We start from the raw sequence: 115176 nt of genomic DNA on the forward strand, positions 1-115176 counted from the left end.
GCTCTAGCGAGGTACGGCATGCGCTGTCTTGCCATCGCGGACACCCCGTACACGTGGGTGTAGTACCGGCCCTAGAGGGGGCTCGGTGAGCGTTGAGTCAGGGCGCTGAGTGGCACCACGCGTGGCGTGCAGTGCCGACCCCTACAGGAAGGGTGTGAGAGTGTCAGCCATGGAATGGGGTTACTCCAGGGATGGCACTCTGGTTGACCCTGGAAGGCACGTGACTGGTAAGGTCTACACAGGGGCCCCAAGTGGGGGCTGGGAGTGGTCACGTGCCAGGGCGAGATCCTGCTCGAGCAGGGGGTTCCCCAACCCCCGGGCCGCGGAGCGGTATCGGTCCGTGGCCTGTTAGGAACCGGGCCGCACAGCAGGAGGGCAGCGGTGAGTCCGCACGTGGCCCCCCGCCCCCATTGTTTCATTATTCACCACTTCTGTCTGCGCGTCTTTCCCGCACTGCGCACTTGTCTCAGTCACAGTGTTGGTGAGCCCACAAGCTCTAACCCCTAACCACAATGAGTAAAAAACAAACGTCGCTGGAGAGCTTCTTTGAAAAGGAGGAAAGACCCAATGATGACCCCCCCCCCCCCCAAGTCCGTGAAAAAATTGACTTCCACGAAACCGGTCCCTGGTGCCAAAAAGGTTGGGGGCCGCTGTCAGCTAGAGGATTGGAGAAGGTGGTCATGGCCAAGGACGGGGCCAGCCACGACCTGCGAGGATATAAACCGGGTCCCCCCCCCTGCCGTCCTGCCTCCTCGAGCCGCTCGCGGTATCCGTGTGATGCCAGCGAGTGCCGTTACGAGGCAGTGATAGGTGAGGCTATTTCGTCATCCTCCCTCCGACTCTCACAGCGTCCGTGCGACGCCGTGAGTACGGCTGCGAGGTACGTGGTAGGGCGTGTGAGTGTTTGGGGATAGCAGTAGGCTAGGCTCTTCTCCAGAATATTCCCTTCGGGCAGTGCAGGGTTTGCACCGTGAATAAGCGTTAGCACAGAGCATCGGTGCGGTGTCTGTAATTTGTGTGCGGAGCGGCTGCGTGGGCGGACGCGTGGCGAGCTTGAGGGCAGAGCCGCAGCTCGAGCGCTCGTTGAGATAATCGCCTGCAGGGGCGCGCGTGTTAGGATGTAATCGCCTGCAGGGGCGCGCGTGTTAGAATGTAATCGCCTGCAGGGGCGCGTATGTTAGGATGTAATCGCCTGCAGGGGCGTGTGTTAGGATGTAATCGCCTGCAGGGGCGCGTGTGTTAGGATGTAATCGCCTGCAGGGGCGCGTGTGTTAGGATGTAATCACTTGCAGGGGCGTGTGTGTTAGGATGTAATCGCCTGCAGGGGCGCGTGTGTTAGGATGTAATCGCCTGCAGGGGCGCGTGTGTTAGGATGTAATCGCCTGCAGGGGCGCGTGTGTTAGGATGTAATCGCCTGCAGGGGCGTGTGTTAGGATGTAATCGCCTGCAGGGGCGTGTGTTAGGATGTAATCGCCTGCAGGGGCGCGTGTGTTAGGATGTAATCACTTGCAGGGGCGTGTGTGTTAGGATGTAATCGCCTGCAGGGGCGTGTGTTAGGATGTAATCGCCTGCAGGGGCGTGTGTTAGGATGTAATCACTTGCAGGGGCGCGTGTGTTAGAATGTAATCACTTGCAGGGGCGTGTGTTAGAATGTAATCACTTGCAGGGGCGCATGTGTTAGAATGTAATCACTTGCAGGGGCGCGTGTGTTAGGATGTAATCGCCTGCAGGGGCGTGTGTTAGGATGTAATCACTTGCAGGGGCGCGCGTGTTAGAATGTAATCGCCTGCAGGGGCGTGTGTTAGAATGTAATCACTTGCAGGGGCGCATGTGTTAGAATGTAATCACTTGCAGGGGCGCGTGTGTTAGGATGTAATCGCCTGCAGGGGCGTGTGTTAGAATGTAATCACTTGCAGGGGCGCGTGTGTTAGAATGTAATCACTTGCAGGGGCGCGTGTGTTAGGATGTAATCGCCTGTAGGGGCGTGTGTTAGGATGTAATCACTTGCAGGGGCGCGTGTGTTAGAATGTAATCACTTGCAGGGGCGCGTGTGTTAGGATGTAATCGCCTGCAGGGGCGTGTGTTAGAATGTAATCACTTGCAGGGGCGCGTGTGTTAGGATGTAATCGCCTGCAGGGGCGCGTGTGTTAGAATGTAATCGCCTGCAGGGGCGTGTGTTAGGATGTAATCGCCTGCAGGGGCGCGTGTGTTAGGATGTAATCACTTGCAGGGGCACGTGTGTTAGAATGTAATCACTTGCAGGGGCACGTGTGTTAGGATGTAATCGCCTGCAGGGGCGTGTGTTAGAATGTAATCACTTGCAGGGGCGCGTGTGTTAGGATGTAATCGCCTGCAGGGGCGCGTGTGTTAGAATGTAATCGCCTGCAGGGGCGTGTGTTAGGATGTAATCGCCTGCAGGGGCGTGTGTTAGAATGTAATCACTTGCAGGGGCACGTGTGTTAGGATGTAATCGCCTGCAGGGGCGCGTGTTAGGATGTAATCGCCTGCAGGGGCGCGTGTGTTAGGATGTAATCACTTGCAGGGGCGCGTGTGTTAGGATGTAATCGCCTGCAGGGGCGCGTGTGTTAGAATGTAATCGCCTGCAGGGGCGTGTGTTAGGATGTAATCACTTGCAGGGGCACGTGTGTTAGAATGTAATCGCCTGCAGGGGCACGTGTGTTAGAATGTAATCACTTGCAGGGGCGCGTGTGTTAGAATGTAATCGCCTGCAGGGGCGCGTGCGTTAGGATGTAATCACTTGCAGGGGCACGTGTGTTAGAATGTAATCGCCTGCAGGGGCGTGTGTTAGGATGTAATCGCCTGCAGGGGCGCGTGTGTTAGAATGTAATCGCCTGCAGGGGCGTGTGTTAGGATGTAATCGCCTGCAGGGGCACGTGTGTTAGGATGTAATCACTTGCAGGGGCACGTGTGTTAGGATGTAATCACTTGTAGGGGCGCGTGTGTTAGGATGTAATCGCCTGCAGGGGCGCGTGTGTTAGGATGTAATCGCCTGCAGGGGCGCGTGTGTTAGGATGTAATCACTTGCAGGGGCGCGCGTGTTAGAATGTAATTACTTGCAGGGGCGCGCGTGTTAGGATGTAATCGCCTGCAGGGGCGCGTGTGTTAGGATGTAATCGCCTGCAGGGGCGCGCGTGTTAGGATGTAATCGCCTGCAGGGGCGCGTGTGTTAGGATGTAATCGCCTGCAGGGGCGCGCGTGTTAGGATGTAATCGCCTGCAGGGGCGCGTGTGTTAGGATGTAATCGCCTGCAGGGGCGCGCGTGTTAGGATGTAATCGCCTGCAGGGGCGCGTGTGTTAGGATGTAATCGCCTGCAGGGGCGCGTGTGTTAGGATGTAATCGCCTGCAGGGGCGCGTGTGTTAGGATGTAATCGCCTGCAGGGGCGCGTGTGTTAGGATGTAATCGCCTGCAGGGGCGCGTGTGTTAGGATGTAATCGCCTGCAGGGGCGCGTGTGTTAGGATGTAATCGCCTGCAGGGGCGCGTGTGTTAGGATGTAATCGCCTGCAGGGGCGCGTGTGTTAGGATGTAATCGCCTGCAGGGGCGCGTGTGTTAGGATGTAATCGCCTGCAGGGGCGCGTGTGTTAGGATGTAATCGCCTGCAGGGGCGCGTGTGTTAGGATGTAATCGCCTGCAGGGGCGCGTGTGTTAGGATGTAATCGCCTGCAGGGGCGCGTGTGTTAGGATGTAATCGCCTGCAGGGGCGCGTGTTTTAGGATGTAATCGCCTGCAGGGGCGCGCGTTCGCACCGCCGCGTGAACATGAGCGGTGGTGCACGCGGGGTGTGTGGAGTAACCCCGTGCGGCGGTGAGCCAGCAATTTAGCGATGTCCCTCAGAGAGGGCGCTAGCGCAGGGGGGCCGATCACCCGGTCGGCGGGGGCCTGGTGGGAGCCGATCGACGCGGTGAAGGAGAAGGGAGTGGAGGAGGAGGGATTGGAGGAGGAGGAGGGAGTGGAGGGGGTGGACGTCGCCCCCCACCTGCCCGGCGAGGGCGGTGGGGTGGACGCCGGCCCCCACACGGCACCGTCACCTGATACGACGGAGCCACACGCACCGGTGGTCTTCAGTTTGTGGTTGCAGGTGCCACTGTTCAGGGAGTGTTTGCTGCTGCAGGCCGGGTACGAGTGGGCCCTGAGATTAAAGCTGACGGCGGTACATCTGCCCACAAATACAAAGATGCCCCGTATAGTCTTCACAGACTGTTGGGGCAAGTGCAGCTAGCGAGCACCTATGAGAAAGCCAGCACAGCACACGAGGAGGTGGGTGGCAAGCACGCGCCCGGCCGTATTTGTCTCCCTCGTGGCGATGTTTACGTATCGCACCAGGTACTTATTTGCGGTTGAGTCGACCTAGGGGAGGTCCAGGACCTGCTCGGATAATCGTCACAGGTGTTGGTGGCCGTGAACGGGAATCGAACTCCGATCGCCAGGCTCGTAGCGCAGTGGCCTAACCACTACGCCACCGCGCCCACATCTGCCCACACTCCATCCACCACAGCCCCGCTGGGCCCTGGAGAGACGGAATCATCCCTTGTGTCACCACACATCCGGGTGCACGGATCCCTCGCCGGGAGCAATCCCAGCAGTGGCTCCTCCTCCGAGCTGTCTCGGGTCCATACTCGATTCCCGCTCAGGGCCACCAACAGCAGTGACGATTATTCAAATCTGTCCTGGGCATCCCCTAGGTCGACTCAGCCTTAAATGAGTACCTGGTGTGATGTGTAAACATCGCCACGAGGGAGCCTAAAGCGACCGGGCGTGGTGCTGGCCACCCCACCCCCTTGTGTTGTTCTGGCCTTCATAGGTGCTCGCTAACAGCACTTGCCCCAACAGTCGTTAAGGCTATAATATGAAGGTGTCTTTGGGAGTGTTTATTTTTGTGAACTGTTTGCCCAACCGTCAAGCCCCCCCCCTGCACCCCAGTGAGATCCGGGTTATTGACCCAGACAGGCGTCGCTGTTGATGCTGTCGAGTACTCTGGGTTTAAAGAGCGAGGTGGGCCAGCCACGACGAGAGGGCTTCAGGAGAGAGAGTTGGGGTCGTTTTGTGTTTCCTCAGTTGCAGGAGCGCAGACTACAGTGGCTTACCATCTGGTCCATCATTCGGGTTGTATGGCCACAAGTTGGCTAAGCAGGGTGCTACTGGAAAGACATCCCGCCTGTGTGAGTTGTATTGGTCTGAATAGGTGCTCACTAACAAAAGCTTGCCTTGACAAGCTACAAGGCTCAACAGGGAATTAATATTCTTCCTAGTCTGACACTGGTTGCTAAACCTAGAGCTCTAATTTTAATACGTAGGATTAGCGCGACCAATATCATTCATGATAGAGTAATTTGAATTAGATCGCGAAGATGTAAATGTGTTGTAAACTCACCTCCACCGACAGACCCAATAAGTAAGATTTGTCACGGAAACAAAGCGTACTTGCTTGGCAAGCCAGGACTGTCGATAACAAGGGATTCAATTGTGAGACTTCTCTGAAACAAGTTCATCCGGTGATGTTTTTGGCTTTGCAATTGATTACATTATTGGAAAACATTCTCAACACGACTCCTGTCCGATGCCTCGCGATGCTCTCCTGCAAAGGAATGCAAATTTTGGTGATAAACTTTTCTCTCGCGAGCTTTGAGGCAAAGAGAGAGAGAGCGACCTCTGGATGTCCGCTTGGTCTGCAATGTTGGTTGAGTTGCTCGCGGTGCGCCTGTGACGCTCTGCGTAGCCCAGTCACGAGGATTTCCCGGGTCTTGAGTGTCAGCTCAACTGTACGCTCTGTGCACATTCGGGGCTGAAGTTCAAGCTTCGAGTTGATTTCGTGGCACGAGCTGAGAACCAGGATGGAGTCTCAAGTGCAATGGTGATCTGCAGTCACCAAACGGACAAAATCAAAACAAGCTAAACAAAGTACACGCATGAAGCAAATACCAATAGGAATACAATCACAGGAGAAATAAAAAATAATGCACAAACATAAATGAATGTTACACGAAATCTGAATTCTAAATTCCCTGCAGCGCAAATCGGCTCGAGCAGATTACCTCCAGATGGATCACTGCACAAATGACAAAACTAAGCCACAGACGGTGCCTCTACCACTAATATGTACAGCGACATCTCTCCAAAGCAATTTCTCGAGAAGTTATTGTAAACAATCGACAATTCGGCACTAGGCCAGGCACTGCAGGACGAGGGATCATTGACTCCCACGATTTGGGATGTCACATTGTACCACCCCCCCCCTCGCTGTCTCTCCACCGTCATATGGGTATGGCGGCCGCCAAGAAAGTGACCATGGGGACGCCATGGCAGGGAAACTTTCAGTGACACCAAGGATTCGGCTGCTCTACATTTCCACGTGATAAGCCACTTAGTTGAGCTATCATTTGTGGCCAGGTCGATTCTGAAAAAGAGCGGTGGGCCTTACCTGGTAAAATAATAAAGTCGTTTAGTTTGTGACTGTTTGTTGGGGAAGTTTACTGCAGCGATGAGTCTCGATATGAGTTAAACCCATGCATAGTCACACAATTGTACTCGTGCACTATTACTCTTTGGTTCTTTCGGTAGTCACACAAGCGGTCGAAACGTCGTGATATAGTTTTGTATTATTTTTCTACCCACGTGACTTTACCGAAGAACCAAAGAGTATGGATTCCTGCTGTCACGGAAGTTTCAAATCAAGACCGTGCACTATTGTTGAGATAATTGGTAATTTATACAAATTCGAATTATTGCTATAATGTATATCCAGTATATATAAAACAATTCTTATCTATATATTGGATGCATCGCCACACGAGTAATAGCGGGCCCACGATCGTGAATGGGCATTGAACCGACATTTCTTCGGTTTTCAGGGAATCGGAGATATCCTCCACCGCTGATGATCTCTAAACGTGAAAGCAGCGCGCGGTCGCACATCGTCAGAGGGCGGCAGCGCTTCTGTCGAGGCCGCCGGGCTCGAGGCCGCCGGCTCGCGCGGTGGCTGCCCCCTGCCGGTCCTCCGTGGCATCGCGGCGACTCTCAGCGGGGGCTCCCAGTGGTGGCTCCCAGCGGGGGCTCTTAGCGAAACAAAGACGGGGCCCTCTTTTTTAAAAATCCTTTATATTAAGTTCACTTGCTTGCTTGCTTAGGACCGTGCAAATCTTTCGGTCGTTTTTTAACCCACTTCCCGTGATCCAATCGAGCTGACATTTTCCACACAGACTCCTTGTGCGTGACAATTAATGTTCGTGAAAAATTTTTTCCAAAATTTTACACTTTTTAGGACAAAAATATTATATTTAATTACCAATTGCTTAATGCTGCCATGCAATCATCTGACCCATAGGTGGCAGCCATCTCAAGCCAGAGGACGAGAGGACTCTAGCCACCACGCATATAAAGGATTTATAGTGAAAAACTTTGTTTTTACGGGTTATACATGTTATTCACTAAGCGAGAGAATTCAAATTAACCGTTCGCCTCGGTGTGACCTTGAGATAAGCGTGGCTTAAAACAACACTGGCAGAAACAAAAATGGAAACAATGGAAATAATTTCAGAGAACGTTCTCATCAAGAAGATGCATTTTAATTCCACTCAACAATGCATATAACAATTCAAATATTTTAAAAGAGCACCATAGCAACTGGAACATTCCAAAAATCTGCCTCATTGGCCGAGCAGTCTGACGAAACATCCAAAATGTAACTGGAGCGTGGGGATGTTTTATGTTATTGCTGTATGTTTCACCACCTGCAAGATGTTATTTGTTAAAACAGCTCGTGCGGACCCCAGTTCCGACTAACCCCCGCCTACCGTGTTAACCAGTCAGCAGCAGCAGTTGCCTGCCATCTAATTTGGCCACTTTGTTCGTGGCAATCTGTGGAAATGCGGTTCTGCCAAAGCAAAGCATCAATCCCATCGTCTTCATAAATTGGATTGGATTTTAATAATATTGTCCTTGACCATCTAACCACTCTAAAGTATATAATTCTAAACACATGGTTAAAAAAACTCAAGAGCATTATTTTAAATGACCAGTTCTCAATTTCAGCCAGTAGAGGAAACTCCACAATCACGTGCCTGAGCCCAGTTTATCCATAGGACAACTGCCCTAAAATAACGGGCTCGTACCCATCCCCGAGGGAGGATTAAGTTGATGATGCCTGGGAGGAGAACTTATGGTCTTGCTAATGGGAGCCTTGTTGCATCCTGACCGTAAAGCTGGAAAACTTGGTTAAGTAAAAAAATTTGCTTGACAAGTGACATGTAACACCCAAATTATATAAAATAAAGTTATAACTATAAGTACACTATAGTTTGCAACTAATACGTTATCTTAAACATATTATATCCGTATAAGATATGTTTTAAAGTGTTTTAAATATTGGTATTCCCCACTCCGGTTCCCAAAGTCCGGAGTTGAGAATCTCCAGCAGCCTTGTGGATTTGTCGATCCCACAGTCTGAACACAATCTACACAACAGTGGAGGAGTCTGAGCAGAGCGGACATATGATGTAATTGAGGCTTCAAACGACGAGTGTCACGGCGCTCGCTAAGTCTCACACACAACGGGCCGACACAGCAAATCCTCCATGCGGCTCACTTAAGGCAGCCGTAGCAAACGTAACCAAGGGTCATTTTCAAATCACACACAGATCATGAACCGGACTACCTCTCTTTCCTCTGACTCCTGTGACTCACAAGTTGATGCTAAAGTCGCTTCAGAACAAGCAGAGTGAGCGAGGCGGAACTGCACCTGGGTCTCCCCGTGACCTCCTGCCAGCAAACCTTCAACACTTCACATGGCCTCACGGTGCACCAAGTCTGGCACAAGCACCATGGTGACATCTCTGCCATTTAGTGGTGAATGGCAGCTGTCGTTACATATCCATGACAGAAATTAAATTTTGCTCTCTAGTTTTATAACTTGTATTTTTGCAAGTTCACCGATTACATCTCTATAATAATGGCACTATCAGTTGGATCTTACAGACAGCAGGCCCACAACCGCACCGTTAAATGACCAAAAATGTACCACTGCCAACTTGCAGCTTCCTTCAAAGGGCCCGTCACACATGCAGATTGCGATGAATTCAGCTGTGCACATGGGTGACTGAGTTGCCCCGTGACACAAGACTGGGAGTGATCTCCGAATCTTAAACATAAAAAACACACGGTACAGCACATAGCACAGCACGTACACACAACAGTACAACATATACATTTTAGTTTATTATTATTACTATGCTTGTTTACACAAGAAATCCTGAGTCTCATGACTGAGGATAGGAGGGTCCCGCCAAGTATTCATAGTAGCGGGAAATGATTACGATGTATATTCCAGCTTAGTAGATTTGCAAGTAAATGTGTTTTTAGTAAACTTGGACCTTCACGCCGGCACTCAATGGCCTACTCTTGGACTAACGTCACAGGATCTCGAACGTTCACTGTGAAGCAGACGGTGCGCAGGAGTGTCATGGTTAATACACTACACAGAATAACGAGGGCGGAGACTGGATTCAAATCGTGACCCTCTGCAACCGGCGGTGAAGGCGCTACCTCTGGGCCGCGTCACCACTCAAGAATAATTTAACATTTTACTAAAAACCTGCAGAGCTAATTCTAACTACTACTGGAGTGGAGGCACGGGGTGGGAAGGTGAGAGGGGTCCGTTGGTAACTCCGCTCACCTCGTAATTCCAATCGCCACGTTTCGCCACAAACCCCTGCACCCTTTGATCCCTCGTCCCTTCTCAAAGGGTCTTCTTGAATTGAACACGAAGAATGGAATAAGTTATTGCCGCACAGAACAACAACTTGCTCCACCTCGACTATGATAACATAAACACGCATACACACAATTATTGCTTTTACATGAAGTGAGGATCTTTAAGCGTGCTCACGATGTAATCCTATGCAAACATATAAACAAAAGTGAACACGAGAAAATATCTTATAAACCCAAAGTGTCACTGCTGGGACTACCTGACAATATGTTAATAAGCACCGATTTAAAAATATTCATGGAAAATATGTACAGTCAACTATGGTGATGTGCTCACGACTCGTGTAGCATTTGCTTGATTCAGCCTTGGATAAACTATTGCAAAATACGACAGTCAGCAATTAGAGGCACTGCAGACAAGTTCCAGCAGTTGATGGACTAGATTCACTGATCAGCAGTTATTAATTTGTGTAAGAATAAAAAAACAATCCACCAGTGTCTCCCATTAACAAAAACACAGGGCAGGTCCAGGTGTTAGTACTGGTAGGAACCTCCTGGTTACACCAGCCCACAGGGGATTATTGTGTCCGTCCATCCGTCGTGCAGGGAGGGGCTGGGTGGGGAGGGGAGGGTGGGGCTGGGTGGGGAGGGGCTGGGTGGGGAGGGTGGGGCTGGGTGGGGGGGTGGGAGGGGAGGGGCTGGTCACCCCGTGGTGCCCTTATAAAACTCAACGTTTAACCTACTCACGCCGGCTTGTGCCCGCCCTCACAGTCGGCCATATTTGCGGAATACACCACGCCGCCGGTGACCCTGGCCATTGACCGAGCAACCCAACGTTCCTACCAGCTCCCTCCGCAGGAATGTGTTTGTGTTTGCCGTTTTACCACGATGTGAATGTGGCCCATGGCTTTACCTGTAATGAGAAAGGAGCCCCACATTAGTCCCTGGTCGGCATGCAGTTCAATCATCCCATTGCTCACGCCAATACCCAGGTGAAACCATGGGAGTGCGCCAGCTGCTATGCAGTGGATGTTCAAAGGCCCGAGGATAGTTTTTGACGAGAGCAGATGATTGAATTGCAAATGTGACTTGAAAACACGCACACAACTAAGAAGCCCCATCAGTTAGGCTGGAGGATTATCTCGGTCCCCTCCAGAGGAAGACAAATGGCTACGGGCTTAGTCACCCTGAAAGCACTTAGATCCGGACAGGTCTCGGTACGCGTAGTTGAGCAGGGTTGTGCCTGGTTAGTGCTGGGCTGGGATGAGTGACTATCAGTGCATACCAGGTGTTACAGGTGTGGGGCTGTGAGGTGAGCAGGAGTAACAAGACACCAATGGTTTCGGTCCACAGGTAATTACATTAATTAAATCGGTGAATTGAATCAATCTCTGTGAATCTTTGGAGTATTTTCCCGTAACCTGAGTAGTGGGTTTTCTTGAGTGTTCCACGTGTCAAACACTCGCTCCTGAAATTGACCAAACATCCCGAGGCAGCACCATCCTCGGTGAGGCTTTCCTGGCTATTAACGCGCGGATGATTTACAAATAAAAGGAGGCGTGACCAAAAATAGTGCAGACTAATGGGAAAGATTCATTCTTATTCAATGCTACATGCATAACCCATTTACAATGTTTCACACCTTATATAAAAGAGCCTACTTGTTAGTTAATAGAATACATTACACTTTGGTATTAGTAATTAGGTATACGAGTAAAGAATGCACAGTTTTATATTTTTTGCATATGTACTGTTGGCAGTCCATAACAGGCTATGCGTGCCTACTAGTCCTGGGTAACAGCGGGGACCCCAAAAACAGATCGCGATGTCAGCAACTTAGCAATGCGATAACTTTGGGTATCCTAGGTATCGCCCCAATTCCAGCTATCTCACACATCGCCTGCCTCATGGTCCCAGCCACGTCGTGCCGTGTGGAGGACGTCATGCGACGTTGATCGGCGGAGCCCAGTGCATGAAGGGTAATGTACACGAGGACGTTCACTGCCCCCATGATTCTAGATTGATATTGTTTGTATAATGTAAGTAACTAACATCACTTGTCTTTTGGGTTGAGTCTTCCTTGATTACTCTCTGTAAAACTGTAAACCCAGTAAAATTTTCTGAGAATCTGGAATTTGTTTCATTGCTTGGACACAGAAACCCCGAGAGCTGCCCCCCACTACTTCCGGCAAACTCACATGTGCATGTAGGTGACCTCGTGGCACGAGGTCACCCTAGACCACCGCGATATCCTGCTGACGTCGCTTAACGTTCCCACCGTGAACGGGGGTCGAGCGGCTCAAGGCAGCCATCCTGCCCGCGAGCGATGGGGCCGATGAGGATGAAGATGATGACAACGGCGACATCGCTACCACCGGCGATGATGATGAAGATGACGGAGCCGGCGCGGCGAGCGCAGCGGAGGCCGGGGACGCGCCCGTCGAGACGGTCAAGGCGGCCGACAAGGGAGCCGGGGGGAGGGCGGCACGCAGGGCGAGTGGCTCACGGCTCTCCTGGCGGTCGCGGCGCTCCAGGTCACGACGCAGCGATGCCACCTCCTGCGAGGCGCGGCACAGCTCACCCTGCACGCAAACACGCAGACTCCGTATACAGAGAGATGCATCTCAATAGACAATGCGTCAAATTCGTGCTGGAGGTGAAATGGGCTGCACTCTGGTGGCAGCCCACGTGGCAAGGTGGGTATCACCCACAATGCCATCCGTGCAGGCCTTCTCCACTAGAGAGAGAAAGGAGAGCGGGTGACGAGAGTGGCGCACGATGTGTAGGCACCTTGAGCTCGGTGATGTGGCCCATGAGGAGACCCTCCTTCTGCACCATGTGCCTGCGCTGGGAGTCGAGGCGTGCTTCCATTTCATGGCGCAGTTCCCCCACCCAGCACTCCATCTCCGATCTGCACAGTGCAGGGACAACACCTCCACGTTGGCTGTCTATTCTACATACTGGTGCTTGTTTAGAGCACTTCCTTCACTTGTGTTCCCCTAGAGATTGATGCATATTAGTCTTCATGTGTTGTTTTACATAAGCTTTTCAACTCACGCGTCCTGATGCCTTGAAAATCTGAGCTGGTGTCAGAGATTTAGCACATCAGAGATTCTCGCTCTGAATCATGTGCTGCCATATTTTATGTTTTGTCCAAATTTTAGTTTTGTCTAGTTTTTTTGGCAGAATTGTGCTGATATCTCCATGACCATCGATGACACATTTTAAATTTGATGCATTTATTCAGTTTTAATTACAAGGCAGCCATGCCCCATTTAATGAAAATCCCATGCCTGTGAATGGAACAATGATTAATTGTTTATTCCGGTTACAAATTCCTTCAAAAAAACCAATATAAGTTTGGCAGATTGTCAGATGCCACTCCGTTTCCAGGGATCAACCTCTGTTCGATTCACTCAGAGACTCGGGGCCTTTGGCAGAATTTTCAGCACAATCCACGTTCTCTCCATCGATACTCAAAGTCACCTTGTAATTTCTTCACTAAATGCAGCTCCACCATCTCTGTTTTGTCAATAATCAGCGCGAGTCCATGCTGCTCGCTGTGGATCTTTACCCCACACATCTGGGTTCCAACACCTTGTGCTGTTACAGATGACAATGCTGTGTCATTGGCATCTGAAGAACCAAGTGCTTCGGAGCACTTACAGACCGGTAGGTGCATGCAGGTATACAATGGGTATCTGTGTAGATATACTGAAGAAAAGTCTCAAGCCAGGCTGCTTAGCTGTCTTGTTGGGGTGCAGCTGAACGTACCGCAACAGGTGCAGCTCAGCGCGGAGCTCGGGAACAAGGTGCAGGGTGGAGAGCGTCTGGTGGGGATTGGTGACCGGAGACCCGGCCTCCAGGCCCACGTAGTCACTGAGATCTGGGCTCAACTCTCCGAGCTGGCACGACATTGCATGAGCCACCACGTTCTGTCTGTCCAGGACTGCGCCGCAGCCTGCCAGAGACACACGCGCCAGCCAGCGCTACACTATCACAACAGCACCACATCCTACCATTATTCTTTGGTTCTTTCGGTTAAGTCACGTCTAAAGATAAAATAATGAATTAAAATAATAGCGACGTTTCGATTGCAACACAAGCAATCATCATCAGGCATAAGAGAAATAGCAACAAAAATCTAACTAGAAAACTATAGACAGACATACAAGCAGACAGACATCACAAGGACACACAGAGAGAGGACACATATCGGCACAGAGAGAGGGGTCGTTTCTGTGACGGTCCCTTAAATATAGGGAGAGGGGGCGGGGACGGAGAGAGGGAGGGGGCAGAGAAAATTAGCATATCAATGAGTGGACGGCAACGTGTTGCTGCTGCGCAAGGAAGATGACGACGTGGCACGGCACGCAAGCTTGAAAATTAGAAAGACACACTAAAATTAAATAACCTCGCAAAATATCGAAATGTGATGTAATGCAACACAGAGAGTCGGTCAACACACAATTAATGCATAGCCTGGTTGATTACGTATTTAATTTTAGTGTGTCTTCTAATTTTCAAGCTTGCGTGCCGTGCCACGTCGTCATCTTACTTGCGCAGCAGCAACACGTTGCCGTCCACTCATTGATATGCTAATTTTCTCTGCCCCCTCCCTCTCTCCGTCCCCGCCCCCCCTCCCTATATTTAAGGGACCGTCACAGAAACGACCCCTCTCTCTGTGCCGATATGTGTCCTCTCTCTGTGTGTCCTTGTGATGTCTGTCTGCTTGTATGTCTGTCTATAGTTTTCTAGTTAGATTTTTGTTGCTATTTCTCTTATGCCTGATGATGATTGCTTGTGTTGCAATCGAAACGTCGCTATTATTTTAATTCATTATTTTATCTTTAGACGTGACTTAACCGAAAGAACCAAAGAATAATTCCTGCAGTCACGAAAGCTCCAAAAATTAAGATTTCACATCCTGCCAGTCACACACGCCAGCCAGCGCAAACCCTTCACGACAACACCACATCCTGCCAGTCACACACGCGCCAGCCAGCGCTACACTATCACGACAACACCACAGCCTGCCAGTCACACGCGCCAGCCAGCGCAACACCATCACGACAACACCACATCCTGCCAGTCACACACGCGCCAGCCAGCGCTACACTATCACGACAACACCACATCCTGCCAGTCACACACACGCCAGCCAGCGCAACACCATCACGACAACACCACATCCTGCCAGTCACACACGCCAGCCAGCGCTACACTATCACGACAACACCACAGCCTGCCAGTCACACACGCCAGCCAGCGCAACACCATCACGACAACACCACATCCTGCCAGTCACACACGCCAGCCAGCGCAACACCATCACGACAACACCACATCCTGCCAGTCACACACGCGCCAGCCAGCGCTACACTATCACGACAACACCACATCCTGCCAGTCACACACGCCAGCCAGCACTACACTATCACGACAACACCACAGCCTGCCAGTCACACACGCCAGCCAGCGCAACACCATCACGACAACACCACATCCTGCCAGTCACACACGCGCCAGCCAGCGCTACACTATCACGACAACACCACAGCCTGCCAGTCACACACGCCAGCCAGCGCTACACTATCACGACAACACCACAGCCTGCCAGTCACACACGCCAGCCAGCACGACACCATCACGACAGCACTCTGTCAGCGCTCACCGGTGTGTGGGCAGGGTGTTGGGGTGTAGGGACACTGCTGCTCGTGGATAGCGATCGCCTCCAGTGCGCACACCCCCTCGCACCCTCGCGCACGGTGAGTGCAGTGCAGACGCAGTGCGTTGAGGTCGTTCCGCATGTACCTGTGTGCCAGGGTGTCTCCGTTAAAACCTCACACAAATCAATACATCTATTGGTTAGTTTTATACAGCGTCGTTCGTGCAGATTGCATTTCACAATCGCCTAGGAACCACAGACACAAGCTGGAAGGCTACCAGGTGGTGAGGAGGTCGCAACAACTGCTCTGCAGTTCTCTGTATATTGAGACATTTTCAGCCAAATAGTGAGCTTTATACAGCTGGAAATAAATCGGAACACCCGCAGAAAACCCACATATGTGAGGGGGCAAAACTCTGATATTAGTCCTCACTTTGCTGTCCTGCCTTCTGCTGGCAAGCCATGGTATGGCACCTCCCCGATGTCCATGGGAAGGGAATTTTGCAACATTTGTCATCGGTGCTGGAGTACAAGCGTGCACAGCCACCACCGCCCCAACCTCTAAACGTGGGCAAGTGGTGGCTTAACTGCGACAACGAAGGAGGTGTGGGGGGGAATGATCTTCCCTCGATTTGCTGCGACGGAATACCACGCGGCAACTACGACGGCGGCGACGACGGGGAGCGTGCGGCAAGCGCCGGCAAGGACGGGGGTCCGACCTGAACAGGGGCCGCAGCTCCGAGGCGTCCAGCGGCCGCCTGTCCTCGGGGCACGTGTGGTTGTGCACGAGCCAGCCGTGGATGCAGGCGCTGCAGAAGGCGTGCTCGCAGGGCGCCTGCAGCGGCTCCTCCAGCACGTCGCGGCACACGCAGCACAGCAGCCCGTCCTTGACGCGCCCCACAAAGCGCTCGGCGTCGTAGCCCATGGCGGCACACGCACCGACGCCTGGCTCGCACGCACGCAAACACAAAGATGCCCCCACACGCCCGTGTAGCCAAGTGCTGTTCGCGAGCACCTGTGCAGGCCGGGACGACGCACGAGGGGGTGGTGTGGCCAGCGACCCACGTTTCGGCCCACAATGTGGAGGCTTTAGAACTCTAAGCTATACTTTCCTCTATCTGGAAGAGTGTTTTCCCAAAGATGAGAACAATTTCACATATATAAAGCCCCCCATTCACAAATCACGACCTCACAAAGATATAAATAATCCAGATGTGATGTATGGTTAATAAAAAACAGAAAGATCAAGCGATTACAATCAGCTCAATAATACTAATTTCTGTCAAATTAAAAGTGATCGGTGATTAAAAAGGCTTCTCAAACAAACATGTTTTCAGAGAGGACCTCCGAAGCCTTGGCACAGAACGAGAAAGGGTTCCTCCATCAGCGTTGGGCGGCATAAGGATACGGCACCAGTTGCATCAGCCAAGGCAGAGCGACATTAATCTACAGCCTTGTGCAAAGTGATCACGAGCGTCATTCTATAAAATACAAGGAACAAACTCAATAGGCAAGCAATCCGTCTCTTTAATATATGTATCCCTCCACGATTTTTTTTTATAAATACAGTAAAACAAGCGAGCATAATTCGTTCCGGACCTTGGAATGCGAGCATAATTCGTTCCGGAAACGTGTTTGTAATCCAAAGCACTCGTATATCACGTGACGCTCGGCAGACAAAGCGTATACTATACCACTCGTATTGCAAGACCTCGCTCGTTTATCAAATTAATATTTATTTTACAAAAAATGTGCTCGTCTTTTACAACACTCGCAGACCAAGTTACTTGCAATCCAAGGTTTTACTGTAAAACTATTTTTGCCCATCCTATCAGCCACGTGGTCTTCTGTGAGCGTATTGAAAAAATGTTGCTGAAATTATGACATGTAGAGAACCGCAGAGCTTGGGGAGGGGGAGTTAGATGCTGGCTCCACCTCACCGCCGCGTGGCTGCTGCTCGCTCGTCTGTGGTTCCTCCTCTTCGTGCCTCCGAGTCGTCCCCTCTCGCTACGACAGCGAGAGAATCCTGTGGTAACAGCGCATTTCAAGTTGACATTATTTTCAATTAATAAAAAAAATACTTATTTTTTACACAGTAGAGACAGCTCTACGAAAGAGATCTAGTATCTGCTTACATATTTTGTTACAGTCAGATGTTACCTTTAATCATCAGAAAAAAAGTTTGGCTGGCTGGCAAGCGGGCAAACAGGCACGTAGTCATGACGCCACCCACATCATTGAGTCGGGTTCCTGCACTGTTCTGATGTCAGCCCCACCTCACCCACCCTCCACCACGGCCATGGATTCCACACAAACGCGTGGGCAGCACTCGTACATTATACAATATTAAAGTACAATCAATTATAATTGCAATGAAATAATTTAAGTAAAAAATTATTCAAATCCTAAAAGTTCCTGTAATACATTATATTTGATTACATTTCATACAATGTCCGCACATCCCACTTGAGTAGAAACGCGACCTGAACCCTCCCGCCCGCCTTACCTCTGCGGGGCGATGGCGTGCATCTCTGACAGCGTGACCGTGAGAGAGGCGCTGGTGTTTGTTGCGGGGTGCGTCGTCGGGCTCGATTGGGTTGCCACGTGTGGTTTCAAGTGGGTCTGAGTGCTTGTTAAAGGCCACTGAGGTAAGAGGACTCCTATTGTCGGCCCACTATAGTACCGCAAGTGCTGACACGGTCACGCGCCAACAAGCATCGAGCAAAGCCGACGCATCGAGCCCGGCAAGTCTCAGCCTCGCAAGCCTCTCGGCCGGGAGTCGAACCCTTCCGGGAGGATCTCGCACTACCGTGCAACCAAAGCACTCGGCATGAACGCTGTGCACTTGCGCTTAAATACAAGCTTCGCAAGGAAGAAAACCGACAACCCGACATTCAGTAATTGCCTGTTAACGGACAGAGGTAACGCCGGCTGCCGCAATTAATATTCAAACCTCTGATTTTCACATTAAGGAGCGCTGACACACATCGGCACACGTGTGAATTTAAATATGAATCGTGCAACCGGCCTCATTTGCGTACGAATAGAGGAGGTTGCCCGCTGGAGCTCCAGCGCGGCTGGGAGCGAGGGCGCGAGGCTCTCTGTGCGCCAACGGTCGATTCACAATTCTTCTCATTGAACTCGGCTTTCTCTTTGCCGCTTACACGACACGAGTGCCGCAATCATTGTTATGGCACGAGTTGAGACATTTCGACGTGGAATATCTTGTAGCTTGCAGTACATACATCATGTATATATGTATGTACGTTCAACTTATTTCGCTACAGAGCCAACCGTGTTAATCGGAGGTGCGAGGACGCCTCGAGAAAATGATGTCACAACTACTTCCGAAGTCACCTCATTCGACCTCGTTATCCCCACTCGGGCACAGCCATTGAATGCCCTGCACAGAGCGTTCATCACCTGTCAATCAAGCCAATGCGTTTAATTCTTAGAGATGGATAAAGCCAATTAAGTACAAAACCAAAGACAATTCATAATTCAATTTGGTTTTGCACTTAATGACATAGAAGCTCATAGACTAAACTAGAGACCCAATGATTATGAATTAAATATTACAGTATTTAAATAAAGTTCGGTCACCAATGACTGCATAAACCCATCATTATAGGCGAAAAAACAATGCAGGCCAGAAAACCATGAGTTCCAAACAACGCTGAGAAACGTGCACAAATATAGTGCTTTTACACGCACGTTTTCGTTGTTGCTTTTGGTCATAAATACTTTTTCCAGCGGGATTTTTTAAAGTTAGAGTTCACGAAACTTCTCGTAAATGGGCTTGAGTACTGAGTCAGCACCGCTAAGAAACCTAGGTTGAAATCCAGGTTTTGATCTACCCTTGATTAAACTGGGTTCTTACGTGTATCGGTGCTGACTCAGTTCTCTGAGCAATGGGACTCTGGCTTGGTATTAGCCTCTGAGTCACCTGGCGACGTTTCGGGCAATGGCCCTTCTTGATGTGCTGTGAAAGGCCATTTCTCGAAACGTCACCTATTATTTGTGTTTCCTTTGAAGGGCCCAGTGTTATTGACGAACGTTTTAAGATCTTTACAGCAGACGGCCTACGTTTTCGTTACGAGGCAGTGTTCACGACAAATGTGGGGAGGTAGAGTTATTGTTCAGGCGTGCACAGAGAGGCCAGAGAGGTAGAACGAAAAATTGCAGGTGAATGAAGTAAAATGTTTAGATTGTATTGAGCTTTTCAAAACTTTTAATGTGGCACTTGTGTGGTTAAAGGAAGCCAAGGAACAAGAACAAGCGGCCAGCTGCTCACAGTGCCCCCCCCCCACTCGTGGCTCAGACTGCTAAGTGCCTTTGGTCATGACTATGAATAGTCTTCCAGCCACGCTCTGCATCCATAGATAAGCCAGACCACAGCCGCTTTGTTTCTTCTTAAATGCTAGCGTGCACTCCCCAGATAACACGGTGTAAGTGACGTTTTATACTTTCCTGAAGAAAAGCCACTATTTATGGTCGTTGAGCGACCGACGTTTGCACGGTGAGGGTTCACTCTGGCCACCCCAATGGCTTAGGTGTCCTTGGGGACGCGGAGGGCCACGTTCTCATTTGAATGTCGCCTATTGTGAGATTTAGGAGAAAATGTGTCAATGTCTCCATCACCAACAATGTGGCAAATGAGCGGTGGTGGTGCGCGTCAGTCATCCGGCTCTGTGGAGATGAGGGTTGGTGGATCGTACAAATGTTGTGAAACCCCCTTACCGTGGGCGTCAAGGTGCCATTCCAGGGCTCGCCAGGAGAAGGCGGTTCAGCAAAGCGCTCACTAATATCATCTGTCTCATCCATATGGTGGAGCGTGTTGCCCTTCGCATGTGTGGGTTTTCTTCGGGTGCTACAGTCTCCTCTCACTTGTATAAACACTCATTAATTGGCTGATCTGATAGCTAAATATATACAGAACTGCAGAGCTTTGGCAGACTTTGGTACCGGCTCACTGCCTGGCTGATTTTCAGCTCGTCTATGGTTCCTCAGCAACTGTGCAAAGCAATGTACATGTAAATGACATTACTATAGGGAAATTACAATACTTTGATCAGTCATAACAACCACCAGCAAGTCACAGTTAACAGAGTATATCCTGCTTAATGCTCAGAGAACTGGCAGAAAGGATTCCCGTTAGTAATAGACACTTTCCCATCATCCACGGGCAGACAGCAGTCTGTTTTGTAGTGCATTTACCATTCGGAAATATCAAAGTATTGACCACAAGGCCTTTCATCCACAAGTTGAGTACATTTTGTGTTCTTATATTCTCTTTTCTGTTTGCATCGTTGCATCTGCATTCAGAAAAGAGCCAATTTCATCTTGTGAGCAATTTTTCATCATCGGCCATGCCCATCGCAGGATTGTGAGATGCCAACGGTTTTGGGAGCCCTCATACACGTAGTACAGTAATGTGGCAATTTTGAAAACTTTTACTGATAATTAAGAAACATATGAAATAACTGCTCATGTTTGTAAATATGATCATTTATTCCATAAACTCCTTCAATTATTTTAGGCTCTGCCTCAAACAACCATACCGATATTAAACGTGCACCCATATTGATCATACATTTACAATTGAAATGTTGTTAAGAAAACCACTGGACCACCAACAGTCTCAGGCAATACGCAAGGCTCGGTGAGCGAAAGGGACATGGCAGAAGCTGCGGGCGAGTGTTGTCGAGGGCGGCCAGTGGCATGTGTGCGTCACCATGACAGCCCCCCAGGTAAGATGAGCCCCACCGCGTCGTCTGTAGCACACCTGTGCATCGTTACCTGGGTAACCAATTAATATTTCAGGGGCAGCGTTATTCAGCACCGCTCTGTGTAACAGTGTCATGCGATCACTTTGCTCATTACGTGAAACAGTGCTTTTGTTCTGATATGTTTACTTCACTGCTGGACCTTTTGTTTATTTTAGCTTTTGTCATTTTTTTGATCAGCGTTACTCTTGCAAATGAGACTCATCCTGGTCTCTTCGAGTTATCATCTGGTTAAACAAAATAAATTTAAAACGTTAAATACAAGTTCATAATTAAAATAAATATAATTAATTAATTCAGACTCAATGCAGCCTTTGCATGTTTAAGCTTCATGGGCCACGACGCATAGGTGATGCAACTAAGCTGAGATCATTTGGAATGAGAAAGTAGCAATTATGTTTGATGAGAATGGAGATGTTGGGTATGGCTCACGCCGATAAAATCCAATTTTCAGACAACAAAAACAGTAATGCACGGTGTATTTTACAAACCAATTGTAACACTTAAAGAGTATGCAACTCATACTAAATTCAGCATTACAGTCGTGTATTTCACATTTAATTTTCGGTCGGGTTCCTCAAATATTTGTACTACGCTGAGCTCAACGTACATTTTAAATTCCGCACGAAAACAAGTGTTAGATTAATAGTATGCATATGTAGAATATACGGCTGCTCATTGTAGCGTTAGTTAATGTAGGGCAGTAAACTCAAGCTGGGCACACATAGCGATCACGATATAATGTTAATAGACAAATGTCAGTTTAACACGTAGGAGGCTTTCGCGACCAATATCATCCATAATAGACGATTTTGGGTTAGATTGTGTAAATATATAAATGTGTCGTTAAAACCGCCACCATACGACACAGCCAACTAGTAAAGGTTGTCACGTAAACAGAACGCACCAATTCGTCACTAGTTCAGCACACCGGTGTGTTGGAGAATAAACCCACAATATTTACAATTCTAGTTCGACGTTTCGCTGGCAATACCACCCAGCTTCCTCCTGTTTCAATCTTAAACAGAGGGGGTAAATGTGATGTCACCGTCAGCCTATCAGCTGCGAAGACAGAGGGGGGGGGGTCAATGTCGGCATATACATTACAACGGAGACCTCTTAGTAGTTGGGTTATTCAGTTAATCAACATACATAAAGTGTGTACATTGTAATGTATGTACAGATATGAACCCACAGTGAGGGTGATCAGTAATATTGATAAGTGACTTGTCAGTGAGGGTGATCAAGGCGAGAGATCAGTACGGGTGGATCAGCGAGGGTGATAAGCGAGGGTGATCAGTGTGAGTGATCAGTGAGTGATCAGTGAGGTGATCAGTGAGAGTGATCAGTGAGGTGATCAGTGAGAGTGATCAATGAGAGTGATCAGTGAGTGGTCAGTGAGGTGATCAGTGCGGGTGATTAGTGAGGTGATCAATGAGGTGATCAGTGAGGTGATCAGCGAGGTGATTAGCGAGGGTGATCAGTGAGTGGTCAGTGAGTGGTCAGTGAGTGATCAGTGAGGTGATCAGTGAGGTGATCAGGGCCACAAGGGGGTTCCGTGCTCTCGACCGGCGCGCCGCCGTCAAACCCAACAACAGCCACAGCGCTGCGGGCAGCGCGAATACAGCCTCGGCGGGAGACAGCGGCACGAACTAGAGCGACACGAACTTAGAGCGACACGAAGGACAGCGACACGAAGGAGGCAGCGAGCGAGCGAGGCGACCGCAACTCACCGCTCCTCCCTCAGCTGCTGCCGCCGCCGCCTCCTCCTCGCGCCCGCCGGTGTTGTGAGGCCCCGCGGACAGAGGACATTGCGGGCGCGCCACGCTGCGCACACAGGCTGGGGTTTCTAACCCAGCGAGTCGCCTCTGCAGGGCCAGCAGGCGGCCTCAGACAGAGGCCGCACGCCGGGGCCAATGCCCCCCCACCCTGCCACAGGGCCGGCGATTATGATTATTAACTCGTTATTACGTACTCCTAAGGACCTGGGGGAAACATGGATTAGGACCCTCTCATACAAATACCAGCTCCTAAAGCAACAATTCTCAAACATTGCATTTAATTTTTGTATTTCCAACAGTTGATTATGCAAACGTATTCATCCACCTTGACTACGAAGGCTAGGAGCGGTAGCGGTGGTCAAAGCCCTGCACCATGAACCTGGCGACCCGAGTTTCATGGTTGGCCATGAACATCAGTGGCGAATGATATCCAGGTTACCCCCGCCATCACTAGCCAGCGCTGACCAGCTAGAAGAAGTATGGTCAACCCCCATGACTGGCGAGACGTGCAAGCCTTCAGCACTGGATTGAGCTGCAAGTGTGTTGTACCATGGGTGATTGGGGCATGAGGATGTCCACACCAATTGTATGTGCTGTTGTTGATTCTACGCTTCTGAACTAGCTGGAATGAATGTGCATTTAAGGAAGCCACGTCTACTTACATTTGCAATAATCAGGCCTTACCCTGGAGCAGGCATACCCAACTGGAATTAAGCTGCAGTGAGCCATACCAGGATGATATGACGTGCCTGGATGGTTCAAGTGCGTGATAGGCACATACTGTGCTGTATGGGGTGTGTATCCTGTAGAGGGCTTCAACAACTCTCAATGCAGACCACAGAGCAGATGGAAGTAAAGTGTGAATACAAATATTATTTGCAAACAATATTCATCACCCTGACATTTTAACTCATTTACAGCCAGAAACAATTGTATATTAACGAAATGTATTGAATCTTTTTTTTTTTAAATAACTTTAACTCGTTTCGATTTAAAGCTTTCGTGACTGCATGGATTCATATTCTTGGTTCTTTCGGTAGTCACGTAGAAGGGAAATAATAAAGTAATAATAAATGTGTTATTTTTATTATTTCCCTTCTACGTGACTTTACCGAAAGAACCAAGAATAAGTTTAACTAATTTGACACACTTGAAATTAATAGTAGGTAATACATTAGACCTGTTTATGGATCATTTGATACAGATAGGGAAAAACTATTGGCTCCATGAGTAATGAAAATGTAAACTTGATTTGAAGCTTTCGTGACTGCAGGAATTACTCTTTGGTTTTTTCGGTAAAGTCACGTATATAAAAAATAAATTAAATAATAGAATACGACGTTTCGATTGCAACACAAGCAATCGTCATCAGGTATAACTACATTTGAGAGAGACAAAACACAGACACGGAGACACACAAGCAGAGACACACAACACAGACACACAGAAATATTACTTAACTCTTAAACTAACTGCAAATGTAACGAGACACATTTTTAAAAATTCTACAAGTTTTATTTTCACATCAATACAAAACCTTTTTTACAATTGACAGCATTCTGTCCACGATGCACAAGGTGAATGTGAGCCAGGTACATCTTTACATTCTGTGTGAACTACGGTCACTCGCTGTTTTGTATTGTTTTTCGTCGTGGCTGATACCCGCCACATCAGGATGCCATCAACATTAAGCAGCCATAAAAAACAGCAGCCTGTGCCTTTTCCATTCACAGGGTCAATCATCCATGTCCGAGTTTCAAGTGTATTTCATTTGAGCCGATGGTTGTGCTTTGAATATTCATCTTCCAAATAGATACTGGGTAGCTATGTGAATTGAAACATCAACCCTGTGAAACAAGTTCTGTACGCAGCGATCTACATTACCAGCATTTACAACAAATATATTTAAACATTGTGTGTAATCAAGCTGACAGCAGCTCACCTCAACCCTGTCAGCTGAAGTAATGTTTGAGTGTGACACTCCAATATGGTTCTCCATCGAGTCAATATGCATATTAAGTAATTAGAAGCTGGAAAAATAAGATAATTGGTTAAAAATAGAAACCTCAGCCATGGAGGAGGGGGGGGGGCACAAGGACCATAGTTTGGAGAGGCACAGTGTAAGTGGTAGAGTTGACGGTAGAGGTTGACAGCTTAAATAAAACATTCCTGCATATTTTTATCTTTTTAATTAAACCCAACTACAAATCATATCATTTATTCTCAGATACAGCAAGTGACTAGGATTCAGAGCCATCTTTTTCCTGAGATCCTGGACTAGAAAGGGACAAAATCCATTCCCCCTTCAATGGTTTGAAGTGAATATTCAGCAAGGCCTAACATTAGCACGTGGCATCCTCCTCACTGCTGCTTGCGGCCACCAAGACACTGATTGACAACGCCGAGTAGGTGGGAGTTCTCCAGCGCGGCTGCCACCCTCTCCTTGTCCGCGAGCTGCTTGTTAACTGTGTGTACACACGTGCTCAGCATAAACACTCAATACGGAGTCAATTGAAGGCATATTATATTCTGTATAGCAGTGCCATGATTGCAGTTTTACAAAACCAATCTGCATTGCAGGAACATTAATCATTCGGGGTGTAATGATGCATCGATTCACCAAAATATATTGGTTCGCTCACAATGGGTGTAAATTGTGGCACCAATAAATCAGATAACGACAATAATGGTGTTCACTTTTTTCAGCCAAATACCGGGTCAATGAATACTGCCTCTCCTCAAACACAGAAGGTTTAATTAGGAAATGCTTACTGAGTCATTAAGATCTACATTAAGGAATATTGGGATGTTTCGTTTTTTTATTAAATTGTGGGAGAAAAGTGGACAACCAAGAGACGTGCCACACAAAAGGAGAATCCGACTGCACATACGCACACATCGCCTGTCAGAAAGCCGCTAGCTACACTACCACCTGGAGACAACCGGACTTCCCAACTTGTAGCCATCTCCCACACGTCAACACTGCTCTGGCTAGAACTAGAGATGCAAAATTCACACATCTGTGCTTTACCCACTTGACGACCAAGTACCATGCTTGAAGGTAGATCGGTGTGTAAGGATGTCTCATTATTCATCTAACTGACATTTGACACAGCAATTTTAAACTAGACTGCACCACAAAGACAACAATACAGTGAAATACATTATTCTATCAATATTCTGGATGTGTATACAACAAAACAGAATAATTTTTGTGGTTCTCCGTGTTTTGAGAAAATTACAAAGACTAAGCCCAACTCGTGCATATTTAGGATTTATAGGATTTATTTGATAAAAACCAAGACTCAAAGAACCCAAATAAGGCAATGTTTGCATCATGTAGTTTCAATGCAAACATAAAGAGACTCTCCGTTCCAAACTAATGTGACCCTTTCAACTTCCGACTCATGCCAATTGAGTGGGAGACGTGCCCCATGATACGCGGCTGCCTTGTTACACTTGTGATGTGGTGCGCTTCATTACCTGCGTGCTCCGACGCATGCATGCCTGGAGCAATGTGCACGTCCACCTGGCGACACAAAACAAAACACCCAACTCCACTGTTAGACTACATTTTATCACAACACAAAAATATTCCAATACATCTGGTGGAGCCAACACAGAAGGCATTTCTGTAAGTTTTAATGGGCAAGGATACCACGAAACAACCTGCCTTAAACAACACTAGATGGCACTCCTGTCATGCTGTATATGTCGGGTGGTTTTCTGCACATCGGTCGTTGGATATATTTGAACTTTCAGAGATTGGCTAAACGAATCAAGTCAAAAATGTAAAATATACATACCTTTTATAACTACAGTTAAGCGTCATTTGAGCCATTATTGCAATGATGCTGGTTTACATGAAACATGCAGGTAAACAAATACAAATAGGACTCTGACTGTAATTACAAAGAATGTTTTTTGTTCTATTAGCTTACTGGCTTTTCAGACCAATAGTATTCCAGCAGCATGTGAACCTTATGGCAGGACCTCGGGGTCCCGAATAAACGGAAGTCAAAATCGTAAAAAAATGTTGGCGTCTCGTCCCACAGCGCACATAAACGCCGCGACCCACCTGGCGCGGATCATTCTGTTGTTATGTCGTCCAAGCACAGAGAGGACGAATGCGCAGAAGAGCTGAACAAGCGAATGCACTCCATGCTCGGGCATGGGCAGGATCATAAGTCTTATCCAAAGCTGCTCAAACTGCCTACACGACCTTAAGTCCTTCATTCATCATAACGGTTTGCATAATACAGTGAAATTGCTCTCTTATCTTCATTATTATTTGTGACCTGTTTAACACGTAGGCTTTCACACAAGCCGGCCTGAGTAGGTTAAACGTTGAGTTTTATAAGGGCACCACGGGGTGACCAGCCCCTTCCCCACCCAGCCCCTCCCCACCCAGCCCCTCCCCACCCAGCCCCTCCCTACCCAGCCCCTCCCTCCCCACCCAGCCCCTCCCTGCACGACGGACGGACACAATAATCCCCTGTGGGCAGGTGTAACCAGGAGGTTCCTACCAGTATTATGCATTATGTGAGCCCTTTGAACTTGTCCTTCCTATCTATTATGTCTATTAAAATAGCCGTACCAACGGTAATTTGTGACCTACCAATGTCTGCAGTCAGGATCAATCGATGACAATCCTATTACCTGCAGATATTTAACAGATGAGATGCGTTGCACTGTTAATTCCTCCTGTTTGATAATACTTCTCTTGCCCGTAAGCATCTGTGCAGAGTTTTTTTTTTTTTGCGGTTAAGCCATAGTCCCCACATACTGCGCGTGTCAATGCGGATAACAGGAGCAGCGACCCACAACTCTGTAGAGTAACATTGGTATAAACGCTTGTTACAATATGAATGGCGCATTGAAAACGCGTACTATTTTATATACTATTTACAAAGTGTGTTCACAAATCCACACTGAGAAACACAATGATTCATAGGGGGGTATAAATACATTTTTAAATAGTGTATTTAAATAGAGGTACTGCAGGTAAGTAGTTTTCAGTTTTAAAGGCATAGTTTAACAAGACAACACTTGCTACTATCCTTCCAACCCATTGGTGAAAAAGACCAAAGTTTTTGTTTACACTATAATATGTTTATACCAGAGTCAGGGGCTTATGGGACCCCGGGGTCCCGCTATAGGGTTCATGTTGAGGAAAGCGAATTCTATACCAGTTTAACTGGGTATCGTCAGCAGACTCATGCTTGTGAAGCAAATGCAGCTGATTGCCATGTTATTGGCAAGGGCGCTCCACACGGAATATGGGACCCCGTTCAAAGCAAAGAGCAGTAGTCTAAGCAAACTCACGCGTTGCTGTGATGCATTACGAGTGTCTGTCAGAAGCAAATATAAGCAGAAATCTCGTTTTACAGACAATTAAAAAAAATCACTTAAATTCGGACCTAGGGGAGCTTCACCAAGTCTCTGTGTCTCAGAGGGTGTAGTGTTGTTGGTGACAGGCTACACACTACAAGATTGCCAGGGTCAGCTCAGATGCACAGGAAGCACTCAAATGTCCAAAAGTATCCGTCCATAATCAGTTCACTGGACTGCCTCTGCAGATGCCTAAATACTATCGGCGTTACATAAAATGTCGTGATAACAGCCGAAAGCAGTGGATAGGAAGTTATTCCAGGTGTAATTATGCATCAATTTCGTTATTCTGATTATTCTAGTTCTCAATACATGCATTAAGTTGCGCATTTTTTTTCGATTCATAGACGTTGTATATAATTGGTTTACGTGGACCCTTCGGCCATTACATAGTGCTACAATGCAACACAATATTCAAAGAAGAATCAACTCTTCAATTAAATCTCGACCCTGAGTCATGGCAATGTGTTGTTTCGTGACGGGGCGAATCGCTACGCCCCGAGTGGTGAGGCTCGGCAGGTAGGAAGAAGAAGCAGCAGCAGCAGCCACCTTGAAACGGTCGGGCAGGCAGCGCAGCAGCTGGACGCGGATCGCGAGGCCGATGAGTGTCGCCATGCTGCAGTGGGGGATGGTTGGCGTGAAGGCCACCACCACCATGCTCTCCGCATCGGTCACCTGAGGCAACGCCACGACCCGCACGGCTCACTCTCAGGGCTCGCAACACACTCGATGTACTGTGCTCTCTTTCATTTGTTTTATCGTCAAGGTAGGTGCTGCGAATTAGAGGTTGTGATTTTTTAGCCAAACATTTTTTAGGAAATACCCCATTAGGACTGGTGCATGTACGTCCAACACATGTTTCACACCGCTTAATGCGTGCGTACGAATAGACGGGCCCAGCAATGGTGCTGGTGTGGGAACGGCTGTAGGGCACGTGGGAAGCGTCGGAGCAGCGCCACTTACACGGACATGAGCCTCCTCCACCACCTTGAGCTCCTCCAGCGTGAGGGGGTGTTCAGGGTCATTGATGCCTCGGATCAGATGTGGCAAGTGCGAGTTAAGTAGTCAACATTGAACGTCGTTAAGGGGTTTGTCTTACGATGAATTCTGAGGCAAACTCAAAATCAAGCACTTTCATGTGATATTTGTGAGATGATTTCTAAAAATAATATGCTAAACCACCAAACATCACAGGCCACTGCAATCATAGCACGAGGTTAATAAGTTCATTAATTATTAATAAATCAACACTCGTGATTTGTTAAATTAAAACGTATTTCCATTTTAAACGACTTAAACTTTTGGTTTATTATACATTAGGGTTGATTTAACTTTATCTGCTTGTTTAAAATACAGCAATTTGAACTATGCATTATAACTTGACAGTTTTATGTAAATCCTAAATATAATTTGATAAGCTATTAGCCGTAGTTAATTTGTTATAAAGTAAAACAACAATCCCACTTTAAAGGCGGAGCGTGGATTGCTCTGAGGGCCTAGCGCGGCCTGACGAGGCCTCGGCCTCGCCTGCGCCGCTACCGGGAGAAGGGCACCACAGCCGGGCGGGTTTCGCGCGGAGGAAACGGGTGGCGGCTCGGAGGAAGCCAAACGTGGGTTCACAGAGCGTGGAGGCGAAGTGAGGAGATGCAGATGGCGATGAGATGCAGATGGCGAGGAAGTGCCGGCGGCGAGGAATTGGAGGAGAGGATATCGAACACCTCCCGCGAGTCGATCTCGTCGGCAAGGGTCTCGTCTTCGTCGCGCTCCGTGAGGACGCGATCCGCGCTCCTCGCGAACACGCGGGGCCGCGCGTTCTCCAGCATCGCCCCTCTCCCCGTCTCTCTCCCTCCCCGTCTCCCTCCCTGGCTTTAGATCTCTCCCGGTGCCGCCACCACCACCACCACACACCTCTCTCTCTCTCTGCCTCTGCTGCTATGAAGGGCGCCCCGACACAGGCGGAGTGGGCGGTGCGACTTCGTGTGTCCCCAGAGCGCGCTGCTGATGTTTGTTTTACCCACCGCGCCGGGCACTCATTTCAGTTCGAGTCGACCAAGGGGAGGCCCGCACCTGTCCAGGTGTCACTCGCCACTGATGTGAGCCGTGAGCGCACGATGCCGTAAAGCAGCGCACACCACGAACTCTACCGTCACGTTCAAGTGTCGTAAACGCGGCTGCCGTAAACGCGGCTGCCCCAGGAATCTGACGGTGCCACTCCGAGTGTCAAAGAATGGCTGCGTTTGGGATTTTTCAAAAGACTTCTTCCAAAACATCCTTTAAGTGGCCTCTTTATCCTTTAAGGCGTCACACTTTTCCAATGCCCTGCTACGGAGCATGCCTAACCGTTTATCGCATAGACAGTCAAACCAATATATTTTCTATACTCTTTGGTTCAATATATTTTCTATTGCCAGTGATGGAATTTATTCTGAGTGCAAAAGCAATTACGTTTACAACTTTGCGTTTTGTGCAAAGACCAAACACTACACTGATAGCTCACTTTAATCATGGGGCGCTGCTTCTAACCTCAGGCACCTGGCCCTCCACAACTTGGTAATGTTAGCAGAGAAGTCACATTGCTAACATGGAAACGGATACTTTTCTCAGGTTCCGCAAGTCCTGCGGTGACCACGTTTCCTCCTTACAGTCTCAGAATTGATACAGGGTGCGATTAATAACACTTCCTCGTTTTATGGATTATGTGCCCAGCCATGCACGGCTTCCCATGAGAGTAGAATAATATATCCCAGCATTGGACAGATTTAACTATAGATTATACGTAACTATATTTAGGTAGTAAGAACACAGGGGAACATACATTAATCCATTCTTCATATCGATTGAATAATTTGTGTGTTATGAGAAAGGATAATTGCCATAAACGTCGCATATTATATACGTCTACGTGTTAAGGCCACAGTGTTACAGACATGACTTGCTGAGTTTGTTGTTACCTGTGCCCATGCACCGCTGCCAACGCATCACCACAAGGTGATATGGGGCCCGACGTCCATCCGTTCCGCTCCCTCCTCCATCTCGTCGCCATCTCGTCGGCTGGCCCCCACCGGGCCCCCGCCGAACGAGTGATCGGGCCGACACAAATCCCGCACTAACCGGAGTGAATATTTGGTGAGAAGAGCCTATAGCCTACTGCTGCCCAAGTCCCCAGATACTCAAACGCCTACTACGTACCCCGTAGCTGTACTCACGGCGTCGCACGGACGCTGTGAGAGTCGGAGGGAGAAGGACGAGAGAAAACTTCACCTACCAATGCCTCGTGGTGGCACTCGCTGGCATCACACAGATGCCGCGAGCGGCTCCAGGAGGCAGGACGGCAGGGGGGGGGGGGGTCGTGGCGACCAAGATGTTGAAGAAGAGTCTCTTTTGAATGGTCCCAGTCTACTTTTTATCCCCTTGACTTCAAAAGCTCGGGGTCACGTTATACTGCGCGGCCAATCGTGCGCCTACCTGTGATTATCGCCCGTTTTTTCCCGTGCATGGAGCGCTGCGGCAGGTGCTTCTGCGACCTATCCTCTGTCCATCCGTACTCATTAATTTATTACTCACCCTGGTTAATCTGGAAGGACGCCCGGCTGGCGAATACATACCCTGCGAGTGTGTATTCGGTCTGGGGGTCAGGGTAGGTCGTGGCGCTGCGATCCCCTGACCTCATGGTCTGCTCTTCTCGCTTAATATTCTACCCCCAGCCCCTCGAGGTCGTGAATGACTCATTGCGGCTGGCTTGGTGAACCTTTTTGCACCCATACAATTTTAGGCCAACTCAGGGGCACCGCAATGTGACCTGTCCTGCGAGGGCCGGCCAATCTCCTGGCACCGGGAAACCGTGGGACTTTCCTCCTAGGGACCCTTTGGATTAAAACCCGTCGTGCCAGGCAATCCCCCGCCAGGAGACTGTGTGCGCTGCGTGTGTGTGCTCACAATGTGGGGGCCAGGGGAGGAGTCGCAGCGCTTGCAGAGTTGCTCCGAGGCCTTGGCACCACAGTTACGACTCGTCCATGTAGTGAGTCAGATCGCATAACATTTGTCTTGTAAAGCCTCCCTCCACCCGACACGGAATCTTAATAGAGTTGTCACGTGATTCATAAACGTGCCAATATCTGACCGCTTCAGCAGCACCACCATGGACGCATTCATGGGGAAGCGATCCACACACATGGAACATTTGAGTGCGGGTGTTTCACTGGCAATTACAGCCAGTAATTACAGCCAGTATCATCGGCAGCTGTCAGAATTGTGAATCACGATGTTTAGGCGTTAGAGACGTTTTGGGGGCTCATGCATGATATCGTCCGCTCTAGCACCCGAGACGCATCTCCAGTTCACCTGGCACCGCTATTTCGCCTCTCGTACGCACGGAGTGTGTAAATGCAAACAGCAAAACCCACCCTGGGCGACTATTTGTATCGATCAGCGAGTTATGGGCGTCGCTGACAGTGAGGGAAGATACCTCGAGTCGTGACACTTCCCCAGTCACACTTCTTCCCCAGGCAGACTCAGCCTCTCCTGAGTCCGTCCCTTTCCTTCCCATAGCCACACAGACATGCTGCTGCTCTCACAGTTAATGTTGTTTACGACTGCATTTGATCCGTGTGATTTTTCGCAGTTTACAAATGAATAGAATAAAGCACGGCCGTGGGAGGTGAACCGAGTGACGCCAGTGCCCGGCACTGGTGCCGCTTGCACACTCTCTGATGTCGCCACACTGGGACCAGGCGAGAGCGCGGCTCGGCACGGCACGGCTCGGCAAGGAAAACAAATTCCACTGCGCCGTCTTCCCTGAGCCGACTCAGTGCCGGGTAGAGCCCCCACCCCAAGGGCTGCCGGTAGCGAACTGAGCCAGCATCCTTCCCGCTGGTCGCAGAAACAAGTTCACTTCAAACTCCTGGATCGCACGCGACTCGGTCCTTCATCGCACTGAGGGCAATGAAAAACAAGCATCACCTTGAAGAGAACCCACAGTGGTGGTCCCATGGGGAAACTATCCGCATACACCCAGGGTTTAGGAAACCAATTTTTAGCCGATATGCTGAAACTACAGTCAACAGTTCCTTTTTTAATGTGGAAACAAACGCCCTCTGCAACTTTTGAAGAGAACACGCCTCGGCTTGACCACACCATATTCTTCGCTGCAGCCACATGGTAGCGGTGCCCTCGATCATCTGCTCTCTCAACTCTGTCCTCAGCTCGAGTCAAAGACCTGCGAGAGCCAAAATGATCTTCAAGTTGTGTGTTCTGTGGTGTCTGTGGCTGGCCGCTGTGAATGGGCAAGACCGTGGTAACAACACGAGTGGTAAGCGTTAGCACACACTTGCTTGTTTCATTTATGGAATGTGAAGAAACAGAATCCTTGCCGGTTTTTAAAAAAATACTTTATTACGAGAATGAAGCAGCACGATCACAGCAATCTTCATGAGCCGGATGCCAAATCGCGGTCTGCTGCTGGTCACGACGAGACGACTTTGGTAGATAATGGAGGTTTTTGGGTTCGATCGCGTAAATATACACACCGGTTAGTGCTGTACTAGTGACCAATTGGCAAGTTCTGTTTACGTGACAACCCTTACTAGCTGGCTGTGTCGCGTGGTGGCGGGTTTTAACAACACATTTATATATTTACGCGATCTAACCCAAAAACCTCTTATGGATGATATTGGTCGCGAAAGCCTACTGCGTGTTAAACGGACTTCAGTCGAGTTAGAGTCGTTTTCCCATTCCTCTTTCTCTGTTAAGGGAGTGCGGACCACAATGGATTGTTACATGGTCCAACATGTGGGTTGTATGCCCACAATTGCAATACTGTGGCCTGTGTCTTTAATGCATCTCTATGTATCTCGACGTGTCTATGGGTTTACATGGTCCACAGTTTGGGTTGCAGGGCCACAATCGCACTAATCAGGCTTGTCTTTGCATTTCCCATTAACGAAGGAGATGTGCACATCGGCCTGTTGCATGTTAAACTTCCTTTGCACCGTACATATCCCAAGCTCCTGCATATGATAACTCTTCAAATCAGTGCATGAGGCGTAGGAAATGTGCAGACTTGGGATGACAGAGAGAGAGAGAACGTGAATTGGAGAACATGCAAGAAACGTCGTATTGACCGTCAAGAGAGCAGATGGGCTTGGGCAGTACACGCCATGGTTACGGGGGGTTTGATGGCCGCACGGGGGTGGCTCATGCCCGAGCGGTACATCCACCGTGGTGATGGAGCAAAGAAATTGGCTTGTGGGGGAGCTTGGTGGATTGTTGCATCTTGAGACAGTGTGGAATTGCGTTGACTTGAGGAAGTCTTCATCCAACAGATGGGATATAACATGGCTGACGATGCTTTAAAAGGGAATTGGCCAAACATAGAAGCCTCTGTAAAGTGCTCAGAATAAATGAGGATCGTGGATTTAAAATATCCCTTTATCAATATCATCTTCACAGTTGCCATCTTTACCTTCATCATCAGCATACCTTCACTGTGTCAATATCTTTTAATTATCATCTTTATCATTGTCAACGTCGTCATTATTGCTATCACCACGTTATCTATTATCAGAATAACATTTTTTTTTATCAACCATCTTCACCTTCCTCTGTGTGCGTTCGTTCATTCCACCAGCATGTGACCCCATTTCTAGGAACACAAACATCGTTACAAAAGGTGGAGACAAGACTTCGCACTGCACATTTGCAGACTGCCGGTGTAACCCCATGTGACTGGATAGGTCGCGATGTTTCACCAGCGTTGGGTCAAGCGAGCCTGACTCTGCTGATGAAGCACTGTAAGCAGAAACTGCACCAGAGTTTGCTTGCATTGAACGAATGCTGTTGACGTTGTTCTTCCAGAAGGCCATGTGGTTGACAGAAGCGTAGAAAATGTCGAATTTGTATGTTTCTGGACAGACATGTGGGATTGTTTATTTTTTGTTACCTACATTCTGCACAATGACATAAATTGTTATTTTTTTACAGAGACATCAACTGCAGGAAGAACCAACACAACCATACAGAATAGCAACGCATTGTCATCAAAAGGTGTAACGTTCCAACAGACAGCAGTGCGTGGAGTCAACATCACTGTCATAACCAAGATTGCAGGTAAAGCCCATTAGAGGTCCTCTGGACCCTTACCCTCGGTTCATGTATCAAATATAAAAAAATCAGGACGTGTTGAGTCAGTACGGGTGGGATGCGAGTTAGCGATCTGAGGTCACTATAAATAGAGCTCAACCCGTGATATTACAGAAATAGAAGGGCAGAGTCCCAACTCGAAGACACGGCATCAGGGAAGGAGTCGCACCACCCTGGTGCCAACTCACACGGTTCTATGTTTATCCATACAAACACCGCCCGAGTCTCTCATTCTTGGACATCGGTAGCCTGGTGTTAGCATTACCTACATATAGGGCCGAATCGACTGTGTGAGACTTTGAAAGCCCCTGGACAACTCGTTGTAGCGTACTTCTGTGCACCAGCTAAAGTCCCACCTTGCACAAGCATAGTTATTGTCACACCGTTCTGTGCGACCATCGCCATGTGTCTAAAGTTACTGCTTCTGTGAGCATCTCTCAGCAAAACACCCACGTTCAGAAGACAGACTCTCAACACGGAAGTGTAGCTCAACACTGCGACGCGATGTGTGCGCACACAAGACTGTCAGTATTACCGCAACTCTATACCGCACAAAACTGTTAGCATAGTTCCTCCCAGGACACCGTAGTAGTAGGACACCCAAGGCCGGCACTCCGAGCCGCGCTATTCCACTCCCGTGCTTGTTCGCCACTGCTCCTCAGTTGGCTGCCCCACCAAGCTGCCTGGAAACAGAGGGAACCCTCCTAGTAGGCTCTCCCTCTACCCATAGACACCCTACATGTTTATAGTGGGGGTAGAAGTTTACTTAATCTCCCTGCCTCGTTCTTCCTATAACGCCAACGCCTCTCTGCTGGCCGTTGTCCCTGGCTAGCCACCTGATGTCCTCCTGGTTCGTAGTTCTGCAAAGCCATCACCCCAACCGTGATGAAGGAGCCATTTGAGGATCCAATCAAAACCATCACCTTGCCATACATAGCAGGGATCACCAAAAAGATATCCAAAATCATGAACAAACACAAGATCCAGGTTCGATTTAACACTACGTAAAATTCGTGATCTGATCCCATCTGTGAAGGACGAGATCCCTGACATGCAATATCCCAGCGTCAACAAACGAAGCTGTATCTGCGGCAGTAGTTACATTGGGGAAACTAAGCGACATGTCTCGGACCGTGTTCGTGAGCATAAGGCAGATTTGAAACACGGTAGGACCAATACCTCGGCTGTGGCTGATCATTGTTTTAATGCGACTGGCTCACACGAAATTGATTTCTCTAAGACGATGGTACGTTGCAAGCTCACTAGCTATCAACAAATATTCGTTCATGAAGCCATCCATATATACAGACACAGACACAATTTCAACAGAGAGGATGGGTACAAACTCTTTAAGTCATAACTTGTTGTATGTTGTCACCTTCCGTGCTTCACCTTGGTACTCTCTGACCCCAGGGCACCTTCGCTCTGACACCAGAAGCTTGTGCCACGCCCATTTTTGAAATCTTTAAAAACAGTTGCCTTCAGTGACCTTCCCCCTTTTTCCTCCTGAAGACGATCGCTTGTGTTGTGATCGAAACGTATTTTTATTTTATTTACTTTTATTATCATTTTATCTATCTATGTGACTTTACCGAAAGAACCAAAGAATATGCCGTGCTCCAGTTGCTGCAACCTCTCTCCCCCAGGGAGTCCTCATTAAGCAGACTTGGGCCTCTTTTTATATACAAGGTGCCTCAAAAAAATGTTGCCATTGATATGGAACTATCGTTTTCAATGGGAAATAAACCGGATAACACACTGTAACATGATAACAAATGTATGTTAATAGCTTCAAAAAGTCAAAGAGTCTCCACTTGTTTGCCATCGTTGTCAACACGTGACTGGAATCTTCTCCAGGTGGTCTCCAGAGTCTGGAGGCACATTTCTTGTGGTGTTGTTGCAAATTCTCAGAAGTGTTAACGTTTGTTTGAAGCACCCTGTATGTAACTTCCCCTGGCTATTTAATGCTCCCAGCTCATTGGTTGATAAGACCCATCATCTGCGAGGTTCATCATTCACACCGATGAAGACTGATAAGCCCTCTCTGCATGTAGAACCAATTGGACCTGATTTATTCTCTAGCCACTAATTGCTCTTCTGTTAATAATCTTTGACACTTAATATCTTCAGATCTACGAAGCCGAACGAGCTGAAAATTTCTACACAGACTCGCCTTGCGTGACAATTCAAGATTTAATTACCGGTCCAGGTCCTGCCCATCGTGGTCCTTTTCGTGTTTTAACTATATTTTAATCATTAATAACACTATGTAACACAATTTATGTTCCTGGGTAGTAAGTGTTATTTCGTAATTGCTTATGCCTAAAAAGTATAGAAAATGCCTATTATTCCCCACAAACTTTGCTTTTGTGACCAGGAGAGTGATATTTGGAAATGTACCTATTTTCAATGATAAAACGGGCGAATTTATGTATTTTGTTCACATAAAGACAGAAAAAACAACATTAATCAAAATTAACATGTTTTTATACTAAAGTAATACAAAAATTACTACACAAGAGTTAGAAGTCAATAGTTTTTCGAGATTTACAATTATATTGTAAATCACATTCACAAATCAGCCCCCAAATGTAGTCTCCCATCATGTTCTCGTTATACTGTCCTTGGTAGCGGCATTCAAAGTCCAGTATATCCTGGTGGAAGCGCTCGCCTTGCTCCTCCGAGTACGCTCCCATGTTCTCCTTGAATTGATCAAGATGAGCATCAAGAATATGGACTTTGAGGGACATCCTACAGCCCATTGTGCCGTAGTTCTTCACTAGAGTCTCAACTAGCTCCACATAGTTTTCGACCTTGTGATTGCCCAGGAAGCCACGAACCACTGCGACAAAGCTGTTCCAAGCTGCTTTCTCCTTAATAGTGAGCTTCTTGGGGAATTCATTGCACTCCAGGATCTTCTTTATCTGTGGTCCGACGAAGACACCGGCTTTAACCTTTGCCTCAGACAGCTTAGGGAAGAAGTATTTAAGGTACTTGAAGGCTGCCGACTCCTTATCTACAGCTCTGACAAATTGTTTCATAAGGCCCAATTTCATGTGCAGTGGTGGCATCAGCACCTTCCGGGGGTCCACCAGTGGCTCCCACTTGACGTTGTTCCTCCCCACAGAAAAACCGGTCCGCTGTGGCCAGTCCCGCCTGTGGTAGAGCGCCTTGGTGTCCCTGCTGTCCGAAAGGCAAAGATAGCTGGGAAACTTGGTAAAACCGACTTGGAGACCCATCAAGAATGCCACCATTTTGAAGTAATCCTCTTTGAGGTGCACCGAGTGAGCCAGGGGAAGAGACGGGTACTTGTTGCCATTATGGAGCAGCACGGCTTTCAGGCTCCTGGATGAGCTGTCAATGAAGAGGCGCCACTCATTCTGGTTACAGGCGATTCCGATTGGCTCGAACAGACTGGTCACATTGTGGCAGAAGCAGAGCCCATCTTGACGAGTGAAGAGGCTGCAAAATGGTTGGTGACGCTTCCTCTGATCTGCGACTTGCACACTGTCATCAAACAAGTTCCACTGCTTGAGCCTAGACGTCAAAAGCTCGGCATTGGACTTTGTGAGACCAAGATCTCTGTTCAAGTCGTTGAGGTATTTTTGGTTGGGGCAGTATGGGCTTCTCTCCTCAGCTCCACCTCTGAAATTGTCATCTGGATCTACAACGTCTTCCTCGCTCTCTGACTTGCTGCTCTCTTCTAAAGACGGCTGCTCTCTCTCCGGAAGAGTGGGTACGGGGAGCTCATGGCAGTGTGGCACCAGGGTGATGGATGAAGGAAGGTCCGGATACGTGATAGCAGGTGCATTCTTGCCAGTCCGACGTTTGGAAGGGTCCACCATGCAGAAGTAGCAGTTGCTTGAGTGGTCAGTGGGTTCCCGCCAAATTCTTGGGATAGCGAACTTCATGGCTCTCTTTTCCCCTCTGTACCATCCTACAAAAATACATGTATTTCACCCATGACCTAATGTGTAAGAGATTCTCGCAACATTTTTCATACTTTATATATTTTTTCAATTACATTGAAAATTGTTAAACATAATTTTTATTTTACAAATTTTATAACCTAAAATTCCAAGCAAAAATTGTACATCGTACCTTCCAGAGTTTTTTTTGCATTGCTCGCAGGTGAAATGAGGTGCCCAGGGTTTGTCTTGATCCCCGACAGGCATGCCGAAATATGCCTTGTCGGCCTCACACATCTTAGCAGATGCTTCCACAGAGTACGTTTTCGCTCTTGTCTTGATAAATTGGTCGCAGACATCGCAAAATGCGTTTGCCAGATGATTGCAGCCTCCTGATGCCATCTCAGAAAAATGCAGATATGTATCCACTTAGGCAGCTGGAACTAAACTGAACTGGTGGGCTTAAGGCCCCTGTATTTATACTACTATTTATATTACTGGACAGTTCTAGAATGTTCTAGAAGTTACTCCAAGTTTACTCGGCACTGAATCTATCTGGAATGTTCTGAAAAATAGGTACATTTCAAAATATCACTGTCCTGGTCACAAAAGCAAAGTTTGTGGGGAATAATAGGCATTTTCTCTACTTTTGAGGCATAAGCAATTAGGAAATAACAATTACTACCCAGGAACAAAAAGAAATACAATTTGTTACACAGTGTAATCGTACATTTTACCCCTCCCCCCCCCCTTTTTAAAATCACGAATGGTCATGCCCACCTACGACGGTAAACGTCTGGTTCAACGACAGCGGATGTTGCTGGGCAGCCTGTGAGCAGTGAAAGAGACGCGAATGTCACCGCTGGTCATGGCGCCCCAGTGGCTGTTTAGCAGCCCTCTTCCTCATAGCGAGAGCAACAACAACAATGTAAAACAACAAGCACACACTTTTATTTGCAGGAACAAATGTTGATGTGCTACAAAATTTGGTGGCTTAATTTCGACATTTGTATTTATGCAGGCCACCCTCTTTTATAGAGCAAACCAAATTAGATTGTTTCCGGGGTCAACATTTTTTTTCTCCTGATGATGATTGCTTGTGTTGCGATGGAAACATCGTAATATTCTTATTATTTTTTATTCACTTTATTTTTATTATTTTATTGTTATTTTTTCTATCTACGTAACTTTACCGAAAGACCCAAATAATATCAAAATAATTTATTTTCTAATTTTGAGTACAAATAAAAGTGTGCGCATTGAAAGCTTATTTTCTACCAATTTTTTTTTTATTATTGGAAAACTCACGTGCAAAACAGTTTTTTTCTATCTTCTTGGTTCTTTCGGTAAAGTCACGTAGAATGGAAATAATAAAATAATACAATAAAACATTATAAAATAATTCTCACGACGTTTCGGCCACAACGCAAGTAGCCGTCCTTAGGTGAAGACCAGGTTACTTGCGTTGTGGCCGAAACGTCGTGAGAATTATTTTATTGGTTTATTTTATTATTTTATTATTTCCATTCTACGTGACTTTACCGAAAGAACCAAGAAGATGAATCCCTGCAGTCACGAAAGCTTTCAATCGAAATGTTTTTTTCTATTTCTTTAGAGCAATCAATCTGCTACTGTACCATTGTCGCACGCAAATATTGGTGTTTTTGTGTTATAGAGGAAACAATTACAGTACGCAGCACAACCAGCCAGCCCAGCAATACATCGCCAACAATCGAAGGTGACGTTCATTCACACTGCAGTGCGTATAGTCCACATCAACACTATCACAAGTCCAGACTGTGGACATAAACCCTCTGTGTTGAGTTTGTATTCTCTCCCCCTGTTCTGCATGGGATTCCTCCGTGTTATCTGGTTTACTCCCATCGCTAACAAAAACCATACAATGCAACTGGTATTGGCGAACATATCCCAACGCTGAAAATAAATCACCTGAAAGCTACTCGGTGGGATTTCGCCCCCCGACAGCGATAACGTGGCAGGAGCCTCCTGAAACAGAGTTGAGACTCAGGAGTTTGTGAGTAACAAAGCTCAAGGAAAAAGATATCGGCCTCCAGCGTGATGACAAAGTGGCTCTCCTCCTTCACACTGGATGCGTGGCCACTCTTAGTCTCTGCCAAGACGTGAGTGAGCTGTGTGAAGGCGAGACCAAGTAGAAGTGCACAATATGCCGTGATATGACGTCGCTGTCCACATCCGAGGCGTCGCTTTCAAGAGTTTGCTGAACCGTGACTCTGACCCCCGGCTGTTGTTTGTACGCAGGTGATTTCGAGCGTTTGTTTACAAAGGCGAACCGAATTCCCCTGCTGGTGTTCGGGTTATCGGTCACTCTGGTCACCCTGCTGGTGTTCGTCTGCGTGCTGAGGTGAGCCCTTAACTGAGTTTTTCTACACACGCTTCCATTAAAAAGCCACACATTAGAGCTGATGTCCGTATCCTGCGTCTGACCACACCTATGATTAGCACGGTTGGCTACGTACGGTGCGAAAGAAGCTCAACACACAGTACATACAACACCTGACCAACCCGTCTTTGCTTCCACATCTGTGTTCCCTGCCGTCCACAACCCACACTGACCAGCGTAGCGAAGTATGGAAAAATAGTTCCCACGACGCCACAAGGCGTGAGTCGGTTCTCGGCCAGAAGTGGATTGAGCGCAGGGCTGTGCGGGTACCTCTCGATCGTGAGAGTCTTGTGCTGCGCCGGCTCGCCTGGCACGAGTGAGCAAACGGGACGACTTCCACGACGGGCCAGGATAGAATCGGCAGAACACCACCATAGAGGGAGTTGGGATTATATTTTTATGAGAAATGTTCACACTTGGATTAGGATTCTGGTACTCCATGACCTGATTTTGAAATACAGTTGAGAGCATGAATTGCACTTAAATTGGTAAAGTGCGCAGAGAACTCGGCGGGCACCCGAACCACGAATGGGCCAGACTGAGGAGACACGATGGGCGCGCGCCTCTTCCCCAGCACGTGCAGGTGCCTCGCAGCTCGCAGGCGCAGGGGCAGCGGCGTATTCGAGGTGCAGATGGTGGACATCAGAGAAGCGGGAAACCTTATGGCAGAGACGGGCAGCGCCCACGACATCGAGAAGGAAAATCCTCCACCCTGCGGTGCCAACGGAAGAACGATCCTCCCCGCGACGGGGCGCGCGGCCGAGGGGGCGGGCGAGCCGGAGCCGGGGGGCGGCGGCGGGATCTACGAGCTGGTGGACGAGGTGCAGGAGCACGCCGGCGGCGCGCCGGGAGCCGCGACGACCCCCGCTGCCGCGGACGACGGGCTGACCATGGTGGACAATGAGCTGTACCGGAGCGTGGGGGAGGCGCATCAAAGGGGCGCCGTTGTGGAGGCGGCGGGCGCCGGTGCGAAGGAGCCGGTGCCCGCGTGTGCAACTGTTGCTTCCGCTTGACCCCGGGTGACCTCGTATCATGACCGTCGCGAATCGCCGTCAACGGCGCTCCTGTTCACCGTCGGCGCCTTCATTGCACCTGCTCCTCTGTGACCAACCCAGGGGGGCGATGTGCCGAGCCAACATCTCTCATTCAACAACAGGTGGCTCACGTCCCGACTGTTGCGGGAGTCACGAGTGTAAGGGTTAGGGTTGCACTGAATATTTGATTGGCTCTGCGACTGTGGAATGCACGAAACAAAGGTGAGGAAGGTCGTGATGCTGTGGTTTCTTTCACCCAGCCAGTGACCCAGACCACAAGCTGCGAGCCGTCACTGCTGCTGTGTCTTAGTTGATTGTTCCAGCACTCACCAAACCCAGCTCCCAGCGACATCAACATCTTTCTATCGTGAAATAATCACTTGCAGAGAGAGAAGGTATCTTGCTTTTATTTCAAGTATTTTTTGGGTCTATTTACAGGTTATTATACCCAGTTCTCAATAAGTACACATTTATAAATGCGCAACTCTTAGACCCTATGTCATCACGAATGCACTTTCAGCAATATATTTTCACGCAACGTATGACAAACCCTAAAAGTGGCCAGTTTATATGTAGTGAGTCCAACTAAGTCACAGACGTTCTTTAGAGGCAACACATTTATTGTAACATCAACACGTTAACACAAAGGGGTAACTGCCCCTTCACCAGATACAGCCCAGGGTGGTGACAACCCAGCTAACTACATATTACGTAGGAGTTACAGCTACGAAGGGTCGGGCCCTCACTCGGTTCCCCGACCACGTGTTGATGCCTCGCAGGACGTGGAGCTTCCAGCTTGTAGACGTGGAGCTTGCAGCTTGTAGACGTGGAGCTTCCAGCTTGTAGACGTGGAGCTTCCAGCCTGTAGACGTGGAGCTTCAGCTTGTAGACGTGGAGCTTCCAGCTTGTAGACGTGGAGCTTCCAGCTTGTAGACGTGGAGCTTCCAGCTTGTAGACGTAGAGCTTCAGCTTGTAGACGTGGAGCTTCAGCTTGTAGACGTAGAGCTTCCAGCTTGTAGACGTGGAGCTTCCAGCTGTCGAACGAAGAACCCCGGTCCCTCTCAGGGACCCACCTTATATCCCCCCCGGGTTGGGGCCGCTCTGCCCTTGGCCCCGCCCGCCTTCTCGAGCGTTCTAGCTCCCCCTCGATCGATCTCTCTCGGGCGCTCTCCCTGGACACGTGATCACCCCCTAGCCCCCCACCTGGGGCCCTCTCTATGGACACTCCAGATCACGTGTCCACGGGGTCAACCAGAGTGCCATGGCCCTGGGCTGACACTCTCCCGCTCCCCCTTGTGGGAGCCCGCACTGCACGCCACGCGTGGTGGCCGCGCTATTCCAGCGCTCACCAAGCCCCGCTAGCGCTGGTACCACACCTGCCTACGGGGTGTACACGATGACTGTGCATCGCACGGCACGGGGCCAGCACCATACAGTGACATCCCCGATGTCACTACATATACACAATATGGGGCACACTTTCCCACGCTCTGCTTTGAGATTGGTGTCGCTTCGTAGTCAAGCACATATTTTAAATTGTCAGGGCTAAAATTCAACCAAATTGAGTGGGGGAAAAAGTTTAGCACGATGCGTTTTGTGCATGAAGTCACTGGCGACCAAGCGAGACCGTCAACGCGGTGCTCTTTAAACTTCAGTGTCATCGCAGGTGGCTGAACCCCAGATTCAAATGCTCTTCAGCTGTCCTACTGGATTAGTACTCTCTCCTCTAGTCACCTTCTTTGCTGCCAATGACTACATTGTGGAGCAAGACGTTCATTATTCACGGACAGCTACGAATCATACGCATTTTATGTAAATACATTTTATTATTATTTTCGATCGCTACTATACCAGGATACCAATGCCTGCTTGTCTGAGCAATATCACGGAATCTTTCATGACCACTTTAACACACCTGTATTTAGAATTGGGACCACAAGTTAATCGTAAATAACTCTGTTAGGTTATTCAAATGCTTAAATGTGGAACTTTTGTCCCCATGGTTACACTTGCTATGGCATTGTTCAATTTGAAAAACAATGGAACTGAGGGCGACATGAAAGTATTTCGCCTCGTTGTGGAGAAGAAAGTCAAGATAAATACGCCGTCTATTCTTCCTTCACAGGTAATTAAAAACATTTTTTTCGCACATTTTATTGGCCACATGGCCTGGGAGTTTGGATATTTGTGAAAAAGAGCTTCATAGCTCATCGGATTTCTCCAGGATAAATAAGATTCCGATTCCGTTTTTTTAAATTGTTGCAGCATTGGTGGAAGACAAACTCTGAACCAAACCTGGCTCTGCCGATGAGAAACTGAATGTCAAAACCGGTCCAGAGTTTTCCTGCATTGAAACCAATCCTGCTGAAAAGATACAGAGGTGTTGGGGTGGCCGTCAAAGGTTTCTTGAGATGAGATGGCTCCCTTTTAGAATGGCTTCCATTTATAGCCAGCCTATCAGAGTGCGTTTGTTCCAGCAGTTAAGTTTGTATGCTTTTTTTAATATAATTGTTACTGACAATGTGATGATCCAGGCGAATGTGCCTTGAACAATATGAATTGTATGCTTCAAAGAGCTCATGCACGCGGGACCTCAGCTTTTGTAAACACCTGATGCTGCTGGATGTAATATCCAGCAACACTTTGTATGCAATTGTCAATATTCTGCTTGCTTTCAAATATTCATCTGTTTTGCTGATAAATCAATCCACTGCCACATTTGCCCCGACGTGGCAACTCGATTCGATCGACTCTCGGGTGGCAGAGGGCATGGATGGAAATTGCATTATACTTACACAATCTAACCCTATAGGAACTGGTAATGATTCATGCTTCATATGATAATTCCACATATGCAACCTCACTTTGCAGTATTGTGTGCATTGAAAACTGCTCTAAAAAGCAGTATTTAATAAAAACATTATTTTCTATGTGAGTATTTATTTGATTTTGTCATATATATACCGTATGGAAATGGCTTAAATGCAGAAGGAAACTAATTATTAATATTCTATAATAAAACCTTATACACCCGTTTGTTCCCATTTCCGTGACAGTTTTAAGGAAGGGCAGAGTATCTGTGATGCACAGCTGCGGCTGTTTCCAATGACGAAGAGGAACCCAGGGAGTGTTCATTCGGCCCTGCCATCTCTATTTGTGGCAAGGCCGTAGCCATGGAGTCAACATTGGGGTGACCAAATCTTCCAGGGGATCTGGAGGTCCCAACCCAGAAAAATATTTAAATTTTAAAACGAATTTCCTGCCTAAAATATAAAAACATTCACTAACACATGGGATGGACTTTTTATTTATTTTTTACAATAATGTCTAATAGTGTATTGTATTACATTGCTCTGTTGTTTCATTGCATGTAATGGCAGAGATTAGGGATTCATAAAGTACAACCATAACCACAATCATATAAACAGAAATCTATGCATTGATTTATATGAAGACAAGTCCAGATATTGTGGCCAAGGTTTAGCAAATTGTTGTTTTTATTTACAAAGCATCGCAATTATTTTTTTATAGCAATATATTGGGGGGGGGGACATTTTGAGCATATTTGAATATTGGGGGGGGGGGAGATGTGCCCCCCCCAATATATATTATAATTACGGCCTTGATGTGTGGCTTGGGCGCTCTGCTCGCGGCAGACGGCAACGCCAGCCGCATTCGTGGCGGGAGGCTCGGCCACAGCCTGCGGCGTCATTCACGCAGCACACACGCGGAATCATCACCTCCTCGGAGACTTGTCGAAGATGAACGGAAACGCTTTTATTCTTACTCGTTAACAACTTCAATACACGTGAACTAACCAGGACAAAAGTCTCAGTCCTATGTGTGTGTGTACATAACCCTGAAGGGGAACGGTGGTGCAGTGGTTAGCGCGCGATGCTATGAACCCAACGACTCGAGTTCGATTCCTGCTCATGGCCAACACCACTGACGATTATCTGAACTGGTCCTGGGCTTCCCTAGGTCGACTCAACTTCAAATGAGTATCTGGTGTGGTGTGTAAACATGGCCACTGGTGAGACAAAGGCGGCCGAACGTGGTGCTGGCCGCCCACCACCTCGCGTGCCGTGCCGGACTCCACAGGTCCTCGCCGAGAGCACTTTCCCCACACAGCTCGACTCGGCGCCTGCCACACCGCGCATCTCACGTCTCCCACGGCTCCCACGGTTCCCCTTCCCGACTCGGCAGGGACCATCGCCCGCTTAGCGCCATCAGCCTGAGCGCTCTTCCTCCACTTCAGTCTGCCTCTGGTACCAAGGTGCATCTCTCTTTTTATGTCGCTGCCAATTACGCCTCCTCGCTCTCTCTCTCTCTGTCACTGGTCCTGGCACCTGGGCAGGGCTCTCCCCCGACCGCCTTGCCGTGCAACACTCACGGCTCTCGACGTCCGTGCTTCGCCACCGGTGTGCTGCGGCGACGTCTCAGCAGGCGTCCCATGGGAGTTTGGAATCATCGGAGAGAACCTCACTGTTCACAAGCTCCTCCGTGCCGTCAGTGGCGGATCCAGCACCCCCCCCTTCCCCCCTCCCCTCCATTGGTCTCGGTGCGTTATTTGAGAACACGACATTTCAAACTGAAGTTTCCTGGCAGAGTCGCGCTCGTTGCAATCGAGAGATAACCGTGCGGTGCGTTCTCAGTGTCACGTGGGCGGTGACGCGGCCCAGAGGTAGTGCATTCGCCATTTGTTGCAGTTTGAATCTCGCTGCCGCCCTGATTAATACTTTGTGTTTGTTAACCTTACCTATACCACGCACCATCTCCTTCACAGGGGATGTTCACGATCCCATGATGACATTCGCAAAATAGTTACTTTTGTGTGCCTGCATCACGGTCCAAACTTGCCACATTTGAAAAGTTACACTGTAAATTATCTCCAATAGAATCTACAATATCAACCATCACTCCCTCCTGCGATAACTGGACAGGAGCATTTTGAAAAAGAGTCATGAATTTAGTGAGGCTTTCCTGCGTAAACGAGCATAATCAGAAAATAATTATAATTAGTGTTGGGCTCAAGACGTGTTGTGTGGCAGTAATGTGTATTTGGAGACCGTATATATACTTAACTTTGTCGATTAGAAGAGTTTTCGTTGATTTTTTTCCATCTCCCTTACCCAAACTTATCATTTTACAGGTACTTTCCATCACAGCAAAATAACATATGTAACAATTGTAATGTAAAGTGTATAGCATAAATTAAACATTGTCTCCAGCGAAGAAAATATTCAGTCTCTTGGGAGACAGCTGAAAAACAAAAATGACATCAGCACGAAGATGTGACCGATCGAATATACAGCAGCACCCAGCAGCAGCAATCGCAGACAGGTCAGCAACTGACTTATCTCTTGGCTCGAGGGTGCAACTGCACAAATATCACAAAAACAATCTCACAGAGCTGATATAGTTACATTGTGTCGATGCAGTGTGTGTGTGTCTGTGCACTCTTCTCATTGTATTTTTATACGACAAAACGATGCAAACTCGAACTCACGAAGCCCGCTTGTTGTGGCTAACATGGCAGCAGTTGGGCATCAGAGTCATTCGCGGTCTGCTGCCTTATCTCTGACGACAGAGCCAGCATCTAACCAAACGTGGCGCCAGCGGTCACGCGACTTTTCACATCGCACAACTTTTCAACGTCCCCAACACCCAGAGGCACTCGCAGGGCAGCGACGGCTCTGCGAGGGGACGGGGGCGCGATTCTGTGATGGCGCGAACGGTGAGGCGGAGAGTGAATTACAGAGAATTGGGGGTCGGGTAGAGTGCATCTTCGCACTCATAACAGTGGTTCATTTATATACGGCGTCGTTGGTCGTGCAAATTACATCGCTGAGGAACAGACAAAGCTGAAAGGTGGCAGCCAGGCGATAAGCCGGCACTGCCAACAATTGCCTGAGCTCTACGGTCCTCTATATATTAAGGTGTTTTCAGCCAATTAATGAGTGTTTATACACGTGGTAGGGATGAGTGTAAACACGTGGTAGAAATTAGTTTAGACACGTGGGGGGAATGAGCGTAAACACGTGGTAGGAATGAGTGTAGACACGTGGTAGGAATGAGTGTAGATACGTGGGGGGAATGAGTGTAGACAAGTGGTGGGAATGAGTGTGAACACGTGGTAGGAATGAGTGTAGACACGTGGTAGAAATGAGTTTAAACACGTGGGAGGAATGAGTGTAGACACGTGATAGGAATGAGTGTAGACACGTCGTAGGAATGAGTTTAAACACGTGGGAGGAATGAGTGTAGACACGTGGTAGGAATGAGTGTAGACACGTGGGGGGAATGAGTGTAGACACGTGGGGGGAATGAGTGTAGACACGTGGTAGGAAAGCAGAGCTTGCGAGGGGGACGACGAGGGATATAATCAGCGCAGGGTTTTAAAATCGTGCCCCTGTGGACTTGACGAAGCTCTCTCCCAACGGCTGAGTCCGAGGCACTCTGAGACAAAGTCGTGGACATCGCCAGACGCGCGAATCGTGCCACATCGACGACTTTTCCGATCGTGGATTTGTCTCCAACTCACCAGAGCGCCAGCAGAGAGAGACTTAACAGCAGAGTTGTGTCAGGCACACGCCGCTCTCCTGGCGAGCTCGCACCTCCGTTGAAGAAGAGAAAACACAACAACGTTTACATTGACACCAGAATACGCCACATTAAAACATTACTTCGAATCGCACTGTACTCGACGTGGTGGAATGTAGGTTTAATTCGACAGGGTATTCATCATCATAATTAATGATAAACAAAAGGGGCTTAAATGACGCAGTCTGTGAGCAGTGCCTACCTCTCCGCCGTATAGGGCCAATCGACAGCACTTGTTCAGGAACTGTGGGCACATCGGAGTGCCACGTCGACAGCGTGCGAGATGTGGGGCATTTCTATGAAGGAGAAAACAAGCTCTTGTCATTACTCTCGTTCACCCGGGAATGCCTCACTGAGACATCTTAGAATCATGATGACGTCTCTCCCATGCAAGCAAACCGACATTGAACACCGACATCCATTATCTCAAACGTCCCTCTCCTTAAATTTAGATTTAAAGCTTTCGTGACTGCAGGGATTCATATTCTTGGTTCTTTCGGTAAAATCACGTAGAAGGGAAATAATAAACTAATAAAAATATAAAACAATTTTAAAAAATTATATATTTTTTTATTATAATACAAATATAAAATTTTTTTTAAAAAATGTTGTTTTTTTTATTTTTATTCTTAGGTTTTTTCGGTAAAGTCACGTAGGTAAAACATTAAAATTAAATCTAGAAAAAAAATGTTGTTTTATCATTTTATTATTTCCCTTCTACGTGCCTTTACCGAAAGAACCAAGAATATGTCCCTCTCCTTGTTCAAGTTCTGTGCATGGTCGTCTTCTGAGTATGACTCCCTGCGTCGTCTCCACGACCCGCCCAGGGCAATCCGGCTTCTGCTGCGGCCACTCTGCTCGACGGTGGAGCAGGCAGAGGGAGGAAGGGGCCTGGGGAGCCCACTCCCTCTGCTGACCCCGTGCCCGCACTGGACATCCGTGAAAACGAGCTTCATACCTCACCGTATTCTGATTCTGCGGAGGTAACGGTGGCCACCGCGCACCCAGTGCGATAGTGCCGCGGTCTGACCCAAAACATCTATCACGAATCATAATAAAAGTTATATTTCTTGCGATGAGAACTGCTGTAGTGAAGGCGACAATGATGGCCACGCGTTGTGGCGCACGTCCCGAGCGCACGGCTCACCACGGTGCACGCCGCCTCCACGGCGTCGCACAGCGAGACGTCGCAGTGCAGGTGGATCTCCGTCTGGTTCCCCACGAAGCGGAACACCTTCACGTGGAAGCGGCACTTCTGCGACACCGCGTTCTCCTCCACCTGCGCGGTGCTGTCCCGCGGGTTGGTGCACCTGTGCCACGCACGCGAATGCGAGCACCACGTGAAGATATTCTACCACGTTACTGCCACACGCGTTTATTGTACTCGAAATATTACAAGTTTACATGTTTTTGCGTGCGGTGCATGATCGACGAGGGTTGTTCGAGGCTTCTAGAGGAATTGTAAATGAGATATCTGGCTCCTGCTCGAGTGACATCACAGCTGCGCAAAGGATTCTGGGTTGGAAGAGGGGCGAACAAGCGTGAGACTGAGGTGGGGAGTGAGTGAGAAAAGTGGGCAATTTCACCACTCTGCTCTGCCACAGCTCTGCCCTAACCTGCGGGCTTTGGGCCATTCCGCAATTGTGCTGTGAGTGGCGGTAGTGGTGGGGAGGATGGATGCGTCATCTCTGAATTGTAGAATGATGGGTTTTTTCCACGAAAACAGCCGTCATTCTGGTAAACAGCGCTTGAGCGGCAGCGAGAATAGCGACGTGAAATGGGGCCCCACGTGTTCCCATGGTTCCCAGTTCAGAACTTCTCTTTAAAAATAAAACCACTCGAGGTGTTTTTTTGCTACACCCTTGAGCGTCACAATGACAGAACTCTAAAGCAGAAGCTAGCGAGCAATGGCCACGCAATTATAGAAGATGGCGTAAAGAGCAATGGGCGCGTGAAATCAGCAGAAAGGAAGTTTATGATTGGTGGATCATGAATATTATCATCGGGGCGGCGACGCAGTCCAATGGCAGTGCATTCGTCGCTTGTTGCAACAGTTCAAGGTTCGAATTCAGTGGCCTCCCTGGTTATTACTGCACATGAAATTACCATAAAAAATACGATTCGCTGTCTACTTCAATGTGGAGGATAAAGATCCCGTGACGTCATTTGAATAGTGTAGGCCATTGTGTGCCTGCGCCAAGATGTAAATAAAACAAAAAAATGCTGCAAAATACTGAAATGGAATTGCACAGCAACCATCGCTCCTGACCCGTGGACCAATGTTCAATTGGAGGCCGGCGCTGAGTCACAGTTTGCCGCACAGGGACAACTGCCACTGGGGTTGCCCTTTAAATGGTTGAGATGAGATGTAAGGCGCTTGAGTTGCTGAGGCATTTAAGCAAGCACGCTATAGATGCAATTTGTATCATGGCTGAGGACGTCGTTTTCTTTTCTTTGAGCAAAGGGGTAGAAGTCTGTGGCGTGGGCACGGCGCGTGCGGCTCACCCGTGGTGGATGATGGTGTACCGCGTGTCATCCGCAGGGTTGGGCCCCGGCGTGGCCCAGCACTCGTTGAGCACGAGCACCAAGTGGGCTTTTGTGCGACCGTTGTCGGGAAATATCTGGAGGCCCTCGTCTTTGAGGACGACCCCCACGAAGAGAGTGTCCAGGGTGGACAGCAGCAGGTCCCCGGCGTCGTGCGGGAACCGGTAGCTGGCGTTGACGTACAGCAACATCCTGGCCACGAACGTTCCCTTCTTAACGGGCAGGGTCATGTTTATCACACTGTCGAAAGAAGTGCATTCAAAGTCATACATCTGCCACGCAAAACCGTGACGATTCGGCAAAATCTCAAAACTTCCTTCCACACTAACAGCTGTAATGGAAACATCTATAATACAGGTCATTCAGTACCGATTTTAATATTCAAATAATATACAAATATATAGGAATGTGCATTCTAAAATAAAACATACATGTTAACGGTATTGGCCAAAACATCCCAATGCTGAAAAATGACTCGGAAAATTACAAAATGTTGGGATTACACAGAGTAGTAACATCGCCTCCCTACTGCAACAACTCGGCAAGACCCTCCTAAAAGGAGTCTTGAGACTCTTGAGTGAGGCTTTCCTGGGTAAACAAGCGTAATGACAAGAACGTGTATTCTCTTTCATAGAAATACCCCAAATCTCGCATGCTGCCAAAGTGGAATTTCTACGTGCCCACAGCTCCTGAACAAGTGCCGCCTCTCGGCCCCTGTTACGCAACGCGTTGTGTTTATGGACATTACTGCCGATACAACAATGCTCTGGGAGACCCAGTTCGGTACCCTCTTAAGGAGTAAACCACAACACCGAGCGCAAGTCAGTCGGTTTCATCGCTCAGACGAAGACAACAACGACGACATCGCTTACTGGCCACGTGTCCACGGCGTGCGGCCGCGCGACTCACCTCGTCATGGGCTGTATGATGGTGTTCAGCGACACGCGGATGTCGCGCTCGTACGCGCAGGCGAACTCCACATTGACGAGCGTCTCTCGCACCACCGCGTCCTCGACATGTTTCGCCGTGCGCATTCGGATGGTGTTGACGTACGCCACGTGCGTCGTGTTTGACTGCAAGGCGAGGGAGGGTAACACGGCCCACCGCTCAGCTCCGTGGTCACCACCAACGTTACTGCGCACACCTCGATCCCTCGGTGAGATGTAAAACACGTCCTCGTTGTTCCTGCTCCAATAAAACTAACGAATGCATCTTATTTACCAGGCAAAGCCCACTCGAGCTATTCGCTCTTTTTCAGAAGCGATCTGGCCACAAATGATTACTCAACGAAGTGGCTTATCATATAGAAAAGTATGCCAGTTCATCGTCCCGACGCGCAGTGTCCCGCATGAGTGAGGGTTTACATGTTGTTACCCTCATGGTGTTTCCACAGGCGCCGTACGACGCGACGAGCTGCCACCTGAACGCCCTGGGGGAGGTGCGTGGGGTGCACCGCTCGTCGTTGAGGTGAACCTCCTTCACGCTGTAGCCGTGCCACGACAGCGCCAGCCTGGGCAGCACCACCTCCATGTGCGACGCGAAACACGAGACCTCCACCAGCAGCGAGTCTCCGGACACGACATCGGCACATGCACCAGCAAGACACACCGACACGCCGTTCGCAATTTCCACACTATTCTGGTGAGCAATAGAAGCTACCCAACCAAGAGTTAAGTCACGGTTTTATTCTGTGTTATTGAACAGGTAAAGTCCAGAGCTATTACTGCGTTTTCAAAGGCGACCTGGCCACATACGACAGCCCATAAAAGTTGATGGTATCTTCATCACACGTGGAGATTTATAGTAGCGGCCAAATAATCTAAGCATGTGCTTCTGTATGTCCACGTGACCACCACAGACTCCAAATGTACAACAGGCATCGTCAGGGTCCGGGATTGGACCCACAACCTCCCGGGTGCCAGGCAAGGGAGAGAGAACATCTCCTCGACCCAGAGACCTGGGCCCTGTGGCCAGCCGAGGAGCAGGCGGGCGACAGCGTGAGGTGCTGCGTTCGCAGGAGATCGAGGAGGGGGAGGGGACTCGCGTCACCTGGGGACGCTTCTCTCCACTGGGCCAACCTGGTCACCTTAGTGGCTTGGAGCAACCTGGTCACCTTAGTGGCTTGGAGCAACCTGGTCACCTTAGTGGCTTGGAGCAACCTGGTCACCTTAGTGGCTTGGAGCAACCTGGTCACCTTAGTTGCTTGGAGCAACCTGGTCACTTTAGTGGCTTGGAGCAACCTGGTCACCTTAGTGGCTTGGAGCAACCTGGTCACTTTAGTGGCTTGGAGCAACCTGGTCACCTTAGTGGCTTGGAGCAACCTGGTCACCTTAGTGGCTTGGAGCAACCTGGTCACCTTAGTGGCTTGGAGCAACCTGGCCACCTTAGTGGCTTGGAGCAACCTGGTCACCTTAGTGGCTTGGAGCAACCTGGTCACTTTAGTGGCTTGGAGCAACCTGGTCACTTTAGTGGCTTGGAGCAACCTGGCCACCTTGGTGGCTTGGAGCAACCTGGTCACTTTAGTGGCTTGGAGCAACCTGGCCACCTTAGTGGCTTGGAGCAACCTGGTCACTTTAGTGGCTTGGAGCAACCTGGCCACCTTAGTGGCTTGGGGTAACCTGGTCACCTTAGTGGCTTGGAGCAACCTGGTCACTTTCGTGGCTTGGAGCAACCTGGTCACCTTAGTGGCTTGAAGCAACCTGGTCACCTTAGTGGCTTGGAGCAACCTGGTCACTTTAGTGGGTTGGAGCAACCTGGTCACCTTAGTGGCTTGGAGCAAACTGGTCACCTTAGTGGCTTGGAGCAACCTGGTCACTTTCGTGGCTTGGAGCAACCTGGTCACCTTAGTGGCTTGGAGCAACCTGGCCACCTTAGTGGCTTGGAGCAACCTGGTCACCTTAGTGGCTTGGAGCAACCTGGTCACTTTAGTGGCTTGGAGCAACCTGGTCACTTTAGTGGCTTGGAGCAACCTGGCCACCTTGATGGCTTGGAGCAACCTGGTCACTTTAGTGGCTTGGAGCAACCTGGCCACCTTAGTGGCTTGGAGCAACCTGGTCACTTTAGTGGCTTGGAGCAACCTGGCCACCTTAGTGGCTTGGAGTAACCTGGTCACCTTAGTGGCTTGGAGCAACCTGGTCACTTTCGTGGCTTGGAGCAACCTGGTCACCTTAGTGGCTTGAAGCAACCTGGTCACCTTAGTGGCTTGGAGCAACCTGGTCACTTTAGTGGGTTGGAGCAACCTGGTCACCTTAGTGGCTTGGAGCAAACTGGTCACCTTAGTGGCTTGGAGCAACCTGGTCACTTTCGTGGCTTGGAGCAACCTGGTCACCTTAGTGGCTTGGAGCAACCTGGTCACTTTAGTGGCTTGGAGCAACCTGGTCACCTTAGTGGCTTGGAGCAACCTGGTCACCTTAGTGGCTTGGAGCAACCTGGTCACCTTAGTGGCTTGGAGCAACCTGGCCACCTTAGTGGCTTGGAGCAACCTGGTCACCTTAGTGGCTTGGAGCAACCTGGTCACTTTAGTGGCTTGGAGCAACCTGGTCACTTTAGTGGCTTGGAGCAACCTGGCCACCTTGGTGGCTTGGAGCAACCTGGTCACTTTAGTGGCTTGGAGCAACCTGGCCACCTTAGTGGCTTGGAGCAACCTGGTCACTTTAGTGGCTTGGAGCAACCTGGCCACCTTAGTGGCTTGGGGTAACCTGGTCACCTTAGTGGCTTGGAGCAACCTGGTCACTTTCGTGGCTTGGAGCAACCTGGTCACCTTAGTGGCTTGAAGCAACCTGGTCACCTTAGTGGCTTGGAGCAACCTGGTCACTTTAGTGGGTTGGAGCAACCTGGTCACCTTAGTGGCTTGGAGCAAACTGGTCACCTTAGTGGCTTGGAGCAACCTGGTCACTTTCGTGGCTTGGAGCAACCTGGTCACCTTAGTGGCTTGGAGCAACCTGGCCACCTTAGTGGCTTGGAGCAACCTGGTCACCTTAGTGGCTTGGAGCAACCTGGTCACTTTAGTGGCTTGGAGCAACCTGGTCACTTTAGTGGCTTGGAGCAACCTGGCCACCTTGGTGGCTTGGAGCAACCTGGTCACTTTAGTGGCTTGGAGCAACCTGGCCACCTTAGTGGCTTGGAGCAACCTGGTCACTTTAGTGGCTTGGAGCAACCTGGCCACCTTAGTGGCTTGGAGTAACCTGGTCACCTTAGTGGCTTGGAGCAACCTGGTCACTTTCGTGGCTTGGAGCAACCTGGTCACCTTAGTGGCTTGAAGCAACCTGGTCACCTTAGTGGCTTGGAGCAACCTGGTCACTTTAGTGGGTTGGAGCAACCTGGTCACCTTAGTGGCTTGGAGCAAACTGGTCACCTTAGTGGCTTGGAGCAACCTGGTCACTTTCGTGGCTTGGAGCAACCTGGTCACCTTAGTGGCTTGGAGCCTGCTCCAGGCTTGACTCACGATAGAAACACCACGGCTGGTTCGCGCGTTCGTGTGGCACCGACAAATATTCCTGTCGTAGGCCTGCGATGATTTCGTTTCACTCGCGCTTCGATGAATTGTCACGATTCAAGGTTCACAATTGAAGTGAAGAATCGGAGATTTAGTTTTACATTGCGGAGCATCGCAGCACCTCCAGTGGCCCACGAGCTGGGAGCTCCAAAGCAAAGCGGCGCGTCACTCACCCCCGGGCGTGTCGCCGTGCACGACCTCATCGCTGTACTGGGTTCACGTGACCTCTGCAGCCACGAGGTGCCGCTATATTTACCAGAAGACGAAAATCATCACTGACTAGAATTACGACTGAATCGTGTGAGGGAGGAATCATTACGTCCGTAAAATCACAATGGCTTCAAGGCCTGTATTTTTCAACGAATGTCAAATGTTCCAGTTTATTTTGTGTAACCTGGTGAGAACTCAAGAGACAAGGATGGAGCCTCTTTTACAAGAGTGACCCTGGTATTAGTCTGCAAGTCGGGGTCACGATTATCCCTGTGTGTGATCCCGGATTAATAAATGGTGGTGTAATTTTCTAATTTAGAAAAAATGCATAATGGCGAATGCCGTCAGGGGAACTTTAACATCCACTGTGAGTTAAACAGATGGCGCGTATTCAATTTGGTTATTACACACCGCAGTATTAACCAGGGTGGCCACTGGATTCAAACCGTGAACCGCTGCGTCAAACGCAGAACGCGCTACCGCTGGGCTGCGTCAAACGAGGCGAAAGTCAAATCCGAAATGCATGCCGATTTGCTTTGTAAAGAGGGCAGAAAACCGTGGCGATTTACCTTTGTCCATCATTGAACAAAAGCGAACGGTGTTGTCTCAGTAAACGCAGCGATGCCAATGAGCACAAACGTGGAGAAACGACTGGTGTGGTTGAGAACGCCCGTCGTGTAAAGGTGCCGTTACCTGTGATGATGAAGTTTGTTGGTTCTGGTGGTCTCTGTAAACAGAACACGACGGGAGAGTGACGTGAATGCAACACGTGCACGCATGTTAACACAGTCCACGTATGAGGAACAGGATTGGCGGTGAGCGTTGCTATTTTGACATGAGCTGGGTGTGGAGGCACACGTCTGTTGTACGTCGCCTTGGAGGCGAGGGCCTGTGGATTACGATCTGTGGAGCTGTCAAACCCAACGGGCTGTGAGGCAGCCAGAAGATGGAGGCACAGCAAGTGGACGGCATCCATTTGTGAGAGCTTGGAGTGTTATCCCCTCTTTGCGTGGCTTCCTCCCGGTTCTCTGGAATCCTCCCGCACATGCCACCCACTCATTCGTGGAATTGACCAAACATTGAAATTTTAGGACCCTCCTGAAAAATAGCCTACATAGTCGGTGAGGATTTCCTGGATACATGACATGCATCACAGTGAGGTTAAGTTTTCTGGTGTTGAGACAGTCCCTCAAATGTCAACGCACAGGGCAATGGTGAAATAAAATTGCGAAATCTGGGCTTAACATTGTCACAGAATTAAACCATAACCATTACTGGACATGGGACGCTGGCAACATCCCGAGTAGGCCTCATCTGAACTGGTCCAGGGGCCCCTGGGCATTCTGTATGAACCAGAGGCAGACGCGACTCCCTGAGACCCATGACAGCTCCAGCAGGCCAGCGGGACCCTGGGTAACGATGTCATCACCAGAGTCAGATAGACTCTCTCCCCAGGCCAACGGCATCCATTACATACATACATGGTAGTGAGACCATAGGGAATCACGGATGTGACTGTGGGATGTCAACAGTGGTTGTTCGTGCTTAGAGGTTGCACCAAAGAAGATGGGTGCCATCCATCGCTCGCTCAGGCAGGAGACCACGTTCCATCTTTACCTCCACTTCAACAGCAGACGTGGTCTCCTCTCCGACCGTAGACTCCGGCATCCTGGTCGCTGAAAGAGGGCTGCTCGCGTTGATCTGATCCAAATGTGGTTTGTCATCTGCAAACAGGGGCCACAATAATCTCTGGGAATATCGTCACACTGGATCGCTATAGATGTGAATGGTCTGTCGTTCTTAAATGTTGCTATAGTGAAGATACATCGACATGCAAATATTTTAATCTTCTCCCACCCATTGTTGGTCTTAACATTCCAGACGGGGAACTGTTTGTACTTTCGTGAAGGCGGAGAGCTCTTGCCAACAACATCACCAGCAGCATTAGTTTAACAAGCCTGGCTCTGCTGATGAGACCCAGAAGATCGAAACTTCCCCAGTTTTATCACTTGAACAATGCTGATGGATAATATCGGTCCAGAAGGTCGATGGACTGACACGCGTGTTTGTGTGGAGTTTGTTCTCCACCCCCCACCCCCACCTTGGGACCACAAAAATTGGTCATTTATTGAGATTCACTAGCAAAATATGTTGAATACTTTTTTGTGAATGTCGGGGCCTTATTTTTTATTAAAAAATTGTTTAACTTTGTGAGTGAATCAACCTTGGCTGTCAGCTCAAGTTTATGGAATCAATAGTAATCTTCTTGTTATCTGCCACACACTTATTCAATAGCCTGAGGTGACAACCATTGAACAACTGGGAACTCATCTCTCCAGCCACGCATTGTGGCGAGGGCCCCGAGGACTCACGGCAGAACGTGGCGTTACGCCACGACTCGGCACGGACGCCGATGCCGCCGCACGCGACCTCGTAGGCCTCGATCGCACGGCACACCCCGGCCTGCGGGCGCGGGGACAGGCAGGCCGCCCGCAGGCACCGTTGGTGGAACGGGCGTGGGTCGACGGTGCTGTGGCACGCCGCGAAGGGGTTGTGGGAGGTCCCCAGCAGAACGAGGCAAGCCTGCTCCCCGTGCTGATCGCCCAGTAGACACGAGGCATTGAACTCCTTGCAGAAATCCTGACACGAATGTGGAATAAATAAATAACAATGAGACAGGCTTTGGAGTGACCACTGCTATGATCATACGATACTAGAGGTGCCTCAGCCCATTGAGATTCAACGAAATACTGCAGGTTTCATGAATTTGATCTTCAACCCTGATGATGGTGAAGCTTGGAAAACTAAATGGAGTCCACAAGACATCAAAACAAACACCTCCTCATCATGGAACCTCCTTTGCCAGTTCCAAAATATGAGAACAGGTTTTATTTTTTATGGAAACAAAACTCAATCAGAGTAATGAGAGCTCGGGGTGAGCAGCTACATCACCCCGAGCTCTCATCACTCTGACAGTGCGTTGTCTTTGTGCTGTGTACGCCTTTCGGCGTCCTCTGGTCTAACACCGGTTGAGACGAGGCTCGAAAGAAAGCTGTCTCTGGTGTGGACCAATCAGTTTCAAAGACATTGCATTTATTATCAGAGCATGTTTTTTGTTTGTATTTTCACCACAAGCATTGTGGTTAACGCAGACATGATTCCTTGTAAAAGGTTTCAGTTTGGTGTTTTAGCATCTTAACACCTGTTTTGTTGCCAGAAAAAAAGGGAAAACCCCATTCTCAAACACCTCCTCGTGAAAGACTCAACGGCGCAGATGATTTGTGGCTTAGATCTTCCGCGAAGCTTTTGGGCTACTACCCCTGAACCGCATCCGCACACAAACCATGGCAGTTGATGCAAATAGTTGATGCACAAATGGAAAAATGCTACAAAAAAAATCCATTGTGCAACTGTGGTCACCACCCTGAACAGAACCATGGGACATATGACGACCCACTGCCCGATTCACAAATACGAAGGAGGAAGCATCATCACAGCGATTAACTCCTCCTCTACTTCTGACGCAATGATCTATCTCACCAACTCCCTCAATGTACAATTCTCGCTGTTGTTCTACATCAACATCAGCGATACGACGAAGATGAGTTCGATCAATTAGAATTAGACACGGAAACAAAAACGACTGCCGTGTTATAACAACCCAATTCTAAGAACAAAATAGCAATTGATTCACACTTTATCTGATATGCACGCATGAATATAACGTGAGTTTCACTGGGAAAATTGGAGGTTCAAGACCAATTAGAAGAGTTGGATGCAAAACAGAGACCCATGCATGGCTGCAACATCCGCCAAATGTGATCGCTGCCTGTACCGTGCAGGTTATGATGCCTCGCCTCCAACTGAAGACGAATCCCTCCAGGTTGTCGGCAACAACCCCATCAGGAGTGTAGGCGTCGTCGCTCGCATTGCCGTTGAAGTTGCCGCACAATCCGCACGTCAGGCCCTGCAGCCTCTCCCCCGCGCACACCACCACGTTGCCACTGACAGAAAACGTGATTTGTAATTTCACATTGGTGGCCGAAACGGTCATGCCAGACTCCATTTCGTACAGCTGGAAACTCCCACCACCCAAACTAAGAGGCAGCAATACCGGGGAACCGTCCATCTGCAACAACAGAGAGAGAGAGAGAGGAGAGACACGGTTAGAGAGCGCGTGGACGTGCGTGCGCAGTGCTTGACCCTTACAGCCGAGTTCGCAGAGAGGAGCCTCTCGGCGTGAACAGCGACACCTCCTCCTGTCCGCGGTGGGGTGGAGGTCCCCATTGCTGGATCCTATTATCCGCACTCAATGCAAATGATGCACGCTCCCCTTTGCTGCGTCGCTACCCTGGTCAATAATTGCAAGGATCTGCTGCTCCTCTTATCCACGGATAATTGCGGATATCAGGATGGTTATTTACCACATCCGGGACACCGCACGTGGACGACCCTGCATGGACCGATGTGTGGGCATGGGTCACGGGGTGCGGACGAGGAGAGCGGGAGGGGTTTCTCTGTATACAGCCAACGCGTTTCCCTACTCGATACACCATGGCTGATGAATCATCTGCGATTCGTGATCTTGAGCCAGCGATGTACATTCCAGATGATTATGACGAGGCACAGTTGAAGTTGATTCCAGGACAGGAACTAGTGGCGGGATCGGGGGACCGGGGTGTGGATGAGAAGCCTGGCGGTGGCATGTTGGATCATCTGGACGGTGGAGGGATGGGCAGATAAGTGGCTTTGGTGGCGTGGTGGTGGAGGGGAGCGGTAGAGAGCATGCCAGGTGTCTGTGCCAAGACAAATGCCCTCACCACAACTTCGGCAGTGGTGGTGAGGAACATTCCACGTACCTGCACCAAGATCCCACTTCTGCTGCGTGTTATATTGAGAGAATAGTGCAAAATATTGACGTCAACGCTGATGGTATTTTGTTGGTCCGAAGGCTGGTTTCTTCCACTGATGACGATTTGAAAATCCATATTTTGATCTGGACGCGTTGAATAATCACACAGCCTCGTCAGCACGAAGCCGGAATATTTGGGGAGCCTCAGCAAAGCGTCATCGAATGTGGCAAGAGTCCAGTCGGGCCTCAGGGTGCACGCCGAGGCGGTGTCCGCGTGGCAGGCGTCCTCACGCGCACACCGCTGAAGCTCCTGGCACCGCACCTCCCCGCCGGAGCCGCAGGTGCACCTGCGGCTACATTCCCCGTCCTGCGGAAGACTCTGGAATAGAAGCACAAACTCATCGTCGCAATTTCGCTCCCGATTATTCCCCCTTCAGACAAACCAAGATTCAAGTCGGGGCAGCGACCCAGGACGGGTTCGGCTATCACCCCCCCCCCACGCGGCGCACAACCAACCTGGCCGACGGGGAAGTAGAGGCCTCGGTGCACGCAGCCGCACGCCTCGGGGGCGTCGGCGCAGCGGCCCTCGTTGAGGACGGAGCCCCGGGGGCATCGGCACGACTCGCGGCACGGACCCGCGCAGCGCGCCGCGGCGGTCCGGTCGCCGCACGAGTCGGAGCAAGCGCTGCCGCACAGAGCGTAGACGCCGCGCTCCTGGCACGCGGAGCCTGCGGCGACAGGGTGACACACTCAGCGTGGACACACCAGGGTGACACACTCAGCGTGTACACACCAGGGTGACACAGTGTACACACCAGGGTGACACACTCAGCGTGTACACACCAGGGTGACACAGTGTACACACCAGGGTGACACACTCACCGTGTACACATCAGGGTGACACACTCACAGTGTACACACCAGGGTGACACACTCACCGTGTACACGCCAGCGTGTCACACTCAGTGTACACACCAGGGTGACACACTCACCGTGTACACACCAGGGTGACACACTCACCGTGTACACGCCAGCGTGTCACACTCAGTGTACACACCAGGGTGACACACTCACCGTGTACACACCAGGGTGACACACTCACCGTGTACACGCCAGCGTGTCACACTCAGTGTACACACCAGGGTGACACACTCACCGTGTACACACCAGGGTGACACACTCACCGTGTACACGCGTTGGACATGCGGGGATCTGAGACGCCCATTACGCACGGGAAGACTCTCTCAGTCGACCTCGTGTCAGCTTCATAATAAACCACCCCCCGTCACAGCAACGAGTTCGCCGTGTGACGTGCCACACGGTGTCCACTCGCTCTCGTAGGGAAAGTACGACTCACTGACTCAAGGATTCCGGGGAGGGTCGGGGCGCCGTTCTCACCGCACGGCGTGTGGACGCGCCAGGGCTGGAGGCTGGCGCCCAGCGCCTGGCACAGCAGAGCGTACGCCTCGAGCACGCGGCACACCGCCCGGCGCTGCTGCTGCTGCTCCTCCTCCTGCTGCTGCTGCCCTCCCCGAGAGCCGTTGCCGCCCGCCGCGAGGCAGGCGTCCAGCAGGCAGCTCGTCACGAACGGACCGGGCTCCACCGACGCGTGGCAGTCGACGAAGGGGCCCGATGTGCGGTTCAGTGTCCCGCAGGTCTGCTGCTTCGGGAGCCGCTTGTGGCTCTCGCTGCTGCAGTCGCAGCAGTTGCCGGTGCAAGGCGCGGCGCATCGCCTCTCGCTCTCCGCGGTCAAATTCAATTCCGCCCTCGGGAAATCGTCGGCGGTGTCGTTGTTGAAGTTGCCACACATTCCGCAGGTCTTGTTAAAGAATCGGCCAGGCAGCGATACGAAGACGAGGTGGTTTGAGACGAAGGAGAGCTTCAGGCCGAAGCTGGTGTCTAAAGCGGTGCCGAAGCCACTGGGGTAGACGTGCACGGTGCCGTTGTCGAGCAGCGCTGGCAGCGAGCGCACCACCCCGTTCACCTAAAGAAGCGCGGGGCGGTGTTAGAGTCGAAACTCAACAACTTTTACTTACCAGCTAATGCCCACTGAGCCGTGAGCTCTTTTTCAGAAGTGACCTGGCCACAAATGATAGCTCGACGAAGTGGCTTATGACGTGAGAATCTATATCAGCCACGTACACTAAACGTATGTTTCGAAGTGTGGAGGGAAAAGCCAGAGGACCCAGAGAAAAATCCACACGACCACGGGGAGAGAGAACTCGCAAACTGCAACTGTGAAGCAGCAGGCGTCAGGGTCGGGATCTAACCCACGACCTCCTGCGTACCAGGCGAAGTAGTAAACATTTCGTGTGAATTGCAATCTCGTCTTAACGAACAAGGTGGCTGTTAGAAATTACATTCCATTGCGGGTTGAGCAATCCATTCTCTTGAACATCAGTGAAGCAGAAACATTCATGACAATCCAATGAAATGCGCGCAGCTGTCGGGGGGAAATCTGCCGTCTGTAGAGCCGCTGAACGACTCCGCCGCCGTCTCCGGCGACGTTTGGGAGTTCTCCCCTCGTGTGTGTGGGGGTCTCCAGGCATCCGGTCGCATTCTACCCACAGGAAATACTCCTGAGGAACTGGCCAAACATCTGCAAACAGGACCCATTAATTGAGATGCAGATAAGCGTTTTTGACGTAAAACGAATAAACAGCAACGGCAAACTAAAACAGCCGCTCTGCCCCTTTCACGCGAGCGTTTTAAGGAGAAGTAAAGATGCGTGTTACCCTGACGTGAGTTACCCTGACGTGAGTTACCCTGACGTGAGTTACCCTGACGTGAGTTACCCTGACGTGAGCGCTGTTCCCCGCGCTCAGCGCGATGCGCAGGGCGGACGCGACGACGGTGAGGCGGGTGATGTCGGACAGCGCCCGCCCTCGCCCCCCTCTCTGGGTGACGACCTCCACGCTGAACGCCTCCTCCTCCTGCTGCTGCTCCTCGTCGCACAGGCGCACGAGCGCGTGGCTGCAGTCGCTGCGGCCGCCGGTCCGCAGCAGCGCGCCGTCGAAGGTGCGCGCGTGCGCGCCCGAGAAGAAGGCGCAGGCGGCGGTGAAGGTGGCGCGGCACGAGAAGGCGGCCGCCCCGGGCCCGGGCGCGCACGCCTCGTGCGCGGCGCACGCTTCCTGGACGCACGCCACCGAGTCCGGGGCGAGGGCGTCGAAACTGTCGAGGCAGCTGCATTTGGTGGAACAGGCCTCGTCCGTCCAAAACCTCTCTCCGTATCTGTGGAATTGACCTGCGTAAGACATAAATGTGAAAATACAAATGCACGTGGAAGTCAAAGGCTTGCGACCCCACCGTGAGGGTAGCGGCCGTTTACAGTCGTTGCGCGTGAGCTGACGCTTCTTCGCTTGAAGCGAAGCTCTCGAGTCGGGAGACAAGGCGCACGTGAGGCCTGGACAAGCTGTCACCCTGCGGGGTCACAGAGACACTAAACATCAATAACAGCGTGTGGCCTTCAAATAGTAACTTATTAAAAAGGCACAGACGCGGCATAAAAGTGCTGTTTAGTTGAACCTACATGGCGTGGAAGTTGTACAGGGGGAGTAGTGAATAGTGGTGCAATGCTCTTTCGCCTGCAGTTATTGCACCGGCGACAATCACAATGGCTCCTCCCGCTCTTGAGCTGCCAGAAGCAACCGTCGTCTCCTCTCAGACTGGGTGAGACATAACATGGCAGTACTACCCAGGGCGGCCGATGGGTTGGAACCGCGAATCTCTGCGGCACGCGGCTTGGCCACGTCACCATATTGTAATGACATTGCGATGCAATAACTCGCTCATAAAAATATACTTTTAAAAACCTCTTACCATACCATTTACATTGCATCCATTCGCTGGGTCCACTTCCAGCCCGTCGACACGGAAGATCCATCGCCCCGGCTTGTTCACGTTGCTCGTGTTTTGCACGTGAACGATGTCGGAAGTCCGGGAGCCGGGGAGAGTGAAGTATCGGCCCTCATCGCCACTGTTGAATCCGGCCTGGATACGTGAACAGTAACAACAACATCAACAACAACAACAATAAACAACGGATCACAGAGAGGCGTGCGTGGCAAGGAGGAATATTCGGGAGAGGTAACCGAGGGAGAGAACGACTAAAGATTGGGAACGAGAGAGAGAGAGGCCGGTTTAAACAGCTGGTTGGGTCTTCAGCTGGGACTTAGAAGTCTCCATCGACTGCGAGTTTCTGACCTCCAAGGGGCGGGGAGCTCCAGAGTCTGGGCGCCGTGCGGACAACAGTCCGGCGGCCAACCGGATCCGAAGCCTGGAGCGCGCCACGCTGAGGATGGCTGAGTGGGGCAGCAATGCCAGTGTCAAGAGGAATGCCCTCTGATTGTTCGGGGAAACTGCGATGAGTGTCACGACTCGTATTTCAGTCGGGTCATGCACCGGTTTCACGTGCGAGTTTTGGCCATTTGGGACGAGACTTGATGAACCGCGGGTGACCCATGCAACGTGAGGGCGGCGATGCCGCTAAGTGCTCCGCGTCGAGAGAGCCAGCGGCGCGGTGACCTGACCGCGGGGTGGGGGGGGGGGCACGTGGAGCGCGTCGGCTCCGTACCTGCGCGTGCTTTCCTCCCAGCCCGGTCAGCGCGTCCCCTCCGCTCGCCGTTCCGGTCGTCCAAGTGATGTCCCCGTAATTAAACATCACGAACGACACGTTGCCATTGGAGGCCAGCAGCAGCTGGAATGAGTTAATCTGCAGAGAATCGCACACGGGCTGAGCCGCTGGCGTGCGGCAGGCCACAGTCACCCCGGCGGGGCCCACGCGGCCCTGGCTCCCGCTTCTCTCAGGTGGAGGGAGGGGGCAGTTGGGGTGACCACGTGACCACTCCCGTGTGTACTCTCACAGGTGTCCCTGTGTACTCTCACAGGTGCCCTCTCCCGTGTGTACTCTCACAGGTGCCCCGTGTGTACTCTCACAGGTGCCCTGTTCCGTGTGTACTCTCACAGGTGTCCCGTGTGTACTCTCACAGGTGACCCGTGTGTACTCTCACAGGTGTCCTGTCCCGTGTGTACTCTCACAGGTGTCCCGTGTGTACTCTCACAGGTGTCCCGTGTGTACTCTCACAGGTGACCCGTGTGTACTCTCACATGTGTCCCTTCCCGTGTGTACTCTCACAGGTGTCCCGTGTGTACTCTCACAGGTGCCCTGTCCCGAGTGTACTCTCACAGGTGTCCCGTGTGTCATCTCACAGGTGACCCGTGTGTACTCTCACAGGTGTCCCTGTGTACTCTCACAGGTGACCCGTGTGTACTCTCACATGTGTCCCTTCCCGTGTGTACTCTCACAGGTGTCCCGTGTGTACTCTCACAGGTGACCCGTGTGTACTCTCACAGGTGTCCCTGTGTACTCTCACAGGTGACCCGTGTGTACTCTCACATGTGTCCCTTCCCGTGTGTACTCTCACAGGTGTCCCGTGTGTACTTTCACATGTGCCCTGTCCCGTGTGTACTCTCACAGGTGACCCGTGTGTACTCTCACATGTGTCCCTTCCCGTGTGTACTCTCACAGGTGACCCGTGTGTACGCTCACATGTGTCCCTTCCCGTGTGTACTCCCACAGGTGCCCCGTGTGTACTCTCACAGGTGCCCTGTCCCGTGTGTACTCTCACAGGTGTCCCGTGTGTACTCTCACAGGTGTCCCGTGTGTACTCTCACAGGTGTCCCTGTGTACTCTCACAGGTGACCCGTGTGTACTCTCACATGTGTCCCCTCCCGTGTGTACTCTCACAGGTGTCCCGTGTGTACTCTCACAGGTGACCCGTGTGTACTCTCACAGGTGTCCCGTGTGTACTCTCACAGGTGACCCGTGTGTACTCTCACAGGTGACCCGTGTGTACTCTCACAGGTGTCCCCTGTGTACTCTCACAGGTGCCCACTCTCGTGTGTACTCTCACAGGTGTCCCGTGTGTACTCTCACAGGTGTCCCGTGTGTACTCTCACAGGTGTCCCGTGTGTACTCTCATAGGTGTCCCTGTGTACTCTCACAGGTGTCCCGTGTGTACTCTCACAGGTGTCCCGTGTGTACTCTCACAGGTGTCCCGTGTGTACTCTCACAGGTGACCCGTGTGTACTCTCACAGGTGTCCCGTGTGTACTCTCACAGGTGTCCCGTGTGTACTCTCACAGGTGTCCCGTGTGTACTCTCACAGGTGTCCCGTGTGTACTCTCACAGGCGTCCTCTCGCTGCCGCCATAGAAGGTGACGTTGCTCCAGGTCGCGACGAACCCCCAGGCGAGGGGCTGCCGGGAGCGGGATCCGTAGCCGCGCTGGATGTCGGCAGCCGCCCGGGCCAGCAGGGGCCCCTGGAGGGCCTCGCGGTACGACACGGAGCCGGCCAGCGCGTTGTGGACGTCGGCCCAATACGGGGCGATGAAGGCGCGGCCGTCGCTCAGGGGGAAGCCCTCCGGCGTGAACTGGCCCACGGGGACTCGGAAGGACACGATCCCGTTGTTGTTCACCTGCGGTGCGAGTGAAGGCACAAAGACAAAGATCCCCCGTGCAACCTCTTCAGGGGCTAATGGGGCAAGTGCTCGCGTCAGTGGGCAGCACCTCGACAGGCCGGGGGCTCCGGCCCCCTCGCTCCCCTGTGTCTCCCCAGTGCTGATTTTGTTTACACACCTCGCCAGCTTGTCGTTTGAAGGCTGAGTCGACCTAGGGTGGTGGATGGTAATTTACGAAACTCGCCTCATTGTTTCGTTGCCTCGCGGGGAGACTTGAACCAGCGACCTCTGGATTGCAAGTCCCGTGCGCTGACCGTCGAGAAGTGCCGACATCCCCATTGCATAACAGTCGCGTTACTAGTTTAGTTTTAGGATTCTGGTTGACACAATTGATATAAAACATAGGATCAAGCGAAAATCCGAACACCCAGAGAGGGCGAGGTGAATGTGTGTTTCTCAGGGATCCGTGTGGACTGTGCGTGCCTCGGGTGTCGCTCACGGAGCTTGGGCGCGATATTCGCGTTTTGCTCGACGCGTCCTTTGCTCGACGGAACACAAACAAGGGGACATATTGAGAGTGGCAAAATCAATAAAATCCGTCTTGCACGGATGCCTTGTGAGAGACGTACGTAGAGGGAATGGTAAACGATGCCAAAGTACGTGAAGGGCGATGAGAGATGGATTTCTGGAGAGCCGCCATCGTCGGACTTGGGGGTCTCCTTGTCTCCTGCTTCCAACCCGAACGGGCAGAAGTCCCCATCGGCAACGCCGGCCCCTGCAGCCACCGCACAGGTCACAGCACCCGCGTGTCAACCCGGGACGGGGCCTACGCCGCACTGCTTCACGGTCACGGCTAATTTGGGTGGTTAACACTCGACGCCTTGACTTCTCCAATGCAGCTTTCATGACAAATATATTCTGACTTGAGTTGTCAATAACCCCGGGGAGAGGCGATCTGTTCGCATTACTCCTGGTCCGCTGCTGCTTATTTTCAGGCAAACGCCGCAATGCAGCGAGAAACCAACATGTGAGAAGGATTACAGATCCGTTAGCCTCCTATCACACGACTAGAAATGGTTCACAGAAATGATCGCGAGCCAAGCAATGGATGCCTTGGAGGCCCCCATCCTCCTCACCCCCACCACGCAGAGTCGCGCGAGAGGTCACACTCTACCTTGGCGCGTGATGTGAACGCACACCACCAAGATGCGCAACAAGTCCCTGGGCAGCCTTGGATCCGTTGCCAACCTAGACATGATGTGCAAGGACGTTGGTGGTCTCAACATGGTCACAGATAACCGCACGAACATAAAACATCACGATTAACTTTGGCTTTGCACGTCATTTTGCTAAATTCAAGCTCCGAGAACGAAGAACATGGATCGGGTTGCCTGTGGAAGGCAGTCTTGAAGCAGAGTGTGTGAACGTGCGCCCCCTACTGCATGACGGTTGCACGTGGCCACTCGAGGGATTGTTTGGGGTGAGTCTGGTGATGGATCTCTCCTGCAGCCGTTAGCCGGCAGATGACGCAAGGAAGCAGAGATTTCCGAATGGATTCTTTGCCACGTAACACAATGCTACCACGTGGCCTAAGCCAACAACCATACAGATTTTTTTTTCTATTTATTACAGCATGAAGGGTCCAATAAGCTGATGTGCTCTGTTTAATAGCGGTCCTGCGACGGTACCGATGTTGCAAAGTTACACAAATTGGTTACAGATCTTCGTGTCCCGGGATCAGGGAGAGAGGAGCTCATCGCATCCATTCCCTCCTCTGGTATCATGCAGGAGCTTGGATACAAAGTAGCAACTGAAAATTAGGAAATTGCACATTGAATATGAATAACTCCCTTCTGAAGGTAACTTTGAAGGGTATTTTGAAGTCGACTATCGGTCACATTGCAATTGAGTGAATTCCCCCGATGTCAGAATGCTCCACAACGTACTTGTTGCATATAATGTCATTGAGTGGTTGTCAATCACATTGTTGACGTCAACTGTGTATAATGTATTATTGCTGAGAGACTGTTACAGCGTTAGTTGACGGATTGAATCATGTTACATTTACTGACAAATCCTAATTGAATATTCAGATACTTAACATAAGATAATCGTCAGCGTCATGCTGGAGAATACAGTACGAGTAACTTAAAACATAATCAGACAGTTTGACCCCTTGCCATGCCTAACCCTCCTAATACAAAGTCTTTTTTACACACCACATCAGCCACATGCCCTTCTGTGAACGCATCATTTTCAGAATCGTTGGTTCCACAGACACGAGCCATGAGCTTCTGGACCAGTTTCGACATTCATGGTCTCATCAGCAGAGGGAGGGCCAAAGATCACGCTTGGCTTTGCCCCTTGGCACGATGGCTTCCTAACTCATCCTCCTGCTGACCGCTCGTAGTGACCCCTGGGTGCCGCGGCACCGCACGGCGACTCCGAGCAGTGCCCGGGGCGCCGCCGCACCTCACCGCCCTACCTCGGCGTCCGCGTCATGGTGGAGGGAGGGAGAGATGCCCCTGGGCCCGGAGCGAGCGCACGTCCTCTCCCGGTGCTCGCGTTCAGCTGCTCTGCTCCATCAGCCTCGGGTCTTCTCACCTGGACCCCATCGCTCCCCTCCCTCCCCCTTCCCGACTCCGGGCCGTGGACAACGCGCCCATTGTGCCGCAGCAGACGTCCACGCACGGCTCCTCTCCTCCCACAGCCCCGAAATCTAAATGTTTAGTTTCATCAGCGTGGCCTCTTTCTTCAGAGCTACTATTGCAGATTAGGGTGCCACTCAACATTCACGTTTTGTTATTGTGAAGGTCACGCTTCTTGATTTTATTCGTTTGCTGCTAAACTTAAGCTGCTGCGAGCTTAGAGAGAACCCCTCAATTTACCGGGTGCAGGTTTTTTTGGGTTATATTGCGTAAATATAATTATTTCGTTAAACCCGCCACCACCCGACACAGCCAACTAGGAAGGTTTGTCACGTAAACAGAACGTGGCCAATTCGTCACTCGTACAGCCCTAACCGGTGTGTTGGAGAGCAAAGCCACAACATTTACAATCTGAGTACGACGTTTCGCCAGTAATTACAACTAGCTTCGTCAGGCGGCAGCCAGATTTGTGGGTGGTGGTGTGTTTAACGACACATTTATATATTTAAGCGATTTAATCCATAAATCCTGTGTTATGGATGATATTGGTCGCGAAAGCCTCCGTGTTAAATGTACCGGGTGCTCGACGGAGTTGAGAACGGTGTCGCATTGAGTGCCACGGGAGAGGCGGAGACGAGGAGGAGGGGGGGGGGTCCCGAGCAGCATGTGGCCAGGGACAGAGCGGAGCGGGATTCTCAGCTGCTGACTTTTACATCAACTGAAAGTTCGCTTTTCCCGATGCAGCACATCGAGTGGCACCCTATCACACAGAGAGTACCCGGTATGCTCGATGTTGCTATTTGCTGGTGCGAGTGCAGGGAAGCGACCACGCGGAATCCATAGATCCCAGTAGCGACGAAACCCGCCTGACGTGGAGCAGCAGAGGAACACTTTGGTCGAGAAAAAACTCAAAACATTCGCCAATGTCACTGTGTGATCTTGACATGAAACGTAAATAAGATAATGGGTGACGGTTTGTGCAATGGCCCTTCCTCATGGCACGTGACCAGAGAGAGACAAAGTAAACAAGGGCTGGAGTCTGGGGCCTGATGGAAATTACATGTTTCTAATCAGTTTTTAAATACACGGATGAATCGTGACATCACAGTGGCTAATGAGTACCAGACAAACCATTCACGAATCATAAAGTATTACTCCTAAATAAACCCATTTTTTTAATTGAAAGTAAAATAAAATGTTACTGGTAAATGCAGTCACCATCTCGATAAGAAGAGTGTCATCGGCATGCAAGTATGTGTCACACACATGAAACATGCTAAGGTGACAAGAAACATGCTAAGGTGACATGAAACATGTTAAGGTGACAAGAAACATGTTAAGGTAACATGAAACATGCTAAGGTGACATTAAACATGCTAAGGTGACATGAAACATGCTATGGTGACATGAAACATGCTAAGGTGACAAGAAACATGCTACGGTGACGTGAAACATGTTAAGGCAACATGAAACATGTTAAGGTGACAAGAAACATGTTAAGGTAACATGAAACATGTTAAGGTGACAAGAAACATGTTAAGGTAACATGAAACATGCTAAGGTGACAAGAAACATGCTAAGGTGACATGAAACATGTTAAGGTGACAAGAAACATGTTAAGGTAACATGAAACATGCTAAGGTGACATGAAACATGCTAAGGTGACATGAAACATGTTAAGGTGACAAGAAACATGCTAAGGTGACAAGAAACATGCTACGGTGACGTGAAACATGTTAAGGTGACATGAAACAGTGAGCCATTGTCGTCTGCGCTCCTTCAACGGGAGGGACAGCAACACGAGGCCGACTCTCTCCTTCTCTCCTGAAGCCCTCTCGTCGTGGCCAACAGCAGGCCTCGACGTGATCTCGAGCCGTTCTTACGTCCCGTGATGGGCAATGCGTGCGTGGCTGTTCTCAGAGGCATGCGCTCATTTACTACCTGGCCCCGGGAGAGTCGGAATGCGATGCCGATAAGTTTGAAACGTGGACTCCGCCACTGCCCGTGAGGCTAGAGGCATAGCGGATGATATGTCAGGCTCATAAATAACAATGGGGGTGAGCTTTTGATATGTTGATTAAACGGCACAAACGCCTCATGGAATCCCACCGCTCCAATGCTGCCCCACAAGTTGGTCTTTGTGCGAAACGCACGATTCGTATTTTCCCAGCAGGGTTGGGTGTGTGCTCCCGAGGTGGGACCGCCAGCCATTCTCGAACTGAACACGGCAGATGCATTGAAATGACACGCGCTGGTGACCATCCTCCAACGGCGAGATCACGTGCCGCAGATACTTCACACACGAATCACTACGAGTTGTCAATCACAGTGGTGCACTGTGCGTAACATGTTGAATGCGCGTCTTCTGTTCTCAAGCGGAGCTCTCAACCTCTCACTGCACGCGGCCTCGAACTCGCCGATCCACAGACTCGGTGGGCTCCGGTGCTCTGGGAATTCGCCGGCGGGGGCCGTTCGCCCAACTCCGCATGTTCGACCGAGGGAGTTGAGAGGGCCGGGGTGGAGGCTGGCGGCTGCCTGCTGCCGTACCGCGGCTTGCCACGGCTCTTGAATGGAACCCCGGTGACCGGCGGTGGACACGAGCCAGTCTGACCGTGCGGGTGACAGTCGGGGTCATCTCTCGAGGTGCAGAGTTGAGTGACGTCTGGATACAGGATGATTTTAAGGCTGCAACTTGGGCGTGTTTACACACACGCAAAAAAGACAAAGATCCCCCGTATAGCCCTAACAGACTGTAGGGGCAAGTGCTGTTAGCGCAAGCACTTTTGAAGGCCAGAACGGTACACGAGGGGGTGGGTGGCCAGCACCACGCCCGACCGCCTTTGTCTCCCCAGTGGCGATGCTTTCACACCGCACCTGGTACTCGTTTCAGGCTGAGTCGACCTAGTGGAGGCCCAGGACCGGTTCAGATAATCATCACTGGGGTTGGCCGTGAGCGGGAATTGAACCCGGATCACCGGGTTCATCGCGCAGCGTAGCGCTATCCACTACACCCCCCCCACACGCACGTACACCCCCCCCCACACGCACGTACACCCCCCCCCACACGCACGTACACACCCCCCCAACACACACGTACACACCCCCACACGCACGTGCACACCCCACACGCACGTACACACCCCCACACGCACGTACACACCCCCCCACACACGTACACACCCCCACACGCACGTACACACCCCCACACACACGTACACACCCCACACGCACGTACACACCCCACACGCACGTACACACACCCCCACACGCACGTACACACCCCCACACGCACGTGCACACCCCATACGCAGGTACACACCCCCCACACACGTACACACCCCACACGCACGTACACACACCCCACACACGTACACACCCCCACACACACTTACACACCCCACACGCACGTACACACACCCCACACACGTACACCCCCCCACACGCACGTACACACTACACACACCCCCACACGCACGTACACACACGCCACACGCACGTACACACACCCCCACACGCACGTACACACACCCCACACGCACGTACACCCCCCCCCCCACACACACGTACACACACCCCCCACACGCACGTACACACCCCACATGCACGTACACACTACACACACCCCCACACGCACGTACACACACGCCACACGCACGTACACACACCCCCACACGCACGTACACACACCCCACACGCACGTACACCCCCCCTTCCACACACACGTACACACACCCCCCACACGCACGTACACACCCCACATGCACGCACGTACACACCCCCACACGCACGTACACCCCCCCACACGCACGTACACACACACCCCACACGCACGTACACCCCCCCCCACACGCACGTGCACACCCCACACGCACGTACACCCCCCCCCACACGCACGTGCACACCCCACACGCACGTACACCCCCCCACACGCACGTACACACACACCCCACACGCACGTACACCCCCCCCCCCCACACGCACGTACACTCCCCCACACGCACGTACACACCCCACACGCACGTACACACACCCCCACACGCACGTACACCCCCCCACACGCACGTACACACACACCCCACACGCACGTACACCCCCCCACACGCACGTACACACCCCACACGCACGTACACCCCCCCACACGCACGTACACACACACCCCACACGCACGTACACCCCCCCCCCACACGCACGTACACCCCCCCACACGCACGTACACACCCCACACGCACGTACACCCCCCCACACGCACGTACACACACACCCCACACGCACGTACACCCCCCCACACGCACGTACACCCCCCCACACGCACGTACACACACACCCCACACGCACGTACACCCCCCCCCCACACGCACGTACACACCTCACACGCACGTACACACACCCTCACACGCACGTACACACCCCCACACGCACGTACACCCCCCACACGCACGTACACACCCCCACACGCACGTACACCCCCCACACGCACGTACACCCCCCCCCCCCACACGCACATACACACCCCCACACACACGTACACACCCCCACACGCACGTACACACCCCCACACACACGTACACACCCCCACACGCACGTACACACCCCCACACGCACGTACACACCCCCACACGCACACGTACACACCCCCACACGCACGTACACACCCCCACACACACGTACACACCCCCACACGCACGTACACACCCCCACACGCACGTACACACCCCCACACGCACGTACACACCCCCACACGCACGTACACACCCCACACGCACGTACACACCCCCACACACGTACACCCCCCCCCCACACGCACGTACATCCCCCCCCACACGCACGTACACACCCCACACACACGTACACACCCCCACACGCACATACACACCCCCACACACACGTACACACCCCACACGCACGTACACACCCCACACACACGTACACACACCCCCACACGCACGTACACACCCCCACACGCACGTACACACACGCCACACGCACGTACACACACCCCACACGCACGTACACACCCCCACACGCACGTACACCCCCCCCCCACACACACGTACACACCCCACACGCACGTGTGTGTAAACTCCTGTAATGTAAAACAAAAACCCACCCAAGAGAAGGGTTTGTGTACTTTTATTAACAAGTCAAGAAAATTAATAAAAAGTGCAAAATAAAACCAAGTTCGAATCAATTTGAGACAACAACACCAGCTTCGTAACATTTGCAAAAAGTTTTGCCGGCTGGAGCGGGGGTGGCGGCCCACATTGAACATGGCCACATGGGCTAATTTACCTTCACGATACCTATATACGATGCATATATTCAATAGCACACACATATATATTAATTTATTATTGCGTGAAACAACTATGCATTCAAAACTAGCCGTGGAAATAGACTGTGGTGTATAAAGGTAAAGCTTACATGAAAACTATTTTTCATTTGAATGGACAATGAGTTGAAATGCGAGGAGACTAATACAACTGACGGAACGTGGTCGCAAACAATCACAATCCACCGCAGCCACAATCAAGGTCAGGGTTTATCATTGCACGTTCGCCATACGGCATGTCGCTACTAGTCCAATGTCTCATGCCAGCAACAAAGATCGTTTATGAAAATATCAAATGGACATTGCTTAAAAACGAACCTATTCAGAAGTGTGTTGTATCTTGTCTGGATTGTAAGGCACTTCCAGGAGGGGTTCAGGAACTGTTATGACGCAAACGTCGCGTTTCTGACCGGGAAAGGATCCCCGCGGTTCGTTGCCGCCATTATTTAGATTTGTGTGGCAACGCTAAAAGGGCCAACTGTAGTGCTCGCATTACGATCTCAAGTCCAGTGAGGTTTGTTTATTCTCTCACGCTACGCATATATTCCAGCGTCAAGTGAGAGACAGAGACATTCTCACGAGGAATCGCTGCAGCCAGTAGTACACCACCCTGTGTCGATGTCCCTTAAAGTGTCACTTGTGCAGGCCTTGTAATCCACACTCGGGCGCGCACTCTCTACAGGAAGTGTTCGTCACGTGTCACTCACACCCACACCGTAAACCTCAGTGCTGGAATTAGGTGGATTCAGAGAAATAGCAAAAGTGTAATAAGATGGGTTGATCTTTCAGTCGCTGCCTACCAGACTGCTCAGTAGACCTGAGGACCGGAATGACCTGGAGGTCAAACCCCATATTTGACGGCAGGAGCCCAGTGTTCTCGCGAGGCATTAGACCCCCCTAACCACCCGACAATTAACGTAAATAATGTTAGCAAAGTACCCATTCAGCAGAGTAAATAGTAATGTGCAATCAAATTCAGTAGTTTCACCCAAATATAAAAATAATAATTACCATAAAAAAAATCAACAACGAAACTGTCTCAAATATAACAAGAATACAATGTAATCGTGACAGCCACAGCTGATGGTATCATTTCAGTTATTAGAGACTGTCAAAGTCTGCTTCGGGATTCGCACAATGTGACGATTGTGCCTCAACTCCGGGGCTGCCTGCGCTGTAATGGATCCTCAGTGCACACCGCTGGCACGGCCTCTCCCGGGAGCCCGATGAGCAGGAAGGGCAGAGCGTCCGGAGGTCGCTCTCGTGGGAAGCTTCAACTCGACTTGGGCTCAGACTCCTTGTCGGCCTCTTTGTCAAGCTCCGTGAGACAACAGTTGCATATGAGCTGCGTGTATCTCATGATAAAATCTGCGGACGAAACAGAACATGGTGTAAGTCTCTTCTTCGTACCGGATTACGTAACTCATCATTGAGCCTCTCTACTGTCTACAAATCAGGAACAATTCTTACGCACGCTGGGCAAGTTAACTGGCGATGCTGCTGCTCCTGCGACGTTGGTCGTGGTGCACAAGCAGCATTAACAACAACTTCAACACACTCGTGGATGACGCTGCCTGACAAGGAAAGGTATAGAATAGGCGATATTTCTGGCAATGCTCCTCTTTCTGCTTTAAATCCATTGCAGAGAGAGGGCCATTGCCCTAATCGTCGGCTATTATGTTTACCTATATAGGGCAGTGTTCATGTCAAATACTATAGAGAAGTCACCTGCAGCCAATGAATATTGTTAATTCGATCGGCTGCTCAATGTTTGGACCCAGACACAAACCGCGTGTCCGGGGCTCGCGTCACGGCGAGTGGGACGACGTGCGCCAGCCCCGCCTGGGCACCTGGGACATGCCACTCAAGCTAGATGGAAATGCATTTCAATCATCATCATCACCAACATATTACTCACCGATTTCCACAATGTATGAGGGGATTTGGACTATGCTGTCGGGCAATCGGTCCGTGGATATAACCGTCGATTTCATGGTTTATTAATTGGCTGAAAACATCTTAATTAATCGGGGACTGCAAAGCTTGGGAAATTGTTGGTGGTACCTGCTCACCACCTGGCTGCTGCCTTCCAACCTCGTCTTATTCCTCAGCAACCGCCAGATGCAATTTTCACGAACGATGCAAATTGCACAAACGATCCAAATATTTCCAACTAAACATTATAAGAACGATTGCAGTTGTTGTTGCTATTGCTGCCAATTTAGCTCGTTAAAGGAGGGCACTCGTGCGGTGCGTCCACTCTTGATTACCGGTGATCTTGCGGAGGATCTTGGGCCGTTTCTCCTCTGACAGGTGGATCGTGACGAAGTAGACGGGCACGCCGGTGAGGGCGATCGCGATGCCCACCAGGGAGTTGACGGTGTCGCTGTAGAGCGGGAGCACGACGAGGAACACGGTGCAGCAGCAGAACACGATGGGGAATATGATGCTCAGCTGCAAACAACAACCACAACAACCACAAGCACACACGCGGATTAGGCAACGCAGCCGTCACATGACTAACATCTCCACCGGCAAACAGTCATTCGTAATCAGTGTAAATATCCGTGTAAAGTAACCAAAGTGTCAATGATGGGACGCATCTACACAGAGTGTAATCTCTCCACACTGTGCACACAGTATTATGTAAGCAGTGTTTTACTGCATTTAAGAAATTACTCAAACTAACACCTTAATTCGTGCGTGTTTTATTAATAAAGCTCTTTCTCTACATCGGTACGACTGCCCTCTGGATTCAAGTCAAATAATTTATTTGAAAAACCTTATTCGTATGTATAATTTCACTTGTTTACCTGGGAAAGCCTCACCGGGTCTTAAGACTATTTTTCAGGAGGTTCCTGCAAAGTTTTAGCAGTAGGGGGGTGACGTTACTGCTGCTATGCGAAATCCCAATTGAGTGATTTCCAGACAATTATTTTCAGCATTTGGATGTTTGGCCATCGTGTGCTTGTCCTGTAGCGGGGCCCGACTGGAGCATTGGTGAATGGAGCGGCAGGCCACGGCGTTTCCCGCGTGGGGGGTACCTTCAGCGGCCGGTGTCGATTGGGCTCCTTCCACCGCAGGTACAACTGCCCGGCTATCGAGAGCCCCACGAAGAACCAGTAGCTGAAGCTGTAGTAGTTGATGAGCTGATAGATATCCTCCACACACAGGTAGATCAGAGACATCATGCCCTGCAGCAACACACAAGGACGCAGAGCCACGCGTGCCGTCAGGCTCGACTCGGAGCGGCCGCGTCCGAGACGTCGCGCTGTCCAGGCCGACCGCGGGGGCTGCGCACACACGTGGTTCAGGGTGGGGGCAGCTTCGCTATTCCTGTTCAAATTGGCGCGGTTTGTTCAGATAGCCATTATTTTGAAACCTGGATAGGATGGGTAAAAATGCATACTTTTTTCTAAAACACCTCCTGTTTGTGAGCAGGTCGATATGGATGCTTGCTTTGTCTCTCGTTGAACAAATGGATGCAGCGGATAAGCGTACAGTTGAAATTAGCTACACGTGATGTATTCCATTGTGATTATGATTCTGCCAGTTCACCCAGGAAAGCCTCGCTGAGTCTCAAGACTCTTTTTCAGAAGGAGCGATGTCGCTGCTGTGCACGATCCCAAATGAGTAATTTGCCAATAGCACACAGCCTTTGTGCTTGTGCAAAAACCACCAGCATTTCCTGAACATATCCATAGCGGTCCCCTTGTCTTAGATCATTATGGTTCGTGTTCCGCACTGTGGCATTGTTCTGCTATGGTGGCTTTGTCTCATCATTCAAGGCAGAGGCCCGACCCCCACGCTCCGCCTCTTCGCCGGATGCCCTGGCCCGAGTAGCCCGGCGGCAGAGCGTCTAGTCAAATAACAGCGCCTACTCGGCCTATAAACAAAAACATACCGAGGCATTCTAGAACTATGCATGTTAAGATAGCATTTCATGCCAGGTGAGTGAAAATGAACACTGTACGTGTGCACTCTATGAAAACCGTGGGAATGTATCTCAGACGGTCTCACGTTGAAGAGCAGGGCGGGCACGGGCGTGTAGCGCTCCATGTGGATCAGGCAGATGGCGTCCGGCAAGTGTCCTTCGCGCGAGCCCACGAAGAACAGCCTGCAGCAACACGAGCGCGTCAAGCGCCTCTTAGTGTCGACCGCGTTCGCAATCACACTCCTGACGCAATAGTGCTAAGGCCGCGTCAACAGCGGTGTAGAAAACAAACAGAAATGCACATCCAATGCGGCAATTACAAAAATACCATGGTCACAATTTTGGGATCAGAGTAATATACGCCTCGACCACCGTGAAGTCAGAAATGACAAACTGATCGTCTCGCAGTGATGACATCACATGTATCCCTCTAGTTAACACCTAAACAGGAGGATTTCTGGCTGTCACCGCATGAGGCTGGTTGTAATTACTGGCAAAACGTCGTACTCGAATTGTAAATGTTGTGGGTTTACTCTCCAACACACCAGTGTGCTGACCGTGCACCTAAGTGGCATGTTTCGTTTACGTGACAACCATTACTAAATAGCCGTGTTGGGTGGGTTTAATGACAAAATGATATTTACGCGATTTAACCCAAAAAACCTCTATTATGGGTACAAACGGAGCGCTTGTGGGACGTCTGTGTCAAAAACGAGGTACAGTCTCCTGCCTTTGCACTTAGTTGTAAAACAAGGGAGTGCAGAGTTGCCATCTGATAAAGGTGCCAATTGAAGATCTAAGTTGCCTGTCGATGGAGAACACGCTCACAGAGCATCGACACGTCGTGTTCAACTTAGTGCACTGGAAAGTCAAGTACGTGAAATCCACACCGGCTGATGACAAACTTGTACCCTCTTTTGGAAACGATCACGATATGTTTAAATAAATAAAAAGTTAAGAAGCACAGCAAATACAAACTAGAAGAGACTCTTGCGTGCGCCAGACACGCTCAGACGGCTGTGAGGAAGTGAATTACCCACAATTCCCATGCCTAACCCAGGCCCCGATTTGCTAAAATTACTTCTTTGCACTAATGGATTCTTCCATTATCTGCATTTCTTTTCACACACAACAGGAGCGGCCTCTAAGTGGCGGAAAATGCTTCCTCCTCGCACGTATTCACAGATGAGTCACCAGAAGTGGCGGTAAATGTTCTGTGCTTCCCTAGAGATGACCTCACGGATATCTGCAGTGATTTACGGAGAGGAGCGGATTTTGGGATTTGCTCTCGCTAGTTTACACATTCCCAACCTGCAATGTCCTGCAACTGCCATCAGCACCGACAGTCGTGGGCTGTGGTGGTCTTTGTAAGAGAGCTGCTTAGCTCGATGGGCCTTACCGGCTGAAGCAATCAACTCCGTGACTGATTCTAAGTCTATGAGTCTCTATGTAACTCTGTGGGTATCTGTGTAACTCTGTGGGTATCTGTGTAACTCTGTGTGTATCTATGTCACTCTGTGAGCATCTATGTAACTCTGTAACTGTAATGTCCTGTAGCTGCCACCGCTGCCAATGGAATTGGGCGGTGGTCGTCGTGGTAGCAGAGCTGCTCAGCTGAATCGGATCGTGCCGGCAGAAAGAGTCGAGCCGGAGTCCTCTATTGACACTACCAGTAGAGAGCTTCACTCTGCAGAGGAGCCTCATCACTGCGTCCACCTCCCCATGGACACGGGGTCAAAGTGTCCAACTACAGGGGTCAACGTCTCCAGCTACAGGGGTCAACGTGTCCAGCTCGAGGCGACCCCCTGCCCTGCAGGCACCGTTAAGCGCTCGAGTCCCACCCGCACGTCTGCCAATCACTCTCTGACTGGGATGTGTGTTCTGATGCAGAGACACGAGCTGCGAGTCGGATACGTGGCAGAGCCACGCCACTCCTCACATCTCCCTCCTCTCCCTCCTCACATCTCCACATCTCCCTCCTCCCCACCTCTCCCTCCTCACATCTCCACCTCTCACATCTCCGCCTCTATAGAGAGCGCCCGTGGAAGAGAGTACAGCAGCTGCAGGGATGCGGGTGGCGAGGAGAGAGAGGAGGAGGGGGGAGATGAGTGGAGTCAGACGGCCGAAGTAATTTCTGCAATTGAGAGTGGTCAATAGGACGAGAGGATCCGGCAACAGTACGCGAGGCATCGTCGCCGACTTGGGGGGCTCGCCGTAAACATGCACGGTGGCTCCGTCGCGACGACGCGCACCGAGATGCAGGTGCCCCACATCCCGGCCGCGTCGCTTCGCTTGCTCAGTGCGACCGGTGCCCTACCTGGAGGCGGCGAGGATCGAGGCGTTGAGCCCCCCGAAGCAAGAGAGCGCCACGGCCAGTGGGATGGTCCAATTGAAGATGCCGAACACCTGGTCCGCGAACGTCTGGCGAGGCACACACACCGCACGGGGGCGTCACTCGCAGAGCAGTGTCCATCGTCGACTGCGCCGTGGAATAAGCACGAGACTCTCGACCAGAGCGCACCAACAGCACACGTGGACTTGCTATGGCTGGAAACAATACAATGGGGGAACTCATAAATACCCCCCAACATCTGGATTGTAACAACTGAGCCTGATCGAAGAGGGGAGGGGGGGGGGTGGCAGCGGATGCAAAAATTGTTTGCCTGTTTCAGAAGTGCGTTCATTTAAAATAATCAAACAGTGTTGTGTATATGTTTGTTATGTATATTCGCAGACTGTTCACACAATTGTGTACCTGTCCCAGGAGACCCCGGAGGAAAACGCGGCATCCGACAGAAGCAAATATAACATAGGGGGATAACGTATCATCCAGAGTGAAATAGTGGACAACAACGGGGTGTCAATGCAGTCTAAAAACAATTCAGAATCAGATCCCTCGAGACCTGATGATCAAAATTTATCTGAAAATGTAATCTTACAAAGTGGACACTCACCACGGCTACAGCATCGCTGTTCAGGATGGCTGTCTGGTCCAGCACGGTGTAGTAGGCCACGTTCGTGAGGATGTAGATGACGGTGACGACGGGCATGGAGATGCCGATGGAGAGAGGGAGATTCCTGCAACAGAGCGTGCGGCGAGGCAGCTCAGCAATCACCTGATCACCAAATCACCACATCACCAGATCACCAGATCACCACATCACCACATCACCACATCACCCGAGGCTTCCCACGGGGCAGCTCTCTGCTCCCCACCCTCTTGTTATTCAGCACTACGTCCACAGCCTTACAACTATTCTATTCATCATCGGCCATGATCAATCCACTGCTGCATGCAGGCCTCCCCAAGCCGTCGCTATGGATGACACCGTTATGCAATCGGTGTGACGCCAACGAGCACGTTTCCAGGTAATTTTGTTTAACCAGCAGAGGACTTCCAGCTGAGGACTCGAGAGGCTGGGTGACTCTCACTCGCTGGAGTGGCCCCCGGGGCATTGGTCCGCTGCCAGAAGGGGGTGGCGATTGCTGCGGTGCATAAAGTCCCAATGGGGTAAATTGCGGTGTCATTTTCGAATTTGGCAATTTTGTACCATGACGCCGGCACACAATGGCCTTCTCTTGCGAATGACGTCAAGGGATCGTTAACATCCACCGCGAATGAGGCAGATGGCGCGTACGCTTATCGTGGTTAATCCACGTGCGCTAAGCTTCGGGGCGGCTGCCGAATTCGATCCGTGACCGTCCGAACGAGCGGCGCTACGGCGGCGGCGACGCACGGGGGAGCGGCTTCGTCTGGCGTGCGACCTCAGTGGTTCGTCTCTCCTGCAGAGTGCGTGCAGAGAAAACTCCTCGTGGGGCTTGTGATCGACGTCACCCTTCTTTGGATGCGATTCGGTGATACAAGACGGCACATCCCGTGCAGGTGTAAGGCACAGGTGCTTGTCAGGAAGACAAACCACACTTTGAGACTCGCCCCCCCAGAATGAACAACGCAAAGCAAACTGGCAGCTGTACACCCCGTGAGCCGTCTCTTATAATCACACTCACGCTGCTGTATGGAAGGTCAAAAGACGATCCGTTATCGATCATATTACATGATTCTGTCTCAATATAAGAACTGCAAAACAATCGTTGGTAGCACCGGCTCATCGCCTGGCAGCCGTCCAGCTCGGTCTGTGGCTCCTCAGCGATTGCGAGATGCAATTTGCATGGACCACGCTTTATAAAAATTCATAATTAAGATTTTTAAATTATATTTTAGAACTATTCGCTGATCGCTGTACCGGGATGATCCTGATTGGTCAGGTGGAACAGCCATTTGATTGGCTGGGGGATTTAAAGGAGAAGAGGTGTGAGTTTGGTTCACAATGCAGTGGCCGAGAGAAGGTTCCAGAAGGAGGGGTGGTGCTGCTGGCGGTGCACGCGGGAAAAAGTACGAACAAAGCCGAGCTTCAGCAACTCTACGCGCATACGCCGGACTCTTCGACACAAGTCGTCTCAAGAATAAACAGAACACGGACACCATAATCTGCACCGGCGACCGCGTTTCACGAGCAGCTGAACGCGATCTCGGTGGAAGCTCCGTGGGACAGACGGCGCCTCCAGCAAGGGCTCCTCACCGCTCCGGGTTTTTGATCTCCTCCGTGACGAAGTTGAGCGTGTCCCAGCCCGAGTAGGAGAAGAGCGCCGAGTAGAGCGCCAGGGCCATGTTCCCCACGTCCCAATTCGAGCCTTCGAATGACGACTCCAGGTTTTCGGTCTTTCCTGAATGCAGCGGCGGCAGCAACGACAACGGAGCGGTCACCACAACCGGCGGTCGCAGGGTCCGGCGGGGGGCCTTGCGATGTCGCCACGGTTTTGCAAAACTCTCGTGGAACTGAACACGGTCCAGACGGGAACAAGACTCTTTAATATCCATGCGCAACTTTCCTGGCTGGGCTGCGCGTTGAGCGTTTTGTCTTTCAAGCTTTCACCACGACTGCTGTGGGGATCGTCATTAGAATCTGCACTGAAGATGCCCGCATCGAGATGCCGCCCGTGGTATTACGATCGACCGCGAAAAGCGCACATCACCGAGACTTGTCGACGATTGAGAGCACATAAGATTTATGTTGAACTTGGTTCACACTGCACGTAGCCGAGCGCGCTAATCGTGAGTGGTGTGACTTCGTACCTTTACAGAGAAAGACAATGCCGGCGATGATGACGGCGATGAGCGCGATGACCTTGGCGTAGGTGGAGAGGTCCTGCACGCGGATGCCATGCTTCACGTACGCACAGTTCACAAACGTCAGCAGGCCTGCACCACAGGAGGGGCGGGGGGGGGGGAGATATGCACTCGCTACCATCAAACGCTTCACTGCCCACGGCAGTCATCGTGACAATCACGACCGGAATTACAACTCTCGTAACGTCACTCCGCAGCCATCCCGCCGCGCTCCCTCTCGGAGAGACAAAACGACTCGGAGGCGAACGAGCAGGAAAGCAGCAGCAGTCACGGTGGGTGGTGAGCCGGCACCATCAATTGCCCAAGATCTGCGGTCCTCTATATATTAAGACATTTTAAGAATGGGAGCGCCGGAAAAAAAACCCACTCGTGTAAAGGGGGAGACATTCCAGCCCTGTACGGATAGAACATATTGAGGTTATCATCTTCTTGGTTCTTTCGGTAAAGTCATGTTGAAGGGAAGTAATAAAATAATAAAAATAAAACATAATAAAATAAAATAATTCTCACGACGTTTCGGCTACAACGCAAGCAGCCGTCTTCAGGTGAAGAATGAGACACTACCAAGCTAGGAGCTTATATATAAGCTGGGTTGGAGGTGGAAGAGCGCCTTAACAGAAAGAATGTGCATATGAAGAGGAATTTTGCATATTCATGGAAAATGCGTAGGAGGTGGGCGGGGGGGTTTCAAAGTCATATTATGCCCATGCATTATGCAGGATCAGCAGCACCAAGGGGGGGGGGGTGCAGGGAGTAGCATTAACAAAGGAAAGGAATGTTAATGATATGTAGCTGCATTGGAACCATGTAAAATGATCCGATGGGTGAAACAACATTTACCAAAGTAATCGAGATTACTTCAAAGACATAACTGACTCATAACTGACTCATAAGTGATTCATAACTGATTCATAATTGGTTTCTTTTTGGTTTGGTGGTCGTGTAAAAATGTGTCGTGACCTCTTCTCCACCCGTGATTCAAACGTGCCAAATGTCTTACTGCTTCACAAACACCACCAGAGGGAGGAATCTCACAACGGGCAACGACGTTTCGCTGGAGACGACGTCCAGCGACATCGGGTTGTGAACAGGAGCTCAGGTTGCGAGTGCCGTGCTATCCCGGTCCTGAAGTGGGTGCCGTGATGTCATCGGCACAGTCGTGCGCGGTGGTCGAGATTCATCGTGAGTTGTTTGGTTGTGGTTGGAGGGTTATGGCAGTGCAAAAAGGTGATGTATGAAAATCACCTCGCCTGAATTACGGTAAGGTGCAGGGTATTAGTGATGACGCTGGAATTTTAATGCTACTGTGATTCTCGTGAAGTGTAAATTTAGTGAATTAATGTTATGGGGCACGATGAGAAATTTGTAATGGAAAGAGATTGTTGGTGTTTTAGTTTGTTACATTATAATAAAAAAATACATAAATTGATTACGTCGAAATGGCAAGAGTTAGTTAGTCATTATGAATGTAGTTAAGCACGATTGTACTAGGGACCATCGTGCGAATTTAAAACGTGAATACCTCCAATCACAGGCATGTGATAGTGGCCGTGGTAGTGGTGGTAGTGGTGGGGATGGTGGTGGTAACAACAACGATGAATTGGAATAATCCGGATGAGTGCTCGTTGAGGCTCTTTACAGACAGCTGTTTAAGACAGCTGTTTAAGACAGGTGTTTAAGACAGGTGTTTAAGACAGGTGTTTAAGACAGGTGTTTAAGACAGGTGTTTAAGACAGGTGTTTAAGACAACTGTTTAAGACAGGTGTTTAAGACAGGTGTTTAAGACAGGTGTTTAAGACAGCTGTTTAAGACAGCTGTTTAAGACAGGTGTTTAAGACAGGTGTTTAAGACAGGTGTTTAAGACAGGTGTTTAAGACAGCTGTTTAAGACAGGTGTTTAAGACAGGTGTTTAAGACAGCTGTTTAAGACAGGTGTTTAAGACAGGTGTTTAAGACAGGTGTTTAAGACAGGTGTAAGGAAGTGATTTTGGTTGATGAAGTGGGTAGACGTGGTGAGGGGCTACTCTTTATGAACACTGCAAGCGCAACTCAGCGCATTCTTGTACTACCAAGCAATGCCCATGATCGACGTGGGGCATGAGGAGGACATCATCCAGCAGTGGATTGGCTGAGGGCTATAACTGAACCTTTTCCCTGCTCTATTTCTGCGTTCCCAACACATAGAGCCATGGCCGGGTTATTCAGCTGCTCCCGCGTTAATCTGCAGAGGCAAGGGGGCAAAGGTCAAGCTGAATCACTTCAGCACCTTTACAATGTTCTGCACCTGAAGTGTTTATCTAAAGACCTTTTGATTCCTGAACCCAATAATGGTTAATGAGTAGGGTAGTGTACATCCCACACGGTGCCGTGCGGAGGAACCACAGACAAGCGGGAAGGAGGCCAGGCGGTGAGGAAGAGCCAAACAATTGCCCGAGCTCTGCGGTCCCCGATATATTGAGATTTTTTTCAGTCAATTAATGGGTTTGTGTACATTTGGGATGAAACCCCAGCACCTGGAGACAACCCACGCGTGTGAGGGGGCAACACTCTATCCCATACACATGGACCAGGTGGAGTCCACATTTCCCTGTACTGCCTTCTCCTGGTGAGCGAGGGTACGGCACCTCGACGCCCGTGGGGAGGGAGTTTCACAACGACGTCGTCTGTGTGCGATCCACCAACCCTCGCTGCTGCCTCCACAGTGCTGCATTACAGGCAGCCACATGCGTAGCCAAAACAGGCCCTGCCGCAACATCGAGACGATGATTTGTTTTTGCCGACACAGCGCCCTGTACGCCCAGGGGGCCAACCGTGGCCAACGGCGTCAGCAGCGCATCGGACGGCGCGCCGACTCACAGATGCAGGCGGCGGCGATGAGCCTGGAGGCGGCGTATGGCGGCTCGCAAGTGGAGAAGATCGGCTGCACCAGGTAGTTGGCGAACGTGATGGCGATGACGGCCTGGCTCGTGGGTTCAATGATCAGCAGGGACGTCCACAGGCGGATGAAGGCCGGGAACTTGCCGAAGGCCTCCAGGATGTAGGCGTAACTGGCCCCCGACTTGGTGATGGTGGTGCCGAGCTCGGCGTAGCACAGGGCCCCGAACACGGAGAAGATGCCGCCCAGTGCCCAGACGACGAGCGACAGGCCGTAGGAGGCGCTGTACATCAAGACCCCCTTGGGCGAGACGAAGATTCCCGAGCCGATCATGTTCCCCACGATGAGGCACACGCCGCTGACGAGCGAGATCTCCTTCTTCAGCTGCATCGAGTCCTGGGGCTCCTGGGCGGGGACGTCGCCGTTCGTGGGCCCCGTCGCCTCGCCGGCGACCCCCCCCCCCCCCGTTGGTGTGCTGCTCCGAGGAGGGGGTGACGGTGTAGCGGCCTTTATCCTTCCCCATCGCTGCAGCGGCGCTTCCTGCGGACAAACACAAACGCGTGCACACGCATTACGAGCCAGAATGAGTCACAAGAATAATAAACACATTTTATACCGCGCGCGTATCTCGCGAATCGGACGCAATGTTCGATCGAGACCTCAGAATTGCCGAGCCAGAGCTCAAAGTCCCTCATACGCCAAGCTCAGCAGGTGAGTACCTGAGAGTCAGGTGAGAACCTTGAGCTGCTGAAGGCAGATGCTGCTTGGATGCAGTGAATGAGTGGTGCTAGAGTTCTGGGCGACGTGTGTACGCACAGTATTTGCGACGCTCTTGGAGGGCTCGCACCAGCAAATGACGAGAGAACCCATTGCAACAGAACAAATAAAGCAGGCTGGAAACGAATCGCGCTAACAAATCTCTCTCTCCCAACAACAATCATTAATAAAACGACCACTTGTAACGAGCACACTTTTCTCAAGCCGGAGGGAATCTTTGTTGGATTGCGAACACAAGAGGTGCGGGCGAGGCATGGCAGCGGCTGTCGACGCGATGCACCCCAGTGTCTCAATCACTATCACACGCAAAGATAAAGACCCCCTGTATAGCCTTAACATACTATCGGAGAAAGTGCTGGCAGTTATGATAGTGAACTCCTATTAAAGCCAGCATGGCACACGAGGGAGTCGGTGGCCAGCATCAAGCCCAGCCGCATTTATCTCCCCAGTAGCAATGTTTACACACTGGGTACTCATTTGAGGCTAAGTCGACCTAAGGCATGTCCAGGACCAGTTAAGGTATTAGTCACTGGCGTTGTCTGTGAGCTGGAATCGAACTTGGGCCGGCTGTGTTTGTAGCGCCACGCGCTAACTTCGTCGCCACCGCTCCCCAACCGAAGGCAAAGATCGTCTGGGCAATTTTACAAAAAGCCACAGAGAAGACAGGCGTTTGTCTGTCAGCCAAGTAACAAGTCCCCCCGCCCCCCACCCTGGTCACCAGATCCCGCCGCCCAAGTGGGATCTGCGGCACCGTGACCGGGCCCTGCTCGGCAGGCTCCGAACCGGTCACGGGTCCCACTGCGTGCAGCAGCAGCAGCAGGGCTCGCAGGTTGGGCTCGCCGCGCAGGTGGGGCTCGCCGCGCAGGTGGGGCTCGCCGCGCAGGTGGGGCTCGCCGCGCAGGTGGGGCTCGCCGCGCAGGTGGGGCTCGCCGCGCAGGTGGGGCTCGCCGCGCAGTACCTGGAGCCCCGGCGGTGCCAGGCACACGACCAAAATGGCGACGAGCATCGCCGTGAGACCGCGCACAACAAGGAAGCCGGGCGGCGACGTGGGGCCATGCCGCGACCTGCAACGCGATGAAGCTGCTGCTGCCTGGCTCCGCGTATGCAGACACAAGCTAAATACATACATTGTAAACGTGCAATTGCACCAATGAACATCATTAAGGATAAAATAAAATATTTTCCCAAGAAAATGTAAGATTTGAGATGTTCAGAGCCCAGGTACACGGCTACCCTGAACTCTCAGCAGTTGCTTCACCCGTTTGGGATTCTCAATCAATGCGCTTCGCCTGAAGGGCATGAACACCACCGCCCCCGCCCCCCTCCCCTCCTCTGGCTGTTCCATCAGCGGTTCTGCCAAGCAGGGAATTACACCGAGAGACGGATTCTATTCTATTCTTGCGCGTGATGGCAAAAACACGTTCAAGAACTAAATGCCAACGTCTGCCAGCCACGGCAAGAGGGCTCCAGCAGAGAGATTTTGTGTTGATTTGCAACTCCTTTTCCATTGAAGGAGCGCATCCTGCAGTGGTTTAGTACGTGGCCCATCGTGTCAATTGTGACGGAGATAACAAGTCCACAACGGACAGTCAGGGCACCCTCGCACGATTGTAAAATAAGGGCATCAATAACAAAAGATGATAATCCCAGAATCTCAAGAATCTCCCTCACCACCACCGCTTTAAGCCACACAACCCCTTTTGGACCCATGCACTTCACCTTCAACAGTGTAACTTTAGCCCTGGCGATGATGACGAAATCTTGAAAAGCTGAATGGAGTTCACAAGAAGTCACAAACACCTGTTCCTTGTCAAAGACCCAATGACGCAGGTCCCTGACTTTGATTTTCCACAAAGCTTCGGGGCCACAACCCCTGAACCGCATCAGCTTGAGGCACAAATAGGAACATTAAAAATTCTCAGGGCAGTGTGCGGTGACTGTGGTCGCCACCCAGAGCAGAACCGCGGAGCGTCTAATAACTCAGTGCCCGAACCACAAAGGAGGCATCATCACAGCAGCGACGCACCACTCCACTACTCCTGACGCAATCATCTGGCTCATCAACCACCTCAATGTAAAATAACAGCCGTTGCTTTACATCAACATCATATGATGGTTACGTGAAAACCATTAAGTCCCAACAGAGTCGTACGCTGGCAGTGTGAACACATTGATCATTACCCAGTCCTCCGCTGTGAACCGCAATGGAACAACAGCGCCGCACGCAGAGAGTATCCTCACCTCTGTGGACAGAAGCGGTGAGCGCAGCAGCCTCTGTCACCACCTGCCTCTGTCACCACCTGCCTCTGTCACCACCTGCCTCTGTCACCACCTGCCTCTGTCACCACCTGCATGCGCAGTGTGGCCTCACACAGTCCCCAGGTTCCCCCCCCCCAACGCCGTGGACAGAGTCCACGCCTACCAGGGGAAAGCGCCCCAGGAGCCGTGCCGCTGGGGCAAACCAACTGGGCCACTGATGCAGGACGGAGCATTAGGGTGATTTAAATTGCAATAGTTAACTAGCGCGGAGCTGGGCAGCGGTAGAAATAAAGGTTTTACAAAATAGAATTCCCATATTTTTTATGTATTTACTTTCCTGTTTAATTTCGTTGTAATGTTTCCATGACTGAGTGTGCCACATTAGTTGATGTGGTGCCATTCTCCCAGGTCGGGAATTCGCCGTTTCACTTCACTGCAGGAGTGACCACACACGGGTTCGTGTGTGGTGTGTGCAGCTTGCACACACCACACACGGAGGAACAGCGACACGACACGAACTCTCTTTCTGCTGAAGCCCTTTCGTCGTGGCCAGCAGCAGACCTCCACATTGGCATCGAGCTTCTGAACTGTTTGCTGCTGCTGCAGTCATGCACACGAGTAGAATATGATTTACTTTGTGAGCAGCGGCGAGATTACCTTCAGAATCCCGCCGGTGCACACGAGGCGTCCTGCCAAGCCTCATAATCTGCCGAGGAATCTTGTTAACAACTCTCCGTGCGCGACACTCGCTCGACACGAAGTGGTGGAGGTGATTCTTGCGGAGCGGTTTCTTGTCGGTGTTGCCCGAGGGAGCTGCAGTGTGAGTTGGTCAGCGCGAGCCCAAGGGAGTCTAAGGCAGTGGCGTGACACCGCACACACAACTAAGGGTCAAGGAGTTCATCGTGTACTGTACACAGAGGACATCGAACTCGGCCAGGCCACGCAACATCCAAGGGTGGGGCCCGCCAGGTTAACCTGTACATTTGTTACCCTTAGAAATGTTTCGGGTTTGTTTGCTCAAGTGTGAAATTGCTAATGATGTGAATTTCAAACGGCCTCGGTGCTACGCAAGGCACCGGGGTACCCGGAGCGGGGGCCCAGCAGAAGTCTGTAATTCGGGGCGCACTCGTGAAAGAAATACAGGAATAAAAACAATCACCTCTTCAGTATAAAGTTTATAAAGTGCATGTTATTAACAGTTTTATACCAGATAAAGTAATTTTGAAAGGCCAGATGCCAGGAATAGGGCACTGCTGAAGTCCATTGGTACTAAGGTTTAACCATGGGCAATTACATTTATTGGTGTGTTTTCTAATCCATAAATGTGTTTTTACTGTTAATAGAGAAGACAGTAGGGTTAACTATCAGTTCTAAATTCCATCACAGTTGAGTCATTTTGCAGACTCAGATTTAGTTGATGAAAATAAGAACATTTTTACCCTGTCTGGCAATAAAACGGGTGTTAGGATATTTAAATTAAACTGTGGCGAAGCACATCTGGGCATAGATCCTAACGGCATGGAGATTACACCTACGAGAAGATTACCACCTCACCTCATCAGATCTCGAAAGCTAAGCAGACTTGAGTCGGGTTAGTACGAGGATGAGACGCCTCCGCCAGGGCTGGCTGGGCGTTGTAGGCGAGGAGGCTGCCACTAGGTGGCAGCACCGAGTGTGGCCCCTCAAGAGTCTGGGCCTGCCTGGGGTTTCTCTGGGTTCCTGCCACAAGGAGCCAAATGCTTCATGAATGGTACCGACCAAACATCTCAATGATGGAGTCTTGGAGCCGCAGTGAGGCCTTCCTGAATAAATAATTGGCATTGTTATATTACTGCCATTATTACATCAGAATCAGCAGTGTATTTCAGATCACATTTCTGCCCCCCCCCCCCCGAGACGAAGTGCTTGATAAGAGGTCCCGCCGTCACTGCGCGGTCTGCCTGTGGTGTGAACACGCACACGAGACTGCGTTTCATTCGCCCGTCACTCGGCATGGAATCACCCATTGACTTGTGTTTAATTCAATATGCAAACAACACAAATCGAACTGCAGTGGCTCTGTATGCGAAACCTGCGCCCACGTGGCATGGCAGCTGTAATAGAATCATCTACGTGACGCCGTTTCCATTGCATTAGCGTGGGACTGGTGGGGTGCAGTGGCGCCGTGGCTAACGCCCTGTGCTGTGGACCTGGCTACCAACATGTCATTCCCAGCCACGGCTAGCGTCAGTGTGAGCGATATCAGAATCAGTCCGACCCCCCACCGCCCACCTCCACATCGACCAGTGCGGTGAAGTATGGTCGAACGCCCCCCTTGTAACCGCCACGGCGGGAGGAGACCTTCATCCAGCAGCGGATTTACAAAGTGCTGAAAATTACTATTTGTCCGCTCTTTTTCATAAAGCGTCGGCAAAAAAAACTTTACCACTTGCTGTTAATAACCGCCAGAGGTGGGACAAAGTCATTGTTATGCAAGTCCAAGTCGAGTCGCAAGTCATCAAATTCATGACTCGAGTCTGACTCGAGTCCAAGTCACATGACTCGAGTCCACATCTCATAGGTGGGACAAAGTCATTGTTATGCAAGTCCAAGTCGAGTCGCAAGTCATCAAATTCATGACTCGAGTCTGACTCGAGTCCAAGTCACATGACTCGAGTCCACACCTCTGATAACCGCTGTGCTGGAGCGTGATTATACACTGTAAAAACTTTCTTTAGCGTTTCCAGAGTTACTGTTGTGGAATGGTGTAACTTAAATGGCTAGAAATTTGTTTTAAGCACTGTAATGCGATCACATAACACACTCATCACATTACCCATAAACTTGCAGGAACGACCTGGGGCGCCTCGGATGATGCGCTGCGAATTGTCGCCCTCTCACCGATCTACTCGGTGGCAGAGTCACTGCGCTCCAGCCTGGTCCGGGAGCTCCTCTACAAACCTTCCAGATGCATAATTAAATAACGCAATCAGCATCACAACCAGAACCCTGAGACCGACACCAATCCATTGGCTCCCTGTTCTGACGAACATTCTGCTATCATAAAGTAAAGCCACAGAGACATGCAGACTGCAAAGAAGTTTACGCGTTCTCTTGCCAGTCGAGTTATAAGATCAAGACGTCATCGTGGCCAAAGCCAGCAACACCACAACGCCACGCTCCACTCTTCGCTAGATCCTGCAGCTGCTGCTCCTGCTGCTGCACAGTGGTGAGGCAGCGCAGCAACCTCCACGATCTTCCCTGATGGCAGCGTCCCACAATCTGCCCTTAGATCTCTCTCTCTCTACCTTGGTGGCTGGGCTCGTGAAGGATAAAAATAATAATAATATTCGAGTTCAGTGATGCATCGCTCCCCCAGGGTACAGAGTGGCTGTGACATTTTAAATGTCAAGGTCAAGAGGTAATTATTTTAAAAATAGGGTTGGAGTAACATTTCGCAGATATTAGGTAACAAAGCTTTTAAACTTTTATGAAGTTAATGGACGAATGCATATAATTAGTAAAACAACATCAGTCTGGGGTAAGCAACAAATGAGACCAGGAACAGTCTCGGCGCAAGGGCGCACACTCGTCATGAAACAGTGTCAGTGCCACGCACAGGCTCGATTTGCGCACCACTGCCAACACGATTCCTGAAATAGTCTCTCCACAGAGCTCCATGGGTGCTGCATTGCGCTGTGAGCGCGAGGGTCTGCGCGGTGCTGGACGGGACGCGTCTGCGCTCGTTGGCAGCTACCAACGTGCGTGGCCCGACATGTGGCACGGATGGGTGAGGGGTCAGGAGAGGCGGGTGGGTGGCTCGTGTTGGAGCACTGAGCCGGCACGGCTGAGATCCTGGGTTCCAATCCCAGGTTTCAGCCACACCCTCGATTCAACTGGGTTCGCAAGAGCCGAGTATTGGCCAGATACAAATGACTGAACAATAATACATTAAATTTGAAACTAGATTTATCACGATAACTGTTTTTTTACCCTTTTATCTGGCAACAAAACTGACACATTTTTTTACGAGGAGTCATGTTTGCATAGACCACAATACCTGCAGTCATAATAAAAACAAAAAACATAACTCTGATAATGTATGCACTGTCCTTGAAGTTGATTGGTCCACACCCGAGACAGCTTTCCTTAGAGCCTAGTCTCACATGGTGTTGGACCAGATGACGCCAAAAGATGTATCACCTACATTCACTAAGTTCCAGTTCTAAGCGCTAAAACTGCGACAATTATCTGAAAGGTGGCCATGTAGATAAGTGTGTCCCCTACTTTGTGTGTTAATCAAAGGTCACTTGAAGGAATCTTGGAAGCCGTTAAATGGTCTCCTTCTGCAAACTGCTCTCACGCCGGGTGGTGCGCTGCTCTGCGCGAGTTCTGAAAGGAATCTTCTTCATAGGCCCCATTCATGAGCAGAAGTATTTGCTCATGAAAAATCCCCCGCATGCCAACCAGCACCTGGGGAGCAGTGCCAATGGGAATCGAGGATGCACGCTGATGTCACCAGACTCACCCCTCGCGACAGACTGACCCGACCAATCAGGTTCCGTCTGTCTTACACACAGACAAATATCCCCCGTATAGCCTTAACGGACTGTTGAGGCAGGTGCTGTTAGCGAGCACTGATGAAAGCCGGCCACACGTGAATAACAAAAAAGTACCGAATTTCTAGGAAAATGGCCATTGTTTCACCAAAACAGTGGCGGAATGACAATGAGAAAATGGCGAATAAAAAATATTCCCCATCATCTCAGGCCATGACATCAACAAATATAGCAATAGCTGCACATGCATCACTTTGATGGTAATGACACGAGTAACTACAGAAAACTCTCAGCCCTCTCGCTGTGCTAATTATGAGACCTCGACATTGGCTTCTAGCTTCTGAACAGATGCTATCATACACAAGAGTAGAAGAGAATGGTAACTATACGAGAATGGTAACTCTAATGCACTATGGGGCAGTGCTCACGGTCGGCAACTGCCCAAGCGAATGTCCGGTCTCCACTATCTGTGGTTGAACCCTTCCCTGCTCCCCACCACCAAACCACCAGATATGAGAGTCTATACGGTGAAACCTTTCTCCATTCGCCCAACACCAACCGAGGATTGCAGGCATGCGCTCTGCTGCGGGCACAGCGGCCTGTGGACCGCGAGTTCCACTCGACCGCTGTCAGGCTGCGTCGCAGCAGTAGTGTCAGCAGGCTTTGGGGAAGATGAGACCACAACAGCGGGCGTGTGAGCGCGTGTGTGTGAATACGCAGTGCGTGTGAATACGCAGGGCGTGTTACACGGCGAGCTGGAATCGTTGTTAATGGGTAAAATAATAACCGACACAAGCGCGTGACCTCTTGTGCGTCAACCTAAAGAGTCTCTGGTGAAGTCACGGCCCTGCCGGAGTCCACCCGACTCCTCCATCGCGAGGGAGCACCTCTTGGCCACGTGACGACGCGTTGCCGGTAGCCGCTACGCGTTGGCCCGCAAGGGCCCAGCGTGCCGAGGGGCATTGCAAACCAGTGACGGCATCGCGTGGCCGGCTACTAGATCGTTGATATCGACGTCATGAACACCGCGTCGACAGCGCAGTGAAGTACAGCGAGAGACCTACCACCCCCGCTGGCACCATCCGTGACTCTAATCAGAGAAAAGGAGTATCATGGCATGATCCAACTTGTATCTACTGCGCTGGAGAGCAACAGCAATCATTTTACATTGGGATGAGTCAGAAGTAGCGGAGTGGTGAATCATCGCTCCTTCGTGTTTGCGAGTCGTTCTATGTTCCATGGTCAGTTGTGGGTGGTGACCACAGTCTCCGCATACTGATCGGAGAGTTTAACATTTTCCATCTGTGTACCGAGTTTTTGCATCAGCTGCTGCCGCTGCCGTGGTTGTGTGGACGCAGTTTACTGTCCATGCCGATTCACGTTGTTCACGTCGATTCGCACGTGACCATAGACCCGCAGGTGCAGTCGTCAGAAGCCTGGGTGTGATTGTGTGTGCCACCTGCGCCCTCAGGCCAATCCACCGTCTTTTGACTTTCGCATTCCCGTTGCCTACGTGGCAAGCGTGTGGTTCAGTATGGCAATATCTCAAATCTACATCTTCTACGGAATTTTAAACACCGTGTGATGATTTCATCGGGCATGGGGGTTGTAAAATGGTCCTTATCCCCCATTTTTATTTTCATCAAACATCAAACACGGTGTTTTTTTAAACCTTATTATCTGTGCCAAATTTTTTGAAATGCGACATCCTCCACCGCCCTGTTCTACGACTATCAACGTCACGAAAAACAAACTCCGTGACCCCAAACAGAGCCCCAAATAAAACTATCTCCTCGAGGCGGGATACAGCTCAGACGAAAATACATGTATCCTCATTGTCCACGGCTTCTTCAAATAGGTTTACGAAATGAGTTTTTCGGTATCTGGTTTAATGGAGGGGCCTTTTGAAGTCCGGTGGGTCTGCTCTTCCAGTGTTTCCATTCGGGAGAGAATCAACTCCCCGACAGCTCAAGTCAAACCGTGTCCCTCCAGCAGCGCCGGTTGGTGTCCGAGTGAGTGGCCGATGGTCATTGGCGTCGTTCGCTGCTGAGTGATGCGGCCGCTGTTCACAACTCCGCGTTGAACAACTCTGTGATGGCACGGAACCCGTCACGGATAAGCCGATTTCCACCTACAACTCATTCGACATACCCACAACTCATTGCTTCAGAATCGTTACGTGAACACGGTTAGCCTCTATGCGAGTTACACGCGTTGTTTTTTATATGACATGGATTTTAAAACCATTTTTAAAGCTCATGATAAACGGCACTAATTTGAATTTGAACAGTGAAGTGAAATTCCTTGTGCGAGTTGGGAACGCGCGTTCACTTCCTTGTACTGGGGTCTCGTGCCGCGCAGTCAGAGAGGACACCGCGGAGGAAGTTTGCTGCGGGGTGGCTACGCACCCCGGCGTGGGAACAGGTTCGGCCACACATCACGCACACAACAACAGAGGCGACCTGTCTGTGTGTGTGTGTCTGTGTGTGTGTGTGTCTGTGTGTGTGTTTTAATGTGTTTGTGTGTTTTTGTCTCAATGCAGCCGCGCCTCGACGCGTCGTGACTGAGCAATCACGAGGAGCAGGAGGAGGAGGATGAGAGGCACAGCGAGGACTGACGCACAAAGCGCAGAGTCAACAAGAACCAACTTAGCCCCCCCCCACTCAGAGTACCCCCCCCCCCCCACTCAGAGTACCCCCCCCCCACTCAGAGTACCCCCCCCCACTCAGAGTACCCCCCCCCACTCAGAGTACCCCCCCCCACTCAGAGTACCCCCCCCCCACTCAGAGTACCCCCCCCCCACTCAGAGTACCCCCCCCCCACTCAGAGTACCCCCCCCCCACTCAGAGTACCCCCCCCACTCAGAGTACCCCCCCCCACTCAGAGTACCCCCCCCCACTCAGAGTACCCCCCCCCCCACTCAGAGTACCCCCCCCCCACTCAGAGTACCCCCCCCCCACTCAGAGTACCCCCCCCCCCACTCAGAGTACCCCCCCCCCACTCAGAGTACCCCCCCACTCAGAGTACCCCCCCCCCACTCAGAGTACCCCCCCCCCACTCAGAGTACCCCCCCCCATTCAGAGTACCCCCCCCCCACTCAGAGTACCCCCCCCCACTCAGAGTACCCCCCCCCCACTCAGAGTACCCCCCCCCCACTCAGAGTACCCCCCCCCCACTCAGAGTACCCCCCCCCCCACTCAGAGTACCCCCCCCCACTCAGAGTACCCCCCCCATTCAGAGTACCCCCCCCACTCAGAGTACCCCCCCCCACTCAGAGTACCCCCCCCCACTCAGAGTACCCCCCCCCCCACTCAGAGTACCCCCCCCCACTCAGAGTACCCCCCCCCCCACCCAGAGTACCCCCCCATCCCCACTCAGAGTACCCCCCCCCCACTCAGAGTACCCCCCCCCCACTCAGAGTACCCCCCCCCCACCCAGAGTACCCCCCCCCCACTCAGAGTACCCCCCCCCCACTCAGAGTACCCCCCCCCACTCAGAGTACCCCCCCCCCACTCAGAGTACCCCCCCCCCCACTCAGAGTACCCCCACTCAGAGTACCCCCCCCCCCCACTCAGAGTACCCCCCCCCACTCAGAGTACCCCCCCCCACTCAGAGTACCCCCCCCCCACTCAGAGTACCCCCCCCCCCCACTCAGAGTACCCCCCCCCACTCAGAGTACCCCCCCCCCCCACTCAGAGTACCCCCCCCCCACTCAGAGTACCCCCCCCCCCCACTCAGAGTACCCCCCCCCCACTCAGAGTACCCCCCCCCACTCAGAGTACCCCCCCCCCACTCAGAGCACCCCCCCCCCACTCAGAGTACCCCCCCCCCCCACTCAGAGTACCCCCCCCACTCAGAGTACCCCCCCCCCCACTCAGAGTACCCCCCCCCCACTCAGAGTACCCCCCCCCCACTCAGAGTACCCCCCCCCCCCACTCAGAGTACCCCCCCCCCCACTCAGAGTACCCCCCCCCCCACTCAGAGTACCCCCCCCCCCACTCAGAGTACCCCCCCCCCACTCAGAGTACCCCCCCCCCACTCAGAGTACCCCCCCCCACTCAGAGTACCCCCCCCCCCACTCAGAGTACCCCCCCCCCCACTCAGAGTACCCCCCCCCCACTCAGAGTACCCCCCCCCCCCCCCACTCAGAGTACCCCCCCCCCACTGATACACGAGTCCCGCTGCCCGTGCACAGCGCCCACGTGTGGGTGCGGGTGAAGTCATCAGCTGGGCGGAATGGAGACGGCGAGAAACGGGCACAGCGAGGGATGGGGAGAGACGAGGAGGGGGGACAGGACGAGAGCGAGGGATGGAGAGACAAATACGGGGCGAGAGGCGGGGCGAGAGACGGGGAGACAAATACGGGGAGAGAGCGAGGGATGGGGAGAGAGACGGGAGAGAGACGGGGAGTGGAGACAGGACGAGCGCGAAAGACGGGGAGACAAATACGGGAAGAGAGACGGGCGAGAGAGACGGGGAGAGAGCGACACCTCGTCTATGATGAGGTCCGTGCTGCTGGTCGAGGCTGGAGCGCGCGATGAGCTCTGCCCTCCTCACCACCGCCTCCTCCTCTTCACAACCTCCTCCTCCTCACCACCGCCTCCTCACCACCTCCTCACCACCGCCGCCTCCTCCTCCTCACCGCCTCTTCTTCCACACTGTTTCCTCCTTGCCGCAACGCGCACCGCCGCAACCCAGGAACCGGCACAGAGGGGGCGGAGAGGGAGGGGAGGGGAGGAGGGAGGAGAATGGGGAGGAGGGTGGAGGGTGTGTGGGGGGAGAGGAGTGGAGGGAGGGAGGGAGCGGCGCTGTTTCACGTCTGGAGTCGAGATGCGGTGTACGCGCGTCTCCGCCGCTGGGGAGCGCCTGGCCCTGAGACGTCACCGCTGCTGAGCTCCCATCTGGAGGCCTGACCCGCCCAGCCGGTTCTGGCAGTTTCACACATCTCTTTGTGATCCATCCACCCTTGCCTTCAACGTGCGGAGATCAGAGGCGCACCTCACTACAAACTGCAGTGGGCAGTGCATCGCCTCTGCTTGCGCAGTGATGGGAACAATATCGCCAACAGTTCGATGGCAATGCGGTTCCTCTCCGTTCTGGGGAACGGCCCAGGAATTGCCTCTCTGTGGGGAACGGGGGGCCCTGAGAACGCATGTTGACGGGCCTGGGTTGTACTCCCATTCCCATCGAGCGGAGTGGAAACTGCGCAAAGCAGATGAAGATCTCTTGTGGATAGTCGGTCCATGAGTTAATCTCCTGCTCCACTGTTTATGGAGTAGCTCCGATTGCGTGTGGTGGCTGTTAAGGTACGAAAAAGAAGGCGGAGATATTATAGATTCACCCTGAGACCCAATGACTCACATAGAGACCCGTCAGGCTCATACAGACATCTGTATAAAGGAGGAATTATCACAGCGATCCACCACTCGGCTACTCCGGATGCAATCATCTGGCTCGAGGACGTGAATACAAAATGATAACTGTTGCTCTACAGCATCAACCACACAAAGCCAAAGGAAGACTATTGGTGCGACTCAAGTGTTGCTCTCTTACAATGTGGTAGGGATGTTTGTCCTTGCCCATGGACCAATTGGATGCGGTAGCTTCAACACCGTCTCTCAGGGCGACAGTGCCGCTCTGACAAGCCGCACGCGGACAACGTCAATCAGATATTATTGGCCAGGTATAGTTCTGTCAATCATTGGGATACATTCACATTGTGTGCACGGAAATTGCATACTGCATGAAAGCAACAAATACAAAACAAATTATAATCCAAAACCGAATCTTATCTATTACCAGCATCTAAATCAAACAATCGTTTTAAAATTCGCGTAGCGAAAACGGCAAACACCCCGAGCGAGATGTGTAGCTTCTGATAAGACGGAGGGGTCTGGCACTCTGGGGGCGATGTCGTCACGGGCAAAGGTGCGAGCCCGGCACCAAAATCTACGGGTGACCCTTCCCCTGGGTCCCCTGCGCGCCTCTGCGCTTAATTCACGATTACTCATTCACGCGCGCGCGGCTCGCGCTTGTGAATGAATCGTGGATCGAGCGTCTCCTCGCTTGGGCGGACCTGCAAGCTTGGCCTCGGCGGGAAGCCAGTTTGCTGCCTTGGCGCGGAGGGACGTGCTTCTAACCCAGCGGCCGGCCTAATTAATAATTGCACATTTAACTTCCACGTGAAACAGCATTTATCCCCGATCTGTTCCCCACACACACGAGCAAGCACTCGCCCAGCCACCACATTCGGGGCTCCTAAACATCAGCATTGGGGAGACAAAGACGTCCGGGCGTGCCGGCCTTCATAGGTGACAGCACGTCCCGCAAGAGGCTGTTCAGGCGACACGGGGGGCCTTTGTGTTCTTTGTGTGGAGGACCCGCCGCTCGGGAGGCAAATGAACTTGGATTGGGCCAAAGGGACACTCGGTGCTGCCGGGCCCACTGCGGCACCGGGCGAACGGCTTGGAAACCACGAAGCCAGAAGAGCCGAGCCGGGCAGCCTCGATCCTTGGTTCGCCCGAATCGGAGCGAGCGACCTCTGTACCGAGCGCGGTATTTCCTGGCAGGTGCAGCCCGTGTGGAGTGAGTGGGTGATCAGGCCCCACGACACCCCCCCCCCCCCCGCCGTGACTCAGCCCCCTGCGGGCAGGAGGGTGAGAGGCGGGGAGGGCTCAGGTTTCCTCCCGCACGGATGATAAACACAACTCAGCATTAATAAAGCGAATGTAGCAGCAGGACCCTCCCGGATAAATACACACATTATGACTCCTGGAACAATTGCGTAGTGTCTCCCGATTCGCGGCGGAACTGGGCGAGTGGGTGGCACCACGATGGTGGTGATCGTGGTGATGGTGATCGTGGTGATGGTGATGGTGGTGATCGTGATGATGGTGATCGTGGTGATGGTGATCGTGGTGATCGTGATGGTGGTGATCGTGGTGATGGTGATGATGGTGATGGGGAGTGGTATTGAAGCAGTTAGCGTGCTGCGCTATGGACCCGAGCTCGATTCCCGCTCACGGCCACCAACACCAGTGACGATTATCCGAACCGGTCCTGGCCCTCCCCTAGGTTGACTCAGCCTCAAATTAGTACCTGGTGCGGTATGTAAAGATCGCCACTAGGGAGACAAAGGCGGCTGGGCGGGGTGCTGGCCACCCACCCTCTCGTGTGCCGTACCGGCCTTCATAGGCACTCGCTAACAGCACTTGCCCCAACGTTCTGTCAGGCTATACGGGGGACCTTTGTCTTTTATGGTGGCGGCTCTTGCGAAATCGCGTGCCCGAGTCTCTGCTGAGCCAGGCACATCTGCAGTACACCTCACACACGTGACCTGCGCTGTACACATTTACCAATTGTGTTATGCGCACGAAGGCAATCTATCTTCAACTCGTCACGTATTTCATTTTTATCAGCTAAAAGATACACCACTATGCAACTGGTATTCGTCAAAACATTCCTCATGCTGAAGTACACACACCTCCTCACGAAAAGTCTTGAGACACAGCCAGGCTTTCTGGGTGAACGAGGCCAAGATTAATAACTAAAACCGTTTAGTGTTTCGATCGGATTGAGTGTGCGACGATTCTGCACTGCCCGTGCAGTGGGAGCTCTGGGCAGGGTCATCCCAGGTCAGGGCGTTGTGGTGGAGATGGAGGTGAGTCTCGGGCCAGCCCGGATGCTGCTGTAGTAGTAATACGAATAAGAATGCTTAATGCGGGGTCAATGATTAACGGTAATGGCTTAAAAATGTGCGACTGTGTCACAAGACAGAAGCAGCATACCTGGCAGCGCGTGCACCACGAGGAGTGGCGGCAGCTGCAGCAGCAGCAGGCTGCGAGCACGCCGCCCGCCCCTGCTGCTGCTGCCGCCTGCAGGAGACGCCGCCACGCTGCCGCACCCGCCTGGTGGTGGGACGCGCCACGCCGCGCGGCGCTCGCCGATTGCTGCAGAGGTTCGCGGCTCCATACCCGGCGGCCGCCCTGGTTATCAATGCGGTGTAATAACCCTAAAACGTGGTGCTACACGCCGTCCGCTTCACTCGCAGTGGACGTTTTAGATCCCGTGACGTCGTTTGCAAGAGTCGTATGCCAGTGTGCCGGCGTCAGGGTCCAATTTTCCCACATTCGAAAAATGACGCAACGCACATTCCTCAATTGCGATCACGCAGAGCAACATCAACTCCTGCTGCGAGACGTGGCAGCGCCTCCCTTGGCGGGAGCCTAGAAGAGCGAGATCACGATGGCAACCTGGCCTCGGCGTGAGCTGCCCTTGTGGCTGGGCTGATTGCGAGACACGGGGCCGTTCGCCATGGGGGTTTAGCGCAGCGAGAAATCGCAGCGAGCGGGGAGTGTCCGTGTTGTTTCGTCTCCAAGGCGTCGTCGGCGCGAGCAGTAGACACGTGGCACACAAGCTGAGAAACGCAGTGGGCTTCGGCAAGACGCGTCACTAGAAAGTACGAAGGGCAGACAGGGGATGGAACGCGACCTAGAGGCCGTGCCCCCGAGATGGATCGATGACATGTTGCTCGTGTGCGGTAAGCGCGAGGTGGATCGTTACATCGAAGGGATCGTGAGCGATGGTGTCGAATTGAGTCAGCCCTTCATCCAGCAGTGGATTGGTCGTGGCTGCTGGCGATGGTGGAGATTCTAGAAGCGGGGAGGGGGGAGGCTCGCGGTGCGCGCTGTTGCCCTCCCGCGGGAGCCGAGCGGAACTTCTCCCCCATGTCACCGCGGCCCGGGCGCGCTCCCAAGCCCAGCTGGGTGGCAGGTGGCGAGGAGTCTGTAGTTGGTGCCCCGGGAGGAGCTCTCGTCTCGTGTCGAGGGCGGCTTGGCCAGCAGCCAGCGGCAGCAGCAGCAGTGGCAGTGGCGCTCCACAGGCGACCCAAACAACGCGCCTTTCATTCCTCCCTTGAGCCAAGGTTGTGCAAAGTCGCCAACAGTCGACACATCGAGGCGTTACATAACTTGCCTTCATTTGACCACATTCTATTTTGATAAGTTGGAAAATTTTCCCTTTGGGCTCGCTCACGCCAAGCCGAACGAACCGCTCACATCGCCGTACCATTTGTCGGCCAAGGGGAATGTTTGGCCATACTTCACCACACCGGTCAGTGCGGGGTTGGTGTGGGGGTCTTACCGGTTCAGATATCACTCGCCGCTGATGTTCGCCATCGCTGGGAAACGAACTGAGGTGAGCGAGCTCCCTAGCGCTGTGAGTTAACCACTCCACCACCGTTCCCCCACATAACGACAACAAACGAAACCACCTCGAGACGTAGGGGGGCGGGGGCAACCACGTGGGGCGGTGGTGGCCACGCTGCACGTGGCCTGCAACCCAAGTGCTGCGGAGGCAGCGAGGGATGGCGAATCACACAAATGCTGCATCGTCATCATCGTCCTCATCACCCAGTATCCGCACAATCGCCACCTGATGCTGCTGCCGCCGCCATGGTTTGCGTGCGGTGGAAGCGGTTCGGGGGTTGTGGCCCAGAAGCGTCAGGGCGGGAGATCGCGGCCACGAATCTTCCGCGTCTTCTTTCACGAGCAGTTTGTTTGTGACCTCTAAGCACGAGCGCGCTCCGAGAGGATGGCGCCGCAGAGAGAGACACACACAGAGCGTGGCTCTTCACGCGCCGTGGTGACGCCGTTGTCCAACTTGAGCTCTGTACTGGTCAATCCACTGCTAGATGAGGGTCTACACCATGGGGCCGGTTATTTCACCATACTTCACCAAGCTTGTTAGCGCGGGTTGCCTCATTGTGTGGGGTGGGAACGTGGGAGGGGAGCAAGCAAAACAACGCGTGAGTGCAGCAGCAGCAGAAGCAGCAACAACAACAACCCTGCGTCCGGGCGCACGTTAACATTTGTCATCGGTGCCGCCACCCGAGCAGCGGTGTGCGATGTCTGAGCTCGCCGTGTTGACCGTCACGCCACGGGGATTGCATCAAAGCGCTGCGCTTCGCGTGACAGCTGCCACTCTCTCGCTCTTTACAGTCCGTCCCGTCCACTTCTCGGAGAGACAAACACCTCTTGGACAGACAGACACCTTCACACACAGGGTGAGAGAGAGAGAGATGGACGCCCTCGAAGTGATCGTCCCCAAGGCTGGCGTTGGAACGGCTGCGTAAAGTGTGCCGGTGACGGGGAGAGCGCCCAACGGCAGCAGGGTCGTGGTGGGATCACACGGACACATTCCACACTTGGTCAGTGGAGGGCACTCGAGCCAAAGAGCTTCGGGTTCTCGGAGCCAAAAACGCGGAGTGACAAAATCCTGATCGTTTAAAAAAATAAATTAACCCCAGGCAATGACGATCAATTTAAGTAAGGGTGCCAAATTCACAGTTGTTCCCAGAATAATTAGCAATGACACATTCCAACCATAATAAGGGAAAGCATTCGCCCACTTGGCACAACAATCTCATCAGACTTGTCATGGAATATGACCTGGAATCTGGGCCCATGCTCAGTAACCGCGATAAACAAACTAATCAATTAATAATGCTCAAGTAAAGGGAATTTGGAAGCCAAGCAACGTGTCAAAAATAATTTCATTTAATTCTTGAATAGACGACGCACGTGTAAATAACGAGCATGTGAATGATATCCTCCAGCACATCAGGTTGTGATTTTTGGTGACCTCCTACGCAACTAAATGTATTTTCCCATAGCCTCATACACTGCCCATTTGATCTTCAGTTTCCGGCGTTAAAATCGCACAGAGGGGACGCCCCCGCTGTGCGATTGATTCCAGATCTGAACGCCGCACAGAGACCAGCACTGAGACCCCAGAAATTGATTTCAGATCCCTAATAGAGAACAAATGGAAAATCAACACTGTTGCTTGTGGGCTTTGAGTTCAACTCCCAGTCCCGGGTTCACTCAGCCAATCATCGGTCTGCAGTAGGTTCCATGAGTAACACGCATTGTGAACTGCACCACCATCATGTGGGCAAAATGTAGCAGTGATCGTGCAATGGACACACCGGTCCCTGTTGTTTTTCTTGCGTACGGCTTCGTGAGTCCCATGTCCAGGGCTGATGGGCAAAGCACAGCCCCAGGGAGGAAGCTGAACGGACGTTGTAAATGCCTCTGCTCAAATTAAGATGATGTTCGAAATTGTTCATAATGCAGTCCAGAGTCTTTACGTACTTTTAATATGAATGAGTTTATACTTTGGAATATTTTTGACTATCAAAGGGTTTGTCTGATACTGATTAGCTATTATCCTAACTAACTATTTATATCCCTATTTAAAAGCTGGTCATCATTATTTTCTTTAATTTTATTCTCATGCCCCATGGTGTTAAGTGCAGTCTCCAACCTTTAGTATCCACGCCATCTCTCCAGCCTCTCTCTTTATGTGCTATGCAGAAGGGCTATTGCCTGAACCCCATCACCCATTATATCAGTATTTAACGCAACAGCAGCACCATCGCCAGATAATTTGCTTGCACAAGAGACCCAGCGCTCCTGTGGGATCTCTCACCTGGGGAATCACCGTCTCTTCAATGAATTATTGAATAAAAATAAACAAGCGACACGCCAGCGTGGTGTCTTGGACACAGAGAGCTGTCACCACACCAGTGCAATGGGAATTCTATTTGTGTCTCAGAGCCCAGAGCCGCGTCACACGCGTGCGTCACCGCTGGGTAAATTTGGAGCAGCGAGGGGAGAGGGAGAGCGAGGCGGCAAAGGTTACGCCGCAGCGATCGCCCGCGACTGAGCATCCCCCGGTGCCTGAGCTGTGAATTATGCAGCGATGCGCGGCGCTCCTGGGTGAACAATGAAACCAACTTCAATATACCTTCCCAGCTGATGAAGCACCTCCCCCATGCAAAGGGATTGGACCAGCTGCACGCTTCTGGCAGTAGTGTAGCAGTAATGCCACCGCCAATACTCCTACAGAATTCCATGAACATAATAAACTGTACAAGGCAAAGCACAACGCAGGACAGTAATTATTGAGAGCCAACTCTGGCCATTGCCATTGGCTATTTCGGTGGATAGTCCTGGACTCTCCCTATCCATTTCACGTTCCCCTTGCAGGTGCCATGTCTTTTAAAACAACAGCTCCTGTCCCATTTCCCAACGCGACCGCTTGTTTCTGTGTTGACCCCAAGAACGAAGGCGCTGTCACGTGTCTCTGCTGCAGCACTCTCCGGCTGGCAGGGCACGCTGCGCGACCTTCACAGCCGAGTCGCTGCACGTGGCCTGCGATCCAGCACTGGAGCTGGCGAAGGTCTGTGGATCGCACACATTTTGTGAAACTCCCTTCCCGTGGGCGTCTAGGTGTCATACCCTCGCTGGCCAGGAGAGGGCAGTACAGAAGATGTGGACCTCGCCTGACCCGTCTCTCTGTAATCAAGTGTTGCCCTCTCGCACGCGGGAGTTGTCTTCGCGTGCTCCGGTTTCCTCTCACACGCAAACACTCGTCAATTGGCCAATAACACCTTCGTATACAGAGGACCGCAGAGCTTGGGCAATTGTTGCCGCCGGCTTTTCACTGCGAGGCTGCTGCTGTCATCCCGCTCGTCGGTGGCTCCTCTTCACGCCTCCACGTGCCCCCCTCTCTACGAGGAGGAGCGCATACTGTGCGCTGCGTTTCGAGTCGACATTGTTATACTGCCACTCTCGTCCATGTGCATGCCGACAAGCGTGGCTGGGAGAACACTCCACGGACGTGTCCACGAGCAGTGCTGAGTGCCGTCACACGCATGCACATGCGACGTGACCATTTCTGACGCGTGGGCATCAATGGAATGACTCAAACGTCACCTTGGGGCCCGTGGTTTGACGCGTTGTGTTTCCACTCAAGACCAGATGGGTGGCTGCTGCTACTTGCCTGCTCCTCCTGGTATGTGCGTGGGACGTGTGCGTGGGATGTGTGTACGTGTGTGTGTCGTACGCGTGTATGTGTGTGTGGTACGTGTGTGTGTGTAGGATGTGTGTGTGTGTGTGTGGTATGTGTGTGTGATGTGTGTATGTGTGGGATGTGTGTGTATGTGGGATGTGTGTGTGTGTGTGGTACGTGTGTGTGTGGGGTGTGTGTGTGTGGTACGTGTGTGTGTGGGATGTGTGTGTGTGGTACGTGTGTGTGGGATGTGTGTGTGGGTGTGTGTGTGGTACGTGTGTGTGTGTGGGATGTGTGTACGTGTGTACGTGTGTACGTGTGTGTGTGTGTGTGCGTGTGTGTGTGGTACGTGTGTGTGTGGGGTGTGTGGTACGTGTGTGTGTGGGATGTGTGTGTGTGTGTGTGGTACGTGTGTGTGTGGGGTGTCTGGTACGTGTGTGTGTGGGATATGTGTGTATGTGTGTGTGGGATGTGTGTGTGTGTGTGGGATGTGTGTATGTGTGTGTGTGCTGATGGAACTCTTAGGCAGTTGCTAAAGAGAGCAGCTCTCGGCTCGATGTGCACGCGGCCTCTTCATCACAGCGGCAGCAGCGGCATGGACCCCACGCTGAAGGTCCCTAGGGGCATTGGGCAGGAGACGAGCCAATTGGAGAGCACGGACGGTGCCTTCACGAGCCTCGTTCGAGCGCCATGCTTGTGTTGGTGTCTTGGGAGCTCTTCTTCTGACGTTATTCTCCTTTCAACTCGAGACCAGACACGGCACAAGTTCGCAGCGGAGAGGTGGCATCACAGCGCCACCTCTGCTCTTAGGTCGAGGAATAAGAATGCATGAAAACGTGTAAGAGCACACATACACACATGTGCATCTCTAATCGTGGTGAGTATTAAGTTCCTTGGGTATGCAACGCTCAGCAGTCATCGTAAAAAGGCGCATCATAGCAGCTCTGCATACACAGTATTTTTGTTAATTATAATGTAAAACTATTATTATTATTGTTGTTGTTAAGGCCTCTGATTGCTTTCACGTAAGTAAATAAAGTAAATTTAATTCGAAGAGCGCTGTGTTTGAACCCGCGTCCTCGAGGCTCGCAGCCCCGCGCGCTCCCCACTCGGCTACAGAGGGGCGGTGACGTCACGCGGGCTTCCCGCACGTGGAGCTGGGGCCCCGTTGCCATGGAGACTGCGGGGATAACGAGGCCAGACCCCGGCGTTAACTCAGTGACCCCAGCTTAGCGGCAGGACAAAAACACTCCTCAGAAACACTCTCCTCACTGCACAGAAACACTCACCTCAGAAACACTCTCCTCACTCTGCACAGAAACACACTCCTCAGAAACACTTTCCTCACTCTGCACAGAAACACTTTCGTCAGAAACACTCTCCTCACTCTGCACAGAAACACTCTCCTCAGAAACACTCTCCTCACTCTGCACAGAAACACTCTGCACAGAAACACTCACCTTACTCTGCACAGAAACACTCTCCTCACTCTGCACAGAAACACTCTCATCACTCTGCACAGAAACACTCTCCTCAGACGGTTGTGGTGCAGTCGCTGTTCAGATGGCACTCACCGTTGATGTGAGACATCGCTCACCACTGATGCTGTTAGCTATGACCGGGAATCGAACTGTGGTCCTCCTACGAGGTCGTTGGTTCAATGACCTCCCGTGGGAATCGAACCGTGGTCCTCCTGCGAGGTCGTTGGTTCAATGACCTCCCGTGGGAATCGAACCGTGGTCCTCCTGCGAGGTCGTTGGTTCAATGACCTCCCGTGGGAATCGAACCGTGGTCCTCCTGCGAGGTCGTTGGTTCAATGACCTCCCGTGGGGATCGAACCGTGGTCCTCCTGCGAGGTCGTTGGTTCAATGACCTCCCGTGGGGATCGAACCGTGGTCCTCCTGCGAGGTCGTTGGTTCAATGACCTCCCGTGGGGATCGAACCGTGGTCCTCCTGCGAGGTCGTTGGTTCAATGACCTCCCGTGGGGATCGAACCGTGGTCCTCCTGCGAGGTCGTTGGTTCAATGACCTCCCGTGGGGATCGAACCGTGGTCCTCCTGCGAGGTCGTTGGTTCAATGACCTCCCGCGGGAATCGAACCGTGGTCCTCCTGCGAGGTCGTTAGTTCAATGACCTCCCGTGGGAATCGAACCGTGGTCCTCCTGCGAGGTCGTTGGTTCAATGACCTCCCGTGGGAATCGAACCGTGGTCCTCCTGCGAGGTCGTTGGTTCAATGACCTCCCGTGGGAATCGAACCGTGGTCCTCCTGCGAGGTCGTTGGTTCAATGACCTCCCGTGGGGATCGAACTGTGGTCCTCTTGCGAGGTCGTTGGTTCAATGACCTCCCGCGGGAATCGAACCGTGGTCCTCCTGCGAGGTCGTTGGTTCAATGACCTCCCGTGGGAATCGAACCGTGGTCCTCCTGCGAGGTCGTTGGTTCAATGACCTCCCGTGGGAATCGAACCGTGGTCCTCCTGCGAGGTCGTTGGTTCAATGACCTCCCGTGGGGATCGAACTGTGGTCCTCCTGCGAGGTCGTTGGTTCAATGACCTCCCGTGGGAATCGAACCGTGGTCCTCCTGCGAGGTCGTTGGTTCAATGACCTCCCGTGGGGATCGAACCGTGGTCCTCCTGCGAGGTCGTTGGTTCAATGACCTCCCGTGGGGATCGAACCGTGGTCCTCCTGCGAGGTCGTTGGTTCAATGACCTCCCGTGGGGATCGAACCGTGGTCCTCCTGCGAGGTCGTTGGTTCAATGACCTCCCGTGGGGATCGAACCGTGGTCCTCCTGCGAGGTCGTTGGTTCAATGACCTCCCGCGGGACTCGTGGGGCCACGGCGCGGCTCTCGGGGCTGGGCCGTGGCCACGTTTCGTCGCCGCTTCGCTTCCCACAGCTCCTAAGCAGTGCCTCGTGTGTCGATCTGCCCTGGGGTTACAACTCGGTGGGAAGAAAATAAATCCGTTTTAGTTCATTATTTATCTCGCATTGCTTGCACATCAAACGTTTATTCTAAACGTAATTTAAACGTCCAAACGGGTGATGGATGTGGAGAGCTGCCAAGTTTTGAATACAGTAAACCAATTTAAAATTGAAAATGTACCAGCACATCTGCCGAGATCACGTGTGGAACTAAGGTGCTCTTCTCGTTCGCAGTTCACCTCAGGAGTTTGGCTTTGTAACACAAATGACAATTGTGTTATTACTCTTTGGATGTGTTATTGTTGCCATTCGTGGGGAGAGCCTCACAGAGTCTCAGCACATTCATTCTGGAGGCTCCTGACAAGTTTTCTCGCTGCTGTGTGTGATCACAATTGGAATAATGTTAGATTTATTTTCAGCACTGGGATGTTCTTTGGCCATTGTGTTGTGGGTTTTTTTTTTAGCTATGAGTGAGGAATCCAGAAAACCCGGAGGAAACCCATGCTGGACGAGGGGTGAAGATGCAAACTGCATGCAGAAAGATGTCCGGTTCGGGAATCAAACCCAGGCCCTTCTTTGCTGCGAGACACGAATGTTACCACTGCGTCGCAGCTCTTTAAATAAATGCATGCATTATTGCGGCTGGCAGGGGAATCGCAGAAACCGCTGTCACATCTCACGATCTGCACGCTCACGTGGATCTGGAAACTTTGCGAAGTTCCCACAATCTGCGCCGCACGGCACCTAATCGATGCCTGCTGGAGGCTCTCCTAGGAGCGCCTTCAGTCGGGTGGCCGTGCGTCTGTGCTCCCTGGCACGCAGCGCCACGCACGGCGCACGGGTTTAAATCATTACACAGCATCAACACAAGCCTCGTGTTCAGACGCCGCACGAGAAAGGTGGATGGGAACTCGAGTCGGTTTCAGGAGAGGCAGGTGAAATGTGTTCCTACGACCGACTTTATCTGATCTCGTCATACCTCGCAAAGCTCAGCAAGCTCCAGCCTGGCTAGCCATTAGATGGGAGACTGCCTGGTGTTGTTGATTTGGGCTACGAGGTGGCTGGGAAACTGAAGCACAGCGATGGATTCTTGTGGGCAGTGAGACTTGGTTTGGAAACGAAGGGAAGTGGTTATTATGTAAACTTAAACTCACTTTCGCCCCGATGAACTGGACAGGATGTATTAATCACGAAGTTATTTATTTTGTATTCCTTGAAGTCACCGTGGATTAGTGAGGCTGTCACTTGAGTTGTAGAGCGGCGCACTGCGCACTCCGCGTGGGATGATGAGTGTGGATGGCGCTGCGTGAGTCTAGAGGGGATCGAGCCCCCCACAGGAGGGGACGGAGCCCCCCACAGGAGGGGATGGATCATCATCATCATCGTCATCATTGTCATCATCATCATTGGCATCATCATCATCATCGTCATCATCATCATCATCGTCATCATCATCATCGTCATCATCATCATCGTCATCATCATCATTATCGTCGTCATCATCATCGTCATCATCGTCATCATCATCATCGTCATCATCATCATCGTCATCATCGTCGTCATCATCATCACCATCGTCATCATCATCGTCATCATCATCATCGTCATCATCGTCGTCATCATCATCGTCATCATCGTCGTCATCATCGTCGTCATCATCGTCGTCATCATCATCGTCATCATCGTCGTCATCATCATCACCATCGTCATCATCATCGTCATCATCATCATCGTCATCATCGTCGTCATCATCATCGTCATCATCGTCGTCATCATCGTCGTCATCATCGTCGTCATCATCGTCGTCATCATCGTCGTCATCATCGTCGTCATCATCGTCGTCATCATCATCGTCATCGTTACTGGCTCGCTGCCCACAGCACTGTGGAAGCAGGGAGGGTTGGCAGATCGCACACATTTCATGAAACTCCCTTTCCGTGGGCATCGTGGTGTCACAATACCCTCGCTTGCCAGGAGAAGGCAGCACAGCAAATGTGCTCCTCACCTGTTCCATCTGCATTGGATTGAGCGTTTCCCCCTCGCTCGTGCGGGGTTTCTCCGGGTGCTCCGGTTTCCTCCCACGTATAAACACTCATTCGTTGGCCGACCATACTTCAATACATAGAGGAGCGCAGAGCTTGGGCAATTGTTGGCGTTGGCTCACCGCGTGGCTGCCTTCTTCCTCGTCTGTGGTTCCTGCTCGCGCCTCTGAGCTATCTTCTCTCTACGAGATCGAGCGAATACTTGGCGGCGCATTACGAATTGAAATCATTCGTATTGCTTCACTCAAAACCTTCCGATTGCAGGCGCTCCAAGTGAGCACGCCACGCCTCCTCTGGGTACGCGTCACGGACACTCCACACAGCAGCAGCCTGGGCGGCTAATTGAGTTCTGTGACTGATGCTAATTTTAACTGCGTTCCCAATGGGCTGCGATACACAAATGATTCCTTCCATCTGGGATTGGAGTCGCTGATTCTCGAACGGAGGGTGGGCTGCCAGGAGACGGCATTCCACGTTCTCATGACGAGGCCGAGCACAACCTTAATTAAATACAACAGTCACGGCCACTTCTACCCCAGACAAACTCACCAGGCGGTGCTCACCTCCCCACCCTAGGGGCTGATTGTGATGATGCTGCTGCTGATGATAATGGTTACAATTAGAATGCAGAGTCCTGCATACACATGCAGAGAGTGTGACCACTGCATGTGATGGATTGCAGCAATTGGCTGTGATTACACACAGGGACACGCGCGTGTGTGCGCGTACACCTCGCTGGAGACGCGCACACGCGCGCGCATTGGGAGCGGTGGCGCAATGGTTAGCGCACTGAGCTGCGTACTCGGCGACCTGCGTTCGAATCCCGCACAGATTTGTCACAAATCTGGCTGCCGCCTGATGATGCTGGTTGCAATTCCTGGGGAAACGTTGTACTCAGATTGTAAATGTTGTGGATTTGCACTCCAACACACCGGTTAGTGCTGTACTAATTAGCTGTGTCGGTGGTGGCGGGTTTAACGACACATTTATATTTACGCGATCTAACCCCCAAGAAACCTGTCTTATGGACATAGTGTGCGTGCTATGCAGGACCATTTCCCAAAACGCCGCCCATTGTGCATGTCGTCTTGAAGACGGCCGCGCGGTGAGTCGTTGCTTTAATTCAGAGGCGGCGCGCCTGGTGAGGTTTGGGTTTTATTTAAACTTGGCCTGGGATCACAGGGACCCGCCCCCCCTGTGTGCCGGCTTTAAACACCCGCTGCTGGTTAGCGCAAGTGTCAAGGTCAAGGGGCCGATATGTGATGCATGTTTCGTGTTATTACTTGGCGAGACGGAAGAGACGAGTGACTAATGTATCATTCAGAATGCCGTGCCACGCCACTCGGTGACGTTTAAGAAAGGAAACAATTATGGTTTATATTTCCACCTAAAAGGATAATTGGGCAGCTAAAAACGACAGATTCTGCTTCTTGTCTCCTTCCAATTGAAGCCACAACAGCGCGACTTCCCATTCGACTCTTGCGCACGATGGTAGCGGCAGCGACATGTCGAGGTGCTGATGCCGATGGCCACGACGAGAACGGGGATCTCGTCCTGTCGATCGGGTTCTGGCCACGGACAGGTCCTTCTTGCGGACTTTAGCGCTTCTGATCGCATCTCGCCAGGACGACGGCATCAGTTGTGTTGAAGGTGACACGAGAAGGGCCTCCCGTCTCTCTTTACATCTCTCGTGCATGCATTGTGCGACTCCTCGTTTAAACGGTAGCACCGTGTTGCAATCACTCACGGGATCCACTGTTCATTATTACTCCCAAGGCCGCTGCTGCTGCTGCCGCTGCTGCT

General features: G+C 51.3%; 4 protein-coding genes and 1 long non-coding RNA gene across 7 annotated transcripts; 1 reads left to right on the top strand and 4 right to left on the bottom strand.

The window, feature by feature from the left end:
- Nucleotides 1–7568: 7568 nt before the first annotated feature.
- Nucleotides 7569–22968, bottom strand: LOC144949550 (E3 ubiquitin-protein ligase NRDP1-like). Of its 3 annotated transcripts, none has more exons than XM_078879476.1 (7): nucleotides 22912–22968; nucleotides 17333–17418; nucleotides 16112–16337; nucleotides 15399–15538; nucleotides 13499–13685; nucleotides 12515–12635; nucleotides 7569–12306 (listed from the first exon to the last, which is right to left on the bottom strand). In XM_078879476.1, the coding sequence occupies exons 3-7, from the start codon at nucleotides 16315–16317 to the stop codon at nucleotides 11959–11961; spliced, it is 1002 nt and encodes a 333-aa protein (XP_078735602.1). In that variant the 5' UTR covers nucleotides 16318–16337; nucleotides 17333–17418; nucleotides 22912–22968; the 3' UTR covers nucleotides 7569–11958. The 3 variants fall into 3 exon arrangements, with proteins under 3 accessions (XP_078735602.1, XP_078735604.1, XP_078735603.1); XM_078879478.1 differs by having other exon boundaries at nucleotides 17328–17418; XM_078879477.1 differs by having other exon boundaries at nucleotides 16112–17418.
- Nucleotides 22969–24462: 1494 nt separating this feature from the next.
- CIAO2B (cytosolic iron-sulfur assembly component 2B) lies at nucleotides 24463–30242 on the bottom strand. Its single transcript, XM_078879480.1, has 5 exons — nucleotides 30060–30242; nucleotides 29314–29391; nucleotides 28900–29025; nucleotides 26443–26488; nucleotides 24463–25424 (listed from the first exon to the last, which is right to left on the bottom strand). The coding sequence occupies exons 1-5, from the start codon at nucleotides 30171–30173 to the stop codon at nucleotides 25321–25323; spliced, it is 468 nt and encodes a 155-aa protein (XP_078735606.1). The 5' UTR covers nucleotides 30174–30242; the 3' UTR covers nucleotides 24463–25320.
- Nucleotides 30243–33556: 3314 nt separating this feature from the next.
- Nucleotides 33557–41105, top strand: LOC144949474 (uncharacterized). The gene is made up of 3 exons (XR_013640279.1): nucleotides 33557–33658; nucleotides 35329–35454; nucleotides 41071–41105. It is a non-coding gene; the product is annotated as an uncharacterized LOC144949474 (long non-coding RNA).
- Nucleotides 41106–42619: 1514 nt separating this feature from the next.
- On the bottom strand, nucleotides 42620–69268 carry LOC144949512 (alpha-tectorin-like). Its single transcript, XM_078879437.1, has 23 exons — nucleotides 69187–69268; nucleotides 68642–68787; nucleotides 67743–68030; nucleotides 66129–66266; nucleotides 65380–65545; nucleotides 64351–64799; nucleotides 63111–63539; nucleotides 62954–63059; nucleotides 62072–62283; nucleotides 61723–61934; nucleotides 60539–60707; nucleotides 59076–59343; nucleotides 58321–58427; nucleotides 57562–57631; nucleotides 53373–53566; nucleotides 52908–53071; nucleotides 51960–52238; nucleotides 50602–50764; nucleotides 50418–50429; nucleotides 49657–49750; nucleotides 48497–48547; nucleotides 46941–46995; nucleotides 42620–42722 (listed from the first exon to the last, which is right to left on the bottom strand). The coding sequence occupies exons 1-23, from the start codon at nucleotides 69266–69268 to the stop codon at nucleotides 42620–42622; spliced, it is 3957 nt and encodes a 1318-aa protein (XP_078735563.1).
- A 6506-nt stretch (nucleotides 69269–75774) lies between these two features.
- Nucleotides 75775–88525, bottom strand: LOC144949552 (Y+L amino acid transporter 2-like). The gene is given in 10 exon segments (XM_078879481.1): nucleotides 75775–77357; nucleotides 78260–78443; nucleotides 79034–79183; nucleotides 80010–80106; nucleotides 82241–82344; nucleotides 82878–83001; nucleotides 84504–84648; nucleotides 85058–85183; nucleotides 87967–88435; nucleotides 88437–88525. Coding segments are annotated over 10 exon segments (1566 nt in total). The 5' UTR covers nucleotides 88509–88525; the 3' UTR covers nucleotides 75775–77262.
- Between the last annotated feature and the right edge of the window lie 26651 nt (nucleotides 88526–115176).

Source organism: Lampetra fluviatilis, chromosome 54 (assembly GCF_964198595.1).
Source record: "Lampetra fluviatilis chromosome 54, kcLamFluv1.1, whole genome shotgun sequence".
In the NCBI taxonomy this organism is placed as follows: domain Eukaryota; kingdom Metazoa; phylum Chordata; class Hyperoartia; order Petromyzontiformes; family Petromyzontidae; genus Lampetra; species Lampetra fluviatilis.

Excerpts from the sequence above, each read along its gene's own strand:
- LOC144949550 (XM_078879476.1), bottom strand. The coding sequence starts at position 16,317 with ATGGGCTACGACGCCGAGCGCTTTGTGGGGCGCGTCAAGGACGGGCTG. Across the intron at positions 15,539-16,111 it reads GAGCTGCGGCCCCTGTTCAG|GTACATGCGGAACGACCTCA; the intron begins GTCGGACCCCCG and ends CCTGGCACACAG. Across the intron at positions 12,307-12,514 it reads GCCACATCACCGAGCTCAAG|GGTGAGCTGTGCCGCGCCTC; the intron begins GTGCCTACACAT and ends GTTTGCGTGCAG.
- CIAO2B (XM_078879480.1), bottom strand. The coding sequence starts at position 30,173 with ATGCTGGAGAACGCGCGGCCCCGCGTGTTCGCGAGGAGCGCGGATCGC. Across the intron at positions 29,392-30,059 it reads ACTCGCGGGAGGTGTTCGAT|CTGATCCGAGGCATCAATGA; the intron begins ATCCTCTCCTCC and ends CACTTGCCACAT. Across the intron at positions 29,026-29,313 it reads TGGAGGAGGCTCATGTCCGT|GTGACCGATGCGGAGAGCAT; the intron begins GTAAGTGGCGCT and ends GCGTTGCCTCAG.
- LOC144949512 (XM_078879437.1), bottom strand. The coding sequence starts at position 69,268 with ATGTCTAGGTTGGCAACGGATCCAAGGCTGCCCAGGGACTTGTTGCGC. Across the intron at positions 68,031-68,641 it reads TCGTTTACCATTCCCTCTAC|GTGAACAACAACGGGATCGT; the intron begins GTACGTCTCTCA and ends CTCGCACCGCAG. Across the intron at positions 64,800-65,379 it reads GAATGGATGCAATGTAAATG|GTCAATTCCACAGATACGGA; the intron begins GTATGGTAAGAG and ends TGTCTTACGCAG.